Below are 142,539 nucleotides of genomic sequence, written 5' to 3'. Positions count from 1 at the left end.
AGAGCATGACGACAGAGCCAATTTTAAACAAGCAAGAGAGCAAGAGAAGGAGCAATCAACGCATCGTAATCGAGCAGCCATAAACACACACGTGGCATGATACCAAGTAGCTGCCGGACAGAGAAAGAAAAGAATATGCAAAAGCATCGTATTTGCAGACATTTGAGAAAAGTATGGTGATGAAAAGACACAGCTTTACCTTGGAGTACTGTCTACGGAGACTGAAGCGCTGCACCATCCTGACTGACTGAGAGTCAGACCCACAGCTGGACCCCCCTTTTCTACTCCTCCCCACTCATATCCCTCCAAAGAAAGTACACACCGCTCACATTCTGTCATCCACACACACACACACTGCCCTGCTCACCAAACAGCCATGTGCACACACATTTCTACTCCATGCTCGCTCGCCTCTACTGTACAAACACAAACAAGGAGAGGTGTTGCCCTCTGCTGATATTCACACACTGATCTCCTGAGCTCACACACACACACACACACACACACAGAGTCAGTCACAGTGCACAGATGATTTCCTCACACACACACACACACACACATCCTCTTCTGATAGCACCACTGATAACACTCACACACCACTAGTGCTCAGCTCTAACTCATATAGGACACACCAAGGTTGCCTCCTGCTTCCTGTCAGTAGGGCAAAGGGTGGGGTGAGAAAGGGAGGAGGGGGAGGAGGAGGAGGAGGGAAGATGGGAGAGGAGGAGGGAGCAGCTGATCTTCTATACTAACTCTCCAGTGAGTGGGAGGGAAAGAGGAAGAATACAGCAAGGGGGGGTGAAGGCAGGAAGGAAGAAAGGAAGGAAGGAAAAGAGAAAGAAAGAAAGAAAGAGTTAATTTAATTCAGACAAACTATCCAACCCTCAACCTCCACTAACAGCAGGCAACTACACACCTCCAAGGTCAAACACAGGTTACTATAGCAACAGAAGACAGGCACAGGGGTCTAGGTAGAAAATTCCGACTGACTAGACGACCCGCTGTGTTCCTGTATAAAGACAAGACTGTGACAGGTTATAGTGTCTCCTGGTTCATCTTATAACAGGTGAGGTCATTCAAACATGACTAATGAATACAATAATGTCTATATTTATTTATTTATATTTATTTTGCTGGACTGACAGATGTTGAACCATGACTCACATTCACACCGATTCAGAGTCAATGGTTTATAAATGGCTCATTACATCAACCTTGAGGATGAGGCTCGTCGACCACAGACATGTGCTCGTCGTAACGCAAACACAACCTCCACATGAACCAAGCCCAGCGCCTCTGCTGCTCCCAGCAGGTTCGCTGATCTGACAGCGACCTCTGGTGGCAGACACATCAAACTGCAGCATGGTATACTGCCCCACACACGGCTAATCTGTTCTGGATCACTGCGGAACAAAAGGCACAGCAGTAAGTCACTCAACTACACAGCAGATTATAAAAATAAGGATTTTTTATTTTATTTTTTTAAACTCCAGAAATGTGAGGAAAAGTAGTAAAAATGTTCCAGTCTGTCAGGGGCTCATGTGATCATTTATTGTCTTAATTATGTCCAGTTGGAAAACCACAGAGTGAAAGATCCACAATCTATGTTTTAAGAGGTGCAGTTTAAAAAAAAAAAAATCAAAAATAACTATAAAGTTTTTCATAATAACTGGAAGCATGATATGAGGGCATGTTTCAGTGGCTGATATAAACGGGAGGAATGATTACAGAAACTAGTGCTGACCACGTTAAAGCCACAGTGTGCAGCTTTAAATATAAACAAATGTCCGCTACATTCAAACCATTCAGTCAAATTATCAGCTCACACAATTCAGATTAAGCTGCAGCTTCATACAGCAACACTACACCTAAAAACACCAACAAGTCAAACTATAATGGCCATAGCTTCTCAGGATAAGATTGCCCGATACTGAATTATCATATTCCATATAAATGTGACATTGCTCGATCAGTATTGAGTTCTGAACAAACAGACTGAGGTAATGATGACAGACAGACAGACAGGCAGACAGGCAGTAAAAGTCTGATCTCTTGGCCCAAACAGCAGGGAATGTTGCATCAGTGGTAAAGTGAACCTCAGCCTCTGAGTGAATGTCTTGACTTGTTCACTGACAAACAAAGCCTGACAAGAGTCACTGAGAAGCGGTGGCAAATCAATCGTATCAAACTTAATCTTATTTTCACTACAACAGACACTTATGTCTTTGTAACCACCGTTTGCATGTGGTCTTATCACATTCTCGGCTTTTCTCTGATAGTTTGCCACGTATGCAAAATAATTCCAAACGGCACTTTTCGAATAAAAGTGCACCTGAACTTAAAACTAGCACCTTGCCTTGTTCAAACAAGCAGCTGAAGCCGTCTGTCAAATGGAAGAGGCCAAGACGGCACTGATTTGATCCAATCTGATACACATTTTTAGAATTGACTGAAGTGGGTTTTTCTTTGGCCGATGCTGATGCCAATCTTACAAAATCAAGGAATCCTTTGGCCAACATGTTAAAAAAAAAAGACTCATCGTCTACCTCTCCAATAAAGCATAACCTATACGCTAAATATATAATGAACAGGTAATTAAACAAAACAAAACTTCATCAAATAAACTTTTACTCACCCTGTCCGTCTCCTCGGTGGACTGGTACCCTGATGACAGCACCACATCACTGCCGGCATTAACGGGGACAGGGCTGCTGACGGTGGTGGTGTCGGTCGTGGAAGAGGAGCGTGGGCGGCTAATATACTGCTGTGGATCAGTGGTATAGCGGCGGCGCGGGGCCTGTGGGCTACCTTTCAGGAGGGGATCGCGGTCTCCGCTCCCAGATCCCGACCCCTTACTGCGCCGGCTCTGCAGGCTGGTCCCGCGCCTCATCATGCCTGCAGCCGCCGAGCTGTGGCCAGCTGCAGAGGGAACCACAGGAGCAGAGAGGCGGTCAGAGTCAGGACAGCGGGACCCAACGGCATCCTCGGGGGCAGAGGGGGAGGTGTCGCCTGCTGACACTACGGAGGAAGACGAGGAGGAAGATGAGGAGGGGACGGCGGAGTGAGAGAGGTGTTTACGCTGCTGGCGGAACAGCTGTTTCAAACCCTGGCCAAGAACCCCCATGCTCTCCCTGGTGTTGCGGCTCATTTTACTGAAAGAGAGGCGTTCTGACTGGGAGAAGGCCTTCTGCAACCCTCGCCTCTGTGACCCTCCATGACCTGAACTGGGACCCACTTCCTCTGTCTCACTGTGCATGTCGCCCCCCTGCTGCAAGTGGCCCTGATGACCTCTCATGACAACCAGGGAGTGAAATGAGTCTGCTATCAGTTAGACATGCAGAAGATCTCACCTAGGGCTGAACGATGTGGGGAAATATCGAGGAATTGCAATTGCTATTTGCAATTTAAGTTCAATATTCATTGTGTAATAAATTGAAAATATGATGGCGCATTAGAACACAACACCCCCAAAACATTAAAGGACTAGTGTGTAGGATTTATCGAGTTGCTTTTTGTAACCCAATGAAATATGGTACAACATAGCATGGGAAAGTAAGTAAGTGAGTAAATTTTTTTATTCAATTTTTGTTTATTGATCCCCCTAAATTCTACACACTGGACCAAGGTTGGGGAGTCAAGGATATGATGTTGTTTTTAATGTATTACCTTTTTTTTTATTTGCTAAGAATATAGAACAATCAAATATTGAACCATTAAACTGCAGCCAAAGGAATTTGAAAACGATTAGTTGTTCAGCCCTAATCTCAACTAGACTATAACAGTGGAGGAAAGAGGACAAGGACACAGTATAGTGGGGAGCAGTGGGAGTGGGGGATAGGACAGGAGGGTTTGACGGGCTCTGTAGTGGTCAGGGGGATGAATCCAAAGAGGGAGCATGCATCTCTCATTCAGGAACAAGTGGCCACGCTGGTCTAGTACACAGAGAGAGAAGATGGACATGAGAGGCTGGAATGAAACCTAGAGCTGCTGATAATAAATCACAATTTTCATTGGGGGTGAGCGATGGAATACTCAGTGTCAGTCTGAAACATCGGTAAATGAGAACAGTAAAATCCAAAATGAAACCAACAGCACCAATTGTTTTAATTAATTGTCTAACGCTTTATCCTCCGCACGAAGGTCGCGGGGTCACTGGAGACACCCTTGGCAGGTCGCCAGTCCATCGCAGGGACAAACAACCATTCACTCCTGACCTGCATGTTTTTGCACACTCGACGCAGACGGGGTCGCACACCTGGGCCTTTTTGCTGCAAGTTAACAGCTCTGACCACTAAGACAACGAGCATCAGCACAAATGTTGTTGCTGTTGTTATTATTATTATTACTATTATCATTATTATTATTATACATGCTATAGTATGACTTTTTTGTCAATTACTGGACGACATGCTATAGTATGACTTTTAAATCTAACAGTTTGACATGGATCTAATGAGCTCAACTGCAGACGGGACGACGCAGGCACTGATTCGTAGGCTGCATAAGTCATCAGTCATGTCATCAGCTACTACGCAGCGGTACCCTTTGAATTGTTATATAAGGTTGTATTATTGACATTGGAGACATAAAAGTGATATCCAGCCATCCTTATATTATAATTTTGTGAGAGCGCCCAGTAATCAGACTCTAGCTTTATATTCTGTACAGTGACCAGCAGGTATCAGTTATCACTCACAAGATGAAACAAAGAGTCCAGAAGTAAAAGCAGGTACATGCAGGCTGAGAAATGACACAACATCCTGGAGGGGGGGGGGCATAGCCAAAAGGCACAAGAGGCTGAGGGAAAGGATGCAGAAAAGAATAGAGGAGAGAGGGAGAGAGGGAATGAGAGAATAATGAATGACTCACATCAGTATCAGAAAAACCCACATACCATCAGCACGGATGTCTGCCAGCCTTGTGTGACTCACTCTTGTGGTTTACCTGAGAGGGAGAGAGGGAGAAGAAAAACAAGGAAACTTCAGTCTTCATCTCCTTGTAAAAGTCATGTCAAACTACAACGATTACTTTGACTGCGAGCTGTGGTGGCAATAATGAACAGCGCAGGTATATTTAACATGTGTGATGATGACAGTGTGTTTCAAGAGACAAGAGGGTTTCTGCTCTCAATGAAACACAAAGCGAGTAAACACCTGATAAAATACAGTGCCGTCGCCTTTAAGACGGAACCTCCTTGGCGCTTGGTGCTCCCAGCAGCAGCAGCATCATCATCGTCGCTCTGCTCCCACTGGGAGCAGCAAAAACAAGTGAGGCAGGAACATCCAGAGCCTGGGGACGAGAGGTTCAAGCCAAGGGTGTTTCTCAAAGTCAAAGACACATCCTCAAAGTGCAGGACGCTTCAAATTCTACAGAGGACTGAGTTGCTGCCCACAGAGAATTTACTGTGTATCCTCAGTGCAGCGTTAGTACAAAGCAGCAACCTTAGTTTTCAGCGATGCACACTTTGCTAAGCTGATTTTTCAGAAGGAATCTCGACTCCTCCCTGTGCAGTAGGACCCAGCTCGACTATGGAATTATCCTTTCTGTCTTTGAGAAACCCCATATATTCCTTCAGCTGCACTGTCGGGGTCATAAAGAAGAGCAAAGTTGAGCAGACAGGCTCGCACACACACACTGGAATGGATTCTTTAAGCAGTGACTGGCTTTATTCACATCACTAGCGCTGCAAAACAAGGTTTTGTTTTGTCCACAAACCAAAATGATTGAGTTTTAATGATTTCTTTGTCACGTGGAGCAAAGAAACAAAGAAAATGTTCACATTTAAGAAGCTAAAACAATCAGAAATCTTATTTTAATCATGAAAAAAGCTTCAAACTGATTAATCGATTAATTGTTTCAGCTCTACACGCCACATACTCATACTCAATTTCACGTGTGGTTCAGAGACAGAGGGACGACAGAATAAACATGATACCACTCGCAGTTCACTATAAGCATTTACTTTCTTCACATGCTGCTGTCTGATGAAGTCTGATGTTGTCTAATCCATTCTTTTTTTCCATAAGCAGATTCAGGGCAGCTTACACTGATGTGTTTATAACAGATGTTGTATGTTCAAATGTGCTACAGAAATCAACTTTAACTCAATTTACTAATAAACAATCATTTTATTTCTGCCCTTTTGTCAAATTATGTTGTGTAAATGAATTCAAATCTGTAGGATATGACTGTATTTTTTAGTCATTAACGCATGCACACACACACACATGAACCGGCACATTTACCTAACAGTGAGAAAGTGCCAGACTGTGCACCGTGCGGTTACTCTGGGGCTGGCGAGAGGTGGTCAAAGTAAACTTGACCTGCGGCTGAAAATGAACCTGAAACGCTCTCCTGACCCGACTCATACCCTCGCTCCGCTCCCCGTGAGGCTGTAAATCCCCCTCCTTCATCCCTTCGCTGATCCCAGAGCTGGATTTGATGATATTCTTGATTGTCTGTGGGTTTTATACTCAAAACTAAATCCTCTTTCAGGAGCCTTTAGAAGACAAAGCCGCACTGTCAGACCTGGAGTGGACGCATGTGTCTGTGTGAGAGTCACCACTTTGTTCAATTTGGGCACGGCTTGTCATTCTGACTTGATGAATAGATGACGCAAAAACACCAGATGGGTCTCGGAATTACACCTGTCCTGTTCTGATCCAAAACTGATTTAACAGTGTTCATGTCACAGCAACAGACTCAAGTATTCTTTTGTTTGTTTGCTCCATATAACGGAGAAATCATTACAACTGAATTTCTGACCTTTTATGGACCCAACATCAATCGATTGATCGAGAAAATAAAGGACCAATTAATGTATTATACAAATAAATGTTCACTTGCAGCCGTAGAAATAGAGGAGCTCTCTTTTAAAAGGTCAACATTAAAGTGTTTAGCTGCATCGCTTCACACAAACGTGAACAAAAACACAACTCTTTGCTGAAACTCTCCAGGGAGGAAAATCTCGGGGAAACACTGTCTAAGCTAATTACTGAATCTGCTCAGGCCAGAATCCAGATTAGCACCAAAACTAAATGGGTTATTCATCCCACTGAGTTTTGTGAAATCTGTTTACTAGGTTTTTCTCTCTCTCTCTCTCTCTCTCTCATGATCCTGCAAGTGAACAAACACACACACAAACAGACACAGGTGGGAAAACATCACCTCTTGGTGAAAGGATTCATATATGAAAACAGTTTTAATATCCAATATCATTATAAATATCTGTTGAAGAAGTTTTTTTTATTATTATTATAATAGTGAGAGCATTTTGGGCCATACTGCAGACTTATCTATGCTCCTCCTCACAAAGAAAGAAGTACACACACACACACACACACACACTATTCATTGTCTATAACTCATAGCTCATTCCAGTCAGTTGTCCAGTCCTGCTGTCACACTGTCTTTGTGCAGCTGACCCAGAGAGCTGGTGAAAGCTCTGGTACCAGCAGAAGAAGAAAAAACAACAACCAACTCACACCTTGAACAATTTGCCACTTTGCAACAAAGCGACAAATGTGAAATAACAAGATAGATCAAACAAATGAGCACTGTACAAACTAACAGCAAATGTTCACTTTATCAGTCTGGATATTCATCAGCTGCAGCTTCATTCAGGCATAAAGAGTATATTGATGAAGATGTGGCACAAAATGTTCTAAAATCACATCCATTATTATTATTATTATTATTGAATGAGGAGGAAGATGACATGTCATTATTTAAAAAGGAGATTAAAGCGCAGAGTTCAAATCGTGAGCTCCGATAGCGGCCGACAATTTAACATAATGTGAGAGTAATTATGTCTCAGCAGCGCCGCACAGAGTTTCACAGCTTTTGTGTGTAAAGAGTACTTACAAAGGTTGTTTAATTTCTTCTTAACAAACCCCTTTTAATTCATAGTCGCACACTGGGGAATAGCCAACACAAGTGCAGGTCAATCTGGCCCGTGCTCTTTGACACTGAAGCAGCCATGTTGTTCACTGCTGAACATACAGTGGGCTCATTCAAAATATGGCCATAGCTTGAACAAGCCTATGCAGTGTTTCCAGAAGGGTCTGAGAGCTGGCGCGGAATAGACGGCCCTTTGTTCCGTCGGAGCCACACACTGGCCCATCACTGCTCTTTGTGCTGCGCCTCTTTCACTGACAGACACACATCAATAAGAGGGGGGAATTAGGCCAGAGAGTTCTGGCAGCAAACGTTTGTGTGAGAGACCAACGTGTGTTTGTGTCCGAAAGAGAGAGAGAGCGAGAGAGAGAGAGAACAAGAAAGAACAAGAGTGACGTGCGGAAATGTACATACATGTACATAAATACATCAAAATGTGTGTCTGTGTGTGTGTGTGCGGTCTTTGACTGATGGAAAATGGACAATATCTCATTCAACAGCTGCGTAATGACAGCACGGGCAGGAAACGGGAACAATTGTTATTGTATTTGCGTGTGTTGGGGGCAGTCAGAGAACAGCACGGTTGTATCAGTCGTGACAGTGCAGGAGACGACTTGGGCGCGCTGCAGCGAGGGTGATAAGAGAGGACTCTTTGTATCGGAGAGCGAAGTGAGAAACACGGTGAACGCAGACGCTTGCAGAGGGCGTGAAAGAGGCTGCTGGGATGGATCAGATGTTTCCAGCGCTCATGTGAGATGAGTTGAGATGAGATTGTGTCTAACCGGAGGTGAATGGCAGGTAGTTCACTGACAGTGGCGGGCCCTGCCGCCAAATGCTGCCCTCAGCTTTCCAGGAACAGGACAAACCAGAAGACACTTAATCATTTACTCATCTGTGAGTGACATAACCCGTGTTGGACTTGGACTGGTTTAAAAGCAACATACAAGATTCTCTTTGCTTGTAAATTAGCCAAAAAGACTTGGAACACCTGGTTTCTGTGTGAAAGTGATGCATGAATGCAGTCTAGTATAAAGTACCTCGAAGGGATACTTGAGTATAAGTATCTTACCAGAAAATGACTTTTTACTTAAATAAAAGTCTTAAAGTAAATGACATTTACTATACTTAAGTATCAATAGTAATTTTCTGATATAAAATGTACTTTAGAAGTTTTAGAAGTTACAGTATTAAAAAAAAGGATTGAGCCATGGTGGCTCAGTGGTAGGGCAATATATGTTTCAACTGGAAGGTTGTGGGTTCAAATGCTAGTCTATATGTGTCCTTGAGCAAGACGTGTTGCAGCGTGTGATTGGGTGTGAAAACTGTAGTGTAAAACAGTTGATCAAGACTAGAAAGGCTCTATATAAATACAGCCCATGATATCAACTCAGTTAGAGTAAAAGTAAAAGTTGCTAGAAATATAAATAACAAAGTAAATTGAGATACTGTGCAAGTACATACAACCACAAAAAGCTGCCGTTTAATGAAATAAAAATGTGGGGGCTGGCTGTCAAACGCTGCATTATTTATGTCCAATTAAATGTTAATTGACTACAAACCTCACAGCTCAGTCTGCGGACACAGTGTCAGCTCTTTACTCAGAAGTAAGCCTGTTTAGATTCTCATTAAAAACACAGGAAGTCCATTTGGTACTGACTTGATGTCCAAATTAGGCTTTTTTTCTCACTTCATATGTTGATACTGATTTCCTGCTACATCATTTTCTTGTTGCATCCTAGTGATTAAATATAGTACCGTGCAATATCTTAATTTCCTTATGAGTTGATGTTTGTATGAAGTTACCAGTAATCTGCAATTCCTATGCATTTTCTTTCATAACAAAGCACTCAAAATACAATCTGTTTATTATACCATAATTGCAACATGGTGCACAATAATCACAATACTACAATATAAAGTACTTTTCTTCCCTAAACCATGCAGCCATAGTCTTTTATTCCTTTTATTCTTATCTCTTAGGCAACACCACCACCACATCTGCAAACGCTTCCAGTGTCACCCAAATTGTTGAGAAAAGCAACAAAAGTGACTAAAAGTTATAAAATATGCATACGCACACCATTGCACAGGGACAGTGGGTGGTAAAGTGAGTGTGTTGTAAGTGTGACTCACCTAAAACAAAATGGGAAACTGCAGTTTCTAAATCACATGTATTGTTCAGCGTAAGTGAGGACAGACTGTGAGTGATTTGAGTCTTCACGCGTACCGAGGAAGCCTTGTTTAAAAATGACACCGCCGCATCTGTGCTCAACGCCACCGCGGGTCGCCTCGTGAATTATTCACCTTGTGCGCGGAACTGACACTGGTCTATGTTGACTACAACTACTACAACACAGCGCAGTGAGTGCCGGCCTAATGTGTCTCATATGCCGTGTCCCGAGGATCTGATTCTTTGGCTGTTTACACCTAGAGTTGTAGACGGTTGCCCCTCGAACGGGACAAGTGAACAGAATATACTCTGAAGACGTGCAAAGTGGCCTTCACGTATTAACCTAATGGGTGTTTAACAGTGGCCGGGCTCCTGACTGGGCCAACGCGGCTCATATTCCACCCTCACTGGCAGAGCATCGGCGACTGTCAACAGGCTGGAAACCACCTACACACCAGCTGAAATCTCATACCACAGATAGTGTTAAAGGCGCACGGCCATATGCAACGGGAAAGGGAATGTGTCCCAGGGTCAGTGCGACTCGGGACAGAAATGCGCCAGGTAAGCAGGCCACAGCGAGGGCATCTGTCTCAGCCACTTGGCGTAAGATATAAAAAAAATCAAGCACATTGTTGGCCCACTTGAATAACTCTTCCGTTTAGATATCGGGGCTCAGGTAACCAGACACTTACTCTGACTCACTTGAGAGGGTTAATTGTGGCTCACTGGTCTTGGAGCTTTTACTACTGTACGAGCGTGATATTGGGTTCAGCACGTAGCCCGCGGCTCAACAATATCAAGTGGGAGAAGATTTAAGACGAAACATAATATTCCTTCCTTCGTGACCCTCAGAACCCCCCTCCGCTGAAGGCTGCCACCCAAAGTGCAAACAAAGTGAAATGTGACGGATTGTGAAATGTCCATATAATATAATAAAAGACTGTACGACGCACATGTATGCAACAACGTGTATGCAACACCTCCACCACAACTGTGATCAATTTAACAGAAATGCTGTGTAGTAGACGGCACAAATATCACAAACTCAAGTATCTGCCGCTACCGACGTTACAGACGTTTTAAAAACTATGAAGCGGTCAACAACTGATTTGTGCTGAGTCATAAAAACATATCATTCTCCCAGTGTAACAAATATTCTTCTCCCATAAAGACACACACGCACAACGTGGCTCAGCTAAAATGCCGTTACTGATTTTTATTTACTTTTTTACAATCTTACAATGTGCACAGTGAAGCACGCGATATATAAAGGAATTTTGGACATTTTTAATCGGCCCGAATCCAGTAATTTTGACAAGAATCGAACTGATACCGATACGGAGTATCCCTAACCGTGAAAGTTAGAAATATCTAATTATCATTTTCTAGCATATATTGCAATTTGAGTTGTGCTATAACGTTTCAATTCAAGCCACTTTTCTTTACAATGTCACAGACTTAGAAACAAGACGGATCATTATCACATTAGATGCCATGAAAAATATCAACGTCTATGCTCCAACGCAAAGATGAGAACTTACATACTGTATATTTTAGAAATTAGAAAACAACAGCTGTCATACTGTTTCCAAAATTTGGGGGAGAAAGTCAAACTCTCACTTTAAAAACACACAAGCTCAAAACAAACCATCACAATATACAATTCATATCTTGAGCATTGATTTCTTTTAAACTGGCATATAACAATATAACAACAAAAATGTAATGATTAAATTGCAGCGTTTGCGATTATGTTGTTCATTATCGGAGGTGATTTCAAGTCCAATGTTAAATGGTGGGAAATGCTGGGGACAAAAATCTGACGTCCTGGTTCACACAGGAAGTCGATATTTTCCAGACCTCCCAAAATTCCCTTGTAGGTCTTTTCAGATAATATAGCACATGTGACATTGCTGGCTTCCCCTCCATCTGTTAGAGTGACAGTTCTTTGGCGCAGGTGAGTGCTGCATTAATGTTTCTTTTAGCTTCATTCAAATATGACGGGCAGATTCATTTATGGAATGCCTAGTTTACGCATCTGTCAGTCCACAAGCGCTGACTCACAGGATGTTAAGTTGGGACTGCTTAAATTCCCATTTCCTGAACACTGACAATATGTGGAGAGACTGCTGGCACTCAATTTCCATACTAGTGTAAATGTTTTATCTTGTCCTAAGTGCTTATTAAGCTTAGATTCACCAGTGAAGCACACTGATGGAATTGTACACTAGTAATAGTGTACAAGTACGTTTTAAAATTGCAAACTCTGGCAAACACTGTGTGACCCGCTGCCTTTTTTTTTCCTTCTGCCTCCGTCTTCAAACAGGAAAGGATCAGAGCGAAGCAGGCAACACGTTGCCACTAGAAACCACAGCCTTTAGTGAGGAATTTCACCTTCATAAGTGTGGGAGTGAGGACGACCAGAGAGGAAAAGAAACAAATGCGTCCACATATGCGTTATGGAAAAAAGCAGAAATGATGGTGCACACGAACATTTGTGAGTGTTGATGAACGTGTGATTGCGTGATGTGTGAAATGAAAGCGATGTGACACCTACTATGACACCTCAGCTACTTTGTGAGTGAGGTTTTTAAAATGTGGGAAGAAAAAAAAAAAGGCTAATGCAAAAGGAAGAAGGTGACAGAGAGGGTACGAGAGAGTGAGACAGAGAGTGAAAGGAAAAAACTGTTTCCTCTCTGAGAAACACCGCTTCCTTTTAAGCCATGACTGGATCTCTGCTTCAAAGAACACAGGGCACATCTGTACGATTTGCGACCACGTACAGTAAACTCTGACTCAGACAGAGATCAGACAAGGATCATTAGGAGATGACATCACACACTCCTTGGCAACCACCGAATTTGAAAGAGGAGACATTTGGTGCCATCACACATCGCTGTGATTCAGTGATAACGACTTAATCCCATCATATCCAAACCCTGTTAACGGGGGTGCTGGTGATAAAGTCCTGAGTTGAAAGTCTATTCTCACTTTGTCCGACTTGTTTCCGTTAACATACGAAAAAAACTTCCAGCAAAAGCAAAATATCGGAAGGCACCACTTTACGATCTGTACAATGTCCAGTTTTTAACAAAACCATTTCTCAGCTTAGCTAAAACACAATATCCCCTTTTCACTGTCTGATTAGGTGTAAAAATGGTGAATATCTGTTTCCATTTTGATCAGGTTGTGTGGTGTGAGTAGTCGGACTAAGACTAGTCGGACTAAGACAATAATTCGGATTTCTTAATGTCATGTACTTGTTTGGTCCACAAAATGTAAGAAAATGTTGAAAAATGTCGATCAGCGCTGGAAATGATGCTGTTCTCGAATGTCTTGTTTTGTCCACAAAGCAAAATTATTCAGTTCTAATTTCTTTTTGTTGTTATTAGCAAAGAAACCAGAGAATATTCACATTTAAGAAGCAGAAAACTCAAAATCAAATCAAAATAGTTAGACATTTAATTAATCGAATAATCGTTGTTGCCCTAGATAAAATATATATTTTCCAATGAAATCAAAAGAGAAAAAACAGTTAAATCACTTGTAGTGTATGTTGGCATTTTTCAAGTCTTAAATGTGAAATGAATTGAACTGATTACCCTCATTCACAATGCTTTCAACAAAAGGAAATTCCCTTGTTGTGAGTGAGGCAAGTTACACAGTTAACGGCAGCTACGTCATCACATGTTAGTGTGTTGACCTGCTAGGCACTAGAGGCTCACTCAGTCACTCAATAATAGACCCAAACTTCAAACAACCCCAAATACCACCTTAAAACCTATCAACACTGGGTTTATCTTGTGATCCAACTTTCTTCTCTGTCAAAATGTCTTTAAGAATCCTTGCACATGTGTCAAATAAATAAATAAAACCACATCATGTGTGGGATTTTATCTACAGTCCACTTGTCTTGTCTTCATCTGTCAAATCCATTTCTGGTCATTAATCACACGGCTCACAAATCAGCACCAATAATAAGCACCAACGACAGCCAAAGCATGAATGCAAATCATCAACACATGGAATGCTTATTAGAAACTACCAAGTGTGTTGGTATATAATGCACACAAGCAGACACACACACACACACACTATATGTACACACTAGGGCTGTCACTTTTTATCTGAAGTTCTGATATCCGTTTGAATTTGAGGGTTCAAACTACACGAGTTTGAAACGATACAGCCTAAAACCTACTACAATTAGCACTATTTGACCAACAGAGGGCGCTGTGAGCACAGCCTTGGATCAATTTTTGGTGCTTTTCCACTACACAGTTCCAGCACGACACGGCACAAGCTCAACTCTTTTTTGTTTTTTGCTTTCTCATTAAGGATAGTACCTCATACCTGGTACTTTTTTTAGATGTCAGACAGACTGACAGACAGACAGACTGCTGGTCACTGATTGGTCAGAGAGTGTCGTCACTGGAAGAGTCATGAGCTCGACGTCCGACACAAGAATCAAACCGAAAAAATGCCGAAGTTAGTTCATCGCCAACATTTAGCAAAGGAAATGTCAAAAGTCTCAGTATTTAACAGAGAAGTCTGCTGAAATCTTTTAATTCGAATATGGAGACCACACGTTAAACCGTCCCCCTGAATGGACAATCACAACACCAAAGCAACACGTGGAAGGTTCTACAACTCCTTCTGCTGCTTCTTCAGCTCCACCCGAGAGAGAGGCGGCGAAGAGGGAACACTAGGCAACAAGTGTTCAACCACGCGTGACAAATGGTGAGTGTTATAATAAATAATGTCATCACGTTTGTGTGTGTGTGTGCGGGTGAGGAAATATCTTTGCAGCAGTAATGTGTCACGTAATATTAGTTCAAACTTACTTACTAGGGGCAAAAAGTGACAACCCAAAGACATATAAACACATACAGAGTCATCTGAATTCTGAGCTCTGCTCCAAACAGAGCAGAAACAACGTGAGTGCAGCAGCAGGAGGAGCAGGAGGAGGAGGAGGAGGAGGAAGAGGAGGAGGGCAGCGTCATCCTGGTGGTCTGACTATCACAGTGAAACATGAATGGCTGCGTTAGCATTGCCCCGGAGGGGCAGCCGAGCTCTCAGCCACTTAGCAGAATATGCTGTATCATGTCATACCGGACCTTAAAGCCCCCTCGACATGTGTGTACTTACTGTAAAAGCAGCAGTGCGCTCTCAAATCCAGGTTTTATATACAAATATGAGTGGAGATGACAGATGGAAACATGAATGAGTCGAGTAAGAGGATAAAAAAAAAAACACTAACCTTTAGTCTGAAATCATGACACTGGAGCAGATTCCCTTCATTGCAGAGGAGATGATGTGTGCTACATCAGGCTCACAGGTCTACAACAAAGAGGAGAAAAAAGTGAGATGGAAACTGTAATCCCTTAAATGCTTCCTTGGCACACTGTACACTCTGCTTCACCCTGTGCTGTGTGTGTGTGTGTGTCTCTGTCTCCCAGACACTGATAATAATATGTTGCAGAGAGGGGAAAAAAAACATGCACCTCTGTGCATCAGATGTGATGAGGATGCAGACTGCCATCCTTTCCAGGCCATTAAATGTCTTAAGCCTATAAGATTGCATTAGCCACTTGACTTGAGACTAAAATAAACCCCCGCTGGGGCTTGATCAAAAACCTGCGTAGGTTGCAGGAGAATGGCAGAGGCCACGGCTAATATCATAACACGCATTAATACGGCACCGTCGTCATAAAGAATGTATGAATTAACAGGAAGCCAAAGCCCAAGTATGTGCAGTGTAACTTTTAAGTTGAAGTAAACTAAACATCTTGTGTGGGGACAGAAGAAGACATCTGAGGACATCATGGTTTTGAGGTTTGAGGAGCACGATCAACATCGATCAATAGTCCTATTTCTGACTGTAACATTATGGCAACAACCTGAACCTGTTGTATAACTACTGGGGATGAGTTTTGAAAAACTGGTCCTCAATAGTCATAAGTTTGAGCTGTGATGAATCTTTATGTTCTAACTTTGCTCGCTTTTTCTGATTTTCCCCATGTGGTTAACTCTCTAGACATCATTATGAACAAGTGCTCTAAAGTTTGGGGCTTATTTTGCTAAATGTGGTGCAAACACATCCTTGGTACCTGTTTACAGCCTCGTGGATCTGACAGATACCGTTGAAATCACTTTTAAGAACTTTTTATTTAGAAGAAAAAGCACTCGGAGGGTGAGAATCTCCACCAAGGCCACTTCAGGTCCAGATCTTGAAAACTAAACTGTAAGATAGACCTACAGTATATGACGTATGATATATAACTTTATCATTAATGAAAATGTCAAAAACTATTAATCATTTCTTCCTTGGGCCATAACCTTCATTAAAAGAAAAAGTTAATCAAAGTGTAAGCAGGTAACAAACTACTTTCCCTTTTAATGTGTTTTGAACCAAATTATAAAGTAGTATTATTGATATTATCAATAACAATCGGTATCACAGAGCAGTATTGGTATTAATATCAGTAATATCGATCCCTTACAATTGGGGCAGGGAAAATGTCAATTATCGCAATATAAATGTCTTAAATAGCAATATACATAGAAAACTTCCACATGTATATTTATATTAGAGGTGCAACTAACAATTGTTTTCATAATCAAATAATGGAGTATTCATTTGTTCTAGAAAATGTTTAAAAATCTTTATTAGTAATTTCAAACGATGATGTTTTCAAATGTCTTAGTTTTGTCCACAAACAAAAGTATTCAGTTTTAATGATTTCTTTGTAAAATCGAGCAATGCAACCTGAAAATATTCACTTTTAAGTAGCTGAAAAATCAGAAAACTCTAAAAAAACAAAACAAAAAAACAACTAGAATTGTTATAGCACTTAGTATTAATCGATCATTTATATACAGCGTTGAATGTTTTACCTCAGATAAGTTTAACTGCACAAAACTAACTGTTTTCAACTTTTATTGCGTTTGTATGAAACCCTTGGGTTTATTTACGTATCTCAGGCTAAACGCATAAAACATTTCTTAATTTCCAACGTTGGCGTACGCATTACGTAACGCTATTCGGGAACAAATGAATTAATGGACATGAAACGATGCGTGAAGGCTTCAAAGTGCTGACATGAAGCGGTGGCGTTTGACTCAGGTTGACAGTCCCGTTAATGTGTCATCGTACTGAGCTGCTAATACGATGCAATTTCAACATCGACTCGAATCTACAGCGGCACACTAACGCGACACATGCCACGCGCGCATAAACATGGTGATAAAACACACAAACAAACAAACAGACACACAAACAAACAAAAAAAGCCGCACACAAAATAACTCGCACACTTACATTGATGACGGCAAACTGTTGGAGCTGCCAGGCGTTCACACAGCGAGGAGCACCACTAACACTAACTAAAGTCCCGTACGCAATTCACTTCGCGCTCCCTCCTCCGTCTGACGTCATGACGTAACCTAACGGGAAGTTCACCAAAGATTGTTTATCTACACGATGCCTCACTACAACGTTTAAAAACCTGAAGACCTTCATTTCTGGCCAAGCGCATGTGGAAAAACGGATTCCAACGACTTGTTGAATTCCACACTCGTTAAATACACGTGTATTGTGTTTCAAAAACATTTGATTAGCGTATTACTCATAGATAAACGAATTAATGAATAATGAAGGTTTATAACGACCGCAGAGATTGGCTGCACTGAAAAGTTAGCACAGGAATACATTTGTTATGGTAAAATCTCTCTCTGATCATAATGGGAAGATTTTAAAGGATAAGTGCAAAAATGCCAAATATTACTCAATGACAACGTCTCAATTAAAAAAGTTAATTCAGTTTTGGGATATTTGTCTTTTTAGTATCACTTTAACGTATGGTATTTAGTGTCTAAACCACAAATCTTAAAACAGGGAATGTCCCCACATTATTAATTGTATTATAGTTTTTTATATATATATATTTGTCCACCTCACACAAATGTCTTTAAATACACATTCAAATGACTCCAACATATTTTATTGTTTGCAAGATAACAGGTATGTTTATGCATGGCAGTTGATGCGTGATTATAATGCAATTGATATTGATATTGGCATTTACGAGGTACTCACTGTACTGTACTTTACACGTGAAAACATGAATACACGAACCTATGTATTATTTTAAAAGCTTAGTAGTGGATGCACAATAACAAGATACGTTTATACATGGCACTAGGGCCCAGTTTAATATAAAAACTATTTTATTCAACACATATATAGTAGGGAGCCCCTGCTCCATCTCTTGGTCTAAACAATATTTGTGGTAGTTATTTGTAAAAGGTTTGTGTCCTAAATACCCAGGAAAAATACATTTATGCATTTTATTATATAGTTTGTTTCCTCATATTGCTCAAACTATTTCTTTCCAATTATAATTAGCATAGTGCGACCTTTTGATGACCTAACCACAGCATCAGTTAGTCAAGTCACAGAATACCTCAGATTAGAGCCAGTTGTCATAGTTGGAAAGTGAAAAAGTGAAAAGGTAAAGCTGAGAAACAGAGAGGGATACTGTTGTAAAAAATGAAGAAAATAAAAAACTCAAAAGCGTATCGGTAGACATAGGTAATGTGTATATGGAAACATAAAATACATATGTGGTGTCAGTGGTGACAGTTGTTTTTATGCCTTGCCAACCACAGTCAGACAAAAATATGCTGAGTAGAAGTGAAACCAGTAAACATAAAGCAGGTATTTCGGTTCAAATCTTTGAAGATGAGGAGCTATAGTTCGAGGTTAAGCTGAAGGACAGTTGTTTGACCTTTGAGGCAAACTGTGTTTGTGATGTTGGGCTATATAAATGAAACGGACTTGACTACAGTGCTGCTGCATGTGCTCTGATTTCTCTCCACTAGATGGAAACATTGACTCAGACTTGCTGCTGAGAGATAATCTGTATCAGAACATTCCTGGCAGTGTCACGTTCTTAATCTTAACTGTGGATTATAGCAAAATCCTTATTGAACTCTCTCTGGTGGAGCAGAATTGTCTTGACTTGTGAACGGCTGCCAAACACGTTCATAAAAGGTGAATTAGTGCATGTGTGTTGGTGTGGATGAACATCGCTGTTATTTCTTTTTCATTGTTTAATATTCACATATGAGAAATATTGAATTTTCTGTTGTATGTCAGCACAAATGGTCTTGATTACTAATATTTATTATTCTTAATCAAAAAACATGAGAGTATTAGAGTAATAATTGTATTACTATTATTTATTTTTCTTCAAAATTTCAACATCCTTTAAATCTGTCATTATATATATATGTTTATTTTTTTTCATTTTATTCTATATGTGTTTGCACTGGATGCTGAAAAACTGGACCTGGCATAGTTTCTGTTATTCATAAATTCACTGACCTTTGCAAGAGCAGGTTACTTATTAGAGGCTGATTGGCTCAAATTCATTGAGAGAGAGAAAATAGGAAGAGCTTTTTTTCCCCCTCATTCATTCACTTTTAGAAAGGATGAATCACACACTTTACTTGGATGGTGGAAAAAAAAAGAAAGTTTGTTATCAGACTGCGACAAAATCCACCTATACAGTATATCAACAATAAGTGCATGTCACAGAACCCTATATCCTATTTCCTTAGAATATCATAATATAAGAGATCAGGACTTTAAACACAGCAGAGAGTGAGAGTGGCAAAGAGCTGACGCAGAAATATGAATGCAGGGTGAGTAAAGGACTTTCAGGTCAATGTCCATTTATATTTGTTCTATTTATGAAATGAATTACCAACAAAAAAGAAGAAAAATGATTCAAAGTAAATTAAAACATACATAAATCCTCATCAGTACTAATGAGGTGTTTGTCAGAGATCATAATTAATTCATCTTTTATTCAATAATTTCACTTTTCATGGCCCCACTTCATTATAAGCATCAGTGAGGTTCTTCACATTATGGAAAACAAACACAACTTGCAGAAAAAAAAGACAAGGAGGTCTCAAACTTGCGGCCCACGCGCCACAAGTGGCCCCCCAGTCAATTCCATGTGGCCCGCCACTTAATATTGGTGTCATCCTGAGTTGACCTATGGGTTATAAGTTACCTATAGTAGAAAATAGTTCCACAAGCTGACGCCAAACTCTTTCCTTGTTAGAACTTGGCAGATGTTTCCAACTCTTCAGACTTGGCTTCTCTGCCAAGGTCAAACGAAACTTCTTCTTCTTATTGCTGACTGATTAAAATGACAGGCATCGACTCTTCTGAACGATGACTCACAGGGACCAATAATTATCCAGCAGAGTTTAGTGAACTCTGCTCGAGTGTATCTTCACTATCATTATTTATAATGAAAATGTACTTTGTGCCCCCTTATTGTGTTTCACTTCATTAGTAATAAGACAACAACATGTGCTTCATTTCGTTGAGTTCATTTATGTGTTTTGTATTTTAGCCCTAGTCTAGTCCACACCTGGTAGCGGTGTGAGGGCTTGCGTGCCTCAATGACTCAAGGAGCTATGCCAGGAGTGGGTCACCCATGCTGGACAGGTCAAGGGGTAGAGGCCAGATAAAATATGGGATGCCTCACCCCTGAGGTAAAAAAGGGCCAACTACCCTAGAAAAAAAGACTAGTTACAGAGGTACCGATGATTGGTGGCCTGCGCTCTGACAGGAGCGTTCTGCAAGAACAAGAAGAAAGTGAGTTCTGGTCAGGACATTTCATACTTCACATACTACGAAATGCAAGAAAAACAATCTAGATGATGTGTAAAGAGCAAGCTGCAAGAAAATAATGACGTCATTCTTTTCTCGCAGCCCTGGGAGAGCGAACAAGTGTCTCTTGTTTGTTTTTGTGAATGGCTCGTTATGCAGCTTCTTGATGAGGTGAATGTGTGTGGGTCGGAGCAGGGAAACATCGTGCAGGACAGTCAGTGATCCCCTGGACCAGGATCTTGGTTTATCCCATCCTATATTAGCCTAAATTTGAAAAACAAGAACATTTTAAACCAAAAGAAAACACTTTACACAGAGTTTATCCTTTTTTTCCCCCCCATGCACTCTTTATTTGTTTGCACCCTGGATGGATGAATCCCTCAGGCAACATAAATAAGATTTAATTTCCTTATTAGCTCGCTGAAGATTGTAAAATTAGAATTTCCACACTGTAAATTGCTGTAATTTCTAAATTAGAATGTTCAATCACGGTGATTAAGCGGGCGGAAATGAGAGCTATATTGCAGGAGACGTGTGCTGCATCACCAGAGGAGCGGTATTAACATTATATATTATATATATTATTATTATAATATGATAGGAGATGAGCAGAATTGGTGTGATTTATGTTCCCCTCTGCTATAAAAGCTGTTAATGATTGTGTCAGAGCGGCTTACACAACAGGAAGTGCAGTGCAAAGCAAGGCAAGTTCACATGAAAAACATCCTGTGGAACAAAACGGGCCAGTTTCTTTTTCCATCCTCCTCACATGGTCCTCGTAGAGTAAGCTGTCAACAAGTGTCATAGACGAGTCTAATGGTGTTCTGTTTATCACATTATCCAGTGGCCTCGCACAAACTTACACACGTAGTACGGCAAAAAAAAAAAAAACACCTTTAAATGTAACATACAAAACACAAAAAAACCACAGGAAGGCTGTTTTTCCCCCTCTCCCACTGAAGAGCAGAGGATAATGGGAAAGATTAGAGTGAGCGGCTGATGCCTGGCGACCCTTTCGCTGAGAGCAAGGCAGACGGGGATGCTGGCTCTCAGTGGCCCTCGCCAATTAGAGCATCCACTCCATGCAGGCAGGGCCTAATGAAGAGGCTGCGGCATGGGAGTCGAGGCAGGCAGGCGGAGATCGATCCCCGTCCTAGTGAGGGCACAGCTGGAGGAGCAGGATGGGAAAGCCTGGGGACTGAGGGACAGCGACCGCCTTCTATCGTACACGGGTCACACTCGGGGAGATATGACTCCGCGTTTAACCCGTGGTGTATTGGTCTGTGTTTGACCTCGCCACATCGTTACGCTCTTTTCACCGATGCTGGTGTGCGTCAGAGGGACAAAGCAGAGGTGGAGGATGGTGAGAACCTGGTGCCCTAATCAGCGCTGTTATGTTGTGAAGAAAAGGGGAGTTCTCCAGATTCATGGCGAGCTAGAATGACTGCACTTTAATGAGCTCTGTGTGAACGTCAGGTTGTCCATACGCTTCATGGGGTGTACACGTTTAATCAACTGACATTATACTGGGGATGGCAAGGTCCGCCCCTCCATCCATCCATTCATCCATTCATCCATATAGGATTGGTGTAAACTGTGGACTGCGATGAAATGCGGTTACAGTCACAGGATGTACTGATTTTAGTGATTTCTTCACTTTATTCCAGCTCCGCCAGGAGAATGATGTCAGAGTTAAAGCTGGGGTAGACGAGACACGTTTGACCGTGTGGTCAAATCATCTGTGAGAGAAATACTCGACGTCTGCACCTCCTCTGGGTCCTGTATATGCCCTGAGTTATGGGCAGCTATTATATTCACTTTCTGTATTTTGTGTTACTTCCTGTTACATTCTGGCCTTAATTACTAGCGTGTAGCTTGTATTTTTATCTCTTGCTACATTCACGCTGTTTCCCTTTTTGTAAAATTGCAACATTTGATTTGAATTGCATTTCAAAGCCCCTCCAGAAATGTTAGATTTTAAGACTGATGTAGATCAATGTTTTTGAGTGTTTTCCACGTGGATGTTAACGTTTAATTTTGTTTAACTCTGATTTTTGACTTACTCCATTGCTTCAGTTAAGTTTGAAGTCATTTAAAATCATTATTTTGCATGTAAGCCGTGTATTCATTACTCCTAAACACAAACAGGAAGACCAGAGAGAGAGAACGTGAGAGTGTTTTATAGATGATGAGATTGCCTGGGGGTCGTCTGTCATGTACGAGGCACACGCACTTGCTATTGAAGAAGTGAAACTATCAAATGAGACCATTAATTCCAAGTCAGCTCATTTTCCCATAGACTCCCATTCAAATGTTGTTATTTTTGCATCCACCTGTGTCGCCCCCTAGTGGCTATTCTATAACGTTGTACCATTCACGTTAAAATACAGTGGAGTAAAATAGGTCGAGCAAAGTCAGCGACGGACTTCTCATTCACAGGAGGCAGATTTATTCCCAATAAGATCATTTGCTCTGGGGCTGAAACAATTAATCGATTATTGATCGATGACTCAATGAATCGTCAAATATTTTGATAATGGATTAATCGGTTGGAGGGTTTAAGATTTCTGATTGCTTCAGCTTCTTGAATGTGAATATTTTGCTCCACATAAACAAAGAAATCATTCAAATAATTTTGGTTTGTGGAAAAAAAAGACATTTGAGAAACATCATAATTTTTGATTTTTTGACACCGACATACTTACTCAATTCATCGAGAAAATACTGGAAACAATCGTTAGTTGCAGCTGTAATTTGCTCTCTCATCATCCTCCTCTTCCTCGCATATACTGTAATTCACACACTGGTATAGTGACATTAGATTAAGATGGAGCGAGGGATAAGGTGACTCTAATTATCATTATTTCATTACATTTGTTTCATTTTCTACGCACTCCGGTCAAATTTCCTCAGCTCCAGCTCAAGTATCACCAGAGGAAGCTCGTGTACCACAGTTTGAGAACCACGGGTCAAAACTAACAACTCTTCCATAAGCCTAGTAGATTTGTGTCTAATTTTAGCATTTCTTTGTAAGATCTTTATTCACGGCCTCATTGAGCTGCGATGGCTGTACTGTACTCCCTGAAGAAACAGTTGTGTCTTGTGCCACAACAGACATATTTCTTCATTAAAAACTCTGCAGCTGCAGTTTCACTTCAGTAAACAGTTTCCATGTTCGTGGTGATAGAAAATGGTGTCAAAGCAGAATGGTTTTGGACCACCGCGAGGTACTTGTTAGATAAAAAAGTTTAAAATAAGCCACAGCTTTATGACACTCTTGAGCCTTAAGTTTTCACTTTTTTAAAACACACACGCACGCACACACACACACACACACACATGCTCGATCTATATTCTGAGCATGGCCGCTGCTGCTCTGTCTTTGATAAAGGTCAGGATCCCTCTGCCTCCTCCTCACTGTTTCTGCATCTCCACAGTGATCAGCATGTTAATAGGACTAATTGTTATTACTGCTACATCAGAGTTATGGCTAATGCTAACAGCAGAGAACATGGTACGGGTGGGGGTTACAGCAAGAACTTTAATTACCCCAATAAACACCTGTTGCCACAGTAATTATGACACTTTTTAGATTGACTTGGGTTTCTGTGATGTATTTTTCCTGGACCCAACCATCATGATATTTCAATCATGACTTTGTTTTTCCTTTTCTTTTCCTTTAAGTCAAACTCAAATGACCTGGGGACCGAAATGAGCATCTAGTCTGGTCAAGAGGGACGTCAGAGTAGAAAATAAAAAGCTCATTTAATACCAAAGTAAAAGTGCTTGTTTTGATATGGAACCAGAGGTTCAAGTAAAAGTACCACTATTTTGATAAAATTCTACTTTAGTACAAGTAAAAGTACTGGTCTAAAAATGTACTCATGTTAAAGTAAAAAAAAGTAGCTCGTTTAAAATGTTACTTAGTAATTTTACTAAATGTGATTTAAAATGTAGTGAAGTACAGTACTTCCCTGTACATACATAACATACTTTTTTTTTTTTAAATAAAAAATGACTTTAAAAACTACAAGTACACAAAAAACCTAGTCCATTACAGTAACACAAGTAAATGTAATGGAACGATGTATATACTTCACAATAAAAGCAAATTTATGGTATCTAAAAAAAAAAACAGAGGAATAAATGTAAAACTAAGTCAATAATAATGTGGACGAATGTAATTAAAACACCAAACAAGCTGTTTGGTATAAGATATTTAATAATGTGACAATTGCAACCGAACGTCTTATTTTTACTATTTTAAAATAAAAAATAACCCTAGCAAATAGATTTAGATCACCTCACTGTGTTTAAAAGAAGATGTAATGAAAAATAACACTTATTCCTTGTATTGCTTGTTACACCATATAGACTTGTGTAGCTTAGTTACACCACTAATGGCTGAGGACCAGACACTATAGTCGTAAAAGCACATCTAAACATTGGTTACCCTTTACATTTTATTCACCTTTAACCTAATGCTTTTATTCTGAATGCTGAGTAATGCCCACACAAAACTGACTGACCCGAGGCCACACTTTTCCCTCTACAGGTGTCTTTTGTGTGCTACACAGATAAGTAAGTGAAAAGTGACGAACCCGCTCTCTCTTTGCAGCAGCGCTTCAACAATCCATTTGATCCTCAAACTTATACATCCTCACCATGACATCGTAAGACAAAGTTTTCCACAACACAACATGTCATGTTGCCTCACATTCCCACAGAGCTGCTGTACTGTTGATGTACATCCATCACTCACTCACTCACTCACTCACTCATCTTCTACCACTTGATCCTCCACATGAGGGTCACGGGGGTGGTGCCAATCCCAGTTGACATAGGGCAGGGGGTAGTACACCCTGGACAGGTCACCAGTCCATCACAGGGACACATTCTCATTGTCTCTCTGTGTCTCATTAGAATGTCCAGTTTGCCTAATCCCCAAATCTGCATGTTTTTGAAGTGTGGGAGAAGAAAACCAGAGAACCCGGGAAAAAAACTCCCACCTTGTTCCGACCAGGTCGTAAACCCTGGGCGAGAGTGCTAACCACTACACCAACAAGCAATCATTCACACTTTCTGTCAATTAAGCCATTCTAACATGTTTTAGCCCACAAAGCACACGTGTTACACTAACAATGGCTCGTTTGGGATGATTTTTTTTGCTTCATTAACTTAATTAACGCCTAAATGTTTTCACTTAAAGAGGGTTCCTATCATCAGAGAATAGAGGTGGGCTGTGGTACATGTACCATGATGATTAAGTGTGAGTCATGGCATAAATGATATCAAACCGTAGTTAAAGTTAGATAAAAGCCCATTAATGAGCTCCCTGGAGTCCTAAATCATTAAGTGCATCAGATCATATACAATAGAAAAGTACAGATGTACATCAGTGTGATTCTTATCCCTGTTCGCTTGGTTTTCTCATTCTCATTTCACATTTCTCATGTTCTTATCCAGTAAGTGATGCTTGTGTCTAAATTAACACATTTTAAAACGTAGCAGCGGCAGCATGTGCTGTTGATTAGGGATAATGCATGGAGTCACACTGTGGAAGAGCAGGAATAATCCATATAGCGTCAGACCAATTTTAATGAACTTGTGTGTGTCACCGCAAAATGGACAAAATGGATTGATGATGAGTCAAATCCCACTTGTTGCCGAGTCGCATCACTACATTGAATAAAGTGTCGACTTCTATGGACGATTCAATCAATGGAGAGAACCACATATAAGGGCAGGATAAAGTCAACAGACAAAGAAATGCATGTCACCCGTACAGAACCTTTGGTTTGAATCAAATGAAAGAATATTCACTCTCACAAGGAGGTTTTTTGGGTGTTTGGTAGACTTAACTTTTAATGAACACCAGAAACCAGAACCTCATGTGACAGCTTGTCTTTTCTAATCTGACACACAAACACAAGCGCAGTGTGAGTCTCTCATTACCTGATATCAAACAACGGACCAGATTGGATCCATTGACTAGCCAGCTCCAAGGATTAAGTTGATAAACAGTCTAATTGTCTACATTTTCAGAAACACACGGACTTTATCGCACATGCCCATTGACACCATCTGATTTAATGTGATGTGTGATGTGAAGCAGCAGGAAAGAGAATAAAAATATAAAACTCTTAAGGCTACAAAGGACGACTTCAGCCACCACAGCTTGTCTTTGTAAATAACACGGTCTAAATCCAGAATAATTTCTCTCATCTACACGTTGGCAAGAAAGAAAGAAAGAAGCTCATTTCAAAGACTTGTTTTTCAGCCTTGACTTCAACTAACACAAATGACTTACACTCTTTGGACAAAAGTATTGGGACGCAATGTAACCGCAACCGTAATGACGTATTCAAATACATATACAGTACTTTAATATGGGGTCGGTCCCTCTTTTGCAGCTATAACAGCTCCTCTTGGACGACTTTCCTCAAGTGTCTTTTCATTCATTCTGTAGAAGCATTTATGAGGTCAGGCACTGATGTTGGACGAGAAGGCCTGGCCCATAATCTCTGTTCCAGTTCCTCCCAAAGATGCTCGATGGGGTTGAGGGTCTGGGTTCTTCCACACCAAACTCAAAATCAAACCAGGTCTTTATAGTCCACAAAGTTGGAAGCATATAATTGTCCAAAATGTCTTGGTATGCTGAAGCATTAAGATTGTCCTTCACTGGAGATAAGGGGCCGAGACCAAAGCCTGATTGAAACACCTTCATTTACTCTTCTGTCTTTGGTAACTGTTCTACATTTAGCTGACGCTTTTATCCAAAGTGACTTACAAAAGAGGAATACGCAACATAGAAGAAGTCTTGGAAAGAAATACGGGGTGGGGAGGGGTTAAAGGTAAGGTGCTAGGTCAGAAGATGCTCTTGGAAGAGCTGGGTCTTCAAGAGCTTCTTGAAGATAAACAGGGACACGCCCTGTTCTGGTAGCACTCGGTAGTTCGTTCCACGAGAAGAGTCTGGATCGTCTTGTGTGGGGTTGTGGGCACCGCCAGATGACAACCTGTCTTGTCTTTGCAGTTGCAAATGGAGCGGCTCTTATACAAGTCAAATTTCAGACTTCATTGTCTGACAATAACACTTTCATCGTCACCATTATCCTCATTTTGAATTTCCAACTTTCTGAGCGAACAAGTCACCCAAATACACCAACAGGAGCGAGACAATCAAATAACATTCATGCGTTCACCTCAAACAGTTCAAACTGAGCTCTCAAAGAAGGCTTTCTGTTGTTGGAGCCTACCCATCAACAACTACTGAGTCAGATGTAATTTGAATAAGCCATTGATAAAACTTGAGTGTAAATGTCTTAAACTGTGGAAAATGAACAGGAAGACTCATGACACTGGCTCTACTACGCCCCCCTTTAAAGTTTTTGATGACAGGCCTTCTTACCTAATGTGCTTCAGTCGGTGGGTGACACACTGAGATGTCTCGCTGTCTTTGCGTCACGCTAATAGGACATGCCACTTTGGGTTTCAGCCACATTCTGTCTCGTTAATGTTCCCGGCTGAAGTCTTGCACGTCCTTTTAGGACATAATGACGGAAGCAATTAAACCTGCACACACGCTGTATCTGAGGATATCCCAACTGTGTCTTATCACCTAAAGGATTACCATTACTCCTACTACTACGAGATACTGCTGCTGCTGCTGCTGCCACTACTAGGATTTACATAACTTGTGTATGTTTACTCACAGAAGATGTTCCACAGGGTCGTTGGGGGCGCGGGTGCCAATCCCGGCTGACATAGGGTGAAAGGTGGGGGACACCCATGCAGAAAGGCCCTTGTTCCGACCGGGTAACCCAAAAACCTGGTTCTTCTTGTTGCTAGAGAGTATGAAATGGAGAATACACAAAGACACCATAGCAGATACATGCACGCGTCTATACGAACGATTCCTTAACACATACGTGACAGGTCTGACCTTCACCATGACAGCAGACGAGCAACTGTTCCCGTCTCTACCTTCTTACTCAGTCAGTCAATTAAAGGAAAAAAAAAGAGAGAGAGAGAGAGAGAAGGCAGCTCCTCTCATCAGCAACCATGTGCTTAGTATGCTGGAGTGTGTGTTTGTGCATCTAATGACAGGCAGATCCATAATGTCGTCCAAGTGAACACTCAACATCTCATGATCTTGGTTTTACTTTCAGAATCTCAGAGGCAAATTATTATAATCTGACTTCTCGCTTGTAGATTTCTAGCCAAGGCTAAAGGCTTTTGTAATAATCCAAAATACATCAACAAATCAATACATCTGTAAAACATTTACATATACTGTATATACAGAATAAGAGTATCAAAGAACACAAGTCCATAATCCACAGTCACTGATCGCAGAACTAACTAAAACTAAGGGAAGAAAAAGTTGTGTGTCGGCTCGTTGTTATTTAACCTTATAAGACAACTCTTGGCACAGAGGAACACAAGTCTGCATCCATCCATCAGTGCAGCGTTGGCGCGTTACCGCAGGCTTAGCTTGGCTCCATCTTTGAATGATGGCGATATGCTGAATTAAGTAGGTTCATGTATTAGCAATAGCTTATTATCTGCCTTCCTTCGATCATCCTCCAGCCGCTCCATCAATCCTGCCCTACTTTCATCATGCATTCATTTCCATACATTGTATATTTCGCCCGCCATATTTGTGTAAGAAAGGAGAGACACGCTTACATTAAAGTGGCTGAAACATGTATTCTCAGCAAACTTGTGCTCAGACGAGTGGAGAAATTCTGCATTTGCTTTACAAGCATATTTTCTAAATATTAAAGAGGAAGAAGTTTGAGCTTTATGATTAATATGCTAATGTTGTAGCTGCTGAATTTTCTTTTAACTATTTGGTTTAATTTGGTATTTTATGTTTGTTTGTTTGTTTGAGGACTCAAGGTTTGATATAGATTAAGAATATATCATTTAAAAAATGATGTTAGTTAAATTATAACACCCACTATCAGACATTGGGAAATACAAAAACACACTAAATCATGAATTACCCTTGTTTGTTTTTTGGCAAATCAGTTCTATATCAGTTCATTTAAGTGCCGTTGTGAGTTTTTCCCATGAAACACTTTTGTAATAGTGCTAGTTTTACCATAATTCATGTTAAATTGTGTAAACTGAAGTCATTATTTTGGAGTCTGTCTCTCTCACACACACACAATTGAGCCACAAAATGAGCAATCTAGTTATCATTTGGCACTTCTATTGATATATTCATGAATTGGCTCCACGAGGGAGCGACTGTAATATACAGGAAAACCTGCTGAGACCCAGGGATGACTGGAGAGAGCGGAGGAAGAGGAGGAGGAGGAGGAGGAGGACAGACAGCAGGTAATAATACTACTGTGCTATTTATGATTAGATGAGACTCACCAAGTGAAGTAGTGGATGAACTGAAGAGAGGAGAGATGTGAAGTGTGTGGAGGAGTTGAAAGAGATTGACTGTTAAATATGACGTGCACAGCGTTGTGTGACGGGGGGAGAAGCTAATCTTGTGCTTAAAGGTAGACGTGGACGTGGAGTGTTCGCGAAGAGCGTTGATTTCACACGGATTCATCGCGAGGACTGCGCAGCGTCGCTAACTTTACGGTACTTTTGGGTCGCGCTGATTGGATGGTGTTTTTTACAGACAATGATTGGTTACAGTTGCAGTGTGAAGAGGATTTTAAGCAATACAGTAAAAAAAAAAGAAGTTCTCTCACCCTACCTTTAAAGTTCCAGTTTGGAACCTCTATTGCCCCCTTGTGGATCTCTGAGTAATTACCACAATACTGTTAAAATCCTAGTCACACACACGGCCTAAACAAAGCATTGTCCCTAATCTTAACTCAGTGGTTCTCAAACTTATTCTCTCGGGCCCCCGCTATGGAGGATTTCTGAGCCCCAACAAAATTGTAACAAGGCTAAAGCATAAGTTTTATTTTAAGAAGCATCAATATTATAACCATGATGAGCTCCTGTGAAATCGTGTGTGGTTTCCTGCCCCGTGCAATTCTGTATGTGACCTTATAGGACGTTATTGCTTTGTTTTTAAGCCGTTTTCCTGCTTATAGTATTCACGAAGTATTCACGGAGTTTATCCTTATCTTATTTAAATAGTTTATTCTTCATTTCCTACCACACTTACTTGTCGTCATCATTCACATCAGCCAACATTGTCTCGTTCATTTCGTAAAACGTCAGTTTCATCCATACTCTTTGTCTATAAAGTGAGAAATCACCATGGTAGTAGGTATTTGTTTCTTGTCGGTACCTAAAATGAGTTTGGGGTTCCGACGCCAAAACATTAGTGCCGCCTGCTACATGTTCTGAACTAAAAAAAACACCCAGGAGAGAGCTTGTGCCCCTTGGAGGACGTCTACCCTGAGAAATTCTGCCTTAACCTAACCACAATCTATCTCAGAAAGGAGGTTCTGCGTCATTAGGACCAGGTTTTGGGCTCCATAGCGGTGTTTGTGGAACAGTTCGGTACAGTACAGTATGTTTTTTGTGCGTTTCCATTAGGAATAGTTCCAAAATAACGACCCAACCATTCCATTTTTCCTACGAAACATTGTCTGTCATCGTTCGTTGTCGTTGCCGGGTAGAACATCACACTATGTGGCCAGTAAGTAAAGATACTGTTCTCTGTCGAAACACTTTACTATTTCAAAACTATACCATAATGTACCAAGACGAACCGTACCATGATGGAAATACAGCACATGAGAACTACTGGTCCTGATTATGTCAGAAAAGGTCCTAAAAGTTGTAAAGTGTTATATGTTGAGTTGCTTGTTCAGACTGCAAGTAACAAGACAATGTTTGCATTTAAGAAGCTGAATCAGAGAACCATCAAATAGATTTGTTGTTTTTATTTATTGGTTAATTTTAGATGGACAATGCATGTGAATAAACATTTTGTAAATATGCCAGAAAATGTGCCCAGAGGAAAGTTTTTCGTGTCAAGTGTTTTTTAGCGTTGAGTGCAGATTTCCCACTTGACTTAAGCTCTTCAATATCTGAAACTGGCTTCCACTCACTGAACAAATGATTTCCTTTTCTTTTCCTCCTTTTCATTCGCAAACGTCGGTCCTTCAGGCTAAGTGAGAAAAACCATTTGGGCTTTGTAGACATAATTGTCCTGCACAGACTCTTGATCATTGACTTTCATCCTTAATATTATTAGCTTATTTGCGTTCTTTTAGCATTTCTTTTGACTTGTATGCTTGTAGCTTGTGGTGATGCTTTTAAAACAGTGAATGTGCGATGCTGCATTGTTTAAGCTTTAAATATGTAGTGTGAGTTATTTGCTTCCCTGTTGTTTGGACTCAACAGTGTTGTTTGTTGTTTGGCAGAATAGTTGGATTACATTTCCAGTGATACCTGGCACAGCAGTGTGGTTCCTTTCTGTGAAATCGGACCTTTTTCTGTACCCAGTTGCTTTTCTTCAGCTCGGCTTTTGGACAGAGACAGTAGTGATGGTCGGGGGTATGCTCATCCTTGCAGTCTTGATTGTTGCATATGAAGTTGGGTTTGCAACTGTACGGGCCGTCATCGTGAACCTCGAGGCATTTCTCGCACGCTCCCAACTTACTCACTGCAGCCTCTTTCTCCGTCAGCTTCAGCGCGCGAAAGTGCTTGCAGAAGAAGAGTTTCTTTTTGTGCTGCATGCTCCCACAGACCACACACCCTGCGTGGTTGGTGTTTGACTTGTTCTGTCTCTTGGGCGCCTCACAGTCCTTCCCCCAGCATTGGAGATCAAATCTGTTGCCAGAGCACTTGGGCACAGCCGTCGGTTTCAACTTCATAGTTGGCACGTGATCATTCGGGGGAATCGCCGCCGGTATGAAGTCAACTTTTTGGTGAATCAGCTGAGGGATGCCAAGCTCAAGCCGACTCAGACTGAACTCGACCCTCTCTTGGACCTCCGGTGGCATCCATCTTTGCCACTGGCCATAAATCTCATTTGCAGTTTTCACCAGGCCTTGCAGGTGGGTGAGGATGAACTCACAGGCCTCTTCTCCACAGGGTTGAGCAGCAGCGGCGTGTATAATCCCAGACTCTGCTGCCCGGAGTGCTGTGGACACCTCCCAGCTCCCGGAGTTGGTCCACAGCGTCTCCTGGAGTAGCTTTTTCACCTTGTTTAGTTTCAACTCACACTCGTTTGCTGTGTTTGCTAGGTCGGCATTTTGCTGTTCAGTCAAGACGGCCTCCGTCGGGTATGCTTCTGCCATGAGTCCGGCTTCCACCCCGTCATTAGCTTCCATGACTTTCTCGGCTTCTACTGTGAGTTTGTTGAAACTGTCTTTGAGCTCCTCCTCGGACATGTCCCTGTAGGTTCTGGTAATGCTGTTGACCAAACGAGAGAATTGCCAATTTGCCATAGATCGCTCCATTTTTAGTTGCTCCACTGACTTTCTGAAAGCTTTGGCAGCCATTTTTAATCCTTGACTTGATTAAAAAATGTTCAGGATTGTAGGCTGTTGTGTTCCACCTCCTTGTTTTCCACCTGGAGATCAAAAACTGGGTTCCACTCAAAATGACAAAGCAGTTTTCTTTCTTTTTTTTCTCCTTTTAATTTGGAAAGTGCTGGAGCTCAGTTTGGCTGTTAGTCCATTAGACCATTAGTCTCCTCGATTGGATTTAAAAATAGAGAAAAAAAAGAGAACCATGTTTACACTGAGAGGTGTAATGCTGCCCTCCACAGTTCAAAGTTCTTTTTCCTCTTCTTCAATCATCCATAACAATCCTACGTTATCCTTCATCCTCGTCTTCATTCTTTGATTCTCAATTCTTCGTTGTTCTTCTTCTTCTTCTTTTAAGGTCTCACGGGCAATACACTGCGAGGTGTGCACTATTCAAATATACTGATGGCATACGGCTTTTGTCCTTTGTTCATTTTTGTTCTTTGATATGTTCATATCAAAGGATCACACAAGTGCTGTTCTCTCACACGCACACACACACACACAGCATCCATAAACCTAAACCCCTTAACCCTCAAAAGCCCTTTTAAGCGGTGACAGGATGCACCAGCCCAAATTCCCTCAATCCCAATGGTTTATATAAGTTCTTTTAGTCCTCACAAAGATACACACATTGTTCTAGCGATGCTATAATGATCCTACCATACAGTTACTTCTCAATAATTTTATTGGAACCATTCAGAAAACACAGGAAACGTGTATGCACTTTTAAAACAACAGCTTCTTCTGGTTCAACTGTCACTTTGGCACAAACACTGGCTCTCTTTTAAAACTGGATTGGAGCCCGAATGAATGTTACTGGTAAAAACCTGTGTTTGCTTCTATTAATGAAAAAGGTCATTCAAGACCTGCTGCAGCTTCACATACACACATGTTTGCTAATATATAAAGACTAACTTTCAGTTACATTATGCCAATGATCAAAGACAACAAAGCCGGTGGTGCGCCGACACTTTTGCACATTACTGTATATATCGGCACACAATAATGACCTGTGCTTTAAAATGGACATTTATCACACCATATGTGTATATATGTATGCGTTCATATGTGTGTATGTATGCAGTTATTACAAAAATATGAGCGTAACAAAGCAACAAACACATACAAACATAAATGTACGTTAACAGAAGGCAGCATGAACAAGGAGGGGAAAAAGGAAATAAAAGCAGTGATAAAAAGAAGAAGACAGGAGATGGGGATTGTTTGTGCGGAGGAGAGAGAAGGTGTGACTCCCCACTCACTCCACTGATTACAGACAGAGAGGACTCTGTGGAGTTCGGCTGCAAGTTACCGCTACCTTGGTGTTGAGTGTGCCTAATGCTGCCTCTTCTCTATTACAGCCCACAGCACTGCAGCTATCACAGAGAAAGGCTTGGGTGTGGGGTGGTGGTGGTGGTGGTGGTGGGGCGGAGGAGTAAAACAGCAGATCTTTGCTATCTTTATCTTTTTAATTCTCTCCTGTCGGTGGCATACTGTTGCCTCCAAACAATACGTGATGGTGTTTGGCCTTCTCCCTTGCCTCTGTAGTTAATGTAAAGTGATATGTGGGTGGCAGTCGCTGTCAGGAAAGCCTGTTAATTATTAGTTCCATGTGAAAGTACCTAGCCCAAATGTTCACAGTGAAAGGCCGCAATTATTGCTCATGCGATGTGCGGCGAAACTGTTTTCAAACGCTTCTGCCACTGGACGCCTCTTCTGTACGTCGCGTACCTACGTAGATCACGCCAGTCAGTGTTATCAGCTTTTAAAACACAAGCACTGTAGACATTTAGGACACAACTACATACATATGTCATTCATCGCCATGAAATTATACTGCTATAGTACTTTTTCTGGAATTGTACAACCTCCCATGTTGCACACCACAGTCCTAAAAAAGTCAACAGAATCAAATGTTAAAGTCACATTTAAACAAGTTATTTTGTTCAACATTTAGCATTTAAAGCAAAATTCTCACTCCAAATATTGGAGTATTTGTTCTAGAATTATAGATATTGTTGACGGTTCTTTTTTTATGTGAAGTTTAATTAATAAAGCTCAGTAAAACTAAAGCCAAAGAGCCATAAAACACAAACTTTCAGTAATACCAGACTCCAATTCAGTATTGTATCCTGTTGTGTAAGTTTCTGGGTGATGTTGATTGGGGTGTCTTTAGAGAACCCATGTGGGGCCGGTGAGTCACAGTGACTGTCAGCCTCACTGTGTCTCAGCTCCATCAGTGTGGCAGCAGGCAGGCGTTTGGTTGGCAGGGCAGCGAGACAGTGACAGCAGCGTCTGACAGCGAGCAGGACTGAGACCGGTCACAAGAACGTGAGACTGGTCACACAGGAGCAGCTCGTAAACAAGAGAGGCGTGGAGGGTGGAAACTAAATTTGGGGGGCGCGTTTTCAAAATGCAACAACACTTGAATGAGGGAAATATTGAAGGACAAACCTCATTGTATTTTGCAAAAAAGACTTCAAAGGTACACTGTTCTAGAAGGTCCCAGGTATGAAAGGATTATCATCCAAAGCATGGATGGATCATATCTCACCATTTTGTGCCAGACTTTGTGAGAGAATTGATCAGTTCAAAGACAATGTGCTGCAAGATTGCAAAAACATTAACTCTTTCATCATCTACTGTATAAAGAATGTTGTTGTTCTATAATAGAAGAAAGTGCCAGCTTAAAATTATGATATGTAACGAGTAAGTGATTCATCAGTTCTACACATACATTTATATTAATAATTGTATATTATTTGGTTACAATATATATACTATATATATATAGTATATATTTGTATATGTATATATATACTATATATATACATATATATATAAATATATATATATAACTCTCTATTTTGTCTATATTGTACATTCATAGACGTGTAATAAAGGATACAAAGTATAAAGAGACTTGAAAATGAGTCAAACAGACATTCAAATACTGTGTTTCACCCGTTCACCAAAAACAATCACAGTGAAACAAAATAATTATAGTAAAAAAAAAAAAAGGTCTCAACTCAGCTCCCGTGGCTTCTAACTAAAATCTATCAAAGTTGTCACAGCCGACTCAAAGAATCAATCTCAGTGAGTGAGTGTGTGTGTGTGTGTGTGTGGCCTACGTCATATTCTCGTTTGAGCACTGAACCTCATCAAAAAGCCATTATCTGTAAAAGCCACGTTAAAGTCACACCACTCTCTGACTCTCACCGCTCGGCCCCCGCGTGCCTTCAGTCACCGTAAGACGTCAAAGCGGCTGAGACTCAGTAAAGAGTATGAAAATGGGAGGGGGGAAAAAAAACACGATGAGGGCAGCAAAACGTGGCAGGAATGGGTCAAAAAGGTCATGTTGGCTGGATTTATTTTTAACGTGACATTTGAACTTTTCATCACACGGGAACGACTCCATCTCACACAGACAGGGGGGAATAGGTCAGCTGCAAGTAAACAAGACACTATATGGACATAGTTCATTTCCGAGCATCCGCCGGAGCCAACAGATTCAGGCGCTATTTAGAATGTGTATTGTGTAAAAAAGAAAAAAAAGGAAGAAGAAAAGGGAACACGAATTCCGTCTCATTCATGGCATCAGGACAATAAGGATGACACCGACGCTACAATCACCACACCATTCTTCTCGTTTAAGGTCCTTCTTTAACCAAAATCAACTTACTTTCAGAGCAGCTTCTAATGCTGTTCAAGCTGTGACAAAAAGAGCCTAAGTAAAGCGATTATAGTCATTCAGTTGACTCGTGCGGTGAGATCCCCATCTGTCCCACCTTTGTCAGACGTCCCCCTTTCAACTTCCTGTCAATATCCTAAACAAACCACGCCTTCATTCAGCCGTACAATGAATAAATCAGACTTAATTACGAGCCATCTTTAAATAACGTTGTTTCAGACATTCAAGAGCTATGCAAAGTTCCCAAACACGCTGGTGATTGATTTTGCCATTGTTGTGTTTAAAATTCCGTGAAAAGGAAGCAGAAAGCTTAGGCTTGGAGTGAAAGGATGGAGATAACCGTATCTGGTGTCGTAGTTCTCTTCCCACCATCACATGAAAAGACTAAATCAACAATAAATGGATCCTGCTAAGAGTGAAAGCCTGCTGGTGTATTCCCCTGTGCCATTTACTTCCACCGATGCCCAACAAAAACTATTAAAAACACACCAGTGAGCCACGCTGTATCTGTGGGTTCATTAAAATGAAAAAAGAGTGTGTAAATCACATCATTCTGCTGCTGTAACACTATGCACTGCAGCTCCGGATGTTTATATAAAAACCAGGTGTAGCTTCACCAAGGAAAAAACGTTTGAACGATATAATGCTGGATTTGAGAACAGCACAATGAAAGTGTGATGGGCCAATAAAGCCATGTTTCCACAGAGTGGAACAGTTTCCATTCGGAATAGTTCCAAAATAACTGGCCCCAACAGTTCCATTTTTTGGTACCCTTCCCTTGGGGTACCAGAGTAATGGTATGGTAAGCTGCAACTGGTTGGGGCCATTTAGAATCAGAATCACCTTTATTGTCATTATACAGTGTACAACGAGATTAAAGGACAGCTGTAGTAGTGCAAGTGAAGAGATAAGAGTAGAAGAAGAAACAACAAACAGTGCACCAACACCTTCGACAAAATTAGAAGGATATGTAAAAAAGTATTCAAAGTATTTATTAAGTACTATTCCTAATGGAAAAAAGTATTCATAGTATTTATTTAGTACTATTCCTAATGGAAAAAAGTATTCAAAGTATTTATTTAGTACTATTCCTAATGGAAAAAAGTATTCAAAGTATTTATTTAGTATTCCAAAGTATTCAAAGTATTTATTAAGTACTATTCCTAATGGAAAAAGTATTCAAAGTATTTATTTAGTACTATTCCTAATGGAAAAAAGTATTCAAAGTATTTATTTAGTACTATTCCTAATGGGAAAAAAGTATTCAAAGTATTAATTAGTACTATTCCTAATGGGAAAAAAGTATTCAAAGTATTTATTAAGTACTATTCCTAATGGAAAAAAGTATTCAAAGTATTTATTTAGTACTATTCCTAATGGAAGAAAAGTATTCAAAGTATTTATTTAGTACTATTCCTAATGTAAAAGTATTCAAAGTATTTATTTAGTAATTCCTAATGGAAAAAGTATTCAAAGTATTTATTTAGTACTATTCCTAATGGAAAAAAGTATTCAAAGTATTTATTTAGTACTATTCCTAATGGAAAAATATTCAAAGTATTTATTTAGTAGAAAAAGTATTCAAAGTATTTATTTAGTACTATTCCTATTGGAAAAAAAGTATTCAAAGTATTTATTTAGTACTATTCCTAAGTATTCAAAGTATTTATTTAGTACTATTCCTAATGGAAAAAAAGTATTCATAGTATTTATTTAGTACTATTCCTAATGGAAAGTATTCAAAGTATTTATTTAGTACTATTCCTAATGGAAAAAAAGTATTCATAGTATTTATTTAGTACTATTCCTAATGGAAAGAAAGTATTAAAAGTATTTATTTAGTACTATTCCTAATGGAAAAAAAGTATTCAAAGTATTTATTTAGTACTATTCCTAATGGAAAAAATATTAAAAGTATTTATTTAGTTCTATTCCTAATGGAAAAAGTATTCAAAAGTATTTATTTAGTACTATTCCTAATGGAAAAGTATTCAAAGTATTTATTTAGTACTATTCCTAATGGAAAAAAGTATTAAAAGTATTTATTTAGTTCTATTCCTAATGGAAAAAAGTATTCATAGTATTTATTTAGTACTATTCCTAATGGAAAAAAGTATTCAAAGTATTTATTTAGTACTATTCCTAATGGAAAAAAAGTATTAAAAGTATTTATTTAGTTCTATTCCTAATGGAAAAAAGTATTCAAAGTATTTATTTAGTACTATTCCTAATGGAAAAAAGTATTCAAAGTATTTATTTAGTACTATTGCTAATGGAAACGCAAAGAAAATATGTATCATACTGTGTAAACACGGCAAAATTGAATTGTACTACGATGGAAACACGCTTTAAGACCATCTCATTGTGATTCCATTACAAACAGTACCAGAATAACCGTTTTATGGCACACTTCCCTTAGAGTACACACCTCGCCTACCAAGTAAAGGTAGAACTGCTGTTCTCAGTTGAAACACAAAGAGCTTTACCTTTACAAACTGGACCGTTTGGGGTGTTAAGACCTAGATTAAGGGTAAGGGGCTAGGGAATGCTTTATTTCTATGAGGATCCTCACTGCGCAAACGTGTGTGTGTGTGTGTGTGTGAGGCTGCTCAATTGCTTCTCTCAGTAGAAAAAGCATGTGATTAAAACAGTGTGACACCTCTGATTAATTCTTGATTTAATTCTAATCCTGTTTGACTTTGTCTGTCTTTCGGAGACATTCGACACTGTCGGTCATGACAAAACATTAACTCTTTGCAGTATGACCTTTACAGTGAGAGAGACACTGTCTCTTGATGGATGGACAATAGAGGCCGGTGGGACAGGCGACCCAGTCGCTGCTCTTTACCGTAAACAACGATCGTCTCGTCATCCCAGGAGACACTGTCTGATGTCGGATATAATGTGGTCCAAATTCAGATGGAATGACAATACTGACGGGAAACGCCAGCGAGGCTCAACTGAGCACAACCTCCTTATCAAAGATGAAGCTGGAGATCAACAGTTGTGACCCTAATGAAATGAAGACATGAAAACAACGACGTTAGTACTGATTCAGGCGCACCTCTATTGGCACTGACAGCAGACGAAGATGTGGAGCATTGTTTTCTGGCGAGAGAGGCTCACCACAAGTGACAACGTGTCCCCGCGCTGTCTCCTGGGGACAAGTCAATAGGGTGAATCACCACCTGCTGCTGCTGCTGATGAGTGTCACATGACAAAGAGCGCGTTCTCTGTGATTTGACTGACAACCCAGGTGGTCTTCCCGAGCTTGACACACTGGAGTACGACGACTCGGGCCGCATTTTCTCTGAACCCGCACACACACACACACACACACAAGTCACACACCATTAATGACAATCACTCATGTTAAGCTGTTGTTGGTGAGTAAAAGGATAAATTCCACTGTGCATGGCTTCAATGTGCTGAATAGTAAGTGACTTACTCATTCAACATCTATTTACTAAATGTTTACTGACCTTAGATTTGTGTTTCCTGCCATACCTAGGTATGTTTTCTGTTGTATGACCGTCCTTTGACATAGTTACGTATATAGACTGCGTCCTGGAACCAATGAGTGGCACGTGGGCTGACAACATGGGTCCCAAGTGGGTTTGCCCGCGGTTTCCATGGTGTCCATACCCACTTTATACCCTTTCCAGGCCCCACATGGGAAGCCCATGTGTGCAAACACGGGTCGGGGGGCGCGATGGAAACCTTGGACAAAACAACTTGGGACCCATATTGTCAGCGCATGGACATGCTGGCTAGCTAGTTGGTCAGGCAGTAGAATGAGAAGCATTTGATTTGATTTGGGTTCTGATGGCAGAGCTTTTGTGAGGAGCCACTTCTGAATCGTTCCATGGAGCCTCTGACCGTTTTCAGCCAAAGTCCAACTCACTTTATTAGCGCCATTTAGCTGCTGTGCTTCCAAACGCGTTAACCTGTGAGCAGTGCGAGAACGACACCGGCAACATAAACACAAAACACTGAGAAACGCAGAGTCATGAGTCATTATCAGCACTGTGCGAACACATTTGGCAATGGTTTGAATGTTTAATTTGTTCACATTTAAAGGTTACACACTTCAGCTTAAGTAGAGTATTTCAGTGCTCTTTCTACCTCCAAGTAACCAAGTAAAAGCAAGGTGAAAATGACAATCTGACTTATTATTCCATGTGACGGTTCATTTTCGCAGTCTGAATTGGTTTTTTACGTGGACACCTTTTCATGGCAGCCCCCATGGGTCTGACTCTGATTGTTTCATTCACTGTCTCACTCCGCCCGAGCCGTCTTTGTCACGCATGACGTGCATCGAGGATACTCCACTGATCAGACATCAGATCCCTGGTCAATGTGTTGCTCATCAAGACAGTCAATGGCGCTGAACTCTCCCCACTGATCACAATCAGGCAGTCATCAGCAGGCCGTCCCTGAGGTTCACTTTCTGATTAAGATTCTCGAAAAGTAGCCACAAAAAAGAGGTGAGAGACACGTGTTTGTGTTTGTTTCTTCATCTTTTTGCCAAAGAAAGACGGACAAGTTCATTTAGAGACAGAGTCATGGCTCTCTTTGGATGTTTGGATGTTCACGAGACTCTCTCACGCTGCCTTTGCACATCCAGGAAACATTAACTATGGACATGGTATCATCTACACCATGCTTTCAAATAGTAGCTGCATGAACTTGTAGCTGTCATCCACGTGGAGAAGCTGCGCCCAAGCAACCCGAGATACCCAAACCGATGGAAGAGAGCGTAGCGTCCAGATGCTGATCTCTCAGGTCTGGAGACCATCTTGGTTGAATATGTCCCAAATGGGGACATCATTGTTTTTTCTATCTGAAACTCTAAATACAGAAATGTAAACTGTAGAAAATAGCGGGAATGGTAACAGAAGCTGATAGAAGAGAGGCAGATGGATGACATTGACAGACGTAATGAAGCCCCCGACCACCGTGGAGGTCTGAAAGAGGCCAGACAACAAAGAAAATGTATCAAATAGAATGTAGAAGGTTGTCATTGTATCGTTGAGCTCTCCTTGATTCTGCGTCTGCAAACAGAAATGTCTGAAAGCTTCACTGTGTTTCTGACGACCCACGTGACACAGCTGCTCTGTCACGTGGAGCAAGAAGACGTAAATATCACTATTTTCCGCTACCTGATTTATGAAACTGAGGGGGGGCTCGTGGTGGGTGAGAAAGTGGAGAAGAACTCCAGGTAAGTCACACATGTGAGATGGATGGTTTGTATGTGGTGGCTAAACACCGCTACACTCAGTGATTCAGTGGCAGCACAGAGTTTATCCAGTTATACTCTCACACATTCCCACACAGAGACAGGAGAAGCACAAAGAGGATTTGAGTTGAGTTGAGATCTCTGTGAGATGCAGGTATAGCCTCATTAACCCTTAGTGCTCACGTGGCGTGGATCTGTGCCGCAGGTGCACCCATGGGTAATTTGCCGTGGGAATAATCCACATCTCCTTATATGGACATCCTGGGGTTTCATCTTCTTGCATGTTGTTGGGTCAAAGTTATGATTCAGTTTATGTCGCATTTTTAGTCGTGACATACGTTAGCAATAATTGTGCAGAAATCACATTTTTCTTTTCTTTTTGTTCATAAAAACGAGCCGAGGGAACTTTGAACTGTGACACATTTCCAAATGACACAAATTAAAATTTTTTTAGTACTTTTATCTCATAGGCGATTGCTTATAGCTTGTGCTGGAAAAAAGGATATAAGACACTCTATATTGCACATTCTTGTATGTTTAAACATTATAATGGTGGTGTAAGGGTTAAACATAAGCTTCAGATGCTAAAAGCTATAAAAACTGATAATCATTCAAATATTCCTAGTGTTGTAAAATGAAAGGATAGCTCTTTGTGACAGGTTGAAATTATTTCTTACCAAATTTTAGCCGACCAAGGAGCTCATTCAGATAAAAAAAAAAGATTCATTATAAATAATTGTGTTTCATCGCTCTCCGATTCGAAAGAATGACATTTTTCCGTTTTTTAAACCTCACATCTGCCATTTCAGCTGGGTGTGTGTGAGAGAGAGCGCGAAACATCGACTCCATCTACCACAATTATGACTCCGTCCCAGACACTGCCTGACTGTGATGGAGGGGTATGAAGACGAAGGAGGGCAGACACGCAGGGAGAGAGGAGAGAGTGAGAGGCAGCGCGGTGATAAGTGAGCCGTAGCATGTGGTAGTAGTGCACTAATCACGGTCTCCGGCTGAAGCAACACACCGGCGCCTCACAGGTTATTGAGAGATAATGGGATTCTCAGAGCAACAGACACACCGCCAAAGACAGAGATTAGATTTTGAAAATAAATAATGCAAAAATCCTCCTGCTCTCCTGCTGTGTGTGTGTGCACATGCCTGAGCATTTCAGTGGACTCTACTGTGTCTCCAACTAAATGTTCTGTGTAGTGAAAAATGAAGTACTGTATAACGGGAAGAGAAACAAATCCAACTTCCTGAGTTTGGACCCTGAAGTAAAAGATTCTTTGCTGCAAAATGACAGAGAATGAGGAAAATGTGCTGTAAAAAAAAAATGGAACTGAGGAATCTAATCATTAATATGATGATTTACACCGGTGTTTTTTCCTACTGTGACCTGTCATGACATGTCAAATAATTCTGTAATAGACAAAATAGTGTGACAAAAACATGACAGTCTGATGAATACGGTCAAACTCTTCTTGTGGCTTTGGAAAAGGGGTGAGTTTCCTTAAGGTTTACCAATGATGTTGCACGGGAAAATGGAACCTTACCTCAGGTTTTGGTGTGGAAGAGATGTCTCCTGATGTGTCCTGTCCCACAGTCTTGGCTCCAAACAACGTTTTTTGCTCCCTTTCAGCTCTAAGAATATGAATAAATGAATGAATAAAATAGTACACGTGTACTAGTTGAGTTGTCTTTATTCTGGAAATTTCAAGTTGGAATATCACGTCGAGATTTAGTCGACATGTTGAGATTAAACTTTATACACGTTTATGCTTGTATAAGTGACATTGTAGTTATATAAACACACATCATCACTGACTCAACTGATACAATCATCACTGATACAATTGTTTGCCCATTTTTCCTTTCACCCCTACCTGTCTAGGCAGATTTTGCCTCACATCTTTGAGTCTGATTCTGTCTGAGATTTTCTTCCTATTAGTGTTTGCTCATTGTGTGAACTGTTGGGTTTCTCTGCTCTCGATTATGTCGTCTATGTGCAGTGCCTTGAGATAATGTGTGTTGTGATTCCAGAGGAAACATGGAATATTGAGATTTAAGTCCAGGGAACCAATTTCATTCCAGGTTTACTACTTGAGTTCTGCACGGTCGGTAACTTCACCAAAAAGTTATTGATATTTTCAAGAAAAGAGTTCCAGCAGGTAAAATACTCACGTCCACATTCCAACCACGTCTGAGACTGACTGTGTGGATTCAGTGGCAGCTTCTGTGGAGCAGGCTACTTAAATCTCGACATGTCAGGATTACTATTGCAACAACACATCATCGGCAGGGTAAAACTAACCTGTCTAACGACGGTGTAATCTCGTCATGGCAACCAAATATTTTGGCTCTAATACTTCAGAACTAAAGCTACGTTACTTTTTCTTTGTATCAAGTAACATTTAGAAAAGCAGCGTTTAAAGAACCACCCGTCCAAATACAACTAAACTGTCGTGATGTTCTATCAGTCTATATAACTAAGGTTTGAAGTGGATCAGACATTCTGTGTGTGCTGCGTGTAGCTTACGCCCTCCACTGTCTTTTCACAGCTGCAGTAAGCTGACTTGTACGTGCAGCGTTGCCATGAGGCTTTAAGACATTGTTATGACCTAAAACAGCGGGGGAGGCCGCTCACCCACTGTGTGAGCCCTTTATCCTCCAATTTTGATATTTACTTTGAGTGTGAACATTTAACATGTGACGCAAATTGCTGCCGTCTCTCATTTCCCCACCTCTTTTCTGGTGATTTGAATATGGATACCCACTAAGCACTGCAGGTCAAAGACTATTCACAAACAACTGCAACCATTTTGCCCGGCAGCTGGAAAACAAACAGTATGCAGGAACGTTAGCCGACAACCCACGCGATATTTGTCAACCCGAAGATACAGTGCAAAGTGGAGAGGAGGAACTGAAGAACGTGATTTAGTACAAAAATATAGATATTCTAATTTGGCTACGAAAGCACGGGCATCTTTAACTGGTGACGTCAGGAGAATGGTTGCCGGGTAGAAGCTGCCGAAGGAGCTAAATGGATAAATGGACGTTCATTAAGAGAAAAGAGTTAGGCCTCAGTTTTAGTCTTAGTTTTAGTCTTTTGGACTAAATTGCTTATTCATTTTAGTCACATTTGAGTCATTTCTATATGTGATAATGAGCAGAAATGTCATGCATTCTGAACGTCTGACAAACCACCCACGAACATTTACGCCTCGTCAGCGAAAACTCACACACGTCTCGTCACGTTTTCGTCATCGAAGATCAGCGCTCATTTCGTCACCGCCACGTTATCGTCGTGAAAAAAAAGGGGGCGTCAACGAAAACAACACCGTTCAGTCACGTTGCACGTGACATAGATCCTGCGTGTCTTTCCCTCTTGCGTCAACACACCTGATTCAAATGAATGGCTCATTATCAGACGTCTGGTGTGTTGGAGCAGGGAAACGTCTAACATATGCAGGGCATTGAGAAATCATGACATGGAAGACACTTTGAAATCATATCTGAGCGACTGAGACGTTCAGATTGAATGGGATCTGTAGAAATCTGTTCAGAATCACATTTAAAACCATATATACATATATATATATAACCAAAACCATAACCGTTTGAACACCAAAGTGCAGTCCACTTACAAAAGTGCAGTGTGAAAGTGTGAAATTTAACTCGAGCCAATCGAACCGAGTCCCGCTGATTATCCTGGTGTTACAACAGGGTCCTGCTCTCCCTCTTCTTGTGTGTGTGTGTGTGTCGAGGTGGATCCTGGTAGCGGATTGGAGTTTCCAGTGTAAGAGGCCGGATCACACCAGCTGTAGTGGACTTTCATTGAAACACTCCCAGCAGACTTCTTTTGTGCTCGTTTTCAATAAACCCTTTAAAATGTTTCGTTTAATGCGTTGCCGTCTCCTCATTCTTCTCAGGCCCGGTCGTAACACGAGGAGGGTCTTATTGATCCGAGATGTTCGAAATGAGTTTTACCAAACTAAGGAGGGCGCCAAACGCATTGATTTCCACGTCCTTCCTGTGAGCTGCAGCTGCTAATGCGGTGCCAGCTGCCGCGGCGTTGCTGCTGCTGCTGCTACAGGAGCCAGACACCAGCGCTGTTACAGTCAAACACGCGCTCAGCACAGCTAGCAGCTAACAGCGAATATCAAACACAGAAAAACAACATAGAAAATTAAGCAAAGGGATAGTGAGTATGTTGGTAGAAGGATGCTGGGGTTGGAACTGCCAGACAGGAGGTCTAGAGGAAGACCAAAGAGAAGGTTTATGGATCTAGTGAAAGAGGACATGAAGTTAGTTGGTGTGAGAGAGGGGGATACAGAGAACAGGGTGAGATGGAAGCGGTTGACTCGCTGTGGCGACCCCCCGAAAGGAAAAGAAGAAGAAAATTAAGTATAAAACCTGATGATCAGGTGAGACGACCACTGGTGGACAACTCGGACCAGAGGAGAACTGAGACAATCCCTGACATCTGACAGCGTGCCAGGTCTGACACATATAGTTAGTAAGCCTTAAGATAGTTTATCTGGTCCAAACACCTTGGTATCTAGTGAGGGAACACTGAAAGGTGCCTAGTTTGTGTCTTATCCTAAGTTATGACTGTTTATATTGAACACCATCCCTGGTTTTAAGAATATGTGCGTAATTAAACTTAAAGTTGGCTGAAGATTAGAATTTTTAGTGTCAAATGTCCCCTAAAGTTTTTGATTTCTAAAAATACATATGCATAAATAAAAAATCATTCACAAACATGAACCGGTTACATTTGAACGAACATGACAAAATAGCTCAGCTGGAAGAATCACTGAGAGGATTTATTAACATGCAAGACAAAGACAACAAGCTACAGTCTACGTTTATGACTCACACACACACACACAGTGTCCACCAGTGGATGTAAATTGTCACTCAGTCCCTGACACAGTGACCTCTGTCAGGCCAGTGTCATTTACACACACACACTCACACACACCTCTGCTTTCGCCGTCACACACCTTGACTTTAAACTTGCCACCTCCTGTTACTTTTACAGTCAGGTGTCTGAACGTCAAGGTGTTGTGTTTCACCTGTCCAAACCAAAAAAAGACAAACTTTTCTTCCAGTTCCAACTTTTCTGAACTCATTTGTTATCGTGCACCCAAAAAACACGTCCTTCTTTCTCAGCAGCCCCCCCAAAAAAAAAATCTTAGGATTATGAGGCGGTTAGTCATGAGAGCCGAGGCTGTGCTTACAGTAAATGTGATTTTAGAGCTGCTAAGAGGCATATTGTGCATCACCGTGGCGAAGGATCACTGCAGTGTGTTTGTTCTACACTATAATCATGGTTGATGAAGCCGTGTGCTGCCCTCTGACTGTGTAATAATAATAAAAAAAACATATTTAAAAGACATATTTGACGCGATGAAACACAGGCGGCTCATATAGTCGGATTAGTCTATAGCAGCCAGGTCGCAGGTGACACCTTGAATGATTTGAATACACAGGATGACGTGAAGAAGCATCTGTCTAAAACAACAGTAAACAGGATGAAAGTTAATGAGTCTTATTATTTTTTAAAAAAACCACACAGGCTGTATACTTAACCTGTCCCCTTTGCTCAGTGCAGGAGTTATATAACACTGACTGTTATAGTAATTATTATAAATTCCCAGCTCTGACAGAGTCTGAGGATAAGCAGCATGATTATGAATGAGGAGAAAGGAGGCCTCAGTTTAATTACAGCCTGACTGCGATAAAGACGTGACAACATCAATGTTGCAACACCTGCTCTAATTGTCCTACAGCTCCAGTATTAGAGCCACTCATTCAGCGAACAGAGGCTGCAAAGTTTCACTTGTTTAAACACTTGCTGGCCTTTCGAGCTGATTAAAGTCCACGCACGTTCTCCCAGGCAATTAATTTGCTCCTTTGGGCATGTCCACACACACACACACACACACACGTATGGCCTAATAGGAAGAGGAAAAGCAGAGGACATACGGGCTACATGACAGATGTGAGGAGGTAGTTCCTCATACAGATCAGATGTATGTCTTAATTATGCCACTTTTACATTCTGCGGCTGTCTACACTTCAGCGCGGGAAGAAATGACTTCCACACGGAGTTTAACGAGGGGAGAGACACCGAGCGTAGGCCGGTGCGGTCTAACAACATACACTTAAAGTGATGCTTCAGGTTGTTTCAAGTGTGGTCAGCAGAGGTATTGACAAATTGTCAGCACTGACTTTGCCACGTGAGGCTTCAATGACCAGGGAGACATTGACACTGGTTTTCTTCTTTTTTGATGTAATTCCAAATTTCACAAATTCAAAAAAAGAGTACTTTTTGCTCAGGTGTGTATATATAGTTGGTGAAAATTTCTTATAGCCTCTGTGTATATGATTTAACATAGTAACATAGAAAAAGCTGCTTAAATGCTCTTTGTTCTAAGGGTTAAGCCACGTTTTCTTGCTGTTAGACAACTTTTTCCAGCTGGAAGCTGAAGATTTTCAATAGTTCATTTCCCCACAACAAAGTCCATAGAGAAAATCAGTGTTTTTAGACTGTGTCACTGTGTTAATCTGATTCCAGGATTTTAAACACTGAAGTCATATCTGAACAGATGAAGTAGTGTCCATCTGGAAAAGGTTGTCTAACAGCAACAAAATGACATATATTTAAGAGATTGTGGACTTAAGCTGGCATGGAACCATCCGTTTAACCCCATTTGACATGTTTTCATCTAGGCCATTTTAGAGGATATGAATCTAAATGTCAAACTAAATGCATTTTTTAAGTTTTTCTTCACAAAGATGAGCGAAATAAAGTCAGTCATTAAGCATAATTAATGATTTCCACCATGGTATTGATGTTTTTTTAAACTGCGGCCTAAACCAGCTTGAAGTATTGGACGTGACAGCGCAGTGAAAGCAGGTAATTATTGCATTACACGGTCAATTCAGTTCTGACTGAGTGTCACTGTAGGAGTTCATCCATTCATCCATTCATCATGGAGTGATTTGACTTTGCATATATCTTTTTTCTTTTTCTTCATACAGGTAGTTTTGTTGAGATTTGAAAACACAAATATTATAATGCGTGGACAGGGTTCCCACTGGTCCTTGAAATCCTTGAAAGTTTTTGAATTAGAAATATTTTTTTCAGGGCCCTTGAAAGTTTTTGAAAATGCTTGAATTTTGTGCAAAACATCCAGTCATAATTACTAGCGGTGTTGTGGACACTGTCCTCTGTCCCTCTCTCCATCATTGATGTGAGATTCCATGCAGAACAACGAGCGAGTAAAGTTAAGCAAGAGAGAGCAAATGACGACATGATGCCTGGGAAATGAAAATTCCAAGAGCTCTGACTCACCAAAGAAAATTCCAAACACTGACTTTGTCCAAGATCCCGAGGACAATCACGTGTCCAGATGCAGAGTGCGCTGCAAATCAATAAAAAGTGGACGACATGGGTGAGACAGCTCTTACAAGTTGCCGCCCCCCCGTCCCAGCACGTTCGGTCCTTGAATTTGAGGGAATTGGTCCTTGAAAAGTCCTTGAATTGGATGTCAACCAAGGTGTGGGAACCCTGTGTGGAAATAGACAGTTGATAAAAAGAGAGAAGTTCCTGTTTAGATGCTTTAAGACTCCGGTGAATCAGATCAGAGCAACAGTATCTGCATTCACTGGGTCTGAAATGAATATTATATCACACCAATCTTTCGTCCCCAGGACGACGCATGTGGTAACAATCCAAATAAATTTATTTTACGTATTATACTAACTTAATAAACTCCATTCAACCATCTCTGGGTCAGTCGTTGCACACAAGCAAACACCCAGGTGTCTAAAGATTCATGGGAATAAATCAGGGTACAATCTGGACTATTTGTTGCTTTTGTGCAACCCCCCAAAAAAAACCCAACTAAAGCTGAGTTACAATATTTATCTCAGGAAGTTTAAATAGTAAAATTGGTCCAGACTTGAATACACTCTGCATGATTTGTCTTGATTGGTTTGTCTGAAGTCAAAGCTCAAAAAGCCTCTGATACATAATACATAAAAAAATAAATAAATAATAATAATAATAACAACAATAATAATAATACTAAAGCCAGCATCTCCCAGACTTTTTACACGGGAACTCACTTTTAAATTAGACTGATGAGTGCGTTTTCATTTGCAAAATAAAATAGCCAATATGTGCATAATGCAACATTTTTGAGGGTTTTGACTACCTAATCTTATTTCCAATAGTTAAAATCACTATTTCATCTTATGCATGTGGTCATATTAAAATAAATAAGTGTTTAAAGCTGCAGTACACGTGAGAACAGGCATTGCAGTGGCTAACGGTGACAACAATTCCCTGTTTACCTCACCTAACTATAGCGCAATGTTGCCTCTATCTTTTCTTGACATGAAACAAATGACGTCCTGCGTGCAGAACATGTCACCGCGAGACACAAGATCTAAACACTGTAATTTGTAGTGTTGATCAGTTACACTTTTTTGACTTGAGGTAAAAGAGATTATAATCTGTAGTGTGACTTCCTATGAAATAAAGGTCAAATAAAAGTCAGCCATTTGTCAGCTGTTGCAACACAGACTTATGCAAGTCATGTGGACGAAGCCTAAAGTTGGACAACATGACAGTTCTCCAAAGAGTCCCATTTAGCTGTTAGGCTCATTTGACAGATTTATGCACTACACCCAGGTGGGCCACATGCGGCCCATAGCCAACTGCATAGTGGTCCAATCTGTGGTTCCACCAGAAACACTGAGAAATAACAACAGAAACACTTTCCACTGTCCCTCAAAGATTCCTACAGTAGTCTGATAGGTTTAATAGCATTGATAGTTTTGTATTCTGTAACTGAGTTTGTAATTGAATAGTCCTGCACTACACCTTTAATTTAAAGTCTCTAATAGGTGAAAATGCAATAAAGTAAAGTAAGAACAACAATGAAAAACAAAAACACGCAAATAAAAAGAGGAACATACGCGCACCCTAATTAAATAAATAAAAATATAAATAACTCAAACTCATCTGGGATTAAAAGCCAGTGCAAAGACGTGGGATTTAAAGGATAATAAACAAAAACAACAACAATAATAATAATAACCATAATTATGTGTGTAATCGCTTTAAAAAAAGAACCATTTGGTTTTAGAATAAGCCTATTATTACACACTTTAGGCAATAGTAGCCCTTATGAGGCCACCATCTTGTGACGCCAGGATTTTTCACACAAACTATGTTCTTCTTTAATTCTGAACTAAAAGTTTACAACACAAACAAAAAGAAATGACATCCTTCGTGGTGTACAAAGACCACCTGTGGAAAACACAGTGGACCAGATATGAACAGTCAGACTGTTCCACATGATCATCCCAAAAAACAAAACAAAACAAAAAACATGCATCTAAAGCAGGGGTGTCAAACTCATTTTTGTTCAGGGGCCACATACAGCACAATTTGATCTCAAGTGGGCCGGACCAGTCAAATAATAGCATAATAACCTATGACCAACAAGGACTTCATTTTTACAAAACATGACATTTCTTGAGAAATATAAGTGCAATTTCAATATCATGCCTAAATCTACTATTTACACATCACACTGGATCTATAAAGGCACAAACATTTAGTCACAGGTATCTGGAAGTGAAAAATATTGCATTTGACATTACGTTTAGAGTGTAATTGTAGTGTGAAATTTTAACAAATTCATCCTGTGGGCCAGATTGGACCCTCTGGCGGGCCGGTTCTGGCCCCCGGGCCGTATGTTTGACACCCCTGATCTAAAGTTTTAATCACAACTAAGAAAATGTACTGGCTCCTGGACTTAAAGGAAGCCAGTGAAGAGACACATGTTCTGTGGTCATGTCTTCTCATTGGAGCAGTGACATTCAAATGTCATCTGAGTAAAAACATAACCTTTTTAAAAGGACAAATGCAGCATTTTTAAAATATGAATGCATTACATTGTATCTGGCATGTAGGGAAACCTAATGTGGATAAATAGAGTAATGTGGCAGCCTTAAACTTCACATATTCCCATGTATGGATCCATCTTATTCAGTCAGGTGTGCTACAGCCCGCTGTCTTCATCAGACTCAGCCCTTTATTTGTTTTTTCAAAATGACAGATTGGGCAGCGGCTCCTATAGGAGGCTCGTTCAGTTGCGCACGACTCAGTGACATCAATGGGGGACGAGGGATCCTGAAAAATGACTCCAGCGTCGGTGTGACGACAGCGACCGGTGAGTATAAAAGCTCCCGATGCAAACTTGTCAGCTCATACCTTCAGACTCGGCCTTCACGGGTCACCAGCAACTGCGAGGAGCTGAGAGAGAGTGTGCGACGATCATCAGTGGAGGAACGAACTTCTGGTGAGTCTGGCGCGCGCACGGCTGACTAACCAAGAAAACACATGCGTTTTCTTTCCTTTCATTTTTATGATTCAAATGTATTTCTAAAGTGTTTTGATCCTCACGACCTTCTCATGTTAAAAAATCTGCACACAACAAGAGAAAGTTATTTGGATATTCTACATGATTTTAGGAGTAAGCGTTGAATGCAATCACTCTGGAGAGAAAACAAATGGCTTCTGGTTTGTGTTACTCAAATCAATTGAATTCTGCTCCTTGCATATTTTCCACAGACGACTCAATAACTACCATGAAGTCGATATGCCTGCTCATCTTGGCTTCCCTCGTGCTCTGCAACTTGGCGCTGTGTGGAGGACAAGGCCTCCCTGCTGATGATGACACGGACCGAAGAACCATAGACGACATCCTACTGCAGAGAGCGGAGAGTGTCCTGCTGCGCTCCATTCTCAGGAAGATGCAGGACGAAGACGACAGAGACGGTGCGTAAAATGCAGCGTGTGTGTTTCGGGTTAGTGATAATAAGTGGTGTCATGTAAATGTTTGATTATTATTTGATATATTGATATATATATATATATATATATATATATATATATATATATATATATATATATATATATTCGTCATTTTAATACATGTTTCGGTTTGAGGATCTTAAACCAAACACTGGTCAGCTCTGCGCATTACGCGCGCCTCTGCCTGTTTCCCATTTCAAATAATTAGAAATAAAGATTATGATATATGTTGGAAATTGTGTTTAAAATCAAAAAAGCAGAAATAATCACCAGTTACAAAATGTTCGTGCGGCACGCACAATCAACTGCACTGTGCTGTGCGCAATTTTCGTGCGTAATGGAAACCATTTGTGCAGAAAGATGGATGCATTAGGTCTCGAGGGCTGTTTGCAGTAGCTCATGCATTATTTTCTTCTTCTTCCAGAAGAGTTTTCCTCTCAGCCAGAATGGGTGACAAAACGACAGCATCCTGGCAAACGGTACAGCGACAGTTTGGAGAAGCGGCAGCACCCGGGAAGGAGAGAGTTAGACTTAGAGGACGATGATGAGCAGTACTTGGATGTTCAGAGGAGACAACACCCGGGAAAACGCGAAGATGAAATGCACTCGTTCACGGAGATCCAGAAAAGGCAGCACCCGGGAAAGCGCTCCATGGCGGCGCGCGTTTCTGGTGAGCCCCTTATAGTCGTGAGTGAACTTTCGAAACGCCAGCACCCTGGCAAGCGCTTCCTGGTGCTGCAGACCAAACGCCAGCACCCAGGTAAGCGCCACAGCAGCGGGGACGAGGACGCGGAGGATGGGGACTGGGATGCGGGCGCGGATGGAGACGAAGACCTCATGGAGTTGGAAAAGCGTCAGCACCCAGGAAAGAGGCTTTGGGATAACTCGAGTCCGGATTTGGGCACGAACAGTCCGTGTGACGTTTTGGACCCTACGAGCTGCAGCAAAGCCAGTCTGCTGCTCGACTTTTTAGACAACATTAACAAGAGCCACGCCGAGGAGAAGAGACAACACCCGGGCAAAAGGTTTGCACCGGAGGAGAATTTAGTCAAAGACGGGGAGTAGATTTAGTGAAAACAGCCTCTGGTGTGCGTGTACTACTGTATTGTAAACAATGTGTAAATTAAGTAACCATAGTGGATTATTAAAACTGATAAAACTACAACATTTAACCTTCTGTACCACTGTTGTTGTCCCTTTGGCAAACCGTTGCTGTATCACCACTGCAAAACATGAACCTGCTGTTAGTTTATCACGAGAGTCTGTGCGTAAAATGTCCTCCAAACTGACCTCATCCATGTAAATAAGGTTCTCATGAGACTGTGTTTTAATTGTATTATTATTTATTAGCACCATCCAGTATTATTCAGTTGAAACCAAGTCTAGGATTAAAGGATTAGTCTGCTGGCTTTTGCGATGTCGCCTCTGTGAGGAGACACATGCTTGTCAGTGAATCCAGTGAAAGTGGCTGCGTTTACACTTGTGCATAAAAAACCCTACTTCACTGACTGATCTGTGTTTTCATTCTTTTCTAATTATTACTGTTTGCAAATATATGTAATGAATCCCACAGCAGCAAATCAATTGTGTCATGGATTTCTCTACACATTGGCAGTGACATGCAGGGAGTGAACAAAAAGTCCCCATTCCCCTTTAGTTTTAGTAGCAGTAGTATTAATTGGAAACAAAGTAACTGTAATTCAATAACAATACACTCATGCAGATGTAATAGGCCCACTCGACAAGTTACAAATGACTGTATAATCTTAAACGATTACAACTGAAATACAATTTTGGGGTATTATTATTATTATTATTATCATCATTAGACATATTTAATTGAGATTTATACTAAAAGCCAAATAAAAAAATGCAAAACTAGAAACATCTTTATAAAAGAAACAAGTGCTTAAACGTGCACTTGGAGTCTGTTTCAGTATGGATTAGAATAACTCTGCCGATGTTTATTCACTGGACAATAAAGAGCACTGTTAAAAATATACTGTTTGCATTATAGCCACAGTAAAGACCTTTAAAACTGCTGATTCAGCCCAACTAATTCCAATTAGTTTGTAGTCCAGCAGTCCATGCAATAGTGGCCCTGAGGTGTATCCCGTGATTTAATGTAGCCGACTACAGAGAGTGCCAGGTATCTTCTTCTTCTACTTCTTCTCTTCTCTTTAATTGGGCTCGTTCCATTCCAGCCCCATAGGGAGTAGCTGTCCTGTCCACTGGCCGATCAATATGCTAATTATTCATGGAGCTCTGATGGTGGAGATGCGTCACTAAATGTCCAGTATAAGTGCTCCGTGGTTGACAGACCGTTAGAATGCCCATGAGGTAATATACGGCGCAAACTGTCTCAGGTGAGGTATATTTCGGCCACAGAGCAAAAAGATACTTAGATATGAATCATTTGTGGCTTTTATTGGTTGTTTATATAATAAAGTATATATTAAAAAAATACACAATAAGGTGGTCGGATGTTTTATGAGCCTCCGATAAGGTTTACATTTGTGACCCTATGTCTTAGGTTTTGGTTTCAGTGAGTTTTATGCAGGCAGATTTTTACTTTCAGGCCTCAAAATGTACATGGGGAAAGGAATTGGCCTTGTAACCAGATCAATCCTGGTATGGGCCCAAGGGCTGGGGTGCCCATGAGCACTGCTCCTGTGGGTTCATTTCTGGTGTGTAATAAGGATGGGTCAAATGCAGAGGTCATATTCACTATCACTAATTGGTGTATGTGCACAAATGACTAATTCTGTAAGAAATGCTCAATGAAAAATTCTCCATATGTCAGAGAATCATTAGCAACTGAACAAGAAGGCAAATCCAATACGAGAAGATTCCTTGAAATCTATCCGTCCAGGCGCTGGTGTTCCTCAAATGCATTACATAAAAGGACCTTTTTCTCAACCTTTACGTGTCTCCAACACCTCGTTTTTATGGCCCTGATCCCTGACTGAAGACGATCCGACCATCTATACTTTAATTTGCCCATGGTTGGAACAACCCACTAGGGGGCTTCACTGCACAAATTACTTTTGGTCCCTTACATTTACTTCATTGAGATTCTCTTCTTCCTCTTTTATGGTATTGGACATTGTCTATGTGTTGATTATTGCTCTGTGCCCATTAAATTTAATGCACAGGGAAATCTGAATTTTTTCTCTCTCTCTCTCGAATGTTTATAAACTGTAAACCTCGCAGAAAATCTTAAAATTAGATTATGGCACAGGCCTCAGTGTAGGAATAACTGTGTTTGCACGTGGATGCTCTTGCAGCTTATATTGTAAAGCTCCTGTAGTGTCTTTTTTGCCAATCCAAAAAAGGCCACACTGGTTGCCGATGACAGTTTCTGATGTGTGTAAAAAATATTCTCCAAGGTTCCAAAATTAAAGTGTTGAGTGTTTATTCCTTCCATTCCTGTACTTGAACAATTCCATTTATCACAAACCGTTAAATTCGGTCAAAAAACTGTATGCTTCTCCTCCTAATTGAGCAACACCCCACGTTCCCATCAACCTAAGGTACCTCACCTTTGCCTAATGGAGAGCATGTTCTCCTGCTAAGTGGTGGGAGGTTCCAAAAACAAAAACAACACAAATGGCTCTTACAGCTCCAATACAAACAAATAAGTCTCAAACAAACGAGATACAGTCAACATGCATCATGTCTGAGGCCTCAAGGCAGTTTCCCACACAGACCTCGCACTTTCCAACATATGAGCTCATAGCAAACACACCCCGTTAGTCCTGCCAAACTTTTCTGGAGCACAATCTGCTCAGGTTTGTGTCTTAAAGAGGCTGAAAGTCTGAATCATTTAAAGCCATTGTTCTCCTGAAGAAGCTTAAAAACATTGACAGCTCTGGGATTGCAACTGAAAGTCATGCATGGAGTTTGCATGTTCTTCCCGTGTGTGTGTAGGTTTTCTCTGGGTTCTTGTTATACGTTTGCAGTGTTGAAATGTAACAAAGTACAAATACTAAAATTATTTTTTCTAGCAACATTTACTCCATAAATTGTGTACATTTCCTCTATTTAACTATACTTGTTACTCATTACCACCAAATAAAATCAGAAGAAGAGTTGGTGATGGTTTATATTTATATAGCCCTTTTCTAGTCTTGATGAGCTGCAGAAAATTACATTTGATAAAGTAAATTTCATATACTTTAAGACTTTTACTGTAAAAAGTGACTTCAACTTCTACCAAAGTAATCTTCTGGCGAGATACCTAAAGTTACTTTATACAAGACTGGCTGTTTGTAGTAATATATAATAATATATAAATAACAAATAATAATATATTCATATTACATTAACACATTTAAGATTTATCCACATCCAGACAAATAACTTGCTTGCCATATACATATATATATATATATATATATATATATATATATATATATATATATATATATATATATATATATATATATATATATATAATTAAGAATTGTATGCCTTGCCTTGTGCGTTTTTTCCTGCTTTGTGTCCCTCTTCGCGTCCTGTACAGTCTGGGTGATGATCACATGACCAGGCGTCTGCTCCTCCTGCTGCTGCAGCTGCAGCTGCTGTTGTCGAGCTGTCACAGGGACATAAACTGTCAACAACACACTCATTTGTAAGTATAGTCTCCGGTCGTGTTGATTAGTCTGCGAGTGTTGGACGTGTGACGCGATAAGTTGTTTGTTCACGCGTTTCGAACGACAACGTTGTGGTGAACGATGGCTAAAGCTGCTGCTAGCACGGTGCAGCTAACATAGCGTTATTGTTGAGAGTCACCGTGGCCAATGTGACTCAAATATGGGACTATGTACGCTTATATACATACATTATCCACTAAAATAAAACAGTGGTCTCTATAGCTGCTCGTTTAGTTTAGTTTGTGCTAATAAAATAAATCCCTTGTGGTGTAAGAATGCGTGGTAAACGTTAGCCGCCTTAAAACCCAAGGTAATCATGAAAACTTCAACGTCAGTCACTGTAGAAGAGTTTTAATATTTGTCTTAAGTAGCTTTGATAACAAAATTTAAAAAAAAATCCCATATGGGAACTAAATTAATTGTGAACGTGATGATTCTCAGTAGAATCTGAACAGGTAAATAATAATAACCACAGTCTTATTATTTTATTATCAAGAAGCTAATATAATTTAATATTTTCAGTTTTAGAGTAAGCTGAATTAGGGGTGGGAATCACAGGGTACTTGGTCCACGATACCAATATTACCACGATACAACAATTCTGTGATAATCAATATATTTCAAGACAATCACGTAGCGATACGTCACCACATTTGTCTAATTGAAGTAAACAAAACGTCAGTGAAAAATTAAAAAGTGCAGGATTTCTCTTTTTATTCAAAACATGGAGACAAAGTGCGTAAAGTCTATGGATTGGGGCATCTCTTAACATAGCTTCATCATCCACCATTATCTCGCTGTAAACACCCTCTTCTTCAATTTCCCTCATTCATTCATTTGAGCAGCACCAACATGAGGAGACATGAAGCAGCCACGCCCGGCGAGTGAAACTGTCAGGGACTGTTTACCTTGGAGCACCTTAATATTGAAGTATCAATATTTGCCATGGAGTATTATTGTATTGCACGAGGAAGGACAACAATATATCACCAAATTGATTTATTAGTTTGGGTGATATGGCAAAAAAAGGTAGACCAATTAATCAGTTAGACCAGGGGTGTCAAAGTCAAGTGGCCTAGATGAGCATCTAGTCTGGTCAAGGGGGGGCCAGTCTTGACAGAAAGAAAGTGTGAAGGTTGTGAGTTCATGTGTGATTAAATGAGTGTGAAATGCTATACGAATGCAGAGCATTTACTGTTTATAATGACACACAGATTTTGAAATACTCAGCTCTTGTTCCTTGACATTTATCCCAATTGAAAAGTCAATGTTGTCCTCATTTGCCTTTCATATTTGTATTACTGTGGAAACTGAGGAAGGGAATTAAAATCTGCCTTTGATTTGTGCAAGGCACATTGCACATTGATCAAAGGCAACAGTGAATAATTTGCAGGGAAGGATGCATTCGTGCACAAAATTTAAAACAATATGCAAAGGAAAGGGAGGCAAAGGTTAAAGGAGTCAGTTGTGTTATATTACGGACAGCAACTGCAATAAAACACTAAAGACGAAGAAATGTTGAAATACACTTCCATCTAGAGGACAACAGCAAAAGTATTAAACGTGTGACACATACTGTAATTCTTGTCCATTGTTTTGTTTCTGTTGCCTAAATTTGTTTGGTTCTTCTGCTTAGTGTCCACGGACTTTCTCTGTTATGATGGAGCTAATATGGGGTGGGTTGCACACCCTGTGACATGGAGACTGAAGCAGGACCCTTCCAGCTTGCAGCTCCTCTTGATAAACACAGCCGCCTGCTGTCATGGCCTCCAGCTACCCTCCCCCCTTTGAGGGCACAGGTGAAGTGAAGGAGGGCTTTCTTTGCCCTCTGTGCCTGAAAGACCTTCAGTCCTTCTATCAACTTCAGGACCACTACGAAGAGGAGCACTCAGGGGATGACCGCCATGTTAGGGGACAGCTCAAAAGTGAGTCAACTATCTTTGCTCTGTCTGTCCCACTAGTAAGTTAATGTATTGTACCACAAAATCTTATTTCTGTGTTATCAATATGATGAATCCGTTCTGTCAATTTCCTTTTGACGCAGATTTGGTTCAAAAGGCAAAGAAAGCCAAAGACAAGCTCTTAAAGCGGGATGGAGATGACAGAGCAGATACTGGCAGTTATGAGTCCTTCTATTACGGTGGAGTGGACCCATATATGTGGGAGCCTCAGGAACTGGGTGAGACGATAATAAAAGAAAAATGACACTTTTAGTAGCTTATTTTAAACGGTTCAACTTTCATGAATGTTTCTCTTTTCTTTTCAGGAGCAACGAGAAGTCACCTGGACCTTTTCAAGAAACACCGGGCGGCGAGGATCGATCATTATGTCATTGAGGTCAACAAGCTCATCATCAGACTGGAAAAGGTCTGTATTTATATTAGCAAATTGCAGCTCAGCTATTTAAAGATGTCATCAGTCAAATCCTTAAGTTACAGCATGTGTTAAAAAGCTCTATATTCTGACTGCAGTTTCAGGGCTTCGACAGAAAAGTTCCCCACAACAATTCATCCAAACTCTACAAAGAAACAAACCTCTCAGTTTGTGATGTTAGACTGTTTAAACAGAAGCTTGTTGTCAGTGATATAGAAAAGAGGGAAGGAAATGCTAATGCCAGCAAAGTACAGGAAGTTAGCCAAAGGATGATATCACTGACAACACCACCCTTGTGTACACAACCAATACACTCCATATTATCTCAATTTCTGATGTATTTCTGTGGCAGCATTATAGCACTACATGTTGTTTCGGGGGTTCTGTGTGTGAGGATGTTTCTAGAAATAAGGCAGTGTTTACAGAAAACATTTAAAGATTGTCTATGTAATGCTCTGTTTCCGTGTGGACATGGTCTTAAATTCAAGGATCAAGGAGCTTGATTTTTAGGGCTGCCTGCAAACTAAAGATTGTTATTATTGATTAATCTGTCAATTATTTTTTCAATTATTTGATTGGTTATTTTCTCCAGAAAATGGTGAAAAATATTGATCTGTGTTCCAAAACCTCAAAATAACAAGATTGTTAAATATCTTGTTTGGTCCAGAAACCAGAAAGCTGAAATTACAGTACTTGTTTTCATTGTTTATAAATAAGACTCAAGCTGATTATCATAATAATTCATTCATTCATAATCAGTCATTGTTTTAGTAATTGATTACTATTACATTAATTGTTGCGGTCTTTCTTAAACACTGCAACTTAATTTACCATGAAAACTGTCTTTGCAGTTGACATCGTTCGACAGGACGACTTCAGATGCTGCCAAAATCAGAGGTTTGTCTTTACATGTTTCTGAGTCCTATGAGCGTATATGTACATATCGGTCATTAAATATTGGAAATGAATGAGTGTCTCCCTTTCACAGCCATTGAGAAGTCTGTAGTTCCATGGGTGAATGACTCCGATGTCCCGTTCTGTCCTGACTGTGGAAACAAATTCAACATTCGGAACAGACGCCACCACTGTCGTCTCTGTGGCTCCATCATGTGTAGAAAGTGCATGGACTTTGTCCCGTTACCTTTGGCCCGTACGTATGAACACAATTCTACTAAAACCAAAAAGTTATCACTGTGTCAAGGTCAAATTTAGATTGGTATTTTTTGTTTTTTGTAGAGAAGCTGATTAACGGGACACGAGAAGCTCTGTGTGTGTATGGAAGTCCCAGTCACTCCCAGTCTCCCCCTGCTGGAGGGGGCAGCAGTGGCGGAGGCATGGGCTCCAGGAGAGGCAGCATCAGCAGCCTGAGCAGTGTGACCTCCATGCTGGAGGAAAAAGATGACGAGAGGATCCGCTGCTGCCACCACTGCATGGACAAACTGATGAAGAGGCAGCAGAAGTTGGAAGAGAAGGACCACACGCCTGATATAGTGAAACTTTATGAGGTTGGTAAATGAAAGATACCGTGTTCTGCATTAGAACTAGAGCTAGATAGGCAGTTTACAAAATGTACCTCTGCGCACACATGTTCAAAGAAAAGTAGGACCCAGCCCATAAAGTATGTTTACACGATGGTGTTATTCCGACCAGACTTTTAAAATGTAATTTCTCGTTGGACTCAAGCTGTCCTGGTCCCGCCAGCAAAAGCTATTGTCATCTTTTTTCCTTTGTGGTTTCCTGTTGTTCACTTGATCAAAACGTGTCTTCCTGACAGAGGCTGAGGATGTGCATGGAGAAAGTGGATGAAAGGGCTCCAGAATACATTCGAATGGCTGAGTCTCTCAAGTAAGCCTCAAATAAAAAAGTAGTTTACAAATTTAAGAAATTACATTTGATACTAGTGACTGTTAAATGTCTCACTGCCATGACCGTTTGCTCCAACAGTGCAGGAGAAACCACCTACAATCTTGACACAGCGGGTGGACTCAGACTGGAAGTACAGAAATACTATGAGCTAATCGACGCTTTAAGGTAAACTTCAGTCCTGAATGACTGTAAAACTCATTTTAACAATTAAAACTGGTCTTCTGTGTTTTTTTTTGTTTTGTTAGTAAGAGGATTTTAACACTGGGAACTAAGGATGATCCACCACCCCATCCAAAGGTGCTCCAACTGCAGAGGATGATCCGATATACAGCCACACTATTTGTTCAGGTAAGACCATGTTTTACAAAGTACATGGGTTGAAACATACAAACTAAATATTACACCTACTAGGTCAACAAAGATGTTTCCCTGTCATCATAATAGGTTAACTTTTTCCATCTAAAAAGTAGATGTAGAATGCTTTTTTAATACTGTGATCCCTAACCTTATTTTCCATTTATACAGTATTTTTGTTAGAAATGTCTTTCTGCATTGATCTTTTCATTCACTGAATTCACTTATTTTGGTTTCGCTGTGTTTCAGGAGAAGCTGTTAGGTCTCATGTCATTACCCACCAAGGACAAATATGAAGAGTTAAAAGAAAAGAGGAAACAAGAACAAGAGAAGAGACTCCAGCAAGAGAGACTGGTGAGACTGTGCACTGACACCTTTCTCATTATTTGTCATTGGTCAAACAGTCACTGAATGTATGTGCTTCACGTGTTCCCTGCTCAACAGGCAACACAGGAGACCCTGAAGAGGAGGCAGGAGTCAGAGAGAAACCGTCCACCTGTAAGCACCAATGGAGAGCTGCCGCAAGCCCCTCGAGCACCACGCATGACCAAGGCTGGTGGCTGGCTGCCCTCTGCAGACTCTGGTCACGCACACAGCGAGCTGGAGGACCCTCTCCTCCAGCAGATCAAGAACATTCAGTCGTTCCTCCGTCAAGCCCGAGAGGCTCAGCGAACAGACGAGGTTGCTATGTTGGAGGAGAACCTGCGTCAGCTCCAGGACGAATATGACCAACAGCAGACCAGCCTGGCCATTGCTCTCTCCCAGAAGCTGGCTGAGGAGGAGAGCTTGCAGGAGGGGGAGTTCAAACGTCTGGAGGTGTGGGAAAGGCAGGAGCGCTGGGGACCCGCGACCCAGTCTTCCTTCACCAGGGAGCAGCCGTTGGATATCAGCCCAGTAGGAGGTTTTCAAGACGAGCAAGACACTGAAGCAGAGGAGCTGACTCCCAAAGCTGAGAGGAGCCCGTCATCTGTGAGAGCGTTCCCTGCTCTCACAAGTCAGGAGGATTCGCCGCCTAGGCTGAGGAGTTTGGGAGGACACATAACCCCTCCTGGTGGTGAAGGACAGCACGGCTCTTCCTACAACCCCTTTGATGAGGATGACTCGACTCCTGTTGAGGAGGATCCATCCAATCCTTTCTCTGAGGACATTAAGAGGGAGCACAGAGAAGTAACCAACGGAAAGAAAGAATATAACCCCTTTGATGAAGATGTCGAGGAGGACAACCAGGCAGAGAACGTAACAGGCAACCCGTTTGAAGAGGATGACAACACAGTAGCCGGTAATCCTTTCAAGGAGGCCTCTGGCAATTCTCCGGGAGTCTCCACCAATCCCTTTGACGGGGATGATGACAGCGAGGCTTTGCCCGATTTGGACATGATTGAAGAAGAACTGCTGCTGCAGCAGATCGACAACATTAGAGCCTACATTTTCGATGCCAAGCTTAGCAGCCGACTGGACGAGGTGGAGCTGCTGTCGGAGAACCTGAGAGAGCTACAGGTCACCCTACAGGAACAAAAGAAAAAGAAGCGCTGATGCCTTCACTTCAAATTTCCTCCCTGATCACCTGCTACTTACCAAGTCCTGCAAGGCTAGCTCACTTTAAATGACTGATGAGCCCACTGATTTTAGTTTGGGTGAAGTCTACTGCAGCACAGAAACAAGAGGTTCGCCCCAAAATGGAATGTACTAAAAATCAGTGATCCGGAATGACTTCATTGAGTTCCTAACACCTTTCTAAACCACTTATCCTGCACAGGGTCAGAGAGCTGGAACCTGTCCCAGCATGCACAGTTTTTAAGCACCACAAGTAAAAATCAATTTTTACAAAAAGTGTTGCTCTTGTGTCAGTATCATGAACAATGGAAGACAGAGGAATGCCACGTTTACGAATTTTGGTAATGTGTTTTTCGACTCGTCCTGTGAGTGGTGTCTGGCTGTGGTCTTTTGGAAGTCAAAATGTGTCATTTAGTTCTCAGCCCAAAGCTATGAATGAAGACGGAACATGTTGCCATGGCAAAGGTTGAACAAAGCAGCCATTGATAAATGCACAAAATCCCCGGTTAACAATTGATGCATTGGAATATTGGATGTCATTTTTATTCAACATACTCTTCTAGTTTGTCAAAACATCATGCCTACATTAACCACAATGCAACACGACTCCATACATGTCTGGTGGAGATTTGGCTGTGTTGTACTAGCAGTGGCTTAAGTAGCCTCGAACAAAGTTAGGTTATGCTGCAGAAATCTGGGAGCTCACTTTCTAACTCCACAAACAAGTAACTTTGTAGTTTTAAATCTCATCGCTCAAAAAATTCGGATTTTTCTTTGGAGTCAGCGTACAACATACTCGCACTCTTAATAATGTTGATACACGGAATCTGTGAAGTTCACAGTATCATGTTGCGGCACCCATAACTTTAGTTTAATCTGTTATTTAAATTCCTGCTCTAATTATTGCCAAAGAACCAAACATCTTTCATCTGGGTCTTGACCTGTTGTATTTCAGATCAAATGTCCTTTTTAATTATCCAGGAACAAATTTGACTTTTGAAAGTGTTTTGCATTTGAAGGAACCTGACAATTAAAATATTGTCAAATATCAATATTTAATCAGGCCTACCCAAATCGCCAAAATTGACACCGCAGCACCTGTGGCTCTTCTCATAGATTTGTGGGGGGAATTAAAAGTACATAATGCAAAATGAATTTCCTTTTTGTCAGTTATGTTGATTAATATGATCGTAAGGAATAGTTGTTAAACATTATTCACACTGTTAATAACTACGGATATAGTTGCTGTACAATATCTAACGTAATTTCGGTTTCAGTGAAATTAGATGTAGTTGTTGTGTAAAACAGAATTAAAACATGAACACGTTGACCTGCTCTTGCTCTGCATGGTTCCAGGATCTAGCAGAATAAATTGATCAATAACTTTTCGTTGATGTCAAGATTGGCTTCCTTTTTGTAGCATTTTAAATTTTTAGTTTTAGAAATTGCTTATTTGTCACAGTGAGCCACGTAGAAGAAAAAGGCTTTCAGGTCCTACTGTGCAACCCCAGGTTGTGATGGCACTACTGATCTGACTGAGGTTATGTTTGATACTGGGTCTGTGTTTAGAGCCAGTGGACAACTTGTCCTGCTTTTGTTTTTTTTATATAAATTCCAACGAATTGATAGAATCTTTAACACATTGCACTTGTACTCTGCTATTGGCTAAGATCGGTGTGTAGAGCATGTTAACTATTCAAGTGTCTCATCTCAGAAGCTTTCCCCAGCACTTACCATGTTCCTAATAGCCATAGATGAATGGAAGGCAACATTCAAAGGTACAGTGAGTAAGAATTAGTGACATCTAATGGTGAGATTATTAACAAACAGTGGACTCATGATGTGTTTTAGTTGTAGTTGGAAGTTGGAATTTCTGAGTTGGAGGTTTTAATCCAAAGTTAAAGCAAACTCACAAAATGGCTATCACTGGTAGAAAACAGTAAAGCTAATTTTACTGTTATTGCACTTCTATCTTATTTGTTTTACATCAAGTCAGTAATGTGGAGCGTTGTTATAAGAGTTATTGCTAATGGCCCAAGATATGTTTGCATCCATGATTTTTCCCCCCCCAACCTTTCAACTCCTAATTCCTACTTTTGATGTACATGGAACGCACCATCGCCACTCCCTTTCTAATTGGGAGCTACGGTGGCCCTCCCATACCAGAAAGAATGTTGTCCTTAGTTTGCATATTAGCTTCCACCTGCAAAAATGCAAAACACATGCTTCAGCTGGTTTGTCTATTTGGGCTGCTGTAGAAACCTGAAAAAAATAAATATAAAAGTCTAAAGTACATATTAAAGACTTATTGTAAGGCTACAAAAAAACTCATTTTAAAGCATTTAAACATTACACAAACATAGTTACTGATACTATTTTCAATTTCCCGCCTACAAGTTGCACACTGGACCGTTTAAGTCAACAAATAAGGCACAGAGAGTTCACGGAGTCAATGTACAAAAATGAAATGACTAATTTCTTAGGTCACATCAGCATTTTACACATAACTACACTACATGATTACCAGCAAGTATTACGACTCTGTGCTGCTACGTCTGTCCAGACACAAACCTGATTGTGTTTTTCTGTCTCTCTCTCTGTTCATATTCCTCTCCAAAGACAGAAGTGTCTTTTGTTGCCTGTTAATCTCACTGTGCACATCTGTGAAAAAAATAATCATGTGACACTAAATGTTTTGTGACATTGTGAATAACTTGAGGAGCAGCTTCCTTATGTATGTTGGCAGAAATTCAACTAACACATTTGTATTTAAAACAATAATTGCAAAATAAAATTGAAAATATGAACACACAGATGTTGCTATGTTAACTTTAGGAAAAACCGTCTTCACTCTCTCTCACAAATAAAAGAAATAAGTTGTCAACAGTCAATTGTGGGTGCATTTAATTATTTGCAATCAGTCTAAGTACTTTTCTTTAGCTTAGTATTTTCAATATTTAAATATATTTTCCCAATACATGTAGTGACAAAAGTAGTTTGTCTTTTAAATAATAGACATTCATAATTTTTCATACAAGATTGAAAAGATTGTAGCATGATGAAGTGGGATGATAGCACAAGAACAAGGCAAAGAACCATAATAGATGAGTTTCGTTTTGTATCTGCATTATATTCACATGGAACTGAAGTCCTAAAATTCAAAATGCTAACCATGTGTTTTTGTGTATACAACCAATACACAAAAAATGATTCCGTCATACCGTCATTCATCTTTTTGTTTTTAGCATTTTATACACAGTGCACTTTCTGCACATGTGCTTCCCCATTTTTGGTGTATTTTATAGAGCAGCATTATGAAGCCATGTGTACAGAAAAAAACAAAGATACATTCTGTTGTGTGTGGATAAAGCCTTAGTTATAAAAGTAAATAAATGAGGGTTTGACGGGAGTATTTTTTTATGTACTTGTTACTGTTTGATATCTGTGTATAATTCTACATATATAATTACTGAAAAATGTGGGAAAACAAAATACAAACACATTAACTATATCTTTAAATCTAGAAATAACAAAAAAGTGGTAGGGAGTGAAAGAATAAAATGCCAAAAAAACTAATCATATAACATACAATTTAAGGAAATTAAAGTACCTGTAACTTTACCTAACCATATTAAAGCTCTAGTGACTCTTACGTATTTATTTATTTATTTATTTTGAATCAGTTTCGACATGCAGCTGGTCTGGACTGGTTCCAAACTGGTATCCGCCTGTAAGTCAGCTCTCGGGGCTTGAATTCACTTCCTACTTCCTGTTATGAATCACGCGTGGAGAATGTTCAGACTCTTGCTAAAGCTTCCACAGACTGTGGGCGTAAACCCCACCCGTGAAAACAGAGACATGTCTGCTGTTTACACGCATTTCTCCTTTACAACACGTTGTCACGTTTTTGTTTCCGCACGTACTTACCTCCATTCAAAGCAGTCAGTGCCGTGTTAACCATTAAAACGCGAGGTTGTGAGTACGCATGCGCGGAATGGGCTCATTCGTTTACGTGTAAACGGAAGCGCGGCTTTAGTGCCCGGATGCAGCTGACGAAACGGCTCTCTCCTGTATGAACGCAGTAAGTAAGTGTGTGTGACCCGGGTTATACCATGTATATAAACACAGTTTGTTGACTAATGTAAAAAATATGAGTACATTTCAACAGTTTCACAAGTTATAAAAGTTAAAAGAATGTAACGAGTAAAAGCAAGGTTAGATAAGATGTTGTCCTACCTGTTCCTTTCCAAACAAAAAAGATTATTATAACTGAGTGTCCAAATTATAATACAGCATTAAGTCATCGAGCTAGGAGTGTAAGTTATACTATATTATACTAACCAAATTTTATATGTATATTTTATCAAACAATATGTCTTTTCAGTTTTTGACTGTACAAAAAAAAGTTGTCAAAACCGTTAACCTTTGTGAACATTATAAGATTTTGATTTAAATTTAGTGTTTTCCTTAAAAAATGAAATACTTCTTCCCCCTGGCGTACTGCATCTTTTGTTACGTATAGAATTATAGACTATTTTTTTGTGTATGCTTTATTTTGTCAGTCTGTATTCACATAGTTTCAATTAAGCATTTTTGAGAGAAAATAACAAACAAAAAAACTGTCAGTTTGATATATTCTGGGATTATGCCAAATAAAGCCACCAAGAGATTGGGACAAAAGCAAAAAAGCGTTAAAGGGATGATTCAGGGTTTTTGAAGTGGTTTCACTGGTCTATTGCTGCCTCATTTTGTACGTTTGTGTCACACAATTCAGACCAAACAAGGAATTTCAAACACCCGAGTCACAAAAACTAATATGTGTGTGGTATGAGTGGTCTATAAATTTCAGTTTTCGGTTTTTCATTGTGTCCCATACAGCAGCCATGTTGTCACTGAGAGCGAGTGTCTGGCTTCAGGGCTGGGAAAAGTGATGGAAAAGTGAGGACAATCAGAATCCGATTTCTAGTGCTTCTTGGGTTTTTTTTCCAACCAGTTTGCATGACTTGTCGCCATCGACTACATCATTTATTGATATGTGGCTTTCCGTGCAGTCTGTGCACTGCCTGTAAGTCCTCTCTCTGGGCTTAAATACACACTTTACATCCTGTGACGAATCACTACTGTTGACAATTACACTGTTGAACTTTGTCACAATGTGGGTGTAACTTAAAAGAGAAGTCACTCTGCTTTCTCAACTCTTTTAAAAAGACCTTGGTTTACGGCAGCGATACGTCTTAAGGTAACGGCACCGTCCACTCCAGTGTTGTGTAAACTTGCATTGTGTGTGTGTGTGTGTTGTGAGAAAATGTAGAAAAGTGCAGTTAATTTAACAATCTATCTGTTTGTCTCTTGCACATTGTCCTATCTCCCATTTAATACTTTTTTTCCTCACTCTCCACAGTGACTTATTTGCACAATGGACAAAGACGCTGTGTTGACTCACGTCCAGAGGCCGAGGGGCACCGCGCCGACACTTCTGGGAGGAGAGCTGCCTCTCAGTGTGATAAACAGCAGCAGGTACATTCACCAGACAGGTCCTGCAGCTCAGCCACAGACAGAAGGAAATGAAGGCGACGAGTCGACGTCCACCTTGGATCGTGCCATCCACACTGTTCTGTCTGGTGAAGTCAGAAATGTGATCCTGGTGGGTCGAGAAGGCACCGGCAAGACCACGACACTGGAGAAGCTTGTGCTAGACTGGGCGAAAGAAGAAGAAGACCTTCAACACTTCTCTTGTGTTTTTTACTTTCGCCTGGAGGAGATAAATTCTCTCAAAGACCCACTGTCCTTGGAGAATTTGATAACGCAACACCATCTCAGTCCTTTTCCTCCACAGTCCATGCACCTGTTTCTGCAGAAGCCAGAAGATGTGCTGTTTGTTTTTGATGATCTGGATCGATGCGGTCTTTCCCTGGACCCCTCGGCCCACATCCTCTGCTCTGACCCCGGCCAGGCGGTGTCAGTGTCCTGCTTGATATCCAGTCTGCTTCATGGATCATTGCTAAAAGGAGCCGCCTTCGTGGTGACAACCAGGCCGTCGGAACATCTGAAGTTTCTGAGTGGCACCAGGATGGAGGTTCAGGGTTTTCTGAAGCCCCAAAGAGAGGCTTACTTTAATGCTTTCTTCACTGACCCATCTGTTGCTCATAAGGCGCATGTGCACATGGAAAAGACTCTGGGTTTTTATGATTTTTGCAGCTCACCTAGATTCTGTTGGACAGTTTGCTCTGTTTACAGAACTCTCATGGATGCTGGAGCAACACTTCCAGAAACATTATCTGAGCTCTTTGTACATATCCTGGTTCACCAGCTGAAGGTGGTCTCACTGAACGAGGCCTACAACAGAGAACTAGTGCTGGCCCTCGGCAGGATGGCCTCTCATTGTTCTCTTGACCAACATTCAAGCTGCACCAAAGAGGAACTCGGTCACTTTGGTTTTCAACCATTTCTCAGCTCAGCAGGTGCATTCTTGCAAGTAGACGGCGACCTGGATTCAGATACGTGTGTTTTCTCCTTCACTTCCCAGCTGATGCTGGAGTTCCTCCTGGCTGTGTCTCTCTTTTTGGGCAAGTCGCCATCTGAGGGTGTGGCTGAGGTGCTGGAAAAGCACAGAGTTCACGCAAAGTTTCTGGATCTCTTTTTGTCCACACTCTCCGAGCCAATTCAGCGCAAACCGCTCGAGACCCTGCTGGGGGCGCTAGACCGGGATCACGTCGTGGATTTCAAACGTTGGTTTAAAAGCAGCTCAGTGGAAACACTCAAGGGGTATCGCAAAGAAGAGCACTACCGTTGCTTCCATCTTCTTCATCAAGCTCAGAGTGAGAGTTTGGTGAAGGAGATCATCACCCCGTCAGCACGCATAGGCATCAGCTACGGCGACCTGAGCCTTCAGGACTGCGTGGCTCTGGACTTTGTCTTCACGTGCCTCGGGGAGATGGAGTTGTTGAATCTGTACAGGATGAGGAACATGACAGAGGAGAAAGCAGAAGTCCTGGCTTCAGTTATGAAAGCATCACACAAGATACTGTAAGAAAAAAAAAAGGTCTTATTGCATCATTTAGTCCATGTATTTGTCTCTTATCAGGTTGAAACACATGTCCAGAAATGGTCAGAGCTGACTTGGATGAGCTTGCTTTTGCCAAGAACTTTCCAAAATGTGGACGTCACTCTCAGCAGGGAGATTTTAGCCACTTTCCTAATAAAATCTCTAAGAAAAAGTCTATATAACCTTTAAGTTAAGTTTGTAATCTACTCAATCTCCCACAGAAAAGTCCCTAGAGAAAATCAGTGTTTTTAGCTCGCGGAGACACAGGAGCTGCTGGTCTACTCATTTGAACTTGATGATGGAGGCAGCAGCGGATCAACAACTCCTGTGTGGTGCGATATAAAATCACAGATGTTCTCTATGGACTTTGGTGTGAGTGAAGTAAACCTTTCTTTTATTGCTACTGAAGAAAGTTATGTTGACATAATAATTGTTATTGAATCACTGACTGCTTCTGCTTCCCTGTGTCTAACAGCTTATCAGACAGCTCCTTGAGCGCTGAAGCTGTCGTTCACCTGGCTTCAGCCCTCAGCGGAGGAATCACAGAAGAGCTGGATCTCTCTAACTCGCAGCTCGGAGATGAAAAGCTCAAGGTTCTCTGCAACGGACTCAGAGACTGCAAACTGCTCAATATAAGGTGAGGTTAGCTCCTGATTTAACTTCAAACAAGAAAGAAAATGGTCTATTGACTTTCTGCTCCGTTTAATTCACCCAGTCTTCGATCATGCGGACTGACAGCGGCGAGCTGTGAAGACCTGGTGTCTGCGCTGACCTCAGGCAACTCTCGGCTGTGTGTGTTAGAAATCCACGCCAATCACATCGGAGACCAGGGCTTGATGACGCTGTGCAAAGCACTGCGTAGTCCTCAATGCAAACTACAGGAGCTCCAGTAAGTATTATCAACAAGTCAAGTATTACAATACGAGTCTTAGAGTTTGTCAATGATCTAAAGGTTTGAAAAAGAACTTTTTTTTATTGTAAGGCTTCAAGGCAGTGACTTGACTGCACTGTCCATGGACGCTTTATCCGCAGCTCTGTGTTCTGGAAACTCAGAGCTGAGAAAAGTGAACGTGACAGGGAACGTGATTGGTGACAGTGGAGTGGAGGCTTTGTGCGACGCCCTGAAACACCCTCTGTGTAAACTCCAGAGCCTCAAGTAAGTCTGTGACTCGGAGCGATGAACTGCCGTCCGTGCCCTGTCTTTGTTTCTCAGCTAACCACACACTTTTTGACATGTGGACGACACCGGCTGTCAATCACACTGGTGTCCACTCATATGTGCCACACTTAATCATCTATTTTTTACTTTGTATGTTAATAAGAAGACCTGAAACTAGCTATGGAGACCAATAACTCTTCAGGAAAGTGTTTACTGACACATTTTACCATAAACTTCCATTCTAAAGGCGTTATATTTGCAACCGCTTGAGTCGCCCCCTGGTGGCTTTTGTATTTTCACATTTTATGTGGCTTCTGGAAGACTATGTTAGAGCTGAAACAACTATTTTCATAATCGATTAATCGGTTCAAAGCTTTTTTCATGATTAAAACAAGATTTTCGATTGTTTAAGCTTCTTAAATGTGAATGTTTAGTTCATTTTCTTTGCTCTGGATAACAAAGAAATCATTAAAAGTGAATCATTTTGGTTTGTGGACAAAACAAGACATTTGAGAACATCATCGTTTCCAGGTTTGACGAACACCGATCAACATTTTTGTAGGTTTTCTGACATTTTAAGGACCAAACAATTAATCGAGAAAATAATCGACATATTTATCAATTATGAAAATAATCGTTATGTACATTTTTGATATACAGTATATGTGATGAATGTTCTGTATTTATATAGTGCTTTACACTACAGGTTTGCCATTCACCCATTCACTCACACTTTCATATAGCGCATTTACAGCCGGTTAAATGACGCTGCATACATTACGGTTAAGAAATAAGAACTACACGTGTTGCAGCTAATGATTAAATGAATAGAATAATGAGCGAAAAATGGCAAAATGTTTAGAATAAAACATAAAGGTCAACGGAACATTGCAGAAATGAGTTTTTGAAATGATTTCAAAAAGGTTCTTTCAAACAGAGCTCTGAGAGACTTCCATGGAGGTCACATTTTCCAGCGTGTCAAACTGCATTTTATCAGAAACAATAATCCAACTGCAGCCGTGACGTCTGTGACATCATTGTCATGATAGTATGTTTGAGTTAATGAAGTTCAGGGTTTTCTAACTGACGTCTTTTAACTTCCGTGTCCAGTCTCTATGACAATGAGCTGACAGGCAAGTGCTGCCCTGGTTTGATGGAGACCCTGGTGTCGGAGCACTGCTCTCTGTCAGAGCTGGACCTCTCAGTGAACGATTTGGGCCAGGAGGGGGCGCTGCTGCTCTGCCAAGCCCTCAGTCGTCCTGGATGCCCGGTGGAAAAACTAGGGTAGAGGCACACACTTTATTTGACTTCCCATTGATATTTGGATCTGTCCAGCAGAGTAGCAACCTTTCACAAATATTTGGTGAAATTCAGATAAGAGCACTTGTGTGTGTTTTGTTTTGTTTGTGTCACCCAGGTTGACACGATGCCAGTTGACCCACCCTGTCTTTGTGCAGCTGGGCACTTTGCTGAGAAGTGGCACGTCTCGAATCAAGTCCTTGCTTGTAGGATTGAACAAAGTCGGAGATCGAGGGGTCAAACACATTTTGGATGCTGTTAAAGATCCAAAGTGTCTGCTGGAGGACCTAGAGTGAGTTGATGGCCAATTGTAACCACTTATTTGAAGACCCATGTAATAAAATCTACTCCTGTGACATCTTAAGTATGTGTTAGCCGCAGTATCTCACCTTTTTCAACTGGAAACTAAATTTTGCATCGCTCTGTAAACTCTGTTTTAGTGTGACTTCTGTGTTTGAAATCCTTCATTCTAGTGTATCTTAGTAACAACAAACAAGGCAGCAGTAGACCAGCAGCTCCTCTAGCTTGAGCTAAAAACGCTGCTTTTCTCTATGGACTTAGGTGCAGGAGAGTGAGCAGTTTACAAACTGAGCCAAAAGGCTGTCAAATAGCAAACATTCTTAAAATGATCAAGCAGGTGTATGTTTTTATTAGGTCAGCCTTTTATTAAGTGGCTTAAGTCTTGTGTCCTTGCACCGCCTGCGAGCATCCACAACCTAGTCTTGGTTTCCTTTGAACTCCTCATTTTAGCGTGCACCACATGCAACCCAGTCTGTCTCCTTCTCTGTCCCAGCGTTGAAATGACCGACCTGACAGACGCCTGCGTCGAGGACCTGTGTGCCGCCATACGAGCCAGTAAGACCCTGAAGAACCTGGAACTGAGAAACAACTCCCTGACCGACGCTTCAGTCCCGGCCCTGGTCCGAGTCATGGAGGACAGCGACAGCATGCTGGAGATGAAGTAAGTCTGATTCTCTCCGGTTAATCATAAACTAGTTTGAGCGTTATAAGAAGAATCTTAAGTACTGGTTTTGTATCAAATTCTTTCAGCCTCCGCTACAATGAATTCTCAGAGGAGGTTTTCGAAATACTGGACGAGTGCGATAAAATAATATACTGATGAAATCTCATCTCACAGTGATGCTGGATCTGCACAGGGAACAGCTGAGGTACTGGGGGAGACAGTTTGTGATGTGTTCGGGACATTGTGATTTATGTTCTAATATTTCATCACTCAAATGATTAAATAATCACCACATTGTACAATAATGAGTAATTAGTTGAAGTTCATGGTCTATAAACATAAGTGGTAGTTTGTCTTTTCCAGACTCAATGAATTTGCTTGTTTATTAAAGATCACATCTCTAATCCTTCCCTTACAAGCATGTAGGGGAATCTGTGGTAGCTTTTAGTTATTATTCAAAGTTTAAGGGTGTTTAGTTTGTCCTTTAAAAACAAGGTGGTCCAACATGGCCGCCTTTGTAGAGGAGAACCACTGCAATCCATAAATGCAGAGCACTCAAACATCTGTTGACAGTTTTATGTTCCATTTCTGCCCAATCAAAACAAATTAAACCCAAGTCTTACACACTGGAGTGTTTTTGTGTTTGTTTTTTAAAGGATTTCATTGTTAAAAAAAAGCAAACATGTATTGTTAGGCCCATGAAAATCAAATCACTTTAGTCCCAGTAAATATAAAAGAAAGTCAAGTCCTTTCTTGAGATACAATGTTCACAGAAATAGGCCAAACAGACGGAGAGCAAACATAATTCAACGTCTTCAACACACGCACCGGTGGATTTGATGCAGATTTTTTTTTTATTAAGAAATCTTTGGTATTCTATAAAGAGACATAAGAGGCCTTTGGAATTTCTTGGCTTACAGCAGAGTGAGGCAGATGCATGACTGGGTGAATTGTTTAACAGCTGTCAAATATTTGGGCTTACTCTGTAACCCTGTGGGGGCAGTGTTATGATCCTAGTTTGCTTCGGTTGCTTCAGGTTCACCTGACGGCCTAAATGTACTGAATGATCAGGTTTTTCATGACAATGCCACCATTCAGCGAGCTCCAATTGTGAAAGAGTGGTTCAGGCAGCATGAGTCATCGTTTTCACACTTGGATTAGCCACCACAGAGTCCAGACCTTATCTCCACGGAGAATGTGCTGGAGGAGACTCGAACGCAGCAAGTCTAACTCTCCCGTCGTAAATAATAAGATCATTAATGCAACTGTGGATTTTAAACATATGTTGTCTCACTGCATGAGCTTATAGAAGCGATTCTGTAATCAAAGCAACATGTATGCCACTTTTTTTTTAAATTTTAAATCAAATTCACTTGTAAAATATCCATGTCTGTATAAACAAAAAAAAAAATGAGGTGTAGACACGCACTGGGTCATGCTTTGCTGCAGCTGTGAGGAAACACACAGAGCACGCGGGTGCACACAAGTCTGCTTCTGTAAGCACAACGCAGGGGTAAACGTCACACGGTGTAAACCTGACTCAGTAACACAGTGCTACGTCTGTATCCCACACACGGAGCTGCGTCCAGTTCCTCTTTTCTCTCCGGAAAAACAAAAACAAAATCATCTTTTCAGGCGGTCAGGTGACGACGCGGGGGCCCCACAGGCACACGGACGGTGAGCGACAGCCACAGTGGGAGTACATGTCCTCATGTTGGTGCTCAGTGGTCGTGAGTTTCTCCATTAAGATTACCAGTGCTCTTTGGGGTCAGACTCTGACTGGGGTTTTTACCACCGCTGGAGTTATTAATCTCTTCGTCCGAGCTGCTCTCGATGTCACTGCGGTCATCTTTCGCCACCTGTAAAACAAAGAAAACACACGATAATTGGACTGACTACAAACTAACAATGCAAATACAAGGTGTACAACTGTACTAGCAGCTCCGCGAGGCAGGTAATATTTATCACAGTCATCTTAGTGTCGTGTTTTAGCTCCAGTAGGGTGGGGCGATAACGCTAACCACCGTATCTAAAAATAGCTACGGTGTCGGTTTCATTACAGGAATTGAAAACATCTGTGCACATGGGTATGTTTTCAGTTTAGTGTGTTTTTTATTGCTCCGTTGATTCAGGGGAAGAGATTAAAGGCTCAGTGGGAGTGTTCATTGGCAGAAATGTATTATACTTTCCTCTACGTTTTGTTTTCATTGCCTAGAAACAAAGCCCTTTTATCTGGCGACCATCTTGTGTCCGCAATGTTTCTACGGCAGCCCAAAAGGACAAACCTGTTACTCCTCACCGCCCGCATAAACCTTTTGCTTTAACCAACCATGGAAGAAAATGGAAGTAGTAGAAAGAGAGAGAGATGTGAATGAGTGTTTACATCATCTCTGGTATGCAAAGGCCACCATAGTTCCTTGACACACTCGGGGGAGGAGGGAGGAGGAGGAGGAGGAGCAGATATGTCCCCTGTTATTTGAATGTCAGCTCTAAGTAGAGCACCGAGTCAACTTGGAACTTGGAGCTGTGTCCACACTGTGTCCACACTGTGTCCACACTGTGTCCACTCAGGAGAGTTGATCAACTTTATGCAAAGATGTGAATTCTAAAGTATTCAGAGGCACAAAACTCATAGTTGAAATATCTGCATTCTTCTGCCCTGATGTTGTGTCGGGAATGGAGGCCAGATGTCATATGTATGAAGGAGAGAGCAAGGCAGGAAGTGAGCGAGGAAGTTACACTATAAAGGTTTTGTTTCAAGCCGTTGATCAGACTATTTTGTGATTGGACACTTCGATTAGTACTGTGCTGTGGTGACTTGTTGGACTCAACTCAGACTCGGGTTTAATGACAAATGCCACGGCCATACACAAACGCTAACCCTCTTATGGCCATCATGATAATCAGGCCGCCTGGATTTATTTTGATTTTATGGCTGTAAAAGTGTCAAAAAATGTTCAATGTGGCAGTTGTTCAACAGTTTAGGAATTGCAGAACTGAGAAACGTGTGACGCATAAGTATATGGGTGCAAAGCTCTATTTCTCTGCTATTGATCCGTCTTCTAGCGCTTTATCCTCCACATGAGGGTCGCGTGGGGTGCTGTGCCAGTCTCAGCTGACATAGGGCGAAAGGCAGTGGTCACACCCTGGACAGATCGCCAGTCCATAGTTTTTGAATTTGAGTTGGGGTAATTCACACTGTACAGTATGGATGAAATGAGCGGACTAACCTTTCCCTTGAATATGGCTTTAATAGCAATACGAGCGATGAGGTAGAACCAGATGATGTGAAGAGTCTGCAGGACCAACAGCAGCCCATTGAACAGCCACCAGGCCTGGTACGGCCCCACGATCTCCCAGCTCTCAATCAGAACACTGTAAACAATCCTATGAGGGGAAGAAACGTATGGTTATTATTCATTCAGTCATTATAACACACTGTTCCACCTGGAAGACATAAACAGCGTCAGTAGCACTACTTATTTTCCTGCAGGTACTTTCTCCCACAGTCCAAACATTTTTCTGTCTGAAACCGATCGAGCCTGATAACACTGACTGAACCCGTTAAACCTGGTACAATGTGGCTGTCACGGTGCTTGCAGCCTTTATTTGTGGTTTCAGTCAACAACAAAAGTTATTGTTACATCCAGGAGGAAGCAGCGACACAAATCATCACACACCTTATCAGTTATTATCACCAGCACTGATGAGTGGAAGTTTCTTCTTTACTAAACTCTTGTTGAACTGTGACCATTAATGGATTATTTTGTGCAGGAGAAGGAGACCATGTCCACCATGGATGCCTTCAATAGCCCGTGTGTTGCGTTCAGTGTGACGCCTTAAATCGTAAACCCCGCTTCTTATCAGAGACACATTACTTATCAGTTTGTACTTCCATGTCACACAATCTTCAAATTGCGAAACTGAGTGTCTCCCTCTCTCTCTCTCTCTCTCTCTCAGACTAGAGCTGCTCCAACCAACTACAAAAAAAACAAGGGTTAGCCCTTATTAATTGTAATTAATGTGCTAATCCTGAATAAAATCGTTTGTATGGAATTACCTCAATAACTCAAACTAACTACATGAGGCACCAAAAACAACAGCAGCTCCCGTGTCCCTGTTCTCAGTGGACTTTGGTGCCGGGAAAGTGAGCGGTTTACAACACTTCAGCTTCTAATCAGGAATCAAACAGAAAGAACGAGGAAAACCTTTTATTAAATTTCACAAAAATCTGTTTTTCCTCTCATGTCACTACTGGCCGCCGTGTTTTCAGTGAGAGCGATCGTCTGTGTCTCGGGCTGTTTCACAGCGATGACGGCGCGCTCGGCCAAGTTAGTGCTCACAATGTGTGAGTAACTAAGCCCCCAGAAAAATGGCACGGCAAAAACCCCTCCAGACATATTTTTTTTCCCCCATTATTAAAAGAGATTGTTATGAAAATCAAAGCATTGAAAGACCAATAACCTTATTTGGTGATTTAGGGCTCTTTGAAAACAGATTAAGAAACGTAACATGCAATATGCTGAATCCCCATATTGAATGTTTTTGGACTGTGGGAGGAAGCTGGAGAACCCCCAGAAACACCAACACACACACACAGGGAGAAACCTATTTTGCGTTTATATAAAAAACTGATCTTCTCACCAGAAAGGATAGATGACGAGTCGAGTGATAAAGAAGCATATGCTGAACACCACAAACAGACCATCACACAGCCTTTGGTACTTGGCATAGTTGGCCAGCTTGGCTGCCTGGGGAAATAAATAAGACATTAATGATTGACAGTGATAAAAGTTATCGGTATCGACATCATGTCACACTCAGGTCAGCGGGTGAGGTGTTTTTCTTGTCGGATTGGAACTGCGATATCGTTTATTTCACACATGTCAAGGTTATTCCTTTTCTATTATTTACCTCAAGGAAGATGTCTGCTGCATCGTGCACGCACATGACCAAAGTACCGGCTCGTAGCATGTTGTTGGCATAGGAGAATGTGATGAGGATGATGGTGGCCAGGTGGTGGACTAGCATGATGAAGAAGTCCTGTCATCAGTGAAATGAGGAAGGAATGACAGAAGGAGAAAGGACGCTGAAGTGACTCAAATCAGCCACTGGAAATGAACAAAAAAACATCTGCAGCTAATGAGCCGGTCCAATCTGTGTCCTTTCAGCGCGACAGTCACTCTGAGATTGTGTCAATAGTGAGACGACAAATAGGTGTTGCACTTCATGTCACATAGGAGTGCTGTACATTTTCGTGGAAAATGCCCCGCGGCAGTTATGGGTCTAACCTGTACTTCCAGAGCACATCGTAAAACAGCGTGAACACAAACATGATAAGAAAAGAGAGGATTTAAAACTGAGTCAATAAAAACATAAAAGAAAACTGGAAAAACGGCTCTGACTGGAAGAGGATGAAGCGATGTTGACTCACCTTACGTTTAATGTCTGTGAACTGGGAAAACATCAGCGACCAATAGAAAGCCAGCTCTGCGACATAGTGGTTGTACTGTCCAGGGCTCAGAGGCTTTGTGAGGCAGAGGGAAACAACAAAAAAAAACACCTTTGACAAATATGTAACACCGTGGTGCTGGACACGTTAGCAATACAGGCAGCTAATTATCCTGTTTATCCACTTAAAACAAAACAAGAAACAAACCTGGAATGGATATTTGTGCCAACACAGTCTGGTGTCCCACGTCCAAGGTGACTGAGGGCAAGCAAAAATGTGTACGGTTAAAAAGGTAAATCTGTCGTTTCATCTGCTCTTCATGTCCCGAGTGTAGGTCAGTGGTTCTTAAATGAGAGTGTGTTATACTACATATATAATATATAGATATTAGTATATAGTTATATTAACCTTAACCCCCTATATATTTTGTAAGAAAAGAAAAAGCAGTCAGCTGAGAAATGACGTGAGAGCCAAAAACATGTTTTGAACAAATGTTTTACACTATTTGTAAAAGCATGGATCCTTCATTTCCTCCAAACTTAGACAATTTACCTTTGTCCAGATCAGTAGTTGTCAAACTTTTTATACCAAGTACCACCTAAGGAAAATATTGAGCTCTTGAAGTATCACCATTATCACCAACTTTAAATACAGATTTATTCTCAATAAGATCATTTACTCTCTCATTGTCCTCCTCTTCCTCACATATACTTCACACACACACACACACTGGTATAGCGGCTCCACTCCGATCACATATACAGTAGAACAAGTATCAGTACACTACCACAGTTTGAGAACCACGGGTCTAGATATTTGCTTACAAAAAAGGTGCGACACACGACATCCTGCATCACGAGGCAAAATCATCTCTGTGTGTTGTTATCGGGCTTTTGTTTTACTACCATTATTTGCATTGAAGTGCTTCCGGAAACGCTAGACCCCGTTCATAACTATACCATATTCAAAATAGGTTGTTTACATATTTGAATACGCCACCGTCATACTCACGACCTGTTGACCTTAAATATTGAGACATTTCAGTGTGTGTGTGTGTGTGTGTGATGACTCAAGGACAAACAATTCAATCGAGGTCATGCAGCCCGCCACTTCAATGTTTGTTGTACATATTTGTGGATTGTTTTTGCATCACAGCTTTTTTTTAATTGTGAATTATGTTGTTACATATCAAAACAACCCCATTTATTTTGGAAATGATGTCAAATATCGCCACAGATGTTGTTATTTCTCTGTCATAATGGAATATTGTGACATCATTTTTAAGCTTGTATCGTACTGAAGTAGTTTTTCACACAGTTGGACTTTTTTTTTTTGTCCAACTGACTTGACTTAACTTGAGTGTCCACCTCCCAACCAGAGTTGAAGCTCATGTGGTTCCTATGTCATTTGCTCTAGGATATATATATCACACACATGCATGAGTGTAGGGCTGAAACGATTACTTGATTAATCGATTACTAAATGATTCGTCAACTATTTTGATAATCGGTTTTGAGGGTTTCTTCATTATTAAAACAAGATTTCTGGTCGTTTTAGCTTCTAAAATGTGAATATTTTCTGGTTTCTTTGCTCCATATAACAAAGAAATCATTAAAACTGAATCATTTTCCAACAGCCTGCTCACACTGGCGCCCATCAACAAGCACATCACACCACACAAGTAAGAATCCTTTGATTCTTACAGGTTTGACAAACACAGATCAATATTATTCTGTCATTTACTGACATTTTATGGACCAAACGATTACTCAATTAATTGAAAAGATTCTAGCTGCAGCTCTACAGGAGTGTAACACACATGTTCACCTTTAGGTAAAAGCTAAAGCTGTTTGTCGTGTCGTGTGTGTGCATAATGTACAGCGAGAGGTTTGTCATTGTAAACTCACCACCCACAAATGTTGAATGGCATAGATAAAAATCCCCAAGTAAAACGTAAACCGCCACCTGAAATGAAACAAGAAAACAGAATTGGTTAAACCGAAATAGCTTCTTCATTTGACTTCCTGTCTGCAGCTGCCATTTACATTCACCACCCTCCCCCGTGCATCATCTAATGCAATATTTCTCAAACTGTCTATGTGGGAACACACTTTTTTTAAATAAATGTCATGACAAGATTTGCATAATGTAGCCACTAATTTACAGCCACATCTGCAACACCTACTATCGTCAATTGGTAAAAGGAGAATTTCCTTTCCATTGTTGATTAAAACTTGCATGTTATTTAAAACACATACATCTTGAGTGAAAGGTTGGATAAATTCTGTAAGTGAGTTTGTTTGGTTGTTTAATAAATGCATTTGGTGAGGAGACATTTATCCATCTTAACCTCACGAGCAGAGAGAACCAACACTTTGGTGTCTGGATGATCAAATACAGAGACCACTGTATCCCTCTATAAGCTAGTTTGTATTGAATCAGTTTCCTGTTGACCTTAATGTCACAGAAAAACAGTGAACGGTGAGATGGATTTTTATGTTGTTTCCTTCTTTTTTTGTGTTGCATGTGTAGAACGCCAAGTCTGACTCCAATTTCACTGAGTGTACACATACAGGAGTAATCGGACTATGGATCGCATTATCCAGGTATGTTAGTCCGACTAAGATTAGTTTGATTTTAATCAGACTAACGTGTTTACATGACATTAAGAAAACCAAATGATTGTCTTAGTCCGGACTTTGAACATGCATGTAAAACGAAAAGCTCCTTTATCACGTCCTCTCAGTTTCACCTCGTCGCGTCTCATCTTCATAAATACTTTTCCTCATTCATAGTACTTTCTGAAACAAAGTTAAACACTAAGTTTAAGAGTTGACTTCCTGTTTACAATGAATGGTCATGTAATATACGTTTCCAGGCGTTTCAGTATGGATTTGGAGCTGAAACTCCAAATTAGATTGAAATGACAATGCAGAAGTACAGTACGTACAGTATGCTGTGCAAATATCTTAGGGCACCAGCAGTTTGGTTGTTATTGATGAGTTTCGCTCGTGCATCATGTGTATGTAAAGCTGTAACACACCCTTTTCACAGCAGCCATTTGTTGAGATGAAAGAGTAGGACAAACACAGGTTTTACCTGTAGTTTAGTGTTAGTTAGGGTTCCACTCCAGGTTTGAGAGAGTCAGGGTCGTGCCACCTACCCTCTCAAGGTAGGTCTAAATACCCGACACTTTAACCTGTACAAACTAGTTTGTTTGGGCGAGAGGCGTGTTACATCCTGGGCCCATACTCAAATACATGTGTAGCACAACCGCTCCTGGTCTCTATGTCTCCTCTATCTTCTTTTCTCCTGTCCTTCACTACCTCCCTTTCTTCCTCCATCTCCCACCCACCCTTACTCTCTCCCTCCTCTCTCTTACCCCAACCAGTCGAGGCAGATGGACGACGTACACTTAGGAGTCTTGGTTCTGTCGGAGATTTAAAGGCAGTTCTTTTTCCTCCACAGTCGCCAAGTGCTTGCTCACTGCGTTCCCGTTTGTTCTCTTTAAAATAATTGTAACGTCTTGACCTTACTATGTAAAGCGCCTTGTTGAGATATGTTCACGTTATGAATCGGTGCAATTGCACCGCAACGATCGTTCGATTAACGATCGTTCAAACTGAATCATTTTGGTTTGTGGACAAAACAAGACATTTCCAGGTTTAGTGAACACTGATCGACATTTTTAAAACCACATAATGGTGGCCTAAGATGTTTGCACAGTGCTATAGATGTGGGAAGTGCTGTGGAATACAGACCCAAACACGCTTATAGTTATAGTTGTCTCATTATAAAAAGGAACTAAATGCATATTTTAAGTGAAATATTGCACAAGCAGCAGCTTTAACAGGATTCACAACACAGCAGTGAAGCAAGAACCTACATGCTCTCACAGAACTTGGTCTGCAGACTGGGCCTGTCCTGGTTCCGACGGACACGAAACCATCTCTGTATTTTCCGTACATCCCAGTCCAGCTGTTTGGAGAGTCCATCCAGTTGCCTTGTGTCTGGACTCTAAAGGAGGACGACACATGACAAATACAAATGACTTGCTTTCCATTATCTGACTCGTTAAACCAGAATCCAAGTACGTAATCCAGTCGCACTCCAAGGAGGTATTTACTGAACATGTGATTATGCCTGTGGTGACATATTCCACAGCAACAACATCAGTGTGCAGGGGGAACATTTAATGCACTACAGAACAAGCAGGGGCCTTATGTACCGTTTTGGACTGGTACAGCTTCTCCAGGACAGCATTGGGCTGAGCTTGCCGAGGCACTCCCGCCTGAATCTGAAGTATGTGGGCACAGGGCTTGGCCACCAGCCTGTAAACACACAGAGAGAGGCAAAAAAACAGAGAAAAAAAAGAGGGTGGGGGCAGGGAGGGGACAGAGAGATGGTGTGGTACAAAGATATTTAGAGAAGAAGGAGAGACACAGAGAGAGAGAGAGAGAAGTTAAAAAGGTTGTACAGGCTACAGCAACAAATGGACTATGAGCCAAGATTTGCCAAGAGATTCTTTAACAGACATGATTTGTGTGTGTGCGCGCTCGCTCGTGTGTGTCTTATAAGGACGGATACCAGAGGCTGCAGCAGAGACACACGCGAGCGTTAGAAAGAAGGAATCATGGGGAATGTAGCACCTAGTCTAAACACAGCATGATGAACTGTCATGTGAGTATATGGGAGAGAGACGGGCGATGGCAGGGCTGCTGCTGCCTCTAACCAAAACAGTGATGTGTGTCACAAGATCATCTGGGAGCGCTGACCAGTGTTCACGCTCAAAAACCCAGAACCGTTCATTACATCTCCACCTAACAACACCCCCACTTATCTTCCACAACATGGGAAACGAGGCTGAATGAGTCGAGGCACAGACCTGTGCGTTGGCTTTGTCCATTTCTGTCTACATGTACACAAAGCTGTCCTCAGTCAGAGAGCTGGGAACAATTACTTGACTGACATTAGATCAGGACATTGCCCACAGATGATATGAGGAATTAGACTGCACAATAATGATGTTTCCGCCTTAAAGTATCCGCACAAAAACAACCACACATGCCTTAAACCAGCTGTCATTTCCATATCATCACCTAAAAGGAATGTTGTTGTAGCCATGGGACTATATCAAAGTTTCCTGTTATGACTATCATGACCAAGATAATTGTGAAAATGTTTAATATATACAGAGTTGTGCAAAGGTCTCAGGGCACCACCGGCTTTGTTGTTGTTATGTCTGTTAAATTCTGTGATCATTGACATTTGGATTGGAATGATGTGACGGTGAGCAGCCGGTAAGTTTAACTACATTTGTATGTAATGCTCAAGCATGTCTTGAATAAACCCGGTGTAAAAGACAGTTTTTTCCTGTATTTGTTCACAGCAGTTACATGTTGACAAATACAGGATTTACCTGTCATGTTAATTAGGGTTCCACTTCAGGTTTAACAAAACCAGGCTTGTGCTATTCTTAAAGTGTCAGGTCAGGTCACGCCAAATACTTTTAGACACTTCAAACCTGTAGAAGCTGTTTTTCTGAAAAAATGTGAGTGTTTTCTCCTGCAGAGATGTTTCCTGTGTTTCCTGTCCTGTCATTTCCAATGATGTGATTGAGACATAATTATACTCCATTAAAACAACAGATCAATAGACTTTTGCACAGCACTGTACATTATTTTAGTGTCATAAACGGAAACAATCTACACTCTACCTTCATTTGGTTTTTGTATCTATACGCTTTTAGAATATAAAAGAGGAAACTGATGTCACTGATGTTACAAAAAGCATTGCTAACTTTTCAAAAATGTAAAGAAATGTTGTAAAAAAAAAAATTTCAAAGGGAAAAACAAAATTCGTAATTTAGATTATAAATCCCAGTGTCCTGGAATGACTATAAACAAAATGCAGACTCCCCCTAGTGGCACTTAAAAATAAATCACCAGGACTGTATGTTGGTGTGCTAGACATTTTCATCTTTTTTTTCAACAGTGGAAAATTCCTTACAATCAAGTTATTGTGAGGATGTTTATTTAACACAATGCGTGTATCGGCCCATCCCTCACTGACCGTGAAGACCTACTTTCTCAGGTAAAAGAAAAAAATTAATCCCACAATTTAAGAGGGGATATGCCTAATTTCATTACAACTAAATTGTCATCTCCAGAAATAGCAGATGGGGGATTTTCTTTGACTAACATTATGCAAAACAAGCCCACAGAGCTGGGTCAAAGATTGAACACATCCAACAAGATTACGAGATTATTTGAACAGTGGCCTCATAAATGCACATATGAGAAGATTCCTGCAAATATTTACATTCGTGTTCGAGTTTCTTTCCCTTGGTTTAGTTTATACACACTCAGAGTTTTGCCACATGACATGAGCCTCTGAGCTTTGTACTCACACACACACACACACACGTCGGACAAACTGCAGTTAAGTTTTACCTTTCAAACAACAGCCTCAGAAGGAAAACTCCCACGGACAGGGGCAAAGCGTAAAGAACATGTCCTATTCGTGGGTACTCCACACCAGGTGGCGGATGCTCCAGGTCCACCCATGAAACGTTTTCGGGAAGCCAGAACCTATCGCTCCAAAACCAGGCCGAGATAGAGGAAGTCATCGGGGGGACAGCGGGACAACACAGGCGCTCAGAAGAAGCGGGGGAAAAGAAGACGAAAACAAGCCAAGAAAAAAGCAACAGGTAAATCCAAAAAACAAATGAAGGAGGATTGACTTCTCTAACATGTGTTGCTAAGTTAACTAACGTGTTCGCCCTGACAGCGGTGAAAGCTGTGTGTCCCCACCTCCTCCTCTCTTCTACATTACAGCATCACTTCTGGTTAACTCCTCTCTCCGAGCTAACTTAACAGGATAGACCGCTAGCTTGACACGTAGGAGCCAATTCGAGAGCGGTGTGTGCGCAGAGTGCGTGACAAGGGGGCGTAACTGTAAGTGAGTAGGACTACAAAACATGAGTTGGACAACTTAAGGAGATCCGCCCACTTGTAGTTCCACCCCTCAGTTTGCGTAACCGTGACCAAACCTTAAACATAACTCTAATCACGTGATACTTATCCGCTTTTTTTTTTTTTATTTCATTTTGCTTCCTCGTGTGATTCTCGTGTATTTTTGGACAACTTGACAAACTATAGTTCCACCCCCCCTCGCGCCCTCGTGCTCGCGACACTCCCACCGCTCATTTATTTCGCCTTTAAAATAAAAGTCTACACCTTCAGGCCGCTCCTCATTATCAGTACATTTCCAGCCTTACAAATTAAACTCACTTTTATGACATGTGTATCTTTGAATTATTACTCGAAGTACTCTCTTTATACTCATTTGTCTAATAAAAGTGGAAAAAAATTATACCCCGCCGTTCACGCCAAACCTCGTGGTCTCAGCCTTCAAAATAAACGTCCACACCGCAATGCCACTCCAAACTTCCAGTTATTTACTTAGCCCTCAAAATGAAACTCTTTTGGACGTTTTAAGACATTTGTATCTCGACACAAATATATAAAATCTTGTGCAGTGTAGAATTAAACATTAGACAGACGTGCATTTAATATTTATTAATTAAATTTTGGGGACATTTGTGTTTATATGCAAAACAAAAAAATACATAATTCTTTGAAGGTTCAAAATATTTGTTAGATAAAAATACGAGTATAAAAATACTGTTCAGTGTACAGCTATGTTTAGTTTATACACAATTTAATTTTTTTGGGGGGAGGGGGGTTAAAACTTTAAAATTATTATCTGTCAACACAAAGTAAATGGTACAAATCATTTAATATTTTCTGTTTATTTTCCAGAAGTAAACAGATATGAAAAAATTAATATTAATTAATAAAACTATGTATGTTGCACATTTCATACATACATTGAATACAGGCCCATCTGAGCCAAAAGAAAATGACACAACCATGTCAGGAAATGCCATCATCAAATGAGGGAACACGAGATGACAGACAGAAGATGGATCAAAGACAATTAAAACTAGACTATAAAAGGCAAAGTGAACTGAGTCAGGCAGAAGAAGAAGAAGAAGCACTTCGAACTGTGGAACAAGAACTTCAAACTGTGGTAAGTACCTTCCAACTGTAAGACTTTTAAACTGCAGACACAAACATTACCTGTTACTTTAGCATCATTCTTAGTTTGAAAGTGAAGGAAAGTGACATGAGCAGTGGGTGTGGTATGGCAAGCTTTTTTAACATTTAATAGCAAAGTTTGACTGGAAAATGACCATTACTGATATCTGTGATGTCTCTGTGACTAGTATGAATTGTAGTTGTAGACATCATTCTTTTACCATTTATGTGTATGGGGTTTGTCATTATACATATATCCACAAGATCCACAACTTCAGATATCTACAACACGACTGTGGCTAGTCACAATTCAAGTTTGAGATATCTTCTTCAAGATATCTAATAAGGACAATGTAGATCGTCAAATGAGGATAATTAAAGATATCTTGAAGTTTCATAGAAATTGAAGTTTTGAAGAAATTTCAAACGTGACATCATTTTGACTAGTTAAAAGTGAATTGCAGATCTCTGTAACTGTAGCTTTGACTAGCAAGAATGATGTGGTAGTGAATATCCTGTCTGCCGATTAAATGGTAAAACCGCGCCACAGCCCACAGCCGGACTCTTCTCTGCACCCACCACCAGTGGGCAATTATGTTTCCTGTATTAACACACTGCTGCTTCCAAAAAGCAACGAGCAAGGTCAAAGTGCAGCTAATATGTGCTAACTGACACCGGCACCTTTTACTATACAATGGCTAGTTAGCCCTTACAGCCAATTGATACGTCTATAATGTGAAGTGAAACAAACTTATGCAAATGTACAACAACAACATCCTTTCTGGGGCTACTATATTTGCCTGACACGCTTAGTAAAGGGAGAGGTAATTGGAGTGAACAATCTGCAGTTTCACTCTTAGATGCCACAACTGCTTACACGTTGGACCTTTTGAGATAGGGGTGTATTGACACTGTGAAACTCTTATCTGTCTGACTGTCTGTGAGCACTACGGCATGGATCACCTCCTGAGTGTATTGACATTGAGGGGCATTTAGTCGCATCAGGGTTATATAAGGGCTGACAATATTGGTCCCAAGCGTGTTTGTCTGTGGTTTCCATGGTGTCCTCACCCACTTCAAGCCCACTTCATACCCTCTCCAGGCTACCTGGGTATGAAGTGAGTACTAAGTGGGCATATGGGGCATGAAGTGAGCAGATTACCTGTACTATGGACACAGGTGGGGCCACCATGGAAACCACTGACCCAAATGTATATCATTTTTTTGCATTGAACCTTCTTCACAGTTACACAAAAATACACACATCAATGACATAGAACACTCTGCAATCATATATGTGAGGTAAGGAACAGCATCCTTGTTCATCTAACCCAAGCCCAGTCCACAACAACAGTGCTTAAACAGTGGCCTGCTCCCTCCTTTACCAGCAGGTACAGAGAGTTAAACAAAAAAAAGGTAAAAACAATAAACAAGACAAAAAACAAAACAAGAACAGGGCTAAATTCAACGCAAGAACACAAATAGGCAGCAGAGCACACAGATGCAACAATAAGAACAATAAGGTCACAGTGGTTGTGCCCAGTTTAATGAGCGACATATAGCTGAAACTAATGCAGTTTAAAGGTCCAGTGTGTAAAAAGTAGTGACAATGATGAATGCTGAAGATTGCAACAAACAGAGGACTTTAAACCCCCTTTCCTTTACTAAGTTTCCACCAAAGTCATAAACTCTCAATGACAAATCTCTCCGTTTTCCCCCACTCCAGGTTTGCCCATAAAATGTTTTCAAGAGACCAGAACTTCTCGCTCCAAAACCAGGCTAAATTAGAGGATTTCATCGAGGTAGCAGAAACCACTGGATCTCAGAAGAAAAATAGGAAAAGACAAAGAAAAAACAAACAGGTAAATCTAAAGCTAAGGAGAGAGAGTTTACTTCTCTAACACATGTTAACTGAGTGTTTGTCTTTGTCCTCATGTTAACTCAACAAGACTTAATTTAACTTATCAAGACACTTACTTAGTTGACAGAAGTGACAACCACCCACACCACACTGATTAGGCAACTTAATGTGACCTCTTTTAACTTCAAGTATCAACACACACTGTTGCTTCCTAAAAACAAAGTGCCTTTAAGAGACTAGCATAATACTAGCATGGCTAGCATAACAAGTTACAGCAGAGGAGATGCTTTTTCTAACTTTTCTTTTTTTAAATACACTTTAAGACTATATTAAATAATTTAGAAATATATATATATTCACAATAAGTAATAAAGCTAAATAAAATTACCGCTCGGACAAGCTAACTAGCTAACTTGAGTTGATAAAAAGTTCTTTCAGACCGTTAGAGATGGGGATTGAACCCTGAAATTCTGTCCTGTCCCACCAAACTGTCTTGTAAGATTAACAATTGTTTAAAACAATGGTTCTCAAACCTTGTTACACCAATATGAATTGTAGTGAAAATACAGTGGTGTAAATAGGCCAAACAAAGTTAGCTACAGAATTTCATAGGAGACAGATTTATTGCCAATACGATAGTTTCATTTTCTGTACTCATACCCTGCTTTAATACAGTACAAGAGTATTTCTGATTTTCCTTCAAGTGCATGTTTTTTCCTTCAAGTACACCTACCACAGTTTGAGAACCATGGGTTTAAAAGAAATCTAACCCTCGGAAACCCTAAACTACATCCCTAGACATTTTTTATCTAAATGAATCCTTTATTTTTATGCTGTTCACAGACATGCAGACAAATGCTTGTTGGAAGTAATAACCTTGATGAAATGAGAATGTAATGCAGGACTGCTGCATTAGATCATATTTTTATTTTATTGTAATCTCTATAATTCGACTTTATCCAGTTTTGTTTACGTCTGAATGAGTTTACATGGTTTTACACTTAGTAGAGAGAATGCTCTTTGTGTGCTTTTAGGTCGGTTCTGGTGTTTAGAGTTAAGTAACCCCACTGTGGGATGCAAAGATTCAAATTTTAAAGATGTTTGAGCATTCATTAAGTAGAAGGTTAGAATGGTTGTTTATTGACTGGCAGTATGTCAATGATTTGCAGCTTTATATCTAACACCAGCACCTCATCACTAACTTGCTCACCCAAGGTTAAAGTCTCAGGCAGGATTCAACAGGTCAGGCAAAATCAGACTCCTTATATATACTCATTTGTTATGGATTAATCCAAAGGAAACAACTTTTGCATGAGTTTTTTCCCTCTCAAACAAAGTGTTCAAAAGCAACTTGAAAAGTTTTGCTATTTTGCAATAAGTAGTTTAGTTCCTCAACCTCAAAAGCCATGACGCTCTATGTCACGTAGGCTGCAGGTTTTTTTTTTAATCAAATCATAGAATAATAAATCTTGCACCAGATTAAGCTCGATGAAAACATTAGAGTGTGTGTAAGTGGGAGATGTGTGTCAATTTTATGAGAGTTGGCAGTCAGCCCTGATGTTGCCTCACAGTTCACAGCTTGTCAGCATGTGAGCATTGCAGCCCAGTAAGCTGATAAATAATAATATTAACATTACAAAAGTCACAAGTACAGAATTCATGTACAGTTCATGTTACAATAGAATAGTTTTAGTTTAAGTCCAGACTGAGCCTTTTATATTTATATCAGGAGCCTGGTCATCTACAGGTTCTCCAACACACTTGGAAGGAAAGGGTGCGGTGAGGGATATTCAGCTGCTTGACACAAACACTTGTATATTTGTTGTATCTTTCATTTCTGCCTAACTAGTTTTTACAGACTGGACCCTCAAGGCCAGTAATTATTTATTTTAAGGCGAAAATGAAGAGGCCTAGCCAGCAACCCTCCATCAGCAGTCCCTCAGTGCTTCCCAGGTTTGAAGCCCATAAATGTTCGTTAAAAGGCTCAAACCCAGATCACTGCACCAGTATGTGCAGTGTTAGGTCGGGAAAGATATCGAGAGATATCAGTAGTCCTAAAAAAGTACTAAAAACGAAGGCAACTGGACTTCTGTTAAGTTCTTGAAGACGTTTCACCTCTCATCCAAAAGGCCTCTTCAGTTCTCCCAGATCATGTCCATCTGTTTATTAAACTCACAACTGTCCAACGGTTCTTGGCAGATGACTTAACAAGGGCACCAGTGAATGTGTAGTGTTGACTTTGGCAGTGTTTGGTCAGGAAATGATAAAAATATCTGTAGAAATACGAGAGATAGCTGTAGAATTGCCAAAGAGATATTGCGAAAAGCGAGCTGCAGTCACCTCGTCCTGCATGGAGACATGAATGAAGTCAGATGCCGCCCTCACCTTCCTTTGATCTGTGTGCAGGGTTACTGTGGCAACCATTGTAGTAAATGACACACTTGAATATTCTTTGTTAAAGGAACAAACCACAGTGTATGTGTGTGCAGTGTCAACTCTGACTTTGTTTGGATAAGAAATAGCAAGGGAACAGGTACGGGTGCCTTATAAATATCCATTCATTCATTTATTCATCATCTACTGCTGTATCCTCCACATGAGGGTCGTAGGGGGCGCTGGTGCCAATCCCAGTCCATCATAGCGACGCACAGACAGACAAACTGTGGTCAATTTGAGTGTCCTGTTAACTTCTGCATGTTTTTTGGACATGTGGGACAAAACCAAAACTTTTCAGACCCACACTCAAGTAGAGCTGTAACTAATGATTATTTTGATATGATAATCAATTTGCCTGTCGATTATTCAATCGATTAATTGGTTGAAAAATGTTAATCAGTGTTTGTCAAACCTGGAAATGATTTTTCCAGTTTTAATGATTTCTTTGTTATGTGGAGCAAAGAAAACAGGAAATATTCACATTTAAGAAGCTGAAACAATCGGAAAATCTTGTTGTAGTCATGAAAAAGCTTCAAACTGATGAATCGATTATCAAAACAGTTGAGGATTCATTTAGTGATCAATTACCAATCGAGTAATTGTTTCAGCTCTACACTCAACAGAACACTGAGGTTAACGGGTGACATTAAAATGTTTTGTCTCCGTCAAATAATCATAAATCATCATGATTTCAGCAATAATAGTCAGAATCAGAATTGAGCGTGATTGTGATCATCTTTTTGGTGAATACACTTTATTATATAACATTTATTTAAAACAGTTTCCTCAGAACAGAATGTGTCTGTGAATTTGGTGACTTGCAGTCTAGGTCCACCTGCAGTACCTCCCAGATCCACTAGTGGACTTTGACTCAAAGACACTGTGGGAAGCAGCACTGTAGTTTTTTCTTTTCTTTTTTTTACATCAGTACCAACTCGCTCCCTGAACAAACCCCCTCTGTGTCAGTGTGCAGCTGCAGCTCCTGTGATGCTCCACTCTGATGCGTGACCTCGCGTGGAGGAGCAGTGGACTTCAGCCACAGAGCGGGGTGGAGGGGGGCATGTTCTGATTTACCCCTCAACTGTACGATTTGAACCCCCCCCTCCAAATATTTGTCTGTTTACGTCAACCCGTGCTTTTGTGTTCACTGGTGTCAAGTCCAGCAGTAACAGTGAGGTCATGTTCACTGTGTTTGTCACCCCCCTTCATGTGTCCGTGCGCCCACCCACACCACCCCCCTCTCTGTCACTGCGTTGGACTGCTCCATTTCACATCTGAAAAAAATCTGATAGTTAGTGGAGAGTTGTTGATGTCAGACACTGACTGCTGTAGCTCCACAGCACTGTAGACTGTACTGAAGCTCGTGGACCACAGAAGGTAATATTCATTCTCTGTTGTTTTTTTCTGAACGTAGTTTTCTTTCACATATTCCTCGTGAGATGCAGCTGTGTGCACGCGCACGCCGCCTCCAAAAGTACTCGTCATGTCCTCAGAGATGAATGTGCAGTTTTGTGTTTACCTTTTGAAAACTTCTTTGTCGTTTTGTTTAAGATTTCTTTTACGCATGAAATCTTAGGCTAGCTGTTGTTTAGCTCCTGAAATGTTTGTTTTTCACACGTTTTGTTGCTTTTACAGTTCAAGCAAATGGAGTTGAGTGATCCCCTGAATAACGTGTCACTGATTAAAGGTAATCCAGTTTTATTTATTATGGAATTCATATTTGTTCTTTTAAATATGTTCAGACAGAAATGGTGTAGCATTGTTTTTATCTCACCTATAACTTCACATGATTGTTGTTTTCCAATGAACATTTTGTGAATGTTATTTCTGCACGTTGTTATTTTTGTCTGTCTGTCTTGGTCAGGACCATGAAGGTTATGAAGGCTTTAGGAGATGAAAAACAAACAAACAAACAAAAAAAGGCATGAGTCACAGTAATAAAGTGTGCCTGGACATACAAGGACAGTTGTTAAGGCCTTTTTCAGAGGCTGCGGTGCTGCAGATGTCCTTGTTTTAGAGGCTGATTTGTCCCGTGTCAACAGCTCATCAGAAGATGGAGCCTTCATCATCTGACTAATGCCTCTGTAGAGTGACTTAAAGAGAGCACCCTAATGAAATAAGTGCCTCACGGAGAACAAAATAGCATCGCCAGTTTATGACTGAGGACCATATCTGCAGGCATGTTAGGGGGAATGAATCAATTTTGCATGATGGATGAATTTGTAATGCCGCACTGGTCGGTACACGTAACGGGGAGCACAGAGCAAAAGTGGCCTCACAACAACATTTTTCGTAGCTCGAAGTGATCGTCGCCCTCTGGGCAGTTTTGGGTGTACAGCTCTTTCATTGAGTACATTACTTTGAACAGCAGCTATAACGCAAACCCTCTGATTCTGTTAGAGAATGCCGTCACATTCATTGGAAAGGAGGCCGACAGCAGTGGAAAAATGGACTCTGACGCCTTTAGCCTTCAGCAGTTGGGCTAAATAAAGACTCTTTTTTTTCCTCTCTCTCGTCACTTCAGGCAACGTGATGTTCACCGTTGCCAACTAGTCACAGAAGGATATTTTTACCCTAAGATTAATCCCATTATTGCTTTGTCAGGTGTCATTCTGTGACACGAAAGACAACATGGCTATGATAACTGTTGCTAAAGATAACAAGTTAAACTCCCGTGTGTGTGTGTGTGTGTGTGTGTGTGAGATTCTCTTTATCCCTTGTGATCTCACAGGGAGCCCACTCACATTCATCTGACACTCTCATACATATGCATGCATGCAGGGACACACAACCTCATACAGGCATGCAGGACACGGCACTGCCCTCTCCCATCCTTTGTCCGGGACACGGCGGGGTGGTGGTGGTCACTGGTCATGTGCCTGAGTCTGAGGGTGCCACCAGCCTCCAGCAGTCGCTGCCTGCATGCATGCCCGTTCATTTTAGTGGTATTTGCCACGTAATGCGCACGTGAAAGTGTGATGAGACAATGAAATCACAGTTTTCAAAAGTAGCCGACAGCAGACTCACGGCTCTTGTCCTTTTATGGTGCACATGCTTGATTGACCTCTTTTTTTTTTTTCTTTCTTTCCCTGCCTCTGCCAAATGCTTGGTATGGGATGAGATCATCTCTTTTTCCTAGCCGTGGTAGATTAGGGGATCAATCTACAGGGTATTTGCAAAGCCAAAGTATTTGTGGCTTGTTTCCTCCTCTTGGTAACGCAGCAGGCCGCTGGTAAACACGGCCACTCTATTCCCTTTGTGTATTGTTGCTGCAACTTACTGCAAAGCAATGTAGCTGTACGTGCATGATTTTTGAGTAAAAGCTGGGATAAAAAGATTCTGATAATGTAATTGTGTCTATTTCTGGGTTTGCAATTAGTCCATGTCATAGCTTCTTTTTAATATCATGGGAAATCATGTAGCATGCCAGTGCTGGTAGAATATTTCAGACTGAGATGTCCTTCTATTTTTATAAAGTTAAATTGCCATCATTATCACTTGTTATATGTTACGGTTAAGTTTTTGTTGGTGCAGAAAGGGGCGGAAATGTACATGGTACTGTGTCAGGAGAATGGATCTTGGGTCATTGTCTTGTGCTTTCTTCCACAGATGACGTGACCAGGTCAAACATAGGGTCATCTGGCGACTCGGAAAAAATTATCCAGCGCTTGAACGATGAACTTCGAGAAGCCCAAGACCTTGCTAACACAGAGAAACACAAATGCTGGGAGCTGCAAGGTAAAATTCAAAACCTTTACACACACAGCTAAAGTGACAGTTCAGTTTTTTCATGTGTAGTTGTATGAGGTTCCAACACATAGCTGACTTACAGATTTTAGCCTCTTAACAAAAGACTGGCCTAATAAATTTGACTCCAGGTTAAGTCTATGGTATCTTGATAATAAGTTGAATAATACTTTTATTTATATAGTACGGCAGCTTTTTCCAACTGGAAACTGAAGTTTGCAAATCACTCACCCTCTCACACCAAATTCCATAGAGAAAATGTGAGACACAGTGGCTGCTGGTCTACTGCTGCCACGTTTGCTAAGTTTGTGTCAAAGAATTACTTCAAACACAGAAGTCACAACGTAACATAGTTGAATTGGTTTTGATGAAGGCAGAAGTGGATCAACTGCTCCTGTGTGTTATAAAAAATAAAATCTGTGGTGTGGGAGAATGAGTGGTTGACAAACGTCAGGCTGTCTAATGGCAAGAGAGAGTGTGATGTCTTGTTTTTATAGTGTTTCTGTCCCTGAATATCCTGTTTTGTCTTTTTCTTTGTCAAACCACTTTGTAAACCTGTGTTTTTAAAAGTTATCATAAGTATATATAGTATAAGAACTTTCCCTTCATATAATAAATGCTATTATAGTTTGTAAATGTTTGGGACAAAGAGAGAAAAGAAAATGAACCGCAGGCTGATGATGAAGATAAAAGTTCTTGACCCTGGTTTCGCTCAGGCCAGCTGCAGCAGCTCCAGGATGAAGTGACAAGTCTCAGGGAGCAGATTGACGACTCCGCCAGTGCACGCGGCGAGCTGCAGGTTGCACGCGACGAGCTGCAGAGTGCACGCGGCGAGCTGCAGAGTGCACGTGATCAGGTGAAGTCGCTGAAGCGTGACCTGGAGGCAGGCAGTGCACAGCGAGACCGTGACATTGGCGCTATCCAGGCGAACCTGGCCACCGTCTCAAAGGAGCTGGACAAGTGGCGCGAGACTGCCCACAAATACGAGAATGAGATTGAAAACCTACAGCAGGACCTTCAGCAGCAGAGCGAGCAGTGGCAGAAAACTGCACAGATACAAGGTACGACAGGGGGAAAAGACACTAAATGTAAAGACAACAAAATACAGTCTGATACTAATACTGTCTTGACTCATTGTCTGTGGAATGAGGCTAATTTTAGAACTGCAACTAACGATGGTGTTATGTAAACGTACGAGTATCTTCATGAAAATGACACAACATATAACTTATATGTGAGAATGAGTGTAGGAGAATCAAAGGGTTTTTGTATCCACACAGAACTTTTGGACAACCACTATGGAACTTTTACAGCGCCACATACAAGAGTCAAATTGGGGATTTTTGTGCAGACGTTTCTTGAAACAATCGTGTATTTGCAGGGAAACTTGATAACAACAAAAAAGAAAAAGATAGTTTAAGCCTGTGAGGCTCTGAGGTTTGTTTTATCTGCTCAAACCCGTAACATCGTAACATAACATCCTCTTGTTATTCACAGCCGATGAGATGCGGTCCCTGCAGGTGGAGTGTAAAGGCCTCCAGGTGGAATGCTCCGTCCTGCGGTCCGAGAAGCAGGACATCCTGAACGAACACCAGGTTGAAAAGAGCAGCCTGCAGAGTTACTGTGAAGCCCTCTCGGCTGAGAAGGAGGACATCACCAAGACTCACCTGAAGGACAAGGACAACCTGCAGAGCGAGTGTGCAGCGCTGCACTCTGAGAACAAGGCCGCGCTGCAGAAGTGGCAGCAACTGGAAACGGAGCTCACCAGGTCAGTGCATATTTTGCTGTACAACATACTTCTCTGGCGGCGGTCCTGCACCTCCTGAGCTCAGGGGTTGTTTTGTGTTTCTCATAGTTCACATGCGCAGAATGCTGAACAGAGCAGCAGCCTCAAAGCCCTGGAGAGGTCCCAGCAGGAGCTGGAGAAGAGACTGGCAGACCTGCAGCTCCAGCAGCAGCACGACAACGCCGAGTGGCAGACCAAGCTGGAGGAGGCGGAGAGTCGCAGCGAGGCTCTTCAGAGAGAGGTATGCTCTGAAAATGAGTGAAATGGCCCCTTTATCTAACACAGGGGTCTGCAGGCTTCAGCCCCTCTGCATTGGCTCCTTGTAGTAGATTTTATGTTTTTTTCTTTCAAAGTGAACACCTCTTATCTAGAGATCATGGTGATAAATAAAAGTGTTTCATATTTTGTGCGTCAAACACTTAAAGGGCAGTTTCAACCATTTTTTTCCCCACTTGGTCAAATGAAGAATAAACTTAAAACCATTATGACGGTGCTGTGACCAGTTTTAATTTATTATTTATTTTTATTTTTTACTTTTAATTTTACTCATGAAACTTCACAGACACACAGTAAAGAGTCGTCAATTTAATTTTTTTCAATCTTGACTATGGAAATTAGTGGAAAACCTGTGTATTTTTGAGTGAAGAATTACACATTTTTCCTCAAGCATTAACTACACAAGATCCTAATATTGCTTTATACATTTCACAGTGCGTTACTTTTAATTTCATTAATTTGCCACAAACAATGAAAGTACTGAATTGATTCTAATGATTCAGTTACATAACATTTTATTACTCGTCACTAGTTTGTGTGTTTGTGTCTTGTAATAAAACATTATGGAGTAATGGAAAACGATACCAAACCGAGAAGAGTCGAGTCGTGCTGGAACCGTAGTGTGGAAAAGCGCCAATAAACACAAAGATTTGATGAGACAGTTGATGTATGAAGTTGGACAACTGCTGTGGCCACTCCTTCATGTGTTGTGGCTCTTCTGTCATTGTGCTCTTTATAAAGGGCAAATAGTTGGTCTGATAAATTAAACAAATCCAGAATCCAGCAGTGCGCGGCTGCGTGAGCCCGTGTCTGTCACGGATACAGACAGTGAAATAAAGCAATGAATGAGTCCAATCAACCTATTGCAAGAGAGCTATTTTTGTTGTCTTGTGTACTGAGGGCAATATCACGAATACTGTTTTTATCTGTTTCTTTATGCAGGCTGAGGAGGCGAAGGCAGAGCTATTGGACGTGAAGGATAAATATGAGAAGATGGAGCAGGAAAAGCAGTCGCTGACAGATGAGCTTGATGGATGCAAAGCTAACATGAAGGAAATACAGGAGAGAGGAACCAAGGTGAGAGTGGCGGGAGTCTTTTTTGTTTTTATTTGTCTTAACAAAATCACATTAATGTTTGACTAAATGATATATATATATATATGTGTGTGTGTGTGTATATATATGAAGGGCTGTAGAGTAAAATGTAGTTAATAAGCAAACACCTTGCATTTCGCATTGGCGTTGGGAGCATGAGCTTTAAATTTACATGACATGAACATGTTTTTTGTGTTATTTTGTGAAATGTCTCCCGGGGCATACGAGGTGAAGCGTTTTTTATTTTTAACCTCAACAAACACACACCTGCTCCCTTCTACTCATCCACTGTCTCCGACTGTTGCTTTTAGAGCGCGGTAGTCTAAACGTCTAAACGCCACGGACGCAGACGGACTGACTGACTCAGGGGTTTATTAATAAAGCCGAGCCCAACCAGAGTATGTCCCGTTGCAGCCATTTTTACAATAATATCCCTTCCCTTCCTGTAGACGACCCTATTGCTGCCTGTTCAAGCCATAGTCATCGGCCTTGTCCTGGCTTTGCTGTTCTGGTGCTTCGGCGCATTGTGGTAGAAGGTACATGTTACTCCTGTTGAGTCGGTCTACATCTGTCATTCTCATCCATGTCTTTTTGCTTCTTTATTTTTTTTGAAGATCATTGCATGACTTAATCACCCTTTTCCCCCCTCATTTCCCAGAATGCCTCCTTCCTCTTGGGGAAAAAAAAAAAAAAGAACGTCTGAGAAAAATCTAACCTCTCTAATCATACAGTAGCAGCATCTGACATCTGTGTGTCCTGTCTTGAGTGTCTAATACAGGGGTTCTCAAATGGAGGTTCGGGGACTCCTCGGGGTCCATGACACGCCAGTGTTTCCGTCCCTCCAAGAAAGAATTTTTTTTTTTTCAGCAGTAGTCCAGTAGGATGGCACAAAGACAAATTTGCTTTTTTTTTAAATGGCTAAATAGACTTTTTAGTTGTTTTTGTTTGTTTGTTTTTATCATTAATATCAACGAAGAAACACAAGTGGATGATTTTGAATGTTGGGGAAACACTGCACACTGTCAGGGGCTCCATTCAAAGGTTTTTATTGAAATAACATGATTAACAAAAAATAGAAAATGGTTAGACAAACGTATTTTCTTTACCTGCTTGTTTAAAATACAAATGTATTAAGTTAATTCAAGCTAAAGTTTCCGTATAATTCATATCAATTTGTGTTGCATTTAACTTTAAGAAGATTATATAACATAATAAAGTTTGTCCCACCATTTTCTTTCAGTGTATTTTTACTAATCATTTTCATTTTGTAATCTACAGTCAAATTACTTTAATCAAGGAATTACATCAAGGGGTCCCCAGAATGATTCATTTTCTTGGCTACATCCACATTACTCATGTCTTTTTTTTTAAAAAGGAAAAAGAAGCATAAATTCTGCTCTGGATACGCCTGCAGTCCACATTAACTCGGCATTATTACAGCCCTGAAAACAGAGAACTTTGAAAAGCTGTGTTTTTAGTTTGTTCAGAACCTGAACATCACCTGCTGCAACCAGGCTCCTATTGGACGATGACCAGCTGTCAGTCAAACTGGTGTCCACTCACACGTATCCTCTGTTTTTTAATTTACAAAGCTGACACCGTGTTCTCTTTTATAGAAGACCTGACACTAGCAGGAAAATATTTACTCATGTTATAAATGAAGTGAGAAGGAGAAGCCCACAGTCAAACACAGTCAAGCAGATGTTGGCTATTCGATGTTCAGCGTCCTCAGAAGAATACAATGAATAGAGTGTCTTCAGTTTGACTGCGATGCAGTTGCACTAATTCAGTGACAACTTGGCTATCAGACGTGAATGAAAAGCTCTCTTGGAATAAAGTTGACTAAAAAAGATGAAACACAGAGGTCGGTGATCATTTATACTTTATGCATGATAAAAACAGTCAAACCAGACCATGTGCTGCCATTTAAAACAACAAAATACTCACTAGACTTTAGTCATATAGTCCAAATAATTCATTGTTTCGGTTTATTTCTTTAATTTCATTTTTTCATTTTATTTTTATTTGGGAGCTGTTGAAAAGACACACATCACATTTATACATACATGTGAAAAGAAATGATATATTCATTCAAACTATCCATTAAGTCTTATCTAAGTAAAAATGTGTCATTTCAGTGTAGTTTTAGAAACTAGGTCTATTTACCCTAAAATTCCCAAACAAAGGGGAAAAATGTGTGTTGGTGGGTTGAACTGAAGAAAGACACAGAATTGATTGACAATTTATACGATTATGCTTCAAGTAACAGTCAAACATGGCGTGGTCATGTTTGACCCCAGAGGACTTAAAAACTTCTTTTCGTTTCACCTCCAGTCTGTCTAATAACAGAATTTCATGCTCTTACTTTTCACTATTTCTTATTTATTATCATTTGTATTTTACTTAAACTTACACTATTGTTATTTAATATAATTGTTAGATGAATTATTGTCTTGTCCTATACACATCTTTGTCTCTCACAGATCTGCTCAAATATCACGCAGTAATCATTTTAAATATGAAAGAAAATAGATATTTACACAAAACCCTTCAGCCCAAATGCAGGTTGTGTTTGATACAGAGCTAAAAAACTTGTCCGATTGCCTTTTTGTTTTGTTTTTTAAATAAAAAAAAAGCCCAGTTTCTAGTAGTGTGGATGTAGCCTTTGTTTGAGAACCTCTGGTCTAATGCCTAACCACTGTCTCTCTGTCTCAGTCGGCTTGGATGGGCTTCACTTCATCTGAAAGAGCTGTTTTTTAACCGTGTGTCACTGTGCATCCGTCTCCTCTGTCGAAGCTTTGGCGATCCTCCGGGGGGGGCGGGCGGCGGCGGCGGCGGCGGCGGCATCGTCGTGTAAACTCTGCTCATGTTTCCCTCGTTTGTGTGTCGCCACTCGTTTCAGAATCCGTGGATGATCTGGGGGCCTATGATCGCCGTGGCTCTAACCGCTGCTGCTGTGCAGCTTAAGAAGCTGACCTGAAGGCAACTCAAGCAACGCACGTGCAAATCCACATGGTTTCTTTTTCCTGCACTAAACCTGAAAAACTTGCCCTTCTCTCATCATATCTGCACTGTTCATTAGGAGGGGGCCTCGTAGTTAACACTGTTTGACTTGTAAGATGTTCTATTTTAGGTGGCAGAGATGTTAATAAGAAAAATTGCCACTTTTACATGCAGTTTGTTTGATATTTGAAGAGACTTCAGTTGGTTTAGGTCTGTTTGACTGGTTGGATAATCCATTAATGAATGTAAGACTTAATTCTAAAAACATAGGGTCATATTTTTGGGTTTGAACCCCCTCCCCCCCTAAATGTAACACATCCATCTGTGTAATTGTCAAAATAATAAATATTTATCACAATAATCCAGCTCTCATTCGAGTACATTATGAATGTTCTTTTATACTGTAGTTACTGTACGTGAGAATACACAAACCACAGCAAATTGATTTAATCATTCAATCTGTCTTCTCACAAAGATCCTCTTCTCCTTGGCGACCACTTTTAATTGAATGTTTTTGGGCTTGAAGTTGTAATAATGACAATAATAAAACAGTTAACCCTTAGAGCTCATCTGTGCCACAGGTGCACCCATGGTAAATTGCCGGGGGAATAATACACAACTCCTTATATGGACATCCTGGGTGTGTGTTTGTAGTCAAAGTTATGATTCATTTTACATCACATTTTTAAGTACCAATAACTGTGCAGAAGTCACAAAATAGACGTGTTTTTCTTTTTTCTTTTCTTTTTGTTCATGAAAACAAAATCAATTTTGTATCAATTTGATTCCATTTTTTGATTTAATTCATTTCAGTTTCCATAACATTTAGTTGCAACAGTTGCCTTTAATGTGACCCCACAGTGTAACTCTTACAGTACACTTGAAGGTAATAAGATTCACTGTACTCTGTAACAATGCAACATTATAACCAGTACAATAATTCATTAAATTGTGGACATTATATTATCCAGCCTACATACACTTCAGACATTTTACTCTTTGCTCAGAAGAAGAAGAACACTGATGTTATTGATGTGTTCCATTTGTTGCAAGTGAGTCAGCAAGTGAGAGAGGTTATTGGACATAATGTTAAAGTAATATTTAAAAATTAAGCAGGGTTATTCTACTACATTAGTAGTTCACCACGGTACTAGATACTAACAAATGGTACAAATACTAAATATCTCAGCCTTTATACTGTCAGTCCTTTACGTGTTTGGATGTGCAGTTACACCCTCTAAACTGACTGACCACACGGACGATGGTGAGGATTCATTTCACAACAGGATGAGTCTGTTTCAAAACGTTTTCGTGATGCCATGTTCATGTGTTCATGTGGTTGGTATAGCCCCAGAGGAAGTGGATGAGTCGTTCACGTTCACTTCTCTGTGTTGTTGCTGTATCAGCATTTTTTTTTTTTATTGCTTCTTTTGCAGGATGACGATGCTGACGATGGTGTGTGTGTGTGTATGTGAGGACCCGAAAACGTATAGAAACCATACAGATTGAGGACATTTTGGCAAAGTGAGGACATTTTGGCAAAGTGAGGACATTTTGTCCGGTCCTCACAACTTTAAATGGCTTTTTGGGTGTATTTTATATATTTCTAACCTTTTTGGATTAAGGTTAGAATAAGGTTTTGTTAAGGTTCAAGTTAAGGGTTAGATTTACTCAGTTGAGATGGTTAAGGTTAGGATATATATATATATATATATATATATATATATATATATATATATATATATATATATATATATATATATATATATATGTATATATATAGGTGCCCTCAATAAGAATGCTGCCTGAGAATGTGTGTGTTTGTGTACTGTTTTACTTCTTAAGGACCTTTTCTGCTAAAAACACTAGTTCTCATGGAGACCAACACCTGGTCCTAATGAGGCAAATCTAAACTAGTTTAGGGCTTAAATGTGGGCCTTTTCGGGATAAGACCTGGTTTTAGGGTTAAGTGGTTAGTTGTGATGGTTAAGTTTAGGGTAAGGGGCTGCATTATGTCTATGATGTGTCCTACCTAAGATAGATAAAAACAAGTTTGTGTGTATTAGAGAGAGACATGTGAGCTGATTGAGGACAGACTCTATATAAATCTTCAGATGAGGATCTTTCCAAAGCAAGGCGAGCCTCTCTGCAGAGCTGCTGTATTTGTTCTGCTCTACTTTACATGTAGGTCAATGGTCGTAGAGCACAGATGCAGCAGAGTGGCAGCTCATTAGGCCGTATTTACGTACCGTTTGTATATCGCTCATTTACATTCTGATTATTATAGTCCTTGTTGTTCAATACCAGATGAGGGCACAGTGAACAGCTCAGATCTTTTGAATCATGTGACGTGCATGAAATGTTGAAAACCCTTAATAAACAGAGGCAGTCTCATTATTTGTGTGCTTTTTGTGATACAGTTGTATCAGTTTAATCTTTTACTGTATGTGATTCATGAATAAATGTCTTCAAATGTCAAATACTTAGACCAGCATGTGCAAAACCAACAGTTATTTTAACATACAGCAAGTCATTGTCGAGGGATGCGCTGAGTCACTGTAACCTCGGGTGGGCAGTATATTTAGCATGTTCTAGTTCATCAGCTCAGTAAACACACTCAAAGTGCTTCTGGTGACTGACCGAGGCAAAGGTCAACGTCTCCAGGCCCCTAAAGCTTCCTTGTGTCACGTCATGGTTCCCCGTGGTCTGTGCAGGAAAGGAAGCCCTCGGGGTCATCATCACCACTGACAGCAGTGAAACGGGAACACTCACTCTCTCCATCACTCTGCCTCCATCATGACACCCAGTGGTGACTTTTAAATAAACACGTGTAGACGTTTGTGTGTGTGTGTGTGTGTGTGTGTGTTCACAAGAAATCTTTTTATGGAAAATGTTTATTTATTTTAGTGACTGACATAATAGTAAGTTTTATCTATTGATTTATGTGCCAAAAATCAGCTTCAAAAAATAGAATTATCCAGGTCTTAATCCAGTCTGAGATTAGCCAGATTGGGTTTACAACCACACTATGATGCACCTCTTTATACACAACACAGGGGAAGATGGCTGACATTTTAAACTGATGTATTGAGTAATATGTATTTTGGATTGACTGTTTTATATAGAATTGTCTGTCTGTCTGTCTGTCCGTCTGTCTATCTATCTATCATAATTAGGGATTCATAATTAGGGATAATCAACAAGAACATTTTAACTTAACTCATTTTTACTTTGGAAGCAGAATAGCTGTCACATTGTTGGATTATTATTGTTTTTAAAATGGTGCTTATGATAAGGTGATAAACTCAAACGGTAGTTTAGTAGTTTCCTTAATTAACTTCCTTAATAAATGATGTATAAATATAATATAATGTAACAATATTATAAAGAAAAGTAAAGTAACAGACAACACACAAGATAAACAAGGAGTAAAACACACTTACAGAAGCTGCTGTTTGAAAAAGTGTCATAATATTGGAGCCACTACATTAACTTTAATTGTCTATTTTTAGTTTTGTGTGCGTTCTCTTTAAAAGATTGACTGAATACTCCGATGGCCCCGTTTCCCCCAGTGATCAGTAATAATCAATGGGTTTATCCAGAGCAAACATAATCTGCTGTGACCAACTGCACTAGTTCACAGGGTCCGTTATTTTATTTCAAATTTCAGAGAGATGCACATTAACTGTTAGACTACAGCAACTCTGCTTTCTCTGATGAACAGAATCTCATGGTCACATGTTTATCTGTGACTGAAGAAACGAGGAGGGGGAAAATAAAATCATCTGATGAGTAAGTTATTACATTCTTTTCTTTAAAGAAATAAGAATAAAATGGTTTGATTACATTTCATTAAATGTGCGTATTGTAACGTGACATACAGTATAAAGAATCACCTGTTTGTTATTTTTTAAAAAGCTTGCCATTGTCATCATATCATTGAATGGATGTCTGACACTGACTTGGCCCCTCCCCCCCAATGATGCTGCATGTGTGTCATATGTGTGTTAATGTTTATTCGTAGGTGTTGTCGCCATGGCGGCAGATTTAGATGTGGTGAACCTGTTTGTCATTGCTGGAGCAACACTAGCCGTTCCCATTCTGGCCTTTGCTGCTTCCTTCCTGCTCTGGCCCTCCGCTCTCATTAAAGTTTATTACTGGTAAGGTGCACACGTGTGTCGTCCAGTCCTAGTTTACAAGGTCACGTGGTCAAGGACTGGATTTTGTCCCACATTGTTTACACCAGAGGTCTCAAACTTGTGGCCCGTCACTTGATTATTTAATAAGAAAAATTGTAAAAGATTAATTTTACATCATAAATAGATTTCTATTGTGAATTACATATCATCCCATATTAACACAGACTCTTTTAATTTGAAATTATGTGAAATATCTACCATTGAAACATCATCAAGACATTTTTGATTTTATATTAAGCATTGTATATACATATATACATACATATATATATATACACACTCATATGTATAAGCTTGTTTGGTGTTTTAATTGTAGTTATCCACAGTATCATTTAGATTTACTTCTCTGTTTTTGATATTAATAGACTCATTTTGCATCGTAAATATGTTTTTACTGTGAAATATACATTGTTCCATATCAAAACAAGCATTTTTACTTTTTTGAATTCAGTGAAATATCATCACGAATAGCTGTATTGCATTATAGTGTTAAGGTCCTGTTGCCCACCTGCTACTGTCTTTTTCATGAAAATGTGTCTTACCTTGATGCACAAACACACAGAACAGCGCTGTCACTTTATTTAAGATTGTTAAAGATGAGGAAAGGAAGTAGAGAAGAAGAGACAAACAGGAGACTCCTGCTGTGAGACCCAAAAAGACTTGTGTGTTCCTCCTCAGGTACTGGAGGAGGACTCTGGGTCTGCAGGTACGCTACGCAGAATGTGGTGGTGGTGGATATCGCTTCTGCTTCTCGTACAGAGGAAAACCTGGGATGAGACCGTCCATCTTAATGCTGCACGGCTTCTCCGCTCACAAAGACACATGGCTCACTCTTATTAAGGTCAGGAGACATTACAGTTTAGATTATAGGGATCTCACGTTATTACTACACACAGCTAAATTCACCTTTAAAAAAAGAGGCTTGTGTTTAATCCTGAGACCAAAATCAGAGATAAAAGGGAGTGTGCAGTAGAGGCTCCACCTCCCATATCCAGTGTGTACATATATATATATATATATATATACATACACATATCCAAATATCACTATCACAGTTTTAAACTACACTTTTGTCTCTTCTGTTGCTCCAGTATCTACCAAAACATCTGCATCTTGTGTGTGTGGACATGCCCGGCCACGAGGGAACCACACGCACCAACACAGAGGATTATTCCATTCAGGGGCAAGTCAGGAGGATCCATCAGGTAATCTGAGGAGACAGGTGCAGAATGACAATATGATGTGAAAACATGCATTTCTCAGGACCGCTGCATTATTCCACTGGAAATGTGTTTCAGTTTGTGGAAACCGTTCGCTTGAACCGGAAACCTTTCCATCTGGTGGGAACCTCCATGGGGGGAAACGTAGCCGGGGTTTACGCGGCGTCTTATCCCTCAGAAATCTGTAGTGTGACGCTCATTTGTCCAGACGGTCAGTGAATCTGTTTTGTGTGTTTGTAAGAGTGTGTAAGCACGATATAATTCTTATTTCTACTGTTGATAAAACAATCTGTTGGAAAATAAGTCCAATTATTTCATAGTGATGTCGTCAAACTTTTTATACCAAGTACCACCTGAGAAAATACTAAGTAACACCATTATCACCAATGTTAAAATACAGCGTTGTAAATAGATCACATATCCTGGTATATACAGTAGAACAGTATATCTGATTTTCCTCCAGGTACCACCAGAAGAAGCTCGCGTACCAGTGGTGGTACACGTACCACAGTTTGAGAACCATGGATCTAAATGATCTCAGAGTGAAATATCTGTAGTTCAAATTGAAGATGTGGTATGTAATGAACAAAGGTCCAGGTGTGCGATCCACCCCGCCTCATTATGTTGTCAGTGACCTGCTGGTTCCTCTCAGGGTTCCTGGCTTATAAACAAGAGTTGTTTTCACGCTCAAACTGAAACAGTGTTGAAAGAGGGATCACTCATGTTGTCACAAATGATCCTGGTGTTTGTCATTTTATGGTACTTTTATGATATAACAGGCCTTTCTAGCGGCAGGTTTTGCATATGAACTGAAGGTGTAAGAACTTGCAAGCTTATTTAAATGATTTATATAACAGTGCATCATTAGAAAATGCTGATTTTATTTCACCCTGCAGGCATCAGACACCCGTGCGAGACCAAATTTGACAATCACCTGCAGGATCTGGCGCACAGCAACTATTCATTAAACATTCCTCTGATCCCCACAACACCCGAGGAGATGGAGGACATGTTCAGACTTTGTTCCCATGTTCGCTTCAGAATCCCTCAGCAGGTCAAATCAAAAGTGAAAACAGCTTTATGAATTTTCTGAGTGAGTGATCACATTGTGTGTTCAGGTTTCTACGTCCCTTTTTTTCTTTATCGTTTAGATTCTCCAAGGACTGGTAGATGTTCGACAACCTCACAACACATTTTATCAAGAAGGTTAGTTCACGTCCATTTCCCATGTGCTGTTCACGTGGTCTATCTGTAATTAATATGTCTTTTTTTACTCATTAGTATTTATGGAGATCATTGGTGAGGAGTCAAGATATGCCTTACAGGATCATTTACATCTGATCACTGCACCCGTTCAAGTTATATGGGGCAAACAAGACCAGGTAACTATGACGATGAAGTGATATCGTAGAAAAATCTGCAGCCTGAAGGCTTCTTCTTTTCTTTGAAACTTATCACACCTACTGTTGAACCTGTGCTGAATCAACAAGGTAACATAATACACCTGTACACAAGGTATGAGAAACATGGTTACAAAAGGGTATTTTTTATGCTTTTTTTTTTTTAAAAGAAGAAGAATTGGTTTTGGTCTCTTTAAATCAGTTCAATTCAATTTATTTGTATAGCGCCAAATCAAAACATTCATTATCTAAAGGCACTGTACATAGTAAGGCAGAAACTGTTACAACATTATAGAGAGCAGGAATCAATCTCTGACAGAACCAGATCATCTGCCTCGACAGGTTGGGGTGAAAGGGAAAAATGGGGGACAGATTATTACTATCTTTTGTATTGTTTGAATGGAGAAACATACGTGACAATTATTCCACACATGTGCAGGTGGTGGATGTCTCTGGGGCCTCAGTTATTGCAGAAGCATTGCCTGGTTGCAGAGTGGACCTGCTGGAGAACTGCGGTCACTCAGTGGTGATGGAGAGGCCGTGTCGCACCGCCAAGCTCATCCTGCAGTTCATCATTTTGCAGCAAGACGCTGGAGGCTGCACAAAGAAATCTTCCTGAGCAAAAGACTTATTTTATGCATGAATACACAGATGTCCACACTTGAAATTAATGTAATAGGCAATGTTTGTAGTGCACATCAGAATCAAAATCATAAACATACAAGGAATTTGACTTTGGTGCATTTAAATAAAATAAAATAAAATAAAACCCTAAGATGTAAAAAAAATGTATACAGTAGCACAAACACAGTATATTTACATAAGGTGCAGTGTAAACTGTATGTGGGTAATAAACGCTCTGCATGTATGTGGGTGTGTGCACATGTGTGAATGGGTGTATTCATGCGGAGGTGTCTGTGGTTGCAGCAGGACCTCCTCTTCTCCTCCTTTTCTCCTCCTCTTCTCTCTGTATGTGCACTATTGCGCAGTTTTGCTGCAGCCTGGATCCGAACACACACACACACACAGCTGCACGGTGCAACACCAGTGGCTGTGTGCCTGTACCGTTGAACGCCAACTGTTTGTCGCTGTTACAAGATAAAGACAAGTCGCGTCTTCACCAAATTAAGCAGGTGAGGCTTATTTTTTTATGTTTTTTCTTTTAAAGTCTCACTTTACGTCCACACAATGTTAATGCAGAGCCCAGCGTTTACCTCCGGAGCAGGAACATGGCTCAGACTGCTAGCCACATTAGCATGCTAGTTAGCAATCAGCTAGCGTTTGTGTTGCTCCCAGTTGTTTTCAGCGGTTCTTCATAGTTCCGCATTCATCCAACTAGCATGTATTTATTTAAATGAATTATATACCCCGGCTTTGTTCACTTCGTTGGTCGCTTCACTGAAGTTTAATAAACATTAGCTGCTTTCATTAGCGTAGAGTGGATAGATGAGTTTCCCAGCTGCTGTGTAGCCTCACAGCCCAACGTCCATTCACTTCTTCAGCTTTGACTTTTACTGAAGAACTAGTGTTTTATCATTTCTACGTCACATTCCAGAGTCTATGAACGTGGTCGCTCAGACACGTGAGTGTCATTTAGCAGCTGTCACCTGACACCTGATATAGTTTGACATTGTTCTGGTAGAAGAAGATAAGCAGGTAAATTCTGCCTATTGTTTATAAATACTTTTTTTTACAGAGTAGTTCACATGTAAAGTGTATTTTGAACGTGTAATCAAATTTAAAGGTCTTAAAGTTTCAGTATTTTCTCAGGTGGTACTTGGTATAAAAAGTTTGAGAACCACTGCACTAGAGGATCCAAAGCAAATAAAAAAATGAGTTAATAACTATAAGAGATGGCCAGCTTACACACACACACACACAAACTCACACCAAGCTCCTAATTTTATGGTAAGATTGTGCATTCATATACACACTAGTGCATCATCTACAAACACAGAGATAAGTTACGTGAGAAACACACGGTTTGGGTTTGCAAATGATCAAACTCACATTATTCGGCAAAGAATAACATTAAGTCCAAATGGTTGATTATTGTAGTATGTTTATGTAATCACAGAGGGAGTGTTGCCCTTTAAGTAGATGCAGAGAAATGAGAAGATCTTACCTGTACCGTAAACACATGACTCTGCTGCTACAGTGAATGTTTATGTGAGTGATTTTCTTCACAGGTGAATTTGAAGTAATCCAAACCATAACTGTCCCCTCTCTATTTGGCTCTGACCAAGTGGGTATTGTTCTACAAATGGATAATGGAGACTGGGGCCATAGGGTAAGAAATGGAGAGAAGTCAATCAGATTAATTTCAGGTGTTTCTGGTGATGAAATTTGAACGTTAAATTCACTCATTTGTCAGTTATGGTCAAACCAGGCTAAACCTAATGCAGTCTATTTCAACACTACACAAATAAATCCTGGCTTTGTGAGAATAATAAAGTAAAATTGAGTATTTCTGCTAATAATTTTGGTTGACCTCTGAAAAAATTGAAATGAATCACAAAAACAATGTGGCCCATTTCCCAAAATGGAAACAGGAGGGCTTGGCTGATTTAAGTTTTTCTTGCATTGCCTGAGAATAATGCACCGTTGAGTCATTATTGCTGTCTGGAGTCGTTCCATCACTAACTGTGGAAAAGCAGGTTACAGTAACATGAACAGTAAGAGTCAATCTTGGATTTTAGGACAAGTGCAGCTTCATATTATCATTATATATCATTATGAGTCTTTGAAACCAAATGAATTTAACACACGGTGGGCCTGTTATTTATAAAGTAAAATATGGACATATGAGCCTCACTGAAAGGAATCGAATTTAACCAAACTGTGGTTGTAGTGAACTATGTTACATGTACAAAAAAGTGTTAATATTAATTCAGTAGCACATCACAGCAAACTAGAGGATGAGGTGTTGCAGGGCAGTTGTATTAGACTGCATTTGTTGTAGCGAGGTGTTCCTAATAAATTGGCAGAATTCAAATGTCAGTCAGGAACAATTGCTGAATGCAAATACAGACTATGACCTGATTTAGAAGTATTATTAATTGTATGTCTTGAATCTGTTCCCACAGGTCCTTGAAGTCCTTGAAGTTGAAAACAAAACTTTCATGGCCCTTGAAAGATTTTGAAAATTGCCCTAAATAGACGAGGAAAGTGCTTGAATTTTGTGCAGTAAAGAAGTTAAGTTGATATTTAGGTAAATGTCTCGTTTGTTTATTACGCCGCCACTAGGTGGAACTAGGCCTACGCAGAACAAACATTGAGTCGTAATTACTAGATCTCTGCCTCACCAAAGAAAATTACAAGGACTGACTTTGACCAAGATCACAAGGAGAATCACTTGTCCAGATGCAGAGTGTGCTGCAAATCAATAGAAGTGGACACCATGGGTGACATGGTTCTTACAAGTTGCCCTCCCATCTTAAGCTGTGTCCTTACATCCGGTCCTTGAATTTGAGAGAAACGGTCCTGGAAAGTACTTGAATTAGATGCCAACCAAGGTGTGGGACTGTGGGAGCATCATCAAGCATTGCAGAACAGCCTTGTGGATCCATTGTGTCACTTTACTTGTTTTGCGTGCTGCAGAAGTGTAGAAATATTGACATGACAGACTCATGATGGTCACCAGGCGTCAGGCCCACTTGTCGTCAAATATTAGAAGGACGTGTATGTGTATGTGAGTCTGCTGTAACTTCTCATGAGTCTCATGATTAACTTGTTCTTGGCTCCTTTTCCCTGTAGATGACTAGTCCTGTTACTCTGAATGTGGGAGGCCACCTGTACACCACCAGTTTATCCACCCTGCAGCGTTACCCAGACTCCATGCTGGGCGCCATGTTCAGGGGAGATTTCCCCACAACCCGTGATTCCAAGGGGAATTATTTCATTGATCGCGACGGAACGCTTTTCCGGTACATCCTGAACTTCCTGCGGTCATCCGAGCTCACCCTGCCCGTGGATTTCACAGAGACGGACCTTCTGAGGAAGGAGGCGGACTTCTATCAGATCCAGCCGTTGATTCAGTGCCTTAGCGACCCCAAGCCGCTGTACCCTCCCGACATCTTCGAGGAGGTCGTCGAGCTCTCCAGCACGCGGAAACTGTCGAAATACTCGAACCCCGTCGCTGTTATCATTACACAGTTGACTATAACGACGAAGGTCCACGCCCTGCTGGAAGGCATCTCCAACAACTTCACCAAGTGGAACAAACACATGATGGACACCAGAGACTGTCAAGTGTCCTTCACTTTCGGACCATGTGACTATCATCAGGAGGTGTCCCTACGGGTTCACCTCATGGACTACATTATGAAACAAGGCTTCACCATCAGGAACACGCGTGTGCACCACATGAGTGAGCGTGCGAACGAGAACACAGTGGAGCATCACTGGACTTTCTGCAGACCAGCTCACAAAGTTGAAGACTGAGTCGTGGGTGATGTCTGGCTTTTTTTTTATTCCATGAGTCATGCGTCGCTAATATATATTTTTTAAATTTACAGTAGTGATGTAATGGTATTGCCAATTTCATAATGTCGCGAGAACAAAAGTGTCTCGAAAAACAGAAAAAAGACCAATACAACTACTTTTTGTCTCCTCATTCACGTCAGACCAGGGCTTGTTCTAATCTGTAGTTTTTTTTCTCAGTTGACAGATCAAAAAGTGTAATTTTGTTTCCATAGAGCAGAGTAAAGTAAGAACTACATCATCCGTGATGCTTTCAGGTGTTAGATGAATGTAGCATGGATGTAGGAGGTGAGAGAGACAGATTTTCAAATTGTGGATACTCACAATATCGCAATAAAGATCGTACCGTGGACTTTTTTACCGTGGTATTATCCTTTTTTGTGATATTTTGATATTGTTACAATACAAAGCTAAAAGGTGAAGAAACAGTAAAAATTTAAGTTTTATTCACTTTCTTTTAAATCACAAGACACTTGTTGTTTTTTTCATGTGCCACTACATTTTCACACAACACTTTTTTGAGGTTACAAAACAAAGCCTTTGAATAAAGCTGAAAAAAAAGTTTTTTTTTAAATTTAGGGAAATCATACTGTGCCTCATTGATGCAAGAAAGTGTGTACATCATTTTTAATGTCAATAGTTTTACTTTAATGTGGTTCAAACAACTGCATTTTTTAAAAAACCCACTCAGTGAATATGTGATGTGAACAGGTTTGTCTTTGTCAAAAAGAGTCTTTTTGTTTGTTTTATTTTTTTTACACAATAAAAATGATTATCTTTAGGCCAGTTTCTTACTGGAGAGTTTGCAGTAGATCTTAAACATAGTCCTTTAGCTTTTATTAAGAGTACGGTACAGTGTCTGACGACCTATAGTTGTTGCATGTGTCTGTCTCGTGTACGTAATTGTATTTTCTGTGATGTCAAGCTGTTACATTTCAAGTCAGTGATTGATGTGTTTGGTCGTTTCAGTTAAAATAAATACATTTTTGTTCTGGTCAGTCATTAAATTTTGTTTCCCTTTTTGACTTTGCCCCTGAATCCAGAACAATCTTGTTCTGCACTGCAGTCGGCTTGTGATAGACCGCTGATATAATCCAATAGGAGCCTGGTGGCACATTTACACTTTACACGTACAGTATTTTTTGGTCTGATAACAACTTTTCTTTGGAATACAGACAATAAAATGCCTAATTGCATGGCACAGCAGAGAAGGCCATGGTGCAAATAGCACTAACCTGTTGAAATGTCACCTATGTGAGGTAGATTCACAGTCCTGTGTGAGCGTAAGTAATGGTATAGCATCAGTGCTAAATATTTTGGGGGCAGTGCAGTACTGTGGGCAGCCGTATTATAATATAACTTGGGATAAGAAATGTACAAAAGTACCTGCGAAATGGATGGATTAAAGTTGTAAGAACAAAATAACTTGAGTTTGTGTGACCTTGAAACTCATAACTAAAAACTCTATCTAAAATCGATGTAATCACACAATTACAAGTAAAGTCTGGTAAACCTTGGTGCTGCATTCATGGACTGTCGGCAGAGTTGGAAAAACAACGCCCCTTTCCCTCATGAAGGTAGTTAGCTATGCTAACCGTGTAGACCCTAAGATAAACCGCCGAAGTCACAAACGTGTAACACGTCGCTACATGAAAACAAATCTATGTATAACATTTCGGACAAAATGGCACTGACTTTGAACTTATCTGCACATAACGCTGTCAAGTAGAAGATGTCGTCGATTCGTTACACGCGCATACGCTGACACTTTTTCTTTTCTCCCAACCAAAACGATAGCACTTGAACGCAACATCGCGACTCTTCCTGGGTGCGTTTGTTTTGTCTTCCGTTAACGGAGACGCCAACGGTTCGCTTCTGCTTTCTTGCTCTCACCGCCCATTTGCTTTATGCCACGGAACCAAACGAGCACGCCCGGCACGTCAGTCCCTCTCGTAACATTGGTAAAGGACAAGTTGGGGACCCACGTTGTTCTCACTGCCCTTGTATATGTCTTTCGGTGTCTCTTAGCAAGGATGTTTCGACGCAGTAAAAACATTAAATATTTCCTGAGCCTTGTCCCGGGGAAACATAGACTAGGGACGTACAGGTTTCTTCCCATCTTCTTTTGCATCGGAGGAGTCATGGAGTGGATCATGATCAACGTGAGGATCGGAAAAGAGACTTTCTGTGAGTAAACAACGACAGAAGGAGCGTCTGTTAAAATGTAAAACGTAGAATTGTGCAGCTGTCGTGATGTCTGTTGTTTCGCCTGTTAGCTTCAGTAACTACCCGTCCACTGTCTCTTCGTATCAGCTGGAGCCAAACTCACCTGATCTCATCTGTTTAATGTACAAATGAAACGATAAAGGTACAATAATAATACAATAATACAGCGTGTGTGTGTGTGTGTACTACTGCTGTGTACAATATACAATAGTGTGAATCTACTGCCACGGGCGGATGAATCTCTGGGGCAAACGCTTGTTCCTGGGAACCTAATAACCCCCCCATAGCCATGTATTTATATGTTCACGCCACACTGGCCTTGGAGAACTTATCTACATGGAACCGGTGTTGTGTGAGCTCTAAAACACAATTCTGTGGGAAAATGGGGTGAAAATGTCTTAAAACACACTTTATTATGTTGTTAGTGATGTAATGCCCATCTCTTTTTTGCAATGTACCACACTAAGGCCTTATTGTGAAATTGAATTGTAATTGTTACATCTATGTCCTTTTGATGCATGTGAAGATGTCCTGTGCTATGTTATGCTACACGCGCAACATAGCCTAAAGTTTGTGGTTTTCTTGGCGACAAAGCGAGTTGTTGACAAAACAACGTGGTTAAATCCTCAATTCTACCTTTTGCTTTTGAAGGTCGAGATCGTGATGACTATTCGATCAATATTCGATTTACAATCAAGATCGCGTCACCCCTATTGGTTGTATATTGTGTATATAACCAAAATGCAACTTTTGGAAAACATTGATGTCATAGCCCCACCTCTCTAACCTAACCTTCATTGTGCGTTCCATTTGTGCTCGGAATTCCTGAGGTTTCTCGTTAAGGAAATTGTCCTGGACTCATGGGATTCCAAATTGGCTACCAGCAAACACTGCGACTTTACTGTCAATTTCACTTGTAGTGTAGTGTAAAGTTTAACTATAGACCTGTTGCTACAATCAGTGCGTTTATACATGCACAGTTTAATCGAGCCAAGACCGTAGTCCGACTAAGACAAGCAATCTTAACCCTGTGTCTCCCCATAAGTTAGAGAATGAGATGGATCGTGCTGTGGTTCTGTATGTTCCGTACACAAATTAGATTGCGCATGGCTCTTGTTTTTGCTGTTTTATCCGGAGAAAGACAAAGCCGCCATATGATTTCCAGCAACTTTACTGCAGTTTATACGTTGTCTCAGAAGGATCAGCTTATAGAGGAGTAATCGGACTATGAATCGCATTATCCAGGTATGTTAGTCCGACTAAGACTAGCTTGGTTTTAGTCGGACTAACGTGTTTACATGATATTAGGAAAACTGAAATTATTGTCTTAGTCTGACTATAATTGGACTTTTAACATGCTATGTACATGAATGTGTGTGCAAAATACCATGTAGAGCACTGTTATCGCTTGGTAATTATTCGGACACATGCATTTTTCAGGATAATATTCAATTCAATTTTATCATTGACAACATCATTGAAAGCAGAGAAACCCAACAATTCACACATGAGCAAACACTAGGCATCAGTGGAGAGAAAAAACTCCCTTTTAACAGAAGCCGACAAAACCTCTGACAAAACCAGAGTCAAAGATGTGCAGCATGAGGTAGAGACAGAAGAGAGAGTCCAGGAGCAGATATACGACAATTTTATCGTGTTATAAGTTTAGACAAAACAGTTCTGAGTCAGTGATGACAATATGTGCAGTTTTATTATAAATCTTGGCCTAATTGTCAATAAATCACAAAAAAAGTGCAATTATGTGAGCACCGCTGATGCTTCCCATCCATTATTGTAGTAGTATTTGCTTTTTTGCAATAAATCAGGGAATGTTGTGCTTTCTTCATTCTTCAGTCCACACATACCTCCTCTCCTCTGCCATTTCCACCATCTGTTCCAGTGCAGAGAAATGTAGAAGAGTGATGGTTCAGTCGTTTTGATTTCTTCACATCATCCTTTATTCGATTTATCTGATGTGCCAGTTTTTCCACCTCCTCAACCATTAAAAAACCTTTATGGGACATTTCAAGATTTTTCATTCAGGTTAGAAATTGATTTATCAGTCCATCTGTTTATCTCGTTCTCTATTTTTCCTCAAAGTTAAGTATAAAAAATTATGAGAAGTACTAAAAAAACTGTTATTATTCATAATTTGTTTTTATGACAATGAAAAGTCCCAAATAGTCTTGAATTGAAGAGGTGATGTACGTATAATACCCATATTCTCAAATTTTGATTGAATAAATTATTACATGGTGATTTTATCCGTCCCAAAGTCCAAAATAAGAACTTAAATGACTTTTTTTTGGTCCAACAAATAATTGAAATCTTGAAAATCCTTATTTTCAGTAATAATCAAAGCAAGGAATGTTGACATTTGAGAGATTTGAACTAGAGAGAACTAGAGAATGTTATTAGGTGTACCTGTACAGAGTAGATATACAACAGTTCCACTCACAAGTCTCTAAAGTGTTTTTCTGCTCTCATTGTAGCCATATTACATTTTTCCAGATGTGCTCAAATGTGCCACTTCAGAAGAAGCGAAGGCTCAAAGCCCTTCTGTTATAAAAAGAAGGAAAAAAACCCAGCAACCCTGCACATTTTTGTCCACTTGTACTCTGAGAATATTTTTTCTCCTCTGCTTGTTTCATTTTTCTGGATGGAAGTTGATTGTTTATGATGTGTCTTTCCAGGGTTTATAAAAGTCCTCAGTAACGGTGAAGGAACAAGGCATTTATTTGATGTCTGACATTAAAAACAACACATGGATTTAAGAAATTTCAGTCTGGTCAGTTTCAGAACTGCTCCAAACCTTTTTCATGGATTTTTCAGATGATGGAAAGCACAGGCGACAGGTGAACATTTCACTAATGGTGGCTTAGGGCCATTAAATGTCAAGTAAGCTTGGAACTTACTGGCAAACATGAGGGTTTTTAATTACACTGGTTCTGCTCCTATTAAAACAAACCCAAACTGTTGCAGTGGAAAACTGCAATGGACGCTATATTACAACATCGGACTGAGATGCTTATTTTCCAATTAGGAAATAAAATGTTGTGAAAAGCCACCGGGGGCAACGTTGCTAGTTGCTAAAAGAGCTAATTTTCATCCGTGAATTTCTATTTGCAAAACATCAACATGTCATTGGACAAATGGTGATACAGGAAGACACTTGGTTCTCCTCTCTCTCCATAAGTGAAGAGACAGACAAGTAGTGTTGTACAATAACTGGTGGCTGAAGTTTTTTGTATTATTTGTCTTCACTAAATGGTTCTATTGTGTCAAAAAAAGAAAATATGCTTCTTGTTTGCCCAGATGTCTTAAAAATTGGTATCAACCATCGAAAAGAACCATATTGGTCGACCTCTGATTAACAGCAGAGAATCTGTGGACTAATCATCGCAGCAATCGAATAAATGGCATTGCCTTTCAATCATAGATATTGGATATTGCACTGGTTTACATTGTGATTACTTTGCAATTAATTGTGCAGTTCTGTTTGACTTCTGAAAACTTATAAAAACAAGAAAGAAAACTACAGTATAATATGATCATTTGATAATAAGTATATTAAAGCATGTGTCACCAGTGGGGGAAACCTCAGTGCACCTTCACCTGCATCCAAAGCTGTCTGCATTATCTGCATCTCATCTGAGCATATTATTTTTCCAACTCTTTCCCCAGATGACGTGTACCGGAGGAAACAATCGGAACGGGAGTACCAGCGCAGGATAGCAGATGGACCCGTCGTTCTGGACGAGCCTGCAGCCAAGTGAACAGCTGTCCGATTTGATGTGGACTCAACATGTGTTGACGAAGGACAAATCATAGACTCGGGCCTAATCTAAAGAGCATGCCACTGGTTCAACAACAACAACAACAACATTATCACAGTTATCAGCATGCAGTGATGACGGAGAACTCTCTTCCAACATGCAGGTTTTTATTGTTTATATGGTCTTTGGTTTAAAAAAACAAAAACAAAAAAAAAACCCAGCAGCTTTAATATGACTCTGTGAGAGATGAAAACAAAGACCGCGACAAAACATCTCATATGTTCATAATAACCATTGCTTTCACAGCAAATCCAATATGTTTAAAAAATCCACAGCACCTGCCAAGTAAAAACAGTCTCAGCTGTATTTGTTACTCATGGAAATACAAAAAGAGCCTTTGTATTCATCGACATCTTGACCATGTTTTTGTACACATTTGTCTCGCACTCGCGGATAAAACCGACGGGAAACGATAAAACGACAATAAAAAAAATAAAAAAACACAAGCTCACCCGCCCCTTAAAGGTCTAGTGTGTAAGAATTAGTGACAGATAATGGACTCCTTTTCCTCAGTGCATCGGGGAACTACGGTGGCCTTCGCATACCAGAAAAGATGTTCCTCTTCTAAACGTGAAATCTACTCTCTGTCAGGGTTGTCCATTCAGGCTGCTTTTGGAAGACCTTAGAAGAGTCTATTGGCGCTTTTCCACTATACAGCTCAAGCACGGATTGGCTCAGCTCGACTCTCTTCATAGTACCTCCTCCACATGGGCGGGGCCGTCGTAGCTCGTCTGTGTGAAACTGCTGCGACTATACGCGACACAAACACCCAAACTTGTGACGGGCAAACCAGTTGTTTTCGTTGAAATTGAATCACTAGAATCAGTTAATCAAAAAGATTAGTTCAGTACTTCCTGCATGACCGGCGCACAGACTCTGTCTGTAAAATACGTCTGAACGGGTAGTGATTTGGCTCACGATCCGGTCTTTTGTCAGTGCTGTCGTTAAGATTTTAGACATTTACTGTATTGACTCGGCTAAGTACCAGGTACTATCGCTAATGGAAAAGACGAGTCGAGGTAGAACTGTATAATGGAAAAGTCATATTTGCAGTCACAACCTGCTCAGAAAAACATGAGTCTGAAAAAATCAGCATCCAGTGGGCGTGTTTTTGCGTCTTCCCATGGGCGTGTTTCTTCTCATAGGCCTACTTGAGACTGCTGCTTGAGTACATATTTAACTTCTTCTTATTTTAGGGCACGGAAAACAAAACTCTTTTTTTTAGCAATTTTACAAAAGCACCTGGGGTGGCCTTTCACATGCAACGTCAAAAAAGCCGATGTCTTTTTTTTTAAATGACCGTGGTTGCTGCAGCTTCAGTGAATTTATTAATGCTTTGAGTCAAGAATAAGATCAAATAAAGACAGAATCATAGCCTACATCCATACTACAACATTTTCCTTTAAAAAATGCACGTGTTATAAAGTTTAAGAATGCTGCTGGCTCATTAGAAAACCCTGGCGCTGTGTTTTAGTGTGGACAGGCAATAAATCATGACCGTTGCACACACACATTCACTTCCTCAGCTGCTCCACTATCAGGTGTGAACAAAAAGTTCCCACGTTCCTTTCACCTCATCAGTGGTTTAAATACCATTGTTGTTACTTGTTAGTAATACTCTCTGACCACCAGCTTCCTGTTTACACCGGCCCTGCACATGACCAGTCAGCCTGAATCGTCACATGATGTGTCACCTCTGAAACTGAGCTGCAACTTCTGGTGTTCAATTATGCTTTAAATGAAAATGGGGTGTTGTGGATGTCATTATCATTAGCTTCTTATCAGGATAATGAGAGGTTCAAAGATTATGTCAGAGTTTTACAAAAGCACTCGCTGCATTCAAAAAGAATGTATTTGTGCGATACAAAGCGATGTTGCATGTGTTGCATGTGAACAGCCCGTTGTGGATGATATATTCAATCTCTGCCTCCTAAATGTTACACACTGGATCTTTTTTATCATATTTTTTTATTTTCCGTCCCGGCCACACTGTGTTGAACTGTACTGTTACTGTTAGATTTAAATATATAAAAGATAAGTTGAAAACCGCATTTTCTAAATGGTATTTCTTTTCCCTTTTTGCACCCTTCAGTTAACACAGAACCTCCAGCCCTAGGTTTACGTCTGTCTAACGGATGCTTGAGTGATCTCTCAGTTGTACCATCCGACAGGAAGAGTCTGCAGACACACAAAGCTGTTGGGGTGCTGCGACAGCTTCACCGGGTTCCCGTCCAGCCTCACCTGGTCCATGTTGCTCCGGATGTAGTAGCTGTTGTTACCTTTGCAGAACGTCTCATCTGTTATTGTGGAGATCTTGTTGTTCTGCGGGGTTAAGGACACAAACTTGGATGGTCACATAAATGCTACTGGCTCCCTCCACAGGGCAGTAAACAAATCTAATCGCTTCTACAGAGCATCTCTGTCGGGACACCAGTGATTTACAGTTGGACTTACATGCAGGTGCACGACATGCAGAGACTCTGGGAGGTGTGGCACTCCTGTCAGTTCATTGTTTCCCAGGTAAAGATAAGCCAGTCTTGTGAGTTTCTGCAACAACAACAACAACAAAAAGGTGCCACTGTCCTCAAACACACATCCACCGCACAGAATTCAGCAAAGAATGAGTAAACAAAAAAAGCACGTACTTTGAAAGCGTTTGCCTTTACACCCTGCGTTTTAAGCCTGTTGAAATTGGCATTGAATGTGACCAGACCGTTGGGAAGCATTGGGAGTTTCGTCAGTCTGTTATCCGCGAGGGTGAGCTCCTCCAGATTAGGAAGTCTGGAAAAGGCGCCGTCTTCTATCTCGGTGATGAGATTCCCGGTTAGGTCGATTCTCCTTAATGTGGCTGGAAAAAGAAAAAAAGAAAAAAAGGAGAGCGTTCGCGAGAGGCACAGAGTTTTATTTAACATGTGGACAACTTTTATTTACCCATATCTGCAAAGTCTTTATTGCGTATTCTTGTGATTTTGTTGAAGCGAGCGTAGAGGTACGCCGTTTCCTTTGGCAGCGCTGGAACTGATGACATTTCAGGGGAAACCTCCTCACAGTAAACTGATCCAGTCAGGCAAACGCACAGGAGACATGTGGGTAACTCTGGAAAACAAATCACTCTTGATTTTACTTTACTTTTCTTCTTTTTCCCTTTTTTTTTCAAGCGCTTGCGGTACTTCTGAATCAATTGGTCACGGCAGTGTGACTGGAGACACTTGATCGGCCCTGAGTTATTACATAATACGGACTGTAAGTACATTCACAAAAATGTGGAAGGATGCCCTGACAACTGTTGCATAATCGGCTTTGAACCACTGTTAAACTTTTTAAAACGAACCTTACCGGCGGTTGCTGGAGATGCCGAGTCAGAGTCTTTGTCTTGTTGGAAGCCATAGTCATCAAGGTTTACAATGTCTCTCTGCAAAAAAAAAGAAATACATAAAATCTTCAATACAAATCACCATCAACACTGTTACGTATGTCCTCCGGTGCAGTGAATAATGTCTTACCTTGAGTTTTCTTGCTTCCATGTATTCGACCTTTGCCGCAGAACAGAGTGTCCACAGGAGCACGACACATGTGAAAGTTAAAGTCCTTAATTGTATCATGGTGTTTCGGAGAGAGAGGAAGGAGAGGGAGCTGTCTGCGAGACTGGGATCTGAGTTAAATGTGAGGAGGAAAAATTTTTCCATCCAGTTTTTATTCAGCTGCCAGTATACCGCTGGGTAAGACGGGGAAACAGACTTTAACTCAATACATGCTGTCCTCCTCTCACTCTCATCATGACTCTTTAATATAAGCAATTATTATTGTTTTCGTTCCAACAAACACTTCACTGTGTAGTGCACATAGAGGAGAACATGTGGAACTCATATGGTTAGGTATGATTTTAAATATTGATTGAGTGAATTTAAGGAATGTTGCTCTCGACATTTTTTTTTTTTTTTTAACTTTGTCCCATAAAAGAATGTTTTACTGGAAAAACAGAGTGGTCTCAGGTTCCTGTAACTGATGGCGAACAATTGACTTATTCATTAAATGAGCTGCCAAAGCAAGCATTGAACTCGCCTGGAGAAAGAAAACTATCATTTTTCAGCCCTAAAACTTCACTTTACATAACTTCATAACAGAAGGCTGAATTTTTTTTTTAAAGATTTGTTTTTCAAGAATATACACGGCATGTCAGGCATATTTCCATTTTTGAAGCCGCTCTCACAGTTAAATTAGCACAAGTGCCTTTTCCCCTCAATTGGACGTGAATCAACATCTTACTTGGAAAACACATTAGCTCCACCACCGCAGACCATTACAGCTACTTTGCATCCAAATAAGAAGCATCAAAGGCTACTCGACCATTTCAATGTGCTGAAATGATCTATCACTTGGGTTTTGTTGATTGATTATAAAAAGATCAACGTCCCTGATGATTTTCTGAGTGCTTTTAGTCCTGTTTGAAGCAAAAGTGCTCTTTTTTCTTTCTGGCTTGTGACAGCTGTAAGGGTGTTTGCATTTCTTTGTTTTAGTTCAAGGCCCTACATTGATAAATAAATGCATATTCCCCCATCACACAAGCTGCTAGTTCTGTCACCTTACCTTATCTCCTAAAGGTGCCAGACATAAGACTTGAGCACGATGATAATGTGCAGTTTTTGACCTGCAATTAAATTAGTGTCTTACTCAGTCTTATATAAAGTACCTAAAAGTGATGTTACTAGAAAAGGACTTTGGTAGAAGTTACAGTCCCTTTTTTCCTAATATTACTTAAGTAAAAGTCTTAAAGTATATGACATTTACTGTACTTAAGTATCAACAGTTATTTTCTGATATAAAATGTACTTAAGTTTTAGAAGTAAAAGTGTTAAAAAAAGTGACAAGTTGTCTTTCAACTGGAAGGTTGTGGGTTTAATTCCGGATCTGCTAGTCTATATGTGTCCTTGAGTAATACACTTAACCCCATGTTGCAGCGTGAGAATGTGTGAATGCCAAAACTGTATTAAAAAACTATAAATGTAGACCATTACCAACTCTTCTTCACTCTTTCCCAAAAAACAAAATCTATATACACAAAAATCTGTTTACCGAAAATTACAGAAAAACAATAGTACCGCATTTACGCTTCCATTTCGCCACCAGAGCTGTTTCTTTCACTGCAACCAACAAACCTACTTCCAACTGACACACTCTTTATACAGGCCCTATGCCCCCACCGACCTTTGCAGAAAACAGGAATTTCAGAATGCTGTATATAGGCGCAGATGTCTCCAACAAGTGGAATGTTTCAACAGCCAAAGCGGCACAACTGTGGGAGTCATTTGTGACAGAGGTACAAACATATAGGGCAGAACAATTAATCCTTTTCATAACAAAAGCACAATTTGAAATGATAAAATTGGCAATTCGCAAAGGCTTCAATTTAGGATAAATGCAGTATGCAGCATTTCTGACCCAAGGTTTATTCTGTACTCTCTGTGGTGTCAGTTATAAAATTATATCTTCAATTCAATCCTGTTTTATGTAGAACATGAATGTCCAAATTAAGATTGACTTATACATGAAATAACAAAACAAATCACAATCGCAATCCTGATATTTTCTCCAAATGGTGTGTGAGAGTACACACGCGTGTCCAATATGACTTCTTTTAATATCTCGAAAAAGAAAACTTTTCATGAGCTCAGAGAAATGGCCTCTGTCTGTCCAGCTTTACAGGTGCTGGTCATATAATTAGAATATCATCAAAAAGTTGATTTATGTCAGTAATTCCATTCAAAAAGTGAAACTTGCATAGTGTATACATTCATTCCACACAGACTGATATATCTCAAGTGTTTATTGCTTTTAATTTTGATGATTTAGCTGACAACTAATGAAAACCCCAAATTCAGTATCTCAGAAAATTAGAATATTACTGAAGACCAATACAAAAATAAGTTTTTTAGAAATGTTGGTCAACTGACAAGTATGAACATGGGAAGTATGAGCATGTACAGCACTCAACACTTAGTTGGGGCTCCTTTTGCCTGAATTTCTGCAGCAATGCGAGGTGGCATGGAGTCGATCAGTCTGTGGCACTGCTCAGGTGTTATGAGAGCCCAGGTTGCTCCGATAGTGGCCTTCAGCTCTTCTGCATTGTTGGGTCTGGTGTATCGCATCTTCCTCTTCACAGTACCCCATAGATTTTCTATGGGGTTAAGGTAAGGCGAGTTTGCTAGCCAATGAAGAAAGGGATACCATGGTCCCTAAACCAGGTACTGGTAGCTTTGGCATCACTGACTGTGGAAACTTTACACTGGACTTCAAGCAAGGTGGATTCTGTGCCTCTCCTCTCTTCCTCCAGACTCTGGGACCTTGATTTCCAAAGGAAATGCAAAATTTATTTTCATCAGAGAACGTTACTTTGGACCACTCAGCAGCAGTCCAGTCCTTTTTGTCTTTATCCCAGGCGAGATGCTTCTGACGCTGTCTCTTGTTCAAGAGTGGTTCGACACAAGGAATGCGACAGCCCATGTCTTTCATACGTCTGTGCGTGGTGGTTCTTGAAGCACTGACTCCTGCTGCAGTCCACTCTTTGTGAATCTCCGCCACATTTTTGAATGGGTTTTGTTTCACAATCCTCTCCAGGGTGCGGTTATCCCTATTGCTTGTACACTTTTTTTCTACCACATCTTTCCCTTCCCTTCAACTCTCTATTAATTTGCTTGGACACAGAGCTCTGTGAACAGCCAGCCTCTTTAGCAATGACCTTTTGTGTCTTGCCCTCCTTGTGCAAGGTGTCAATGGTCTATCAAGTCAGCAGTCTTCTCCATGATTGTGTAGCCTACAGAACTAGACTGAGAGACCATTTACAGGCCTTTTTAGGTGTTTTGAGTTAATTAGCTGATTAGAGTGAGGCACCAGGTGTCTTCAATATTGAACCTTTTCACAATATTCTAATTTTCTGAGATACTGATTTTGGGGTTTTCATTAGTTGTCAGCTAAATCATCAAAATTAAAAGCAATAAACACTTGAGATATATCAGTCTGTGTGGAATGAATGTATACACTATGCAAGTTTCACTTTTTGAATGGAATTACTGACATAAATCAACTTTTTGATGATATTCTAATTATATGACCAGCACCTGTATATCAACATACTGTACATCTCATAAATTGGGACAAAGAGATTTGGGCTTCCCTTCTCAAAGGACAGTGATAATACATTGTAAATATACTGTAACAAAGTGAGTCCAAAATAAAGACAATTCTGTATTGTAGCTATTTTTGCCATCTGAGTTGGATACTTAAACATACAGTTGTTACTTTTAGATTTAGTTATATATAATATGTATGTGTACATATATATGTATTCATGTGTTCATATATAATATATACGTACTGTATATATGTATATATACATATATACGTACATATATATACACATACAATTTGTTTAAGAATTTGAAGAATATATATGAATAATTTGCCGTTTGAGATACGCAAATTAAATAAAAATGTTAGTGTACACCATTTCCTCTTCTGTGCTGCTGCAGTGCAGAGACTGATAAAAAAACCCGGGTTATTGTGAACATGGTCGTTTACAGTACGTCTCTAAAAAAAAATCCCCGGTAATATGTTAAAAAAGGAGCATATAACAATGATAACAATGATAACAATGGCGTTTCCTTTGCTCAGCTGTTATTTAGCATGTGAATAGTAGCTGCATTAGGTGAGGCAGATGTGTGCGGTGAGAGAAGAGGAAACAGAAGTGCCAGTGTAGCGGAAGTGGTACTGCCCTGAGCGATACGCTGACCTAACGGAGGACGGAGGCTCAATCGTCCAGAGAGAGAGCGATAAAAGCAGGACTAAAAGTCACCCATATTGTGAGTATGGTCGTGCCGCGGTCACGAAAAGCGCGTTATAACACTAGATACTCCATTCATGTTTGAATTTTGAAACGCCCGTTGCACCGTGTCCGCTGGGATCCCGTTGAGAAGCTATCATGTTCGCGGAGCAGGTTAGCGTTAGCTGCTAGCGAGCTATCCGACGGTCGGATTCCATGACACTTTGTTCTGTCGGGATCGGCAGTCTGAGTGGGCCGCGATACAGCTGCCTAAAACGAGTTAAACGCAAAACGCACACTCCAAAATATAATATTTCCTTTCTCGTGTGTGTCATGCGATCGACTAACATAGTAGGCCTTTACTCAAACGTGCGTTTTTACGCTGAAAGGCCGCCGTAGCTCTTCGCTGGCCTATGTTCGAACCGTTATGTAGCGGTAACCATACATTTGACGACAGTAGCTACATAGCCTGTAGCTGATTCGCTGTGCGCTATTGTGTTAGCTATTGGACATATTTGCCAAAAATAACATGATATCTTCCAGTTTGGTCGCTGACATAAATGAGGCAAAACCAGCCACCGCTTGTATCCGTCGTATTCGGTGAACTAATGCTCACATCGGCGAGCGAAATGTCACCCTAGCATCGGGGGAGGGCATTACAAACTGACCCGGGAAGGCTTCGTCTGCTACCGCAAAGGGTCGGTTGAATGAACGGCGGAAGAGCCAGTAGTCAATTTTACACTTAAATAATTGTAAAGCGTATTAGACGAATGAGATATTCTCATATTCAGATCAAATTTACATTGAAATAGACATGATTGGCGGACCTGATCTTGCTAGTAGCTAGCATTAGCAAGTGATGCGAATGGTTGACCCACTTGCCTGTGGGCCCAGTTCGCTGTGTCTCACTCCCTCAAGGGATGGGACGATGTGAACATTTCACGATTATTTCGGTTAAAAATAATTGCAACGGGTCATATCTCTTCGACAATTTTTTTTTAAAAATATGTTATTTAAATGGTCATAATATCGATTTGTCTTTCATTGTGGTTAGACATATGGTCTTTATCGCTAGCAGGCGAGATACATATTTTTTGGGGGAAATATCTAAACTACTGTTAATATATTATCATTGTGATTTAAATTACCACATCTCACAAAGACTAATATTAAATTTACAATTGTATACATGCAATTAATGCAGTGTGTTTGTAACAAGCTATATCAAATGAGGGGGTTGAAAAAGTGTTGTCAATCAAGTAAATGCATATTAATTGCTCCAGTTTACATTGCAGTAAAGGTGTTATAACATTCTTTATCAATACATCCCTAATTGAATCTTGTGGTTTTTCACAAATTAATATTACATTTAATATAAGAGATCAGGTCAGATATAAATATATTAGGGATGAAACAATTACTTGATTAATTGATTGTTAATCAATTACTGTGTTAAACTTAATTTTGAGTGATTTTTTTTTTGAATTTTCAACTGCTTATGTGTGAATATTTTATTGTTTCTTTGCTTTAAAACTGAATCATTTTGGTTTGAGGACAAAAGAAGACATTTGAGAACATCATTTCCAACATTTTTCAACATTTTATGTACCAAACAAGTATTTGTTTAATTGAGAAAAGAATGGACAAATTAATCGATTATGAATATAATTGTTAGTTGCAGCCATAAAATATGGTAAAACATTATATGTAAGGACCTGTTGACCTTGTGAATTACCCATCACCGTCTTTTGTATATTCTCAAAATCTTCCAATATTCTATTTTCCCCTCTCTCAGTCTAGAAAATGGACAAGAATGACCTGGTACAGAAGGCCAAGCTTGCTGAGCAGGCCGAACGCTACGATGACATGGCCGCGGCCATGAAGTCGGTGACCGAGCAAAGCGGGGATCTGTCAAATGAGGATCGCAACCTTCTCTCGGTTGCCTACAAGAACGTGGTAGGGGCACGCCGCTCATCCTGGCGCGTCATCTCCAGCATTGAGCAGAAGGCTGAAGGCAATGACAAAAAAACGCAGATGGCACGTGAATACCGGGAGAAGATTGAGACTGAGCTGCAGGACATCTGCAATGATGTGCTTGTAAGGGTTTCCTTTATAAAAAATATGATTGCAGTGCTTTTGTGTTATTGCAAAATCATTAACGAAACTACTGTTTTCAGAGCCTACTGGACAACTATCTCATCGCCAATGCACTCGCTCCTGAAAGCAAGGTGTTCTACCTGAAAATGAAAGGCGACTATTATAGATACCTGTCTGAGGTTGCATCTGGGGACAGCAAGAAGGGTAAGTGAACACATGCATCATTTAATTGTATATCATTTGAAATTGCGTGCAGTAGTTTCTTAACATCTTCTTTGTCATTGTTGCTGTTGTCATTTTGAATTTTAACACTCACATTTCTTTTGTTAACCTTTGCCTCATTAAGATACGGTGGATAATTCCCAGAAGGCCTACCAGGAAGCATTTGATATTAGCAAGGGGGAGATGCAGCCAACACACCCTATAAGGCTTGGTCTGGCCCTCAACTTCTCAGTCTTCTTCTATGAAATCCTCAACAACCCAGACAAGGCCTGCAACTTGGCTAAGACGGTATGGCCTGAATTTGAGTTTACAGTATTAAGTGATTGAAAGAGAATACTCAGTTTTATTTAGTCGAGCCTTACAAGGATGCTGCTTGATAATAAACATATTTAATAATAAATCCAACATCTGAATTTCAGGCATTCGATGAAGCCATCGCTGAACTTGACACTTTGAATGAGGATTCCTACAAAGACAGCACCCTGATCATGCAACTACTAAGGGACAACCTGACTGTGAGTTTCAAACTTTTAATGCTGTTTTTTCTTTTAAATGGCTTGATCGCGATGTGTGATGTTTTTTCACTGCCAGTCCAGTCGTAACGTTGTGCCCTTTTCTGTCCCCAGCTGTGGACATCAGAAAACCAGGCAGATGAGCCAGAAACCGGAGATGGGGAAAACTAATGGAATTGCACTGTTAATCCACCCACACTTTTATCTTAAACACAGACAGCTTATATACATCCCCCTCCACTCCATCAGCCCCTCCCACTTCTGTATGACAAGCAGCCTGAATTGCTCCTGACAAAGTAGTTTAATCCTCTCAGTTCACTGCGAGATGACAGGGTAAATTTCAGTTGTTAGCAGATTCAGTCACTTTGTGGAAACATGCCGTATTGATTAGTGAGTCCACGTTGCTGTTGTGTTTGTCGGCTTAGTGCGTCAGCCTGTGTATAGTGTGACTGAGTGTGAAAGGACGTGAAAGTTTGTGCGTATGGTCTTGGGGGGGTGGGAAGGGGTGTTGTGAATTTTAATCGTCCTTCCAAATTCCTTTTGTTGTGCATTTTCCCCATCCCATTTTTTTTTGTTACTTTTCTTATTTGTGATTCCTCATGATATTTACAGGTTTTATTGTATTGGTAATTGAACTGGCAGTTGATTTCCACCAAACACTGTGATGGTAGGCGTTCCATTTGCTTCACGACCCCCCAAAAAAAACGGTTTTTACGTTTGAATTTCCAAGACACGCGTACAATCCCGTATTCAGCTAACTGCAATTCTGCTGTGTGCTCATACAGAAAGGAGGCAGGCTGTATTGTGACACTGACATCTTGGTGTATTGCTTCTTGATCACATTCACAAAATTCCCAGTTTGAAAGTTCCAAGGGCCCTCAAATAATCATGTTAGATTTGTTCAGGCAAGACATTCCATATTATTAGGCTTCTAAAAAAAAAAGGCAGTGCTCCTTTTGTGTTTTTTTTATTATTTTTTAAACTAATTATTGATTGTCGTTGTAGTTTTACTTACTGTTCAGGTGCTGCTTGATTTTAATACAATGACGGTTGTATGTGCATTAATGTGGTTCCATGTATTTTGCAAGATTGACTATCATCTGTATGTAAAACCTTAAGAACCCTTTTTATTGATGTTAATTGAAAATGTCTCACCACACTGTATCAATCCTGCTTGCAAAATATTCCTGTTAAAGCAGTTGTTTTATCCCAAAAAAAGGAAAGAAAAAAAAAGTTGTGCCTGGCTTTCTCTTCCAGCCTCTGTTTTCATTAGGTGGCGGCATCTGCTTGTTGCTTTTAGAATTGTCAAAAGAAAATTAGTTAGGCTAGACAAACTGAAAACTGGTAAATGTTGACCTCATCCTTTTTATTTTAACCCAGGTGCATGACTCTGCTGTTTGTACGGTTGTCGGTGTGAACGATCACCTCAAAAATCAGGTTTCACATTTTGAAGGTGCAGTTTGGGAAAGAAGCTCAGTGTCACAATACCATGTATCACCACTACATTCCACGTATTGTAGTTGAAGACACCATTCCACATTATAGCTGACAGTCTCTTTACAATGCTCCAATGATTTGAAAGGATCTTCTGTTTAAAAAAGAAAAATAATAAAAAAAAGTCATGTCAGTTTATTATTATGCTTGATGAAAACGCAGTTAGTGAATGTGGAACGAAGCCTGTCTGTATATCAGGTATCTACTTGCTTTGTTTTTACTGACAAGTCTTATGGCTAAAAATTTGCTTCTGTAACAGTCTATTACCCAGTGCACACACGTGGTTGTGAAAATTTAGATTAGTACTGAAAAGCAATGAAGAAGTGGAGATAAACAATGGTTGGTGTTATTCTAGCTTTGTGTTTATGTATCTTTAAAACCATTCTAGTTTCACTCTACATGTAAGAAATAGGAAAGTGTCAAAGACCAGTGAAATAAAGTTTCGTTTAAGGTAATGGGAAAGTTGCAGCTCCATTTCTTTTTGTCTTAACTAAGTATTTTCATTCATAAATATCGCAAATAATAACTGTTTATTTACTTTTAAACACGTGGCCTAAAAAGTTTACGAGTTAGCCATTGTTCCTTGAGAACTAGGTTCCGTCGCGGACTGTTACGAACTCTTATTTAACGAGACAACAACAGCAATCTTAATTTAGTCTGCTGTGTATTTATGCTGTGTATTTTGCTTATGTCCACCATTGTGAGTCAACTCAAAGATGAATGATCTAATAATAATAATAACAATAATACTAATAATAATACTACTACTACTACTAATAAAAATAATAATAATAATAATAATAATAATAATAATAATAATAATAATAATGATAGTTTATTTTAAATTATGAGTTAAAGAGGTTGCAGTTGTTTTAATGGTTCTCAGTTAGGTCCAATAACTCACAAGAAATAAGCTACATTTACAAGTGGTGATATATTAATTATTTATTATTATTTATTATTGATTGGTTTAAATTTGGATTTAGCAGCCTTTCCATTCAGTCTAATTCATTTGACAAACTTGAGTGTGGGATTACTGGGGAGGATTTATTGACAGAATTTTAATATACGATTTATATTTATGATTCATTAATTCATACTTTCATACACTCAGAGTGAGTTCTATTTCACAGAGTCTGCCATGATGCACCACTATGTTTGTACAGTAGCCCAGAATGGACAAATCAAATTCTTGGGAGGGCTGGACAGTTTCTCATACACACTTGGACGTGTAGTGTGAAGTACAGGTTTTTCAGTTGGTTGCAATATGCAACTCCATCCCTAGATGCCACTAAATCGTACACACTGGTTCTTTAAATCATGGGCTAGACTCTGCTTCTCTTGACTGCAACTCAGCCCAAAAGTTAATCGTTTATCTCAAGCTTTTTGAATTTGTCATATTTCTTCTTTTTTTATTATTATTTGCATAAACGTAAAGGTTGAATTTGATTAACAAGTATGTAACATAAAAATGGCTGAACTTTCCCTTTAACATATCAGAAAAAGACATATCAGGATGCTGACAACCACCCCAGGCCATTTTTCTACTTCATACTGTACATTTTTATGTATTTAAAAATGTATGTTTTGGAGATATAACACATCAGAGTCATATCTTGAGCTGGAAGTCATTGCATCGTTTGAGCTGTAAACTGCTTTTGATTCTCACTTGCCACGTCAAAAAGGTGGAGACAATCCAATCATGGTAAATAGCCATTTTCCACCTCATTATTTACACATATGCCAGTGTTGGAAAATGCATACAAACAATCTGCTGCTGTTTTTTGGAGTCTGTCTGTCTATTTTGGAATTGCTGGGATTCAAATATTGTAAGTGGATCATTTATATTTGTACTGTTTACAGTTTCCAAGTGCATGAGATGGACTATCAAAGATAAATTATTGTTATGAAAAAAAAAAATCCTTGAACACTATATATAAAAGTATGTGAGCATTTTTTCTGATGAACTGTTGTCCATTGAGCAGTCTGATCTCTATATCTAAAGAAGTTATACGTCAGGCTTTGCAAAACTTTTCAATATCTTTGTTTGAGATTGCCTCAGTATATTTATATACTGTAGATTATATACACCATTAAACTTGCATTTGAATAAAAAGACCTGTGCACATGCTAGAGTTGAAAACCTAACTGGACAACAATCTAACGATCTAACATTAGTGCCAAGTGTACATAACAGATTGTTGAAAATGTTTTATCATCAATTACCATAATACAGATATTTCTTATGGCTTTCTTTTGACTTATTTCCTTTGAATGTAAAATTGTGTTGTGTTTTATTTTGGTTGTTTTAGTTTTTGTTGATTTCAGTTTCTTTCCCTCTGTTTTAGTTGCATATTACTGTGTTGTTTTTCCCCCCCCTCTTGATGTCGTCCTTATATTCTAGACAATAGCTTCAACAAACTTGTATTTAATGATGCCTTAGTGGTGAGTAGATTTTAATCACAAGGTCTTTTATTTGCACTCATCATGTATGACAATAAAAATATGTTTTCATTTTGGATGTTTTCTGTTTCTTTTATGTCATCAACCCTCCCGAGTCAGCCCTTCTCCATATTTTACTTTGGTTGAGATTTTTAACACATTTGGTGGAGAGTGCTTGTACCAGTGCTTGTACCACCTCAATAATTGTTTTTAATTTATAATTACTCATTTGTTTTTCTTTTGGCTGTATGATCCTTGTTCTACACACCGATAGATAAACTTAGTTGTCCCCCCTAGTCAAACATTTCTTCACTGGCATTACAACACGAGAGCAGGGTAAATACATCCCACCGTTCAGCAAACAGTATGTAGATTAAAAAAGACTTCAAATATTCTAAAAAAAAAAAATGTCGACTAACAGGACAGACCTCAAAAACATTTCCATCACAAACACTTGGCTTCAGTTGTCGGTATTGTAGTATTATACAGCGTCCCTCACTGTGTTTTACAAAGACTATAGAATAAATATAACATTAATTTAAATTTGATTAATAAAAATACAAATTTCAAAAATGTATGTCACTCTTTCGACCCAGTAAACAGGGACATGGAGAGAAATTAAGAATTAACACCACATTTAAGGTAGTTATTTACTATTATTTATATTTATCATCACTTATGGTAGAGATGGCACTTAAATGAAGTATAGTGTTTATGTACCCCTTTTCGGTTGCTAAATCCTAAAATCTCCTAACATATAGAGTATTTTTCATTTTTTAAGTTTAGGTGGCTTAAATGTGAACATGTTTTCCCTGTGTGTGCATGGGTTTTCTCCGGGTTTTCTCCGGGTTCTGCGGTTTCCTCCCACAGTCTGAAAACATGCAATATGGGGATTATTTAAATTGGACACTCGAAATTGACCCTGGGTGTGAGTATGAGAGTGAATGGAGGTTTGTTTCTATGTGGCCCTGTGATGGACCTTTCACCCTAAGTCAGCTGAGATCGGCACAGCACTCCCCCTGACCCTTATTTTGAGAATGAAGTGGTAGAAAATGGATGGATGGATACTCCACACTATGTCTCTGAATATAGATTCTCCAGCATCATTTATTTTCTACACAGAGTATATTAGATTACTTTTTGGCTTCAGCATTGGTGCGATTGACCCAGAGCTAGATGATGTTTCTTGAATTTGTTAACACATGCATTTCTGCAGCTCTCAGTGAAAGCGTAACCTTAAACTGGAAAGATAAATGGAGTATCTGTTCGCATATCACACCAATTTTTTCACACTGTGAGAAATCCATGTATTAACTTCCATGAATGGCGATGATGACGCAACCTGCTTTGCTAATGAGTCTGTTATTTTCAGGTCAAGACATTTATAAATGAGCTTTACTGATTTTCCTTTCAGTGTCCAGTCACCGTTTAAAAGTATAAAATTCCTTTGAAAAGTTAATTGTTACATTTTGCAAACGGTTGAACCTTTGTTATGTATGATGAATATGCACTGATGATGCAATACCTTTTATAAATGATACAAAACATGAAAGTAAGACGGATTCATTTGCAGAGTAGTTTTCCAGACACATTCAAGCAGAACAATTACATATTGCTTGAGAGAGGAGAATAATAAAAAACAAATAATTGTTGGGAGTCTCTCAGGTCCCATTTTTATGATTATAGTTTATGTTTTCTGGATGAGGAACATCGCATGCTCATGCAAGACGTATTGTGCACATGGAGATCGAGTAAAAAAAAAAAGAAATCACATAAACTGACAGACTGAATATATCTGTTAATACCTGCTTTTTACAAGTATAGAAACAGTTGAAATGGACATTATTCATTATTACTCTTTCAGCATTACATCTTCAACTTTCTGACAAACTTACACCCTTATTCTATTCTTACTGACATACGATGCAGTATTAGGGGCAAACTGAAGAGAAAACAAATGTAATCTTTTGAGAATAAAGTCGCAATCTTTCGAGAATAAAGTCATAATATTATGAGAATAAAGTCGTAATATTAAAAACTCATAATATTACAAATATGAGGTTGTAATTTTTACGAGAATAAAGTCGTAATAATATGAGATTTCTTTTTATCATTATCTGATTTATTGTTATTACATAGCAACAGAAGGCAGATGTTACCAGAGATAGCCTGCAGTCGACTACTACCAGCCATTTCTTTATGCTCATAACTTTATTCTCAAAAGATTACAACTTTATTCTCATGTTATGACTTTATTCTTGAAAGACTTAACAAAAAAAAACATAATAAATGCGTGTAAGAAAGAAAAAAACAAAAGCAAGCTATTTAAGTTAGCATTGGAGTCTGTTACGATGCTGAATTTGGCATCCATATTTGCAGGTTCCTGGTTTACAGTTAAAGGGAAACTTAAGTAAAAGTTAACTTACAATGATCACACCCCAAACTGTCAAATAAAATGAAGGTTTCACTAACGTCATAGTGTGTCTCAAAATAGACTTTATATACACGCACTTTAACATCAGTAAGAAGTGTAAACATGATCTTGATCATTGCAAGTTCTGTTTCCTTTAAGTTTACACAATTAACTGCCCACCAGGACTCTGGGCGCAAACTTCCGCGTTGTGATTAATGACAGTACCTGACATGAGTGTGTTTTATAGCAATGTTCCATCTCTCCCGTCCTCAGGATTTTTGGTTATCCAGTAAATCACTTTCCAATCAGCCTGTCCCCGACTGCTTCGGCATGTAAAATTTTTATGAAAATTGTGTGACATTTGAATTGAACAGCACCATTGACTGCCAAAAATGGTGTTACCGTAGTTGTGTGACATCACCTACTGGAGCTCTTTAACAGACAGTAGCAAAGTAAGGTGAGCTCTAACTTTCTGGGTCAATTATTTCCTTTAATTATTTTTAGTGTCATGATTTCTGTGAACATGCAGCTGCTCAGAACAGTCACTATGATTGGTTAAGGTTTCCCGCCGCACTGCCAGATTTTCTCAAGGTTGTGAACAGAGCCCATAGAAGAGGTATAGAAATCTAGTTTTCCATCGGATCTATTGCATCCTGCTTATTAATGTTATTGTCGAGGTTATTATGAAATTATTGACCATTAATATGTTGCCTATCCCAGCTTTATTTTTCATTATCCAAGGAAGGCAAGGAGAAACAACTCCCAGAAAACTTCCTCAATTGAACACCTGTAGACTGATGAGTGTGTGTGTGCTGGTGTTGTCATGGATACTCTGACATCATCAGATCATCAACAATAAAAGCAGAGACATGTGTAATTTATGAGAAAAATCCTCCACTGCTTCGCTTTGAATACAGAAGACACAAAATGTATTAGTTGTAACAAAGAACTTATGTGTTTGATTGTGTGTGTGTGTGGCACCAGACACAAGGAAAGAGAGCGAGGGAGTGAGTCAGGCCACAGAGCAGGAAAATGAAATGAAAAGTCAATAGATAAGAACTTTACCGGTCCACGCGGTCAGAAGTCCAGGCTCAGCCACTGAAGTGTAAAAAATCGGCATCTCCCAATTTCACGGAGGTGGAATCCCATCAGAGCATGAATGTTTGACTTCTGTCAAGATTCTCGAAAGTGTCGAATCCTGACAAGGTTCAGTGCATTTCTTGTTACAGTTCATTTAGAATGAAGAATGAAAACAATTGATCTTACAGAGATTATTAAATGAGGTAAGACACATACAGGCTAACTTTATCATTGATATCAAAATGGTCCAGTTCCATGGAGTTGATAGATTTGGTGTCTTTACAATGTCACACACTCTGGTACGTACTCTGGTACTTATACTGCAATGTGGTTACTTAAGCACAGCATATATAGTTACATCTATGGTTGTATAATAATTCCTGGTGAAATGAAATTAAAAAAAAGTGTTAATATGTGCACTCTCACTCACACACACTCACTCTGCAAACTAACTGATGTCAGTGTCCTCTAAAAAACAATAATAATAATAAAAAAATAGTACGAGGCCTGAATGGTGAAGGTTGTGGGTGGTGGGGTCTCAAATTCTGTGACCCTTTCCCTAAATCCACAATAGATGAGTATATACCGTGAGTGTCAGTTACTTATGACTCTCACGCAGTCAGTGGCAAAGCTGTATGTGGGAATGTTGAAGGAGAGTCGTAGAAGGAGGATGAGGGTAATACCAGCAGGAGCCAGCAAGAACCAGATGTGACAGAATAAAGGTCCAAGGAATGTCTCCTGAGGTTATCCTTTTGCCAACGTTCCTCTTTGTCACTTTTCAGTGAGCTTGTTATGTGACCTTTAGTCAAAAACGTCTCTTAACAAGCTCTTACTGGGTTATTTCATTTTGCAATGGTCTGTCTGCTGGATCCTGTGTGGACATACTGTACTTTAGAAGCTCAAAACATTCAACTGCACAAACTGTACGCTCCCTCCGTGCATGCTCCATGCGGCACAATATATTTTGCTATTATTTTCAAGTCAAGAAAACGACGACGAAGAAGAAAACAACGATGATGGATGCTTATGTGTACTGTACTGTGTAATGTGTTTGCACACACCTCTGCCTTTTCGTCTTGACTCAAAAGGCAAACAACTATAATTGTCCACTAACACCAGCTACTGGGATGGAATGTGAGTATGAGGAACTGACTGACTGATGATAGCAGTGTGAACTCTTGCACAAATTATAGCTGGATGGAAGCAGACTGTTTTTCTTGTTGCTCTTGTTAGGTCAAGCCATTATTGTAATGGCAAGTAGGAACTGGTGGTAACGTCACAAATAGGAATCTAAACACCACATCTGAGGCCCCCGAGATTCACATTTTGATGAGCTCCTTGTTGAGGTTTTGCAACCAGAAGTTCACAGACGTCCAATGCTATGATTTGTGTATTGTCTCTCTCTGCTCACATGTACATTACCGCAACAACCTGAAGGATTTTTAACAAGGCGTTTAGGGAAATGTATGGAGTCACTTGGTAGCTGTAGGCAGTTTTTTTCTGGTTGTTTTTTTTTTTGCCACCATGATTCCTTATATATTCTCTTAACTGCAACATTTCGGTCATGTTTGTGCATGACACGTCACATACTCGAGACATAGGCTATAATGGATTCCACTAAGTGTTAGGCCCTTGATCTGATTCATGAGGTTAATTACAGTGGTTCACTGTTTTACTTCACAAACAAGAAGCGCTTGATACATGTCTTTGAAAATAGCCAATTTAGAGCAGCAGAATTAGCTCTGCCACATAGTGTCTCTAAGGACGGGATTGTCTTTATTCATTTAAAAACACCCAAATGGCTCATTATGCTGGAGACGTATCTCATTAAAGCAGGTTTTTGGAGGACAGACTGAAAGATAGGAGCGTGGACGCAGGAGCATTTGCCATATCATATGAAGTATAAAGGGGCATCCTAAAGGTTCAGCTTCACTGAGCTGAAAGTTGTGCCAGAAAGGAAATGCTTGTTGGGCCTTGCGGCAAAGAAACATGCTGGCAACACCTGGAGGTGCATCACAACAAATCCCACGCAGCTGTTGTCCTGAATCAAAGAGCAAATAGATTTAACACAATGTTGGAAAATACTGCAGCTAAAACATGAGGTGGAAATGTCTTACTGTCTGATGCAACCAGTCGCTCTGATCTATCTGTGGAAGACATTTATGTGGTCATTCCACATCATGCACAAGAGAGTGTGGCTGACTGTCTGACAACCACTTAGAAAACCCATGCTGGTTTGAAATGTACATCCCAAAAATAAGTCTTATATAATGGATGAAGATGGAGGATGTGACCCTGTCTTCCCCTCTAGCAGGCCCTTTCCTGGCCCATCTGGCAGATAATGTGCAAAGACAGTGCCACTCAGACTCACTGAGACCCATTGTAACTTTCTTTAATGTACAATTTGCTATTTCTGTCTGCACAACATGCAGTGATCAACAATATATATTTTATAGCTTGACTTTGTTTCATTATGATAATTAATACATCCGTAGTTAGTGTGTGTCATTTTTTTATGTCAAAATCATGGAATTTTTTTAAGATATGTGAGTGTAATTGACTCAGTGCTGCAAGTCTATGTGTTTTTGTGTGGTTATGTTCAGATGAGACCTGGATTTTATTGTATATTAACTAGTCAATGCAGAAGTTTAGAAAGGAAAATCATTATTTTCTTCATACCAAGTATATGATGAGAAGATTTCATCACACAAGAATTTATGCCTGTGCCTCTAATAATTTAAACAATGCATGCATACAAAAGAGGAGAGAAAGGGATGAATGAAAACTGAATGCAAAGAGCAAGCTCACTGAATAACTTACACTGCAGCATTGTTGGGCAGTTTATTCGTCATTTCGTTAGTTGGTTTTCATTTGGTGACAGTCAGCATGATTGCTTTTGGGTGATGACGCATTTCCCTTCATCTAACAGTGATCTGACATAAAAATATCCAGAGGGGTCCATCCTGAAGAACATTGGAAAAACAAATTGCTGTCCTAAGATTGTATCTCATGCTTAATGAGGCACCCATGAAATAGTTTGCTGAGTAAAAATGACACATGCATAGCTGTTAAAGTCGACGCGTCAACTCCAAACTTCCTCTAGTGTCAACAAAGTAATGTTCACTCAGAAGAAGTGGTGCAGAGAGAGAAAACGCTAAAGAAAATCCACTTTTGTCAGAGAACCTGGTCTGGAGCAATCCACTGTTTTTTTTATAGAAAAAAGTTGATAGTCAGAAAATTAATGGAACACTTAATAATCACAGCATTAGATTGTTTTGTGATTTTGAACTCAGCCTTCAAGGGGTTGTTATTTTCTTAAAAATATAAAGTTTAAGGATGTGTACAGGATTTATTTTGAAGGGGCTTTAAAAGCTTTCATGTAGTTGGTCAGTACAATTATTTTCTCTACAGCTGAACAGCTGAACGAGTGACTGGTCATTTGGGGAAGTGACAGGAAGAGCAGGTTTAATTCAGCTGACTGGGATTAGAGTCTGTGATTCGTGACAAGTGTCTGTGTGTCAGTGTGTCTCTGAACTCTTCACACATGGCAGTGTATCAGGAGCATTTTGTTGGTCAATTGCAAAACTGATCTGAGACTGAAATATCAAAGTGCAATGGTGCAAAGTTTGGAACTTAGGCCATTGGTTTTCTCCTCAATGCTCACTGTTGTCATCAGCACCCTTAACATAAAACCTATTTGGGTATTTTAAATGTCATCAATGTTAGTTTGTTGACAGTTCGGCTTCTTCCTGTAAGACCGTGTGCCACTTTAATTTTGTTTCCGTTTTCCTTCCCTCCCCCTTCCTGCTCCAGGCTGTAACCAAGGCATCGACGGGACCGTGTCTTTGCATGAAGCTCGTCCTCAGCTCTCCAACATCTGCTCCACTGCCTGGCTGCCCTGCCTCCCAACCCCCCACCCTCCTCTTATTGCCCCACTCTGCTACCACAGCTCCCACCTTTCCTGCTCCTCCTTCTTGCTCCAGCGCTGACAAATACATGTTTCCCTCTAATGCCCGATTGGACCCTTTAGCGGTCAGTAGTGGCCCACTTTTGCCAGAGTGGGCTACAACACATGCCGCAGACTTTCATACAAAGAGGCCTTTCTCCGCTCTATGCCTGAAGCCCTTCCCCAAAAACACCCATGTCTCTCTGTTGAGGAATTGTAATGAGTATACAAAACATGACCATTCACATCAGGCTGCAAATCATCTTCAGCTGCAAATATGTCTCTTTTAATACAACATCTCATATTCAGCTCTGTCACCACAGCTCACACCATCGACATGTTGATTTCAATGACTCATTGAGATACATTATGAGATTAGCATGGATGATTTGATGGCAAACTCATTTGAATGGCAGTGTCAACGCAAGTAAAATTTTGACGTGATTGTCATTAGTATTTTCCATTTCTGCAATGAAAGAATATGTTGTATCCAAACAATATTTTGTAAAAACCTTTATGGTTGCGTTCTAATTTCCTCTCCATAAAAACACATTGGAACCTCCTCAAATATACAATATACAATTATTTTGCCTCACATACTTACATATATATTAGATAATTATTTTACCATTTTTTTGACTCAGTGGACATCTGCAATGTGGGGATTGTACAAATTTAAACTTTCCCAGGACTTACAGAAGAGTTTAACTTTAACATTGAACATGTCCAATTTGTGAACATACAATTTTAGAATTTGCAAAAAAGCTTGTTGTTGTTGTTGTACAGTATTTGTTTGTTTTGAAAGTTATTTATTCCCCTCCCCCTTCTTAATTTTTCATATGTGCATTTGTAATAAAATTAATCTTACCCTTACAACAAACAAATCCACAACAAATTCCAATTTTAACCAAATTTTAAGACAGTCTGAACATGCAATTGTGTGAAAGTGCACATACATCCAGAGTAGTGTGTAGGGTGAGTGGCTCGATGGCATCTCAACAGCAGCAGCAGTAGTTAAAAAATATTCACTTTTGTTGCCCAGATTTCCCTGATAATCCCAGCATTTTCAAAAAC

The 142,539-nt window shown here is 40.2% G+C and overlaps 11 protein-coding genes and 1 long non-coding RNA gene across 26 annotated transcripts in view; 9 read left to right on the top strand and 3 right to left on the bottom strand.

Moving 5' to 3' along the window:
* LOC122776944 (transmembrane and coiled-coil domains protein 1-like) overlaps positions 1–17,468 on the bottom strand; it is a 50,385-nt gene extending 32,917 nt beyond the window's left edge. The window contains exons 1-4 of one of the 9 annotated variants that reach the window (XM_044037768.1): positions 17,388–17,468; positions 15,327–15,406; positions 4,870–4,944; positions 2,636–3,932 (exon numbers count right to left, since the gene is read on the bottom strand). In XM_044037768.1, coding sequence (XP_043893703.1) covers positions 2,636–3,295 — 660 coding nt within the window. In that variant the 5' untranslated portion in view covers positions 3,296–3,932; positions 4,870–4,944; positions 15,327–15,406; positions 17,388–17,468. Of the gene's footprint in view, positions 1–199; positions 527–2,635; positions 3,933–4,869; positions 4,945–5,153; positions 5,290–6,245; positions 6,653–7,863; positions 7,997–15,326; positions 15,407–17,387 lie in introns of those variants that run through there. The other 8 variants (XM_044037772.1, XM_044037767.1, XM_044037773.1 and 5 more) reach the window with 8 other exon arrangements.
* Positions 17,469–52,431: 34,963 nt separating this feature from the next.
* Positions 52,432–54,561, top strand: trh (thyrotropin-releasing hormone). Its single transcript, XM_044037438.1, has 3 exons — positions 52,432–52,538; positions 52,811–53,017; positions 53,478–54,561. The coding sequence occupies exons 2-3, from the start codon at positions 52,828–52,830 to the stop codon at positions 54,116–54,118; spliced, it is 831 nt and encodes a 276-aa protein (XP_043893373.1). The 5' UTR covers positions 52,432–52,538; positions 52,811–52,827; the 3' UTR covers positions 54,119–54,561.
* A 3,033-nt stretch (positions 54,562–57,594) lies between these two features.
* Positions 57,595–66,746, top strand: LOC122777673 (rabenosyn-5). The gene is made up of 12 exons (XM_044039061.1): positions 57,595–57,686; positions 59,345–59,633; positions 59,753–59,887; positions 59,975–60,075; positions 60,933–60,978; positions 61,070–61,231; positions 61,318–61,586; positions 61,856–61,926; positions 62,026–62,112; positions 62,193–62,295; positions 62,551–62,655; positions 62,746–66,746. Exons 2-12 carry the CDS (start codon positions 59,471–59,473, stop codon positions 63,832–63,834), a joined length of 2,331 nt encoding a protein of 776 aa, XP_043894996.1. The 5' UTR covers positions 57,595–57,686; positions 59,345–59,470; the 3' UTR covers positions 63,835–66,746.
* A 1,114-nt stretch (positions 66,747–67,860) lies between these two features.
* LOC122777672 (NACHT, LRR and PYD domains-containing protein 12-like) lies at positions 67,861–74,948 on the top strand. 3 transcript variants are annotated; one of them, XM_044039059.1, is made up of 9 exons: positions 67,861–67,936; positions 69,257–70,881; positions 71,376–71,537; positions 71,616–71,789; positions 71,883–72,056; positions 73,170–73,343; positions 73,477–73,650; positions 74,152–74,319; positions 74,409–74,948. In XM_044039059.1, exons 2-9 carry the CDS (start codon positions 69,272–69,274, stop codon positions 74,476–74,478), a joined length of 2,706 nt encoding a protein of 901 aa, XP_043894994.1. In that variant the 5' UTR covers positions 67,861–67,936; positions 69,257–69,271; the 3' UTR covers positions 74,479–74,948. The 3 variants fall into 3 exon arrangements, with proteins under 3 accessions (XP_043894994.1, XP_043894995.1, XP_043894993.1); XM_044039060.1 differs by having other exon boundaries at positions 67,889–67,940; XM_044039058.1 differs by lacking the exon at positions 67,861–67,936 and adding an exon at positions 68,998–69,094.
* Positions 74,949–75,153: 205 nt separating this feature from the next.
* Positions 75,154–86,723, bottom strand: LOC122777674 (ceramide synthase 5-like). The gene is made up of 10 exons (XM_044039062.1): positions 86,227–86,723; positions 84,003–84,105; positions 83,661–83,791; positions 81,682–81,739; positions 79,982–80,032; positions 79,757–79,849; positions 79,237–79,365; positions 78,967–79,073; positions 77,553–77,709; positions 75,154–76,181 (listed from the first exon to the last, which is right to left on the bottom strand). Exons 1-10 carry the CDS (start codon positions 86,400–86,402, stop codon positions 76,044–76,046), a joined length of 1,143 nt encoding a protein of 380 aa, XP_043894997.1. The 5' UTR covers positions 86,403–86,723; the 3' UTR covers positions 75,154–76,043.
* LOC122777675 lies at positions 86,421–90,054 on the top strand. Its single transcript, XR_006361354.1, has 3 exons — positions 86,421–86,483; positions 87,677–87,868; positions 89,603–90,054. It is a non-coding gene; the product is annotated as an uncharacterized LOC122777675 (long non-coding RNA).
* A 3,122-nt stretch (positions 90,055–93,176) lies between these two features.
* On the top strand, positions 93,177–102,441 carry slmapb (sarcolemma associated protein b). Of its 2 annotated transcripts, XM_044039319.1 has the most exons (9): positions 93,203–93,550; positions 93,809–93,860; positions 95,783–95,911; positions 96,637–96,981; positions 97,418–97,688; positions 97,776–97,947; positions 98,925–99,059; positions 99,527–99,613; positions 101,980–102,441. In XM_044039319.1, the coding sequence occupies exons 2-8, from the start codon at positions 93,818–93,820 to the stop codon at positions 99,608–99,610; spliced, it is 1,179 nt and encodes a 392-aa protein (XP_043895254.1). In that variant the 5' UTR covers positions 93,203–93,550; positions 93,809–93,817; the 3' UTR covers positions 99,611–99,613; positions 101,980–102,441. The 2 variants fall into 2 exon arrangements, with proteins under 2 accessions (XP_043895256.1, XP_043895254.1); XM_044039321.1 differs by lacking the exon at positions 99,527–99,613 and having other exon boundaries at positions 93,177–93,550.
* Positions 102,442–105,693: 3,252 nt separating this feature from the next.
* abhd6b (abhydrolase domain containing 6, acylglycerol lipase b) lies at positions 105,694–109,663 on the top strand. The gene is made up of 9 exons (XM_044039064.1): positions 105,694–105,872; positions 106,105–106,240; positions 106,958–107,120; positions 107,371–107,484; positions 107,578–107,710; positions 108,396–108,553; positions 108,651–108,705; positions 108,781–108,881; positions 109,339–109,663. The coding sequence occupies exons 1-9, from the start codon at positions 105,869–105,871 to the stop codon at positions 109,516–109,518; spliced, it is 1,044 nt and encodes a 347-aa protein (XP_043894999.1). The 5' UTR covers positions 105,694–105,868; the 3' UTR covers positions 109,519–109,663.
* Positions 109,664–109,859: 196 nt separating this feature from the next.
* kctd6b (potassium channel tetramerization domain containing 6b) lies at positions 109,860–114,388 on the top strand. 4 transcript variants are annotated; one of them, XM_044039066.1, is made up of 3 exons: positions 109,937–110,032; positions 111,089–111,189; positions 112,656–114,388. In XM_044039066.1, the coding sequence occupies exons 2-3, from the start codon at positions 111,163–111,165 to the stop codon at positions 113,340–113,342; spliced, it is 714 nt and encodes a 237-aa protein (XP_043895001.1). In that variant the 5' UTR covers positions 109,937–110,032; positions 111,089–111,162; the 3' UTR covers positions 113,343–114,388. The 4 variants fall into 4 exon arrangements, with proteins under 4 accessions (XP_043895000.1, XP_043895001.1, XP_043895002.1 ...); XM_044039067.1 differs by having other exon boundaries at positions 109,971–110,032; positions 111,986–114,388; XM_044039065.1 differs by lacking the exon at positions 111,089–111,189 and having other exon boundaries at positions 109,860–110,032.
* An 847-nt stretch (positions 114,389–115,235) lies between these two features.
* On the top strand, positions 115,236–122,300 carry LOC122777724 (small integral membrane protein 4). Its single transcript, XM_044039141.1, has 3 exons — positions 115,236–115,568; positions 119,292–119,546; positions 121,536–122,300. Exons 1-2 carry the CDS (start codon positions 115,289–115,291, stop codon positions 119,381–119,383), a joined length of 372 nt encoding a protein of 123 aa, XP_043895076.1. The 5' UTR covers positions 115,236–115,288; the 3' UTR covers positions 119,384–119,546; positions 121,536–122,300.
* ognb (osteoglycin, paralog b) lies at positions 119,585–123,094 on the bottom strand. The gene is made up of 6 exons (XM_044039140.1): positions 122,947–123,094; positions 122,780–122,855; positions 122,375–122,539; positions 122,089–122,291; positions 121,898–121,990; positions 119,585–121,765 (listed from the first exon to the last, which is right to left on the bottom strand). The coding sequence occupies exons 1-6, from the start codon at positions 123,043–123,045 to the stop codon at positions 121,595–121,597; spliced, it is 807 nt and encodes a 268-aa protein (XP_043895075.1). The 5' UTR covers positions 123,046–123,094; the 3' UTR covers positions 119,585–121,594.
* A 4,095-nt stretch (positions 123,095–127,189) lies between these two features.
* LOC122777472 (14-3-3 protein beta/alpha-1) lies at positions 127,190–132,039 on the top strand. Its single transcript, XM_044038748.1, has 6 exons — positions 127,190–127,299; positions 129,055–129,356; positions 129,437–129,560; positions 129,703–129,866; positions 129,998–130,093; positions 130,205–132,039. Exons 2-6 carry the CDS (start codon positions 129,063–129,065, stop codon positions 130,259–130,261), a joined length of 735 nt encoding a protein of 244 aa, XP_043894683.1. The 5' UTR covers positions 127,190–127,299; positions 129,055–129,062; the 3' UTR covers positions 130,262–132,039.
* The last annotated feature ends 10,500 nt before the right edge of the window (positions 132,040–142,539 follow it).

This window comes from Solea senegalensis, linkage group LG11, assembly GCF_019176455.1.
Source record: "Solea senegalensis isolate Sse05_10M linkage group LG11, IFAPA_SoseM_1, whole genome shotgun sequence".
In the NCBI taxonomy this organism is placed as follows: Eukaryota; Metazoa; Chordata; class Actinopteri; order Pleuronectiformes; family Soleidae; genus Solea; species Solea senegalensis.
This window is presented reverse-complemented; position numbering and strand designations above follow the sequence as displayed.

Excerpts from the sequence above, each read along its gene's own strand:
- abhd6b (XM_044039064.1), top strand. Across the intron at positions 107,485-107,577 it reads AAGTCAGGAGGATCCATCAG|TTTGTGGAAACCGTTCGCTT; the intron begins GTAATCTGAGGA and ends AATGTGTTTCAG. Across the intron at positions 107,711-108,395 it reads GACGCTCATTTGTCCAGACG|GCATCAGACACCCGTGCGAG; the intron begins GTCAGTGAATCT and ends TTCACCCTGCAG.
- LOC122777672 (XM_044039059.1), top strand. The coding sequence starts at position 69,272 with ATGGACAAAGACGCTGTGTTGACTCACGTCCAGAGGCCGAGGGGCACC. Across the intron at positions 71,790-71,882 it reads TGCAAACTACAGGAGCTCCA|GCTTCAAGGCAGTGACTTGA; the intron begins GTAAGTATTATC and ends TTTTATTGTAAG. Across the intron at positions 73,651-74,151 it reads TGTCTGCTGGAGGACCTAGA|CGTTGAAATGACCGACCTGA; the intron begins GTGAGTTGATGG and ends TCTCTGTCCCAG.
- LOC122777673 (XM_044039061.1), top strand. The coding sequence starts at position 59,471 with ATGGCCTCCAGCTACCCTCCCCCCTTTGAGGGCACAGGTGAAGTGAAG. Across the intron at positions 61,927-62,025 it reads CGAATGGCTGAGTCTCTCAA|TGCAGGAGAAACCACCTACA; the intron begins GTAAGCCTCAAA and ends TTGCTCCAACAG. Across the intron at positions 62,656-62,745 it reads GACTCCAGCAAGAGAGACTG|GCAACACAGGAGACCCTGAA; the intron begins GTGAGACTGTGC and ends CCTGCTCAACAG.
- LOC122777674 (XM_044039062.1), bottom strand. The coding sequence starts at position 86,402 with ATGACTTCCTCTATCTCGGCCTGGTTTTGGAGCGATAGGTTCTGGCTT. Across the intron at positions 83,792-84,002 it reads AGCTGTACCAGTCCAAAACG|AGTCCAGACACAAGGCAACT; the intron begins GTACATAAGGCC and ends GTCCTCCTTTAG. Across the intron at positions 77,710-78,966 it reads CTCGTCATCTATCCTTTCTG|GATTGTTTACAGTGTTCTGA; the intron begins GTGAGAAGATCA and ends TTCCCCTCATAG.
- LOC122777472 (XM_044038748.1), top strand. The coding sequence starts at position 129,063 with ATGGACAAGAATGACCTGGTACAGAAGGCCAAGCTTGCTGAGCAGGCC. Across the intron at positions 129,357-129,436 it reads ACATCTGCAATGATGTGCTT|AGCCTACTGGACAACTATCT; the intron begins GTAAGGGTTTCC and ends TACTGTTTTCAG. Across the intron at positions 129,867-129,997 it reads CCTGCAACTTGGCTAAGACG|GCATTCGATGAAGCCATCGC; the intron begins GTATGGCCTGAA and ends TCTGAATTTCAG.
- slmapb (XM_044039319.1), top strand. The coding sequence starts at position 93,818 with ATGGAGTTGAGTGATCCCCTGAATAACGTGTCACTGATTAAAG. Across the intron at positions 95,912-96,636 it reads CAAATGCTGGGAGCTGCAAG|GCCAGCTGCAGCAGCTCCAG; the intron begins GTAAAATTCAAA and ends GGTTTCGCTCAG. Across the intron at positions 97,689-97,775 it reads CTGGAAACGGAGCTCACCAG|TTCACATGCGCAGAATGCTG; the intron begins GTCAGTGCATAT and ends TGTTTCTCATAG.
- trh (XM_044037438.1), top strand. The coding sequence starts at position 52,828 with ATGAAGTCGATATGCCTGCTCATCTTGGCTTCCCTCGTGCTCTGCAAC. Across the intron at positions 53,018-53,477 it reads GGACGAAGACGACAGAGACG|AAGAGTTTTCCTCTCAGCCA; the intron begins GTGCGTAAAATG and ends TTCTTCTTCCAG.
- LOC122777724 (XM_044039141.1), top strand. The coding sequence starts at position 115,289 with ATGCCACGGAACCAAACGAGCACGCCCGGCACGTCAGTCCCTCTCGTA. Across the intron at positions 115,569-119,291 it reads GATCGGAAAAGAGACTTTCT|ATGACGTGTACCGGAGGAAA; the intron begins GTGAGTAAACAA and ends CTCTTTCCCCAG.
- ognb (XM_044039140.1), bottom strand. The coding sequence starts at position 123,045 with ATGATACAATTAAGGACTTTAACTTTCACATGTGTCGTGCTCCTGTGG. Across the intron at positions 122,292-122,374 it reads TAAAGACTTTGCAGATATGG|CCACATTAAGGAGAATCGAC; the intron begins GTAAATAAAAGT and ends TTCTTTTTCCAG. Across the intron at positions 121,766-121,897 it reads TGCATGTCGTGCACCTGCAT|AACAACAAGATCTCCACAAT; the intron begins GTAAGTCCAACT and ends TTAACCCCGCAG.
- kctd6b (XM_044039065.1), top strand. The coding sequence starts at position 109,871 with ATGTGCACTATTGCGCAGTTTTGCTGCAGCCTGGATCCGAACACACAC. Across the intron at positions 110,033-112,655 it reads GTCTTCACCAAATTAAGCAG|ATGACTAGTCCTGTTACTCT; the intron begins GTGAGGCTTATT and ends TTTTCCCTGTAG.